The 141754-nt window shown below is 47.8% G+C and overlaps 5 protein-coding genes across 9 annotated transcripts; 2 read left to right on the forward strand and 3 right to left on the reverse strand.

Moving 5' to 3' along the window:
* The first annotated feature begins 7858 nt into the window (after positions 1-7858).
* Positions 7859-11686, forward strand: C1H1orf210 (chromosome 1 C1orf210 homolog). 4 transcript variants are annotated; one of them, XM_045987670.1, is made up of 4 exons: positions 7859-8213; positions 9319-9392; positions 10291-10407; positions 10537-11686. In XM_045987670.1, the coding sequence occupies exons 3-4, from the start codon at positions 10389-10391 to the stop codon at positions 10854-10856; spliced, it is 339 nt and encodes a 112-aa protein (XP_045843626.1). In that variant the 5' UTR covers positions 7859-8213; positions 9319-9392; positions 10291-10388; the 3' UTR covers positions 10857-11686. The 4 variants fall into 4 exon arrangements, with proteins under 4 accessions (XP_045843626.1, XP_045843709.1, XP_045843542.1 ...); XM_045987753.1 differs by having other exon boundaries at positions 9319-9349; XM_045987586.1 differs by lacking the exon at positions 9319-9392.
* A 9287-nt stretch (positions 11687-20973) lies between these two features.
* TMEM125 (transmembrane protein 125) lies at positions 20974-24215 on the reverse strand. Of its 2 annotated transcripts, none has more exons than XM_046018635.1 (3): positions 24090-24215; positions 22632-22769; positions 20974-22410 (listed from the first exon to the last, which is right to left on the reverse strand). In XM_046018635.1, exon 3 carries the CDS (start codon positions 22266-22268, stop codon positions 21606-21608), a length of 663 nt encoding a protein of 220 aa, XP_045874591.1. In that variant the 5' UTR covers positions 22269-22410; positions 22632-22769; positions 24090-24215; the 3' UTR covers positions 20974-21605. The 2 variants fall into 2 exon arrangements, with proteins under 2 accessions (XP_045874591.1, XP_045874602.1); XM_046018646.1 differs by lacking the exon at positions 24090-24215 and adding an exon at positions 23015-23155.
* Positions 24216-32247: 8032 nt separating this feature from the next.
* Positions 32248-109274, reverse strand: CFAP57 (cilia and flagella associated protein 57). Its single transcript, XM_046018609.1, has 22 exons — positions 109118-109274; positions 103868-104184; positions 102247-102533; positions 100264-100471; positions 96987-97139; positions 89156-89295; positions 88010-88175; positions 87116-87229; positions 73823-74035; positions 72426-72599; positions 69323-69484; positions 64271-64426; positions 63006-63099; positions 62192-62382; positions 58884-59057; positions 57855-58013; positions 55346-55489; positions 50223-50339; positions 48813-48947; positions 48573-48716; positions 41078-41210; positions 32248-32462 (listed from the first exon to the last, which is right to left on the reverse strand). Exons 1-22 carry the CDS (start codon positions 109272-109274, stop codon positions 32248-32250), a joined length of 3753 nt encoding a protein of 1250 aa, XP_045874565.1.
* Positions 109275-109664: 390 nt separating this feature from the next.
* On the forward strand, positions 109665-117857 carry EBNA1BP2 (EBNA1 binding protein 2). The gene is made up of 9 exons (XM_046018622.1): positions 109665-109930; positions 110014-110097; positions 110300-110469; positions 111565-111688; positions 113180-113269; positions 114925-115000; positions 115439-115532; positions 117356-117518; positions 117625-117857. Exons 1-9 carry the CDS (start codon positions 109865-109867, stop codon positions 117673-117675), a joined length of 918 nt encoding a protein of 305 aa, XP_045874578.1. The 5' UTR covers positions 109665-109864; the 3' UTR covers positions 117676-117857.
* Positions 117858-123134: 5277 nt separating this feature from the next.
* FAM183A (family with sequence similarity 183 member A) lies at positions 123135-131583 on the reverse strand. The gene is made up of 4 exons (XM_045979217.1): positions 131390-131583; positions 128292-128351; positions 126395-126498; positions 123135-123457 (listed from the first exon to the last, which is right to left on the reverse strand). Exons 1-4 carry the CDS (start codon positions 131520-131522, stop codon positions 123347-123349), a joined length of 408 nt encoding a protein of 135 aa, XP_045835173.1. The 5' UTR covers positions 131523-131583; the 3' UTR covers positions 123135-123346.
* Between the last annotated feature and the right edge of the window lie 10171 nt (positions 131584-141754).

The raw sequence follows: 141754 nt of genomic DNA on the forward strand, positions 1-141754 counted from the left end.
GCTGGGCTTTGTTTTCCTCACTGATGTTAAGGAGATGGGTGGTCCCAATATTCCCCTCCCCATTACATTCCTGTCTTCTCCTAAAGCATGCCCTTGTGCATTGGCTCCTAGAATATTTTGAAAAGTATTTAAGATATTTCTTTGTTTTGGGCAACCCCCAATGCTGGTGTCTTTATATATGCCAGAAGTGTTTTATCTCTCTCTCCTCTTGGTCACAATTGCTTTTTGAAAAACCAAGTAAAATGTTGCCTACGGAATGGAAGAAGTTTTCTTTTCGCTGAAATAAGCGACATGTTCACCCAATTCCTAAGCCCCCCCACCCCGTCTTTGTCTAAAATCGACTTTAATCTTACCAGTAAATCACTCTTCATGTTGATAAGCCAAGAAGGTTAAAAAAAAAAAGGGAATTCTTCTAAGATTTTTTTAGGTCAGCTGTGGTTAACAAGAGTCCCTTCACTGAATACCCACAGCAACTAAAGTCATACTGTCGAGTCAAAACCCGTTTTTGCTCTTCTTCCAGGAAATAACTATATTTGAGAGGAAGTCTGTCAGCAGATGCTTCTGGAACATCAGGCTGAGGCTATGCCCCCAGAGTTAGCGGGTGAGTGTGTGTGTTTTCACCCTGGGCTGAAAAGATGTGCCAGGTGTTAGTGACAAGCTGTGATGAGGACTGCAGATTACTTGGAATCCATTGTATTCTTTCTCCTTGTTGGAGAAAGAAAGCTCTGAAAACAAGCCCTTATTTAAAGGAAGCCCCAGTTCATCCGACAAGGCTTTGAATGAAGTCCCTTTCATGCAAACTGCTTGACAAAGGCCATTTGGCCCCGAGAAACCCTATGAGGCCAGAAGCTGGAATGAACACCCCATGGAGGGTTCAGACAGTTCCAAGCTCAGGACTTTCTTCAAACATAACAGGTGTTTATTGACCCTGGTCGGAATGAAAACGACCCAGTAACACAAGCAGGAGAGCCTGGCGTAGAATGAACATCCATCACCATGACTAACAGTTGCCGAACTGTTACGGGTACTGGGAAAGGGTGCTGGTGCCTTCTCTGGGCTCTCTGCCTTTGAGGTATGTTTTGTTATTATTTTCTGCATTTTACGGGTGAGGATATGCAAGCTTCTTACAGGCAGCTGGGTTATGGTCACATGGGGGCCCAATAAAGATGGGCAGGCGTGACTTTTCAGGGTGTCTGGCCTTGAAGGCCCACGGGGACCTTGCTTCACCCCTGCCACTCTGAAATCCTAGAACCAACAGCATGCAACACAAATGACTCATTGTCTTCTGCCTCAAACAATAGCAGGCCTCCTTGGAATACAAAGCACATTTGATGAGAGAAAGCGGCCACCAGAGGCCACAGCCACACATCGGGGCAGAATCCACAACCCCATGGGGGTGGGGGGGATGGGGGGTGGCAAAGGGGGTGCTTCTTATTTGTTCAATCTCACTTCGAAGATTGTTTGAGGAGAAGTGGTAATGACAGCACAAGTCCATGAGCCCCTGTGACCCATTGCTGGTGACACAGCGATGACACGGAAATGTCTGAAGGCAGGGCCCCAACTCCCACTCTTCTTGAGACACTTTTCTCCCGGAGGCACCCTGGTGCTTTGCCAGCGCCGTCCTTGCCGCCGCCCTGAGGAACGGATGCTAGTACAACGACACCAGGTTCCCTGCCCCCATGGGGGACATGCCTCCTTTCAGCCGTAAGTGGCACCTGCCACCAGAGGATTTCCACACGGGAATGGCCCCAACACACCCAGGAACTCACAGGTGGGCACCAGCTTCCCGCCTTTCCCCTTTCTTACAGAGCCCTGTGAGTAAGCAAGAATGTGGGAGAGACGACTACTCCCCTTGCATGGGACCTGGGGAGGCAGGGCTGGGTGGGGCAGCATGATGGGGTCACTCTGTCTAGATGGTCTGCCCCTTGGCCACTTGCCTGGGCATGTCATCCCTCAGGAGAGGGTGGGGTCATCCCCTGCCAGGTCTGCTGAGCTCTGTCCTCCTGGTCCAGTTACTCCAGAGATAACTGATCATGGGGGGCTACAGACCGCTATCTCATATCCAATGTGGCAAGATGGAGCTGGCAGCTTGGGAAGAAGTTGTCCCAGGAACCCGGATGTTGGACTGATGTGGCAACCAGCTGAGGTAATTACACTGGAGTTTCAGGGTGGTGTGGTTGGGGCTAGAAGAAGCTTGGTAAGCGCTTCCTTCAGGGCTTCGTGGAATTCTGTGGCCCTGGACAGGTTTGTCTTCCTTGAGGAAGGACTGGAAGCTTCCATCTCCAATGTTTCCCTAGTCTCAGGTCTGGGTCTGAGAAGCTCCACTGGGATATATCCTTTGAGATTACCTCAGTGAAGTGTGACTTTAAGGTGATGACGAGGTCAGAAGATTTGTTTCAGTGAGCTTCGAGCCCATGGCCCACTGGGGCCACTTCAGGGACGCTCCAAATGCTGGGGCGTGTCCAGGAGGTCAGTGCTGGCAGACCAGGAGTGGGGACAGGCCGGCCTCCAGGGACAGGCCACCCTCCAGTGGCTTGCAAGAAGGGGTCCTCTACCTATTTCAAGGGCCCTCCTGTTCACAACAGAACAGAGCTTCCTGCATACAGAGTGCGAAGGCTTAACACCAGTTCTTCACCTGGGAAGAGCAGGCGAGCCCCCAAACTTCCAAGGATTCATCCTCATGATGAGTGTTTAGTGAGCACCTACTCCATGCATACCCGTGGCGTGTTTGTGACTGTGCTCACTAGCATCCTCCAGCTCGCATCCGCTTCTCCAAAGGGGACCTCAATTACCCCGAGGCTAAGACCCCCGGGACGAGCCCAGGGAGGAGCTGGGTCTGATGGGGAAGGGAGTGGGTGTAAGATGGGGAGCAGGACACCTTGTTCTTTGCTTCCTCATCATCCATTCCCTGTTCTTCTATTAGCAGCACTCTCCATTTCCTTTGGGAGACACAATCCAATCTTTGAAGGGACTGTTGTCTGTCACTGCAAATGATTGTGAGGAACGGAACCCCCTTGATGGTAAGTTTTACTCACAGAAGAGGGATCTAGCTGGGGTGTAACTGGACAGGTGCTGACTTAGAGTCAGAAGACCTGGGTTCGGATCCTGTCTCTTCCATTTACTCCTAGAGTTATTAGTGGAGGTTTTTCAGTCCTCTGATTAGCAGGTGGAATTAACATACTTCAGGGCATAGTAAGACCATCATCAGTCCGTAGACCCCCATCTCAGGACCACCCCACGGTTCATATCGGAGGGCATGTTTGTATGAAGAACTGCATCCCCTGGGTAACCTCTATTTCCATTTGCCGCCATCTGCTGACCACCTCCTATTTTTTCAACCTACTCTCTCTGGCACAATCAGCAATGGCTCCTAAAATCTGTCCATCCTACCACTTTTTTTTGGGACCCCCACACCTCCTGCACCTGGCCCTCACTTCCTTCTGGCCCAGATTGTATGGGCCGGCATGGCAACGACTCTCTTGCCCACAGCTCAGTTCCCTTGCCCCTCTCTGGCTTTATCAGATTTGCTGGGCAAATCCGCAATCCTGACCCCACGATTCTCTCTCCCAAACCGCAGGATGAGGTATTCACATCTTCTAGAATCCCAGTACCAACACCCCCCCCCCCCCCCACTCTTCACCATGAGCTGATGACATTGCTTCCGGTTTCTCTGGAAAAACAGAAGCCACCAGAAGAAAACTCCCTAAGGCTCCCTATCATTTCACCTGTACACTCCACTTTCGTCAGAGGGAGTCTCCCTGCTCCCGGTCAATGCCAATCCTCCACCTTGACTCCACACCCCTTGATACCTAAGGACTCACACTCCCATTGTCTCTTCTCTCTTTGTGTCATCAGTTTCCTCTCTCTCCTGGATTATTCCTAACAGCAGACACAGACAGTCTAAAAGCTCCTAACCTTAAAAAAAAAAAAAAAAAAAATCCTCCCTGGGTCCCACACCTTTCTCTAGAGTCTGCCCCACTTCTCTGCTGTTTTACAGCAAAATCCCTTGGCAGAATTGCCTTCACTTCCTCTGCTCCCAGTTCGTGCATGGCTCATGCATCATACGCCATGCCCCGTTGGGCATTTGTCCCCACCACACTGTGGAACTGCTTTTGTCAAGGCTGCCAGTGACCTCCATATGGCCAATTTCAAAGTCAATTCTCAGTCCGTAGCTGGGCTGATCTACTATCAGCATCGGCCGTAGCTAACTGAGCCCTCGCTCTTGGAACGCTTGCTTCTCTGGCCTCCGGGACACCTGTGTCGGCCTCCTACCATGCTGGCCGGTCCTAGCCTCCTTTCCTGCTTCTCCTCCTCTCCCCAGCCTCTGCTCCTGGCAAGCTCGAAGTCTTGGCCCTCCTCTCTTTCCACGTTTCCTTTGGGGCATCTCATCTAGATGGCTGGTTTTAAAAATTGTCCACATTGTGCTGGTTCTCAAACTTATCTGTCTAACTCTTCCCTTCCTGCTGCATTCAGGCTAGTTCCTGGTACTGCGTACTTAGGATGCTACCTGGATGTCTCACAGGCATCTCACGGCCAACGTGTCCACAACTGAGGTCCTGACTGCCCTGCCAGCTCTTCCCCTTTCAGAGTCTTCGCATTTCAGTAATTGACGACTCCATGCCACTAGCTGCTCACTCAAAACTCTGGAGTGATTCTTGGTTCCTTTTTTTGTTTCCTCAAACCCCACACCCTGTCAGAAAATCACATTGGCTTTACCTTCAGAATATATCTAGAGTCTGAGCACTTCTTCCCATTTCCACCTGACTACTCTGATGCCACATTCCTTCTCTCATGGATGATAGCCACGGCCTCCCAACTGGTTTCCCGGCTTCTGCCTTGGCCTCCTCTAGTCCATCCTTCACACAGAGGGAAAGAAGATCAGCCCCTCTCACTGACGGAGGGAAGGATAAGGCCCCACATCCTCCCCACTGTGCTCCCTCCAGCTAGCCTCTTTTCTGTTGCTTGGATGAGCCAAAATGTTCCCACCTGTTGGTCTTTGTTCTGGCTGTTCCCTCTTTCTGGAATGTTCTTCCCCCAGATACTGGAGTGATTGCTATCCTACTCTTAGTCAGATGTCAACTCAAACATTCCTTCTTCCGTGAGTCCCGTCTTTTTTTTGACTATCTGATATAGAGTAACAACCACCTCTACAAGTCTCTATCACATGAAGCTATTTTCCTTTTCATAGCACTCAGTATCTGAACTAATCTTATCTATTTCTTGACTTGTGTATTGTCTGCCTTCCTAACCAGAAGGAAAGCTGTATGGTGGTGGGAACTCTGTCCCCAGTGCTAGCACTGGGCTTATCACATGGTTGCCAGGGCATGCCATGGTTGCCATGGAAGGTTGTAAGGGTTGTTCACTGCATCAGAGTTCCTGGCTGAGGAGCAGGTGCTGACATTCAGCCTGTTCTCTGCTTTCCATGCACTGGGGCCAACCAGCAGGTTGCCTTCTGCTGTTCTGCAATTTGTGTTATATGGGATGGTAGTGGCTCTGTGATGGGCATTCAATAAATATTTATTGAAGGTGCCTGGGTGGCTCAGTTTAAGTGAGTCTTAAGCTCAGGTCATGATTCCAGAATCCTGGGATCGAGTCCCATATCAGGCTTCCCCTGCTCTGCAGGGAGCCTGCTTCTCCCTCTCTCCCTCTGCCTGCCACTCCCCCTGCTTGTGTTTTCTCTCTCTGTCAAGTAAATAAATAAAATCTTAAAAAAAAAAAATAAAAAATAAATATTCATTGAATAAATTACTGATGGATGTGCAGACTTTACTTGTTTTCTTCTGTGGAACTTCATGCAAATTACCTTCTCAGGGTCTTATTTTCATCATCTCTTAAAGGGAAAACTAACATCTATTTCATAGTATAGTTATTAAGTTTACATGAAATTGTTCATAAGAAATCTGGCCCAAATATGATTAGATTTGTATAAAATACCCAGAATACGCAAATCCACAGAGACAAAAAGCAGATTAGTGGTTGCTGGAGGCTGGAGGGATGAGGAAATGGGGAGTGACTACTTAATGGGTTGGTGTACTCTTCTGGTGTGATGCAAGTAAGTGTTTTAGACTAGACAGAGGGATGCTTGTACAACGTTCCGAATGTGTTAAATGCCACTGAACTGTGCCCTGAAAAATGGCTAAAATGGTGAATTTCTTACGTGAATCATGAGTTATGCTATATGAATACCTCAATTAAAAAAAGAACCAGCACAGTGCCTGGGAACGGTAGGTTCCACGTGGGGACTGGTAGGTGTTCACTGAATAGCTTTTGAATGCTATGATTCAGGCCCTTTTGAATCCTATGATGATGCCCTTGATTCAAGGGCAAGATCCCAGACCTTCCTTGGTTCCTTACTGCCCCATCTGGGATACTATTCACTTTCCTCTCATTCATTTATTTCAGAAGCATCTATTACTGCCATTTTAGATACTGGGGATGTGGTGAGGAATAAGACAGACACAGACCCTTCTCCCAGAGTTTACTGGCTCATAGAGGACTGTGCCAGATGAAGAGGAAATCACAATGCTGTGCAGTCAGGGCTAGCTGGGAGAAGGCCAGTGTCTGTGGGGCACAGAGGAGGGGGGGAGGGACCCAGACAAGGGCATGTCAGGGAAGGCTCCTTTAGATAAAGAGGCACTGGAACTGGGGCCTGAGCGATGAGTTGGTCTGGCAAGAATAATCAGCCAGGGGGCGCCTGGGTGGCTCAGGTCATGATCTCAGGGTCCTGGCATTGAGTTCTGCATGGAGCCCTCTGCTCAGCACGGAGCCTGCTTCCCCCTTTCTCTCTCTGCCTGCCTTTCTGCCTACTTGTGATCTCTGTCAAATAAATAAATAAAATCTTAAGAAAAAAAAAAAGGAATAATCAGCCAGGTGAGAGATGATGTGTTGGGGGAGGGGCTGGAGGGCAGGGTTGGGATCCCAGAAAGAGCCAAAGCAAAGCCCAGGAGGGAAGACCATGTGGGTCGGAGGAATAGAGAACAGTCTGGTATGGCTGGCGCAGTGTGCCCAGGTAGGTGACGGACCAGGCAGGAGAGTTCTAGAATGGGCCACTGGCAGCAGGAGTTCAACTCCAAGCTAAGATATTCAAGGTCCTGCAGGAACTGATCTCCAGTTGGTTGTCCAGGGGTCCCACTGACACACCCTAGGGGCAGCCCTTGTTCTGGCTGTGCCCTGTGGTTCCCTGTGACTTCTTAGTTCATACTCTTCCTCCTTTCAATATTTATTGAGAATCTGCCCAGTGACAGGAGCCAGGAACCCTGCTGTCAGGAGGGGGGGGGTGTGGGGGATGGGTTGTGTGTGTGTGTGTGAGGGGGGAGCATCAGGAAAGCTCCTGGGAAGGTGGGAGGCGGCATGGAGGGTGCTCTGGGCAAGAAAGTGGGGCTTGCGGGGGCAGAAGGCGGGACTAGTCTGCCAGGACCTAATGCTCAGGGAAGGTGACTCCGAGCTAGGTCTTAAAGGACAAGAAGGCACTAGGTCTGGGATGAGGAGGAAGACAAGAGGGAAAGGTTCAGAGCTGGCTCTGTGGGCTCCCAGGATCCTCGAGATCCAGATCCAGATGATAGGGCTAGAAGCCTCTATCCTGGTCGACACCAAGGCACACAAGTAAACCCCAAGGGCACAGGTACATTTTCCATTGACCTCAACATTCCCCACCCCTTACCCCCAGCCCCCCAGCATAGGCTCACAAACACTTTTGCAGGCCATTCTGAGTGTCCTTGGTGCCTGTGGGTTTGCCGGGGAAGAACTCCCTCCTCCCCCCCTCCAGTTCCGTCCCACCGCCTCCCCGGGCCTGCAAAACTCCCCCTTCAACTCTGGACTTTGTACGGGTCATGGGAAACACACTAGCTTATGGGGCCGTCGACCTGAGTAGTCGCTCTGCTGAGATGCCTGCCCGCTCCTTCTAGAGCCTGTTGGACGCCCTCTCTGGATCCCAGGCACACGCCGCCTCCTCCCCTGACTTCTCACCAGGCGCTGGGGGTGGGGGTAGGGCCTGCGCCAGAAGGTTCCCTGCAAAAGCTGAACCAGAAGATTAATTAAACCTCCAGAGTGGAGGCTTCGCCTGCAGCCTGGCCCTCCGCCCTCACCTGAGGATTAGGCCCCGCCTGCCGGCCGCGTCCCCAGGTGAGTCAGGTGGCAGCTCGGGCCCACCCACCTGTCTGCGTTCTGCCCGCCCCAGCCGGAAGCTTCCTCCTTGGACTCCACAGTTCCTACAGGTGGGGAGCAGAGGGGAAGACTTTGGGGGGCCTCGGAGGGGGATCCCACAGATCTCTGAGGGCTCCTGGGAGTTTTAAAAGAAGCCCCTAATCAGGGTGGAGTGTGTACATCTGTGAGATCAGAGACTGTGTTTGTGGAGAGAAGAGATGTGACCAGTGGGGGTAGGGTGACAGCCTGCGGGGGGGGGGGTGTCCTTGAGAAGGATTCACAGGGGCAGGGCAGGCAGGAAAAGAGTAGGAGTGAAATTTTAGAGACGTCCATTTGAATACAATTCATTTCCATTTAAAATCCAGTTTCCTGAGGATCGGGCACCCAGTGAGTGAATGAGTGATTGAGCCCTCCTTTCTGACGCCCCACTTCACTCTCCAACTCCCCCTTCCTCCTCTCCTACGCGCCCTGAGCAGCAGAGCATCAGCTCTCTGCTAGCTGAGCACCAGCGCTAGCCCACCCATGAACCAGACTGGTCCTCGGCCCCAGGCAGCTGCCCATTTAGTAACCGGCCACTTCTGTTGGGTAGTTGACTGCGTAGGCCAGGGAAGGGGTCCTCCAAGGGGGTCCTGGAACAGCCTCACAGGAGGGTGTGGTCTGATTTGGCCTGGAGGGATGGGATGGCTGGGCAACAAGAGGGAGGTGAGCTGGGGGTGTGTGTGTGTGTGTGTGTGTGTGTGTGTGTGTGTGTAGCGTGGGGGAGGGAACTGTGGACAAGAGGGCTAGTTTGGCCCGAGGGCCCTGTGCTGGATTCTGGGGCCTGGAAGAACAGGCTGAGAATCTACATGCAGCCCTGAGGGCCTGGGGAACGCTAGAAGGATGTTTAAGAGTTGGGGAGTGATGGGGTCAGATTTGGGCTTTAAGGCCCATGCCTCTGGGGAACGGACTGGAGGTGGGGCAAGATGGATTAGGAGGTCCTGTAGATGAAGGTGGCTTGGACTGGGGCAGTGGCAGTGGGGTGCAGGGGAGGGGCGGAGCCATGCCAGAGATACTTAGTTCCAGGAAGAACTGATGCGGCTTGGTGACAGGTTGGAGGAGAGGAGGGAGGGTTTCAGGAAGATACCAATATTAAATAACAAGGGAGGTACTCCCCTAAACTAGACGCTTCTCTCCTAGGTGCTTTCCTAGCCTGGATACTCCTCCCCAGGTACTCCTCTGATAATCTGCAGCCCTAGCTGTTCCTCTGACAGGTACTTCCCCAACCTAGGTGCTCTTCCTCTAGATACTCCTCAGATTCAGGTGTTGCTCCCCCAGACATTCCTCTGACTCAGGTGCTCCTCCTGCTGGTGTTCCCAAGCCTAGGTGGTCTTCCTCCAGATCCTCCCTTAATTCAGGTGCTCCTCCTCTTGCTCCTCCCTAGCCCTAGTGGTTCTTATCCGGATCATTTCCTGATCCAGGTGATCTGCATTTGGCTACTCCCTGAATACTGCCTCCCTTGGGGGCAGATGGAGGTCAATGGACGAGGGATGTGTCTGAAGAGCTGAGGGTCAAGGTTGGGTACCAGGAGCTCCTGACTGAGGAGGAGTGGGGTCCCCTGCCTGGGCAGGGACTGGCACTCTCCTCCACATGTGGTCTCTACTTTGGTTCATCAGCTCTAAGCAATTGTTGTTGTCCGACCCCTGGGAGCCAGAACCGCCTCTGCCCTCCCCTTCCCATCCTCAGCCTACCAAGCAGTATAGCAGACTGGACTCTGGGGGCCCTGGTTTCAGAGACCTGGGTTCAAGTCCTGGGAGTTTGGCTGAGTTAGTTCACCCTTCTGGGCCTCAGACTCCTCATCTACAGAGAGGTGATCCTGTTTATACCCACATTACAGGGGTCTGTGAGCACATTGTCCGGAGCTTGAATCAGATGTAACGTTGAGTAAGTTCCCGCATTGATTTTTTCTGGGGCTTGCAGAGCCGGACCCCGCAGCATTCCCTTACAGATAGCCAATTTCCAGGTGTGCAGCTCATTTCTCTTCTGTGCACAGCTGGTTGTGGCCAACTGTCCAGCGTCCAGAGATGGTGCAGTGCCCTCACGTGGCCGTGCGTCTGCCTGAGAGCGTGCACCTGCGCTCCCCGGACACCCACTTGTGTGTGTATGTTCTAGGACTCTGGCATCCGGGGCTGCCTGGCATCTGGGGGTTTCCTTGGAGCTCAAGCTTTTCTGGCAGAAGCCGAGGCTCACCGGTGTCTTCAGGCCCCTCCATGCATGAGACAAACCAAAGTGAGTGAGTGGGAAGGAGGCCAGGGAAGTGGGGAGAGGTTGGGGGTAGGGCCCCGTCCCCACACCTTTCGGTTTCCCCAGGGAACCCATCTGGGGTCCCCATCCATAATGCTGTCCCTTCCTCTGCAGCCACTGTGGAGCCCTCAGAGCTCCCAACAGCATCGTCCATGTCCCCTGGAGTGGGCACTGGGGCCCGGGCATGGCCCGTGCTGGTAGGGGTTGTGCTGGGGGCTGTGGTCCTCTCTCTCCTCATCGCACTTGCTGCCAAATGCCACGTCTGCCGCAAATACCGTGCCAGCTACCAGCACCGCCCGCTGCCCAGGACAGGGAAGGGGATCTGCCCGGAGGTGGCTGAAGAGGATGATGATGGCTTCATCGAGGACAATTACATTCAGCCCGGGGTTGGCGGGCTGGGGACCGAGGGTAGCAGGGACAACTTTTCCTTCTGAGCCCTGATCTCTGGACACCCCACCCCAACCGCGTGCCCATACCTGACAATGTAAGGATACTGGAGACTACAGGGGGACCGTGAGGCTCAGGGACAGAGGTATCTAGGGCTCCAGGGTGAACCAGGGGTGCAGCAACCCTTCTTTCCCTGACGCTGGCTACTGAAGCGACAAACCTCTTGCGCTGTAACCCTCAGTGGCTCCCTGCCGTTCCCAGGACAGCCGCAAGGGCCTGGCCTGGGCAATAAGGCCTCTTTCCACCTCTTGATTCCCTTTCTTGCCTCTCCCAACTTCACTCCCTGCTAAACGAATTATTTGTTATTTCTGTTCTCCCACATGGTGTTTTTCCATGCGCTTTTTCCTCACATGCTCTCCCGGGCCTACACTGCCCTTCCGTTCTCTCAAATCCTCTATGACAGAGGGCACCCGGAGGGGGACTCACTTGTGGCTGCCTCTTGATTGTGGCTCAGGTCACGATCTCAGGGTCCTGGGATTGAGCCCTGCATTGGGCTCCCTGTTGAGGATTCTCTTTCTCCGTCTGTCCCTCCCCCCTGCTTTCACAGTGCGCCTGTGCTCTCTCTCCCTCTCTCTCTCAAATAAATAAATATTAAAAAGAAATCCTCTATGACAGTGATGAAAGTCCCTGGCCAATAGAGCCCCTCTGGCCCGGCTACCTGCCAGCATTTCTGGTGTGCTGGAATGGTAACAGTTCAGCGGGTGAAAACCAGTGTGCCAAGTTTCCTGCTGAATTTTTTTCAATGAAGTGAGTAATCTACATGGTTACATGACATTTTTCACAGGTAGTAATAAATTGATTTTCATTTTAAATGAAAGTAAAAAAGAGTCACTGATTTTTATTTTCCGAATTGGGACTTGTGGGTAAAGTGTTCCTCGTCGGGGCACCTGGGTGGCTCAGTTGGTTAAGCGTCTGCTTTCGGTTCAGGTCATGATCTCAGGGTCCTGGGATTGAGCCACACATTGGGCTCTCTGCTCAGTCAGCAGCAAGTCTGTTTCTCCCTCTTCCTCTGTCTCTCTTGCTTTCTCTCTCTCAAAAAGGTAAAATCTTAAAAAGAAAAAAAAAGTGTTCCTTGTCACTTGTAGCTGAAGACACTGCCCGCATATCCCCTCCTCCAAGAGGCCTCTCGTGAGCCCTCCCTCTCACTGCATCCTGTGAGTCCCTCTGCCCATCTGTGGCCACAGTAGATTGTAATCTGTGTTAGAGTTTGTATGTCCCCCTTACTGTGCCTGTCCTCATGGCTAGACTGAACTCTCTGAAGCCACAGGCCGTGCCTTATTCTGTGTCCTCATTCTTGTGCACGGCAGAAGCTAAATAAATAATTGTCAAGTTTGTTTCACGACTGCAGGCTGAGGAGTGAGGAGATGAAAGGTGAGGGAGGGAGTCAAATGTGGGAGACATTATCAAGAGTTGATCAAGAGGAGGAAGGCAAGTTCATCCTTGCTGGTGGGAAGATTGGGGCAAGAGAGGCAGTTGTGTGTGTGTGTGTGTGTGTGTGTGTGTGTGTGAGAGAGAGAGAGAGAGAGAGATTCAACAATTCCATATGTTACTTGGTGCTCATCATGACAAGTGTACTCTTAATCCCTATCCCATAGCTCCCCTATCCCCTTGCCCTCCACCGCCCCCCCGCCCCCGTAACTATCAGTTTGCTCTCTGTAGTTAAGAGTTATTTCCTGGTTTCTCTTTTTTTCCTGTTTGTTCATTTGTTTCTTAAATTCCATGTATGAGTGAAATCCTATGCTGTTTGTCTTTCTCTGACTTATTTTGCTTAGCATTATACTCTCTAGATCTATCCTTGTCATTGCAAATGGCAAGATTTTATTCTTTTTTAGAGCTGAATAATATTCCTGTGTGTGTGTATGTGTATGTATGTGTGATGTACCACTTCTTCCTTATCCATTCATCTGTTGATGGACACTGGGGCTGCTTCCATAATTCAGCTGTTGTAAATAACGCTGCAATAAACATAGGGGTGCATATATACCTAGTAGTGTGAATCCTGGGTCGTAGGCTTTTTCTTTTTTAAGATTTTTCCAGAACCTCCATACTGTTTTCCAGAATGGCTGCACCAATTTGCACTCCCACCAACGGTGCATGAGGGTTTCCCTTTCTCCCATCCTCCATATCCTCTTATTTTAGCTGTTCTGACCGGTGTGAGGGGATAGCTTGTTGTGGCTTTGATTTGCATTTCCCTGATGCCGAATGACGTTGAGCATCTTTTCATGTGTCTGTTGGCCATCTGGATGTCTTCTTTGGAGAAACGTCCGTTCGCGTCTTCTGTAAAACTAAAAGACAACTTGCTGAGTGGGAGACTTGCAAATGACATATCGGATAAAGGATCCATATCCAAAATGTATAAAGCACTTACACAACTCAACACCAGAAAACCAAATAATCCCAGCAAGGATCGAAGAAGGGAGCAAGTTAAGCTTCTTTTGGTCACAAGCAATGGGAAGAGAATGAAAGGGACAGCTGACTCAGGAGGGCAGGGAGCAAGTGGGTCCAGGAGCCTGAGGACAGGAACATACTCTTATTCGTGGACATTAATGAGACTCCATGCCTGGGACCCCCCAAGTTCTTGATTCCAAGTTTCAAGTGCTCCGGGGACTGTCTCATCAGCCCAGTGTGGGTCAAGTATCCACCACTGGTCCAACCAGCTCTGAACGGTGGCAGGCTCCGTTAGTGCAGATGTGATTTTGGGAGCCTGCCTATTTGTTCCAGGTCATTCCCAGACAAAGAGAAGTCATCACGAATCAGCTGGTCACCCCGCATATACCCATTGGAGGCAGAGCTGGCCTTTGAGGAAGGAGCCAGCACAGAAGGAAGGTGAGGGCAGGACTGATAGAGGGAGGGGCTTGAGAAAAAGGTTGGTGAAGGAGGGCTGCAGGGCAGAGTCGAGGGGGCCCTGGGCAGTGATGAAGCCGAAGGGTGGGCCAAATCATCTAGGGCTTTGGCGCCAAGAGAGCTTGCATTTCAATGTGAGAGCAGCTGAGGCTCTGCTGTGGACTGTCAGGGAGTGATGTATTCATGATAGAAAAGTTATTCTGGATGCCGGGCCAATGGGTCAGGAGGGAGAGACCCTGAGGGAGGTAAGACCTGCCTAAGGTGTGGTGGGGAACAGAGATTCCAGACACACAGGGAGGCAGGGTTGGCAGGCTTGCTGCTCCTGGATGTGGGGAGTAGGAAGGAGGCAACAAAGTCGCCCTGACTTCTGGTCGGGTGGCTGGGCGCCTTGGGGAGGGGCTGGCTTTGAGGGAACAAGGATTCAATCCTTGATGGGTGATTTCCAGGGAGAGATGCCCGGGGACAGCTGGGTTCACCCGGGAGAAGTCCGGCCTGCTGGTGTGGGTTGGGGACTACTCTGCGATGGGGTCACTGAGACCCAGGAGTGAATGAGATCGGGGCCTGGACCCGGTGGTGGAGGACCAACTAGGGAAACTGACATTCAAGGGCTTGTCAGCAGAGAAGGACGTGGCAGGGGAGCCCAGTGCATGTGTCCCCAGCCCTAGCTATTGTTCCTGAGTCCAGAGACAGTCTGACCCTTGCAGGCCTGGAAAGTCCCCGTGTCTGGGACAGCAGCATAGGCTGCCCCAGCCTGGGACCTTGAGAAGGACCTTGAGTAGCAGAACTAGGAGGCTGAGGGCACGTCCTGAGTGAGGGAAGAGCTGCTGGAAATGCAGCTGGGCCTGTTCCCTACCCTTATGCCCCCTCACTGCCTACCTGGAGGGGTTGTCCAGTCTGAGTTCTGGGCTAGAGAGTAGCTCAGCTGTCCCCATGGTCACATACCCTTCAGGACCTGAATCAGAATGTCCGAGGGATCCAGGGAAGGTAAGGGCTTGTTTCTCCTGAGCCCAGCACCCAGCAAGGGTTGGCAGGGAGATCTTCCTCCCAGAACCTGCTGTGGGTATCACGCCTGGCTGAGCAGGTCCCTAGGGTTGTAGGAACCTTGGACCCTGTCCTGAGAGGCTTTCCTGGATTCCTCTGAGGAGTGGTTTTCACTGTGCTCTGCATGCTGGGCCCTGTGTACACAAAGAGGGAGCTTGATTTGGGTCCACGGGTTCAAAGGCCCAGGGATGCTAGAATCGTGGGAGGCCTGGGACTCAGCCAGACCTCTTTGTCCTCCCTCCTCTGGCTTCAGACCCTCGCCCCAGCCTGCCTTTGTCCCCAGCCCTCCGCACCCTGTCCTGTAGAATACAGCAAGTGTTAGCTGTACCTTTCTGGGTACCCTCAGGGCTGGGTGCCTACAGCAGGGGGCCAGTCTTCATCCTGAAGGGGAAGCTTGCCAAGCCTCCTTCCTCCTCATTCACTCTGGGCTGGAAATTTGAATGTGTCTGTTTCCCAGGACTCAAGTCAGAAGATCTGGGGCACCTGGGTGACTCAGTTGGTTGGGCATCTGACTCTTGATTTTGGCTCAGGTCATGATCTCCGTTTGTGAGACTGAGTCCCACATCAGGCTCTGTGCTTGGTGTGAAGCCTGCTAAGCGTTCTTCCCCCAACCCTATACTCCTCCCCCTTACCTCCCCATGTGCGTGGGTGTGCACACACACTCTCTCTCTCAAATAAATAAATAAATAAAATATATATATAAGATTTTATTTATTCATTTGAGAGGAAGAGAGAGAGTGAGCACAAGCAGGGGGAGCTGCAGGCAGAGGGAGAGGGAGAAACGGACTTATTGCTGAGCAGGGAGCCCGACGAGGGCTCAATCCCAGGACCCTGGGATCATGACCTGAGCCGAAGGCAGATAGATGCTTAACCGGCTGAGCCACCCAGGTGCCCCATAAATAAAATATTAAGAAAAAAAAAGAGAAGAAAACCCAGCGAGGACAGGACAGTAAAGGACTTGAATTAGAATCTTTGACACTGTAGAACATAGTAACAGTAGGAATAACCTCCCTGCTGGGCAGGAACCCCCATTTTACAGACTGAGAAGCTGAAGCACAAACAAGTTAACGACAGCTTGCCTGCTTCACTCAGCAGCAACGCCGTGATCTCACCCCAGAGTACCGATGAACAGATCTAGAGAGGGAGCCTCTTGGTTCTTGGACTTGCTCCCACTGTGCCTGGGCTGGCAACCCCCGCCTGGAGGTAATGGGAGCTGAGAAGTTTCAGGGCACAAGCGCCCGGTTTGGGAGGGCAGGCCGTGAGGGTAGAAGTGCTATAATCCAAGCTAGTCCCTGGGGTTGACTTCCATGCCTATGCCCCGAGGAGCCTCACGGGTCCTGGGGAATAGTCGAGAAGGTAGCCCCTATCTGCGTGCAGATAGCTGAGCGTGAGGGGGCATGTGTTGGTCCCCTGAGGCCTGGAGGAATCTGCTCTAGACACCTGAGTGTCCCCAGAAGCCTGTGGTCGCATGTGGGATGTAACTAGATATGATGTAAGAACCACCCGGATAGGAACAGATCAAAAGTTTCTGGAACATGTTCTTCCAGTATCAGGGTGTCCAGGTGACACAGCGGAGAGCCTGGAATGTGACTCCTGAGCCCAGGAGGAAGCTGTGGCAAGTGCCTCTCTCTCCCTCCCCTGTTGCCCAATGGGGACCTCTGTCTCGGCCCAGACCACTCCGCTGTCTCCGCACCAGCCCCCTCTTAGCTTTGCTCTTTACCCAGTACCAGCTTGGATTTCGGGGTCCACTAGGTCGACCTTCCACTAACAACCTCACCTCACCTGCCCCGTTGTCTCACCATTGTCCATTCCAGGTGGGGCTCTGCCTGAGGCCTGCATGTCAGGCCCTGTGTGCTGTTAAAAAAAAAAAAAAAAAAGCCCCGGGTCGACCCTGCCTGTGCCTCTGTTCGTGCCTGGTATCCGGCCTCCTGCGGGCTCCAGGCTTCTGGCCATCTTGCTGTTTCCTTGGCTAGATTCCCCTCTCCTCCTGAGCAGCTCCTTGACGTGGCCTCAGCATCACAGAGAGAACAGTTGTTGGCCAGGGCCTCTCTCCTCTTCCTGCTCCAAACTTACCTGGTCTGCATTCTTTCTTCTCCCCTACCCAAGTGGCATCGGAAGCCCAAGGCCTCCATCGCGGGCCCTGGAGCCGCCCTCCCTGCCTCTCCACTCAGGGACGTTAAGAACAGCCTCTTCTCTGCCTTCTGTCTTAAACTTCTGGTTCTGTCCGCATTCTATCAACACATCGCATCTCTCCCATCTTAAAAAGCTGCTCAGTCACAAAGACGGGTTGGGTTGGTTGCACCCTCCAAATGTCCGTCAGATGTGTTGTGTTTCACTCCATCCTGACAGCCACCCCTGTGTCTGGGCCCCCACCATCTCCCATCTGGGGATGCCATTCACCCCCCAAAGGAGTCCTCTGTTCCTGTTTTTGCCTGTCCCAGTTAATTCCCTACGATGCGGGCAGAATGACTGTCCTAAACCACAATTCCGACCAGGCCATTCCTTGGCTTAAAATCCTTCACTGGCGTCCTCCTCGCCGTAAGCAATGGTGTCACCCAACATGGAGCTGCTGAAGCCTGGGACTGGCCCAGGGCTCCTCCCTGGGTGCAGCCTTGCCTCTCGGCCCTGAACGCTTGGGTTCGGGCCACACAAACTCTCCGTTTCCTTGAGGAAGCAAGTTCCCTCGTCTCTGGACCCTCCTCTGGCTCTTCCTTCTTTGTGGGATACCCTTTCTTCTCCACCTCTCTAGCGTGGCCTGCTGCTTCTCGTCCCTCAAGGGCCAGCAGAAACGTCCCTTCTGGGATTGACTGGACATTTCTTCTGATTCGTTCTCTCCTAAAGCCAACTCCCGGCTCTACATCGCAGCCTAAAGCTAACTCCCGGCTCTACATCGCAGTCAGCCGGGCCCAGATCCTATTCTGGGCAGAGTACTTCCCTCATTAAAAGCTTTCCAAGCTTCTCATTGTCCTGAGGACAAAGTCCAAATTCCTTAGCTGGGCTGACACAGTCGTTCCACAGACCAGAGGAAAGGTGGTGGAACTATTTGGTAGGAGCAAGGTGAAGGCTTCCCCCCACATGACTCCTTTTCTCGTGACAGGGAGGCCAAGCCTGAGGGTGGGGGGGCGATGTTTGCTGGGGTGTGAAGGTCGTGGAGAGAACTTGGGGGCCGCTGTGGAAGGAGGAGCTGACCAGGGAAGCTTGTGTAACTGATGAGTAGAACTGGAGACCGGTTGAGATGGGCGGTGGTGCAGGTTGCCTGGCCGTGTGGATTTCTCTAATAACATTTCACCATGAGGCAGACCGGTGGATTTATCCAAGGGCGGGGATTTGCTGGAAAGTGGGACCAAAGGATGGGGGACTAAGAAGTCGAGGACTCTGTCAAGGAGCGGGTGAAATGATGGGTCATGGAATCTTAACCAGAAGGGAGACGAAGACAGGAGGGGCCTGTGGATGGCTGCTGGCAGTGTAGACTGAGATGGGAACCAGTGAGATGCTCTGAGCGAACAAGCCGGAGGTGGGAGGTTGTGGGAAGTCAGCCCTAGTGATTGTGGAAATAGTAGCATTTCTGCCCTGCCTGTACCTCGACCCAGCTCCTGCCCAGACCCACGTTATAAGCTACGTTATAGCTGCGTGTGGTGGTGTTATTTCCTCAGCCCTTTGGAACCGCCCTCGGGGGCAAAGGCCAGATTCTTCATCTGGCGTCCTTCCCAGGAGAGCTCAACAAAGGCCTTGCCCATGGTGCCTGCTTACTCGGACATGAATGCTGTATAAACCCTCCCCTCCCCTTCCTCTAGGACTGTGTTTCTGTTTCCTTTAGATTTTTGTTTTTGTTGTAGCATGTTATTTGTTTTTCTCAAAGAAACCGTCTGTCTCTTGTTTGGGTTTTTAAAAGTAATCTCTAGGCTCAACATGGGGCTCAAACTCACGACCCCAAGATCAAGAGTTGCAGGGTCCACCAACTGAGCCAGCCACGTGCCCTTCCTTTAGTTTTTTAAAAGAAACATTGTGAAAGAGTCTAACCTTTACTCAGCTGAAAAAAAAAAAAAAAAAAAAAACAGGACTTCTCCCCATATTACAGAATGGAGAGGTAGTCTGTGGTCCTTCGATGACCCTGGAATTGACGAGAATGGGAGCCCCAGAAGAGGGAAAATTTGGGGGCAGAAAGATTCCAGGCCAATAGTGGACAGTGGCTTAAGTTCCCAGCCCGTCCCTGTTCTGGGGAAGTCTCTTCCTGATCCTCACCTACACATTGCCATCCAACCAAGCTGAGTCCTTCATCCATGCAGCAAAACTACTATGTGACAGGCCCACCTTGGGAGCAAGGGACATACAGATGAGTAACACCGCAATCCCGATTCAGGAGATAGGCACACAGGGAAAGAATTCTAGACTGGTCCCTACAGTTGTGGGTCCAGGTATAGAAAATGGGCAACTCATTAGTTTCGGGGGACAGGGCTGGGGAAGATGCCTAGAGAACTGGATCTGAAGTGTATGAAGGCAAGGAGAAGAGAGACACGAAGTCTGGGAGAAGGGAGAGGACATGGGACCATCACGACAGTTCCGTGCGGCTAGCTCCTGGCTGCTTTGAGGTGTGAGAGCGGCCAGATCATGTCGGGGAGCCCGTGTGCTAGTGTGCGTGCCATGGGGGATCAGGCAAGGACTTGAACATTTTAGGACAGCCCTGGGTTGCCACCTGGAGCTTCCCAGGTATAGTCTGAAACTGGCCCTCGTACGTGGAGGGCAGGAAGAGATGAGACACAGAGACAGGCCACTCTAGATCGGCAGCTGGCAGGTATAATGGGTAAGGGAACTGACTTATGAGGTTTTCTTGGGTGGCTACAAGACAAGGAGATCTCTGGACTTGCCCGTCAGATGTTGAAAGTTTATACAGAGGCCTTCAGTGGGTTCAGTCTCGTGTGCTATTCCGATCGTCTCCACACAACACCACTGTCTCAAGGCTGTATTCCTGGGGCAGCTTCAAGGAGCTGGAAAGTCAAGAGGGACACACATCTGAAGGACAGAAGGGGTGGGGAACCTCCTATTGCCTGGGTCCAGCTCATGGCGGTCACATTCCCCTAATCCCATCACCTCTCCTAAAGTCACTGGCTTAAGGGTTTGTGTTGGGGTTGGGAGGGAGATGAACTGGAGAAAAGAAAAAAAGTAGGGAGCCCTGAGGGGTGAGGGGAGGCTGCAGAAATCAGGCATGAATGGGGAGGGCGCTAGGAGTGAGCCCAGAGAGCTGGGCGCCCCATGTCCCCAGATGGTGATGTGGTCGCTAGACCCTGGATAAGGAAGAAGCGAGGGTGCTGTCGGGGACCATACTGCGCTTTCTAGCCTAGGTGCTGCGTGAAGGCCGCAGCTCCCAGATGAGACGAGGAGCTGGTTCAGGATGAGGACAAAGGGGATTGGATGTTGAATATGTGGGGTCAGAGATGCCATAGTCCTGGGGCAGAGGTTCTGCTGCTCGGGTGGTCCCGGACATGGCTTCTTGTTCCCGCTCACCTGGCTCCCTCCTCGGCAGGCAACACCCTTCCCTTGTCCATCAGCTCAGCGTTTTCTCCAGGAGAGCCCCTAGATCTTGGCCCCTGAAAGCAATTTTCTCCCCGTCAGAGCCCAGGTAGATCTATGTTTAGCGCCCCTTGGAGGCCTGTCCGGTGTCCCTGTCTCTCTTGGCTCCCTGGCAGGAGGGCAGGGCACTTGACCTTGGATGTTAGAGGTGATCGTTGCCACCCAGGAAGTTCTGTGCCGTAGAAGGGCGGTCCCTTCCAGGGCTGACCCCAAGCAGACAGTGACTCTTACAGCCCAGGGGGGTTTCCAACAACCCTTCTGTGCGTGGGGGTGGGGTGCAAAGGGAGGCCAGCCAGTGCAGCAAGTACACAGGCCAAGATATCCCAGTCCCAGAAGTGAGATGGGGAACTGCGGCCTCCAGGGGAACCAGCCGATGAAACCCCAGTGCTTCAGGCTCTACCTCGAAACAGCGCAGGAGCAAATGTGAAGGACTCGGGGCACACTCCCCCCACCCCAGACCCGAAATCCACCACCTCCTCCCCCCAACTCGCCGGCGCAGTACCAGTGAGGAGAAACCACACGCCTGACTGGGGACGTGGCACCTTTGTCAGCTAGAGAGAGACACACAGGATTACCTGTAGAAGGGCAGTGGTTGTTGGGGAGGGGGAAGGAAGGTCTCTAGGTGAGATGGCCAGGGACAGACAATCACCATGACAGTGGCCACCACTTTTATTGCACACCTGCCACGTGCCTGGTCCCTCCATACACGATGGCATGTGGTCCTCACGATCCAGTTCACAGCACGTGACTGTGACTCTCCAGAAACCGAGGCTCAGAGAGGTTCAGTCACGTGCCGCAGGCCCCCAGCTGGTGAGTGGTAAATGTGGGGATTCCAGTCCAGTCCCGGCACTTCCTGGAGCCTGTGTCCTTTCACTTTGTCACCCATTACTCTCCTCAGTGAACAGTTGCCAGGATGGTCTCTGGGCTAGGCAGGTTAACAGTCATTCCCGGAGCTCCCTCGCAGGTGTTACAAGGCAAGGTTGCATCTGAGGGGTGTCGGGAATAAGGGCCAAGAGTCTTCAGGGATCCCAGAGAAAGGCAGGGTCACACACCCCCACTTCTGAGGAGACACCCCCATGCCTTCCTGTGGCAGGGGGACACGTGGGCTCTTCAGCACAGGTCACGCAGCCCCACAGAGGGTCGGACGGTCCTGGGGAGATGGACAGATTCGCACACTCCCCGGCATGTGTCCGTGCAAGCACACACCCACCCATGCACACCGACAGCCTGGTGCAGCCCTGTGGCTGCTGGGGTAGGGGGCGGAAAGGGGAATTGGGACTTGGTCAGATGAGGCTGGCGATGCTGGACGTGGTCTCGTGACGCTGGCCAGCAGACAGCCGGCCCGAGATGCTGAAGGTGCTGCCGTGGCCGCCGTGGTCACCAGGGGTGGCGGGGGCGGCTGCGTGGAGGGGAGGACAGTGTCCACTCAGGCCCACTTGGTACAGCAGCAAGCCCAGCAGCAGAAGGGAGCCTGTGGCAGCCAGGCCGATGCCCACTGACAGCATGGCAGCCAGCGGCCGGGCCGGGGCGGGGGCGGCGGCCAGCCCGGCCAGCGTCAGGCCGGTGACCAGCACCACCAGGCCGCTGAGCAGCACCACGAGCGCATCGGCACCTCCGCCGCTCCGCAGCAGGGCCACGTGGTGGGGCTGGCGCAGACAGTTCATGTCCTGCACGGCCGAGCTCATCAGCTGCTTGACCAGCACCAGGAGGGCCAGCAGGCAGAGCACTGTGCCCGTCGCCAGCCGCCACTCGCCGGAGCGGCTGCTGGTGGAGGACAGCAGCGCCACGCCACCCGCCCCACAGCCCGCCACCAGGACCACGGCCACGGCGAAGCAAAGTGCCGAGCGCCGTGGCTGCTGGGACCACCACAGCTCTACCTGCTCTCCCAGCATGTCTGGGGGCAGCCCCCTCGGGCCCGGCGGGGCTGGAGCCTCTCTTTCAGACATGGCCGGGGGGCAGGGGAGAGGGCAGAGGGCAGTGTCAGGGGTTAGAGGGTGTGGGTCATGGCCTAGAGCCCCCACCACCTGCTTGGCAGCTAGAGGCCCAGAGTCCCGTTCCTCTCCCCGTCCGGGGTGTGGTCACCATCACCTGCAGGGGGGATCACACCTGTTACCTCCCCAAACAACTCACCCTTTATGGTCTCTCCTGGGAGCCTTGGGGATGATCCCTGGGAATCCTCCCCAGTGTCCCCCGACAGCCCCCTCCCCAGCACTGTCACTCGGGAATGCTTCTCCAATGATCCCAGGAGAGTTCCCCCACATAACACATCCCCCACCCCCTCCAGGGAAGCCCCTGGCCCAGCCCCTGACCTCTCTGGCTCTCTCAGTTGCCTGTCCCATCCCGGCTGGCCGAAGGAGCTGGTGTCACAGTGGATGATAGGACCAAGAGCAGAGATAAAGCCTCATTCAGGATCTGCCTCACATGGCCTCAGCTGTCACCACTGGCTCCTGGGGGGAGGGTTGTGGGGAGGGAGGGGGCTTATGACTTAACCCTTCTGGAACCAGCAGCCTGACCCTGAACCTTCTTTCTTGGGACTACAGCTACTTCTCTGTGGGTCAGGATCTAATCCCTAACTCTTCCCTTCCCCCACATCTCATCTGATTTCCTACCCACAGCTGCTGGTGCCCCGATCCCTCTCTCCCCCAAACCGGGATCTCCCTCCTAAGCTCCAGACCCATAAGCCAATCCTCACCTTCATGTTCCCTAGTCGTCTCTGATGCAACACTTCCCGGCCCAAGCTCCGTCATCTTAGCCTAGACCTTCTCCTCCTCCTCCTCCTCCTCCTGTGCCTTACTTCCTTGTGAAGTGCACATCCCAGGGAGGCCACCTGTAAACCTCTCTCCACACGGTCCCTGCTTCCATCCCCACGCCTCCTGCCCCATCATCCCCACCCAAGCCCCTCTTTCTGCCTCCTTTCTCCATTCTCCCTCTCACCACCCCCCCATGCCATCCTCCTCCTCCACCATTATTCTAAAGTGGAGCAAATGGAGGAGGGCTCTGTCCTTGAACCCCAGCTGCTGTCCTTACCAGCCATGGGACTCTGATGAGGGACCTGACAATGGTTACTCATTTAACATTTAACCTTCCTCTAGAGGCCAGCCAACATGGTTCAAACTGGGCAAAATAAAACAGCCATGGTCCCTGCCTTCAAGGAAAGCCGGTTTACAGCAGGTGTGTATATGTGATTAAAGCCCCAAGTTGGGGGGTCAGAGGAGGGGCTCAGGGAAGGGTCAGAGAAGCCTGTCTTAGAGCCTCAGTCTCCCTATTGGAAAAGTGAGGACGATAATATTTATCTTGAAGCATGGGGGCGAGTCATTTGACATCTCCGCTTCGAATGCATAGATGTCCAAAGAACTCTTTTTAAAATAAAAGAATACATGTTCTCCCCACCAATTCAGGAGAGGACTCCTGCTTTATAGATAGGATGCGGGTCGTGGTCGTTCGTTCCAGGAATATGATGAACGTGGCCCCCCACGGGTTAACACCCCTGATGAGTGGTCCTTCCCCACCCCTCTGCAAGGGCAGCCACGCACACAGGGTAGGAGGAGCAGGTGCAGATGCCCCCAAGGGAGGTGGGGGAGGGGCAGTAGGAGGGGACGAGGACTGAATCCCAGCATTCCTCAGGGCTGTGACTTCACTGGTCTGAAGGTGCTAGCATGGGTGTGCTGGGACGGTGGGGCCAGGCTGGGGGTGGGGTGGAGGTTCTCAGGCAGAGCCAGGGGGGAGAAGGTGGGGGCTGTGGGGGTAGGGGATCATGGGGGACTCACAAGAAGCCTGGAAGTGCTGGATCCGATCAGAGCAGGCTGGGCCTGGCAGGTGGAGCATTCCAGCTCCGTTTCCGGGGAGGCGCTTCACCTGCCTAACCTGCGTCCAGGTAAGGCCTGGGGGTGTGTGTGGGGGGGAGGGGGATCAACAGGTGTTTCCTAGGCAGGGCTTGAGCCTATTGGCTGACGTGGCACAGCTCCATCTGCTGGGCTGAGGCATTCCTGGGAAGGGAGGGGCTTCTGTCGCTGCTGTCAGGGCTCAAACACAATTCTCAGATCTGGGCAGTAGGAGGAATGTTGTCTATCTGCCCCAGAGTCCGGACCCTAACCCATCACCCCCGCTCCAAGCCCAGCTCAGCTTTAGTTCTATCCTAAACCTAATCCCAACCCCAGGTACACTTTCAAACCTAATTAGATTTCCTAGCTCGGACCGCAACCCCTAGCCCACAACTCAGCCCCAACCCCCAGCCCCATTTCCAAATCCAATTCCAGACCCAGCTTCAAATCCCAACCCCAAATCTGGCTTGAAACCTCAGCTCCAACTCCTCACCCCTGCCGCAGGCTCCATATTCTGGAATTAGATCCTAGACTACAACCTTGACTCTTGTTGCTGAATTCAGGCCTCAAATCCCAGCCCCAGACTCGAATCCTGCCTCAGCCCCAAATCCCAACACCAGTTGATCCCCAAACCCAGGCCCAATACCCTCATCCCTGGATTGGAACCCATACAAGCCCCTTGCTCTATTTCCTTTAAAGCCCCAAGTGCCTAGGTTGGCCTCCTGGACGTGGCTCCTGCTGGGGAAGGTGGGACTTGAACCCAACTGAAGGGGAAAGGCTTTTCGGGTGTGAAAAAGGACCTCCTTTGCTTAAAACTCTTGCAGAATAAACCCTTCAGGGTATCCACCACACTCCTTTGCTGTGCTTGAGCAGCCCCCGCCATCTACCCCAGGCCAGTCATTTGCCACTGGTCCTTGCCCTCCAGCCAGATGGCATGCCCCGCAGTTCTCTGTGCTCTGTCCACTGCTTTGCCCTTCCAGTGGGTTTTTGAACTCAGAGTTCCCCTGCATAGGGTATTTGCCACCATCCAGCCTCAGTCTGGCCAACTCAAATTCTTCAACTGGGATGTCACCTCCTCCAGGAAGTCCTCTGGGACTTCCAGGTGGGTTTAGGTGCCTCTGGTGCACCCACAGCCCCTCTGCTTGCTCTGCAGCTGCTCTTACCTGAGCCTGTGCTGTAATTGCCTCTATTTACCTACTTGTCACCCCCCATGACACGGGGGTCTTAGTGTCTGTTTCTGCTAACCACCTGACCATAGTAGGCAGCATTTTGCCTGGCATGTGGGAAGTAATGATAAATATTTGTCGAATGAATGAATGTGTGAAGTGATAGGGGCAGGCAGTGTGCGAGATAAGGCTGGAAGGACAAGTTTGACAGGTTGCACCGGGATCAGGATTCGTAGGCCATGGTGAGGCATTTGGACTCCTCTGAGGTGCCCTGGGGGATTCTGAAGTGTCCCAGAGATGAGGCCGGGGCCCTGCTTCTTCTTCTTTTTTTTCAAATCTTTATTTATTTGACAGAGAGACACAATGAGAGAGGGAACACAAGCAGGGGGAGTGGGAGAGGGAGAAGCAGGCTTCTTGCTGAGCAGGGAGCCCGATGTGGGGCTTGATCCCAGGAGTCTGGGATCACGACATGAGCCCAAGGCAGACGCTTAACGGTTGAGCCACCCAGGAGCCTCCCTGCTTCTAATAATAGGGGAATCTGGCAGCACCCACCACACGCACTTTGGGTAGGTGAAGGGGGCCCGCTTGGAGGTGGTTGCAGACTGTCACCCATTTCCTGGGTTGGGCCTCTTGCAATGTCTCTTGCTCTCTCTCCTTCTGATATGTGTGAAATAGACAAGGAAAACAAAGTCCGGGTTTTCTTCCCATTATCAGCTCACAAAATAATCATGCTTGAGCTGTCTGTGCCTCTCTTAGCTTTGTTCTGTGCAGATGATGGGGGAGCCAGCCATAACTTGAGAGCAGTGCTAGCAAATAGAATTATAATGCAAGCCACAGGTGTGATTTAAAATCTTCTAGTAGGGGCTCCTGGGTGGTCAGTTGGTTAAGCGTCTGCCTTCGGCTCCGGTCATGATCCCAGGGTTTAGGGATCCCTGGGATTGAGACTCATATCTGTCTGGAGGAGCCTGCTTCTCTCTCTCCCTCTGCGGCAACCCCTGCTGTGCTCTCTCTCTCTCTCTCTCTCTCTCTCTCTCGGTCAAATAAATAAATAACAACTTTAAAAAATAATTTTCTAGTAGCCACGTTAAAAAGGTTAAAAAAAAGGTGAAAATAACATATGATAATTTTTATTTAACCCCCAAATATTTTCATGTTCGTGAATGATTATGATTTCCATGTAGTGTATGATTACAAATGAGTAATAAGATACTTCAGTCCTTTATTCTGGAAATCTCAGTTCTGACTAGCTATGTTGCGAAGGCTCAGTTGCCACACGTGGCCCATGGCTCCCTGACTGGTGCAGATCTAGATGATTGCTTCCCCTGGAGGAAAAGTACAGGCAAGCTGACTTGCTGTGGGGCGGGCTGGATCTCAGGGAGGCCCACGTGGGTGTGCCACTTTGTGAGACTTTACAAATGTACCCCCTGCCCTGGGGCGAGTGGGGTGAGAGGGTGAGGGAGCGGGGAGGGTCAGGGTTCCAGGATGTGTGTTCCTGGGGCTGAGAGGCTGATTTCTAACAATTATTTACCTTCCTGGTTTTAAGAAGTCAGCCCAGCCAGGCCCATGGTCCAGCTGTCCTGAATGGAGCTGGGGCAGGGGAACTCATGAGATTTTTTTCTCCCTTTCCCCCCTGAGTGGTTTGAAAAGAACTTGTTGGGCAGTGGTAATGCAGCCTAAAACGTTCCTCAGCTTACACCGATTGCACGAGTCCTTGGTCTCTGTCTGGGTATTATCAAATAAGTTTGGAGTCCAAGTGGACAGGCAGGCTCCTTGCAGGGCTTTTGAACTGTGTTCCCAAAATAGAAGCTGTGGGGGTAGCTCAGATGGGCGTCAGTGAAAGCCAGGAGTAGGCAGTGGCAGTGGGCATAGAACACAAAATATGGATTCTTTTTTTTTTTAAAGATTTTATTTATTTAACGGATGGAGAGAGAGATGGCAAGAGAGGGAACACAAGCAGGGGGAGTGGGAGAGGGAGAAGCAGGCTTCCCGCTGAGCAGGGAACCCGATGCGGGGCTCCATTCATGGACCCTAGAATCATGACCTGAGCCAAAGGCAGTTGCTTAATGACTGAGCCACCCAGGCGCCCCCCAAAAGTGGATTCTAACTGGTCGACTAGATGGCGATTGGACGGTGGGAGTTCTGAGAGGTCCACCTCTCAAAAGAGAGGCCCCGTGGCCCAGTCTCCCTGCTTCTGCTGCATTCCCCCCTCAACCTACTGTCACCCGGGAAGCTGGGCTGACCCTGTCCTCATGCGGAGCTGGTCCTGTCCTTACTATGCACGTGCCTCCAGTGGCCCACCTTCCTCAAATAGCCAAAGTCCTCTCAGATTTCCAAGGCCCTCTCTGATTTCATCACCACTATCCCTCCCTTGCTTGCTCTTGCTCAGAGGCTTTGCAAGGGCTGTTCCCTCTGCCTGGAATGCTTTTCTCCCACGTGACGCCCTCCTGCACCTTCTGTCAGGTACGTGTTCAAATATCACCTTCTCAGCAAGAAGCCCTTCCCCGACACCCTATAATCACAACCTTCCCCACTTCCTACCCCCGCCCTATTTTATTTCCTTCATTTTCTTATGTTTCTCTGAAGCAATTATCACCACCCAGCAGGCTATATATTTTTCTTATCTGTCTGGAATATTGTCTCTTTACTCCCCTAAACCGGAAGCTTCATGACGGAAGGGATTTGAGTCTGATTCATGATGTCTCCCCAGTTCCTAAAATAGGCTTGGCATATAAACAGGTGCACGGTGAATGCACTTTGAATGAATGGGGGAAAGCCCGTGGGTTTGGGAGCTAGATTGACCTTGAAGTGTCAAGCCCCAGCTCCAGCTGTGTAACCAGAGAAAAACTGCTTAAACTGTAGGTGTTTCAGGCTCTCCATTTGTAAAATGGGGACAATAAGTACTTAATCTAAATTGTGTGCGCGCGTGCGAGCGTGATTGATTAAATAATATAATTATTTAATAATATAATTATATTCTTGATTAATTCCAGCAAAAATTTACCATTTCCTTTCTCTGTGTTCCCACCAGGGGCTGTGCCAAGTGCTGGAGACACTGTGTTGAGCAAAAGAGGGGCTGTTCCCGCCCTCCTGAAGGGCAGCCTGGAGGGCAAGGGGCATAAATCAATTTGTAGCTGGGGTGACAGTCCCCTCAGAGAGACATCTTTGGGAGCGTCTGCCCTGTGCACGATGACCGCCTTCCCCCCAGGGATGAACCCCAGCAACGAGGATCACATTTTGTAACCCATCCCCCTCGCTACAGCCGGGGGCGGGGGGCGAGCCCCAGACTCAAGCAAGGCCCCAAATAGTTCTCTTTTGGCATTTTGAAGTCAGACTAGAGATTCCGTTTCAGCTTTGGAGCAGGTACTAATGAGACGCCGAGGCACCATTTGCCAGCTGAGCAGGGGGTGGAAACTGGTCTGTAGAGACGGGTGAGGACAAGAGAGGGAGGGGTGGTTTCAGCCAGGCTCTGGTTCAAGTTTGTCTTGGGGCCTGGTTGTATGTCTGCCTGGAGATTCCTGAGACCATCCCCACTCTCACCCCCTTGCCCAGCCCGGTGATAAACTTCCCCTTTGCCTTAAACTGGCTGGAGCTGGGTTTTGTTACTTGGACCTAAAGAAGGGCTTCTATGTTGTAGGTTCTTCTGCTCAGAGCTAGACTCTCATAGTCCCAACTTGAATATACTTAGTCCACCAGTACCCAGAGGTGGTGCTAGGTGAGTCCCAGTCGTGAGTCTACATGTGACACGCCTGCCAAATCCCAGTACGTGACACCCAAGATGAGCAGTAAATGCCAATTCTTGTACAGGATTGGTCATCATAAGTGATGGCGAGTGTTAGTTCTTCCTGCTGCCTGGCGCCCCACGGGGTTATGTCCTTGTAAATTTCCTCTCTCATCCAGTTCAGCCTAAGTAGGCCCTTGAACCTCCAGTGGTCTAGGGGAGCTTACCTTAGCAGAGCTCAGGAAGAATGAACCCCGCAGTGGGACCTGACATCCTTCTCTGTGACCTCTCACTCCACATCCAGAGCGATGATTGCAAGGGAGACACGCGCATATTCCCAGGGCACCAGCTGTCACACCATAAATGAATGAGTCCCCAGAGCTTAATAATGGGCCGTGACCACAGGAAAGAGAGTGGGGTCTGTATGCCAAATGCCTGGCCACTTGGGTGACCAGGGGTCCTGCAGGAGGAGGGGCCTGCCAGGCCTGCCCACTCTGTTAATGGGGGGGTTCAACTGGCTGTAGGCCACTAGGAGGGAGGTTGTGAAGGGGGAGGTTGGCCAGTGGGTTGAGAAGCTCCCCATGGAGTCAGGATAGGCAAAATGGAGGGAGGTCTCCTCTGTGGGAAGCCCAGTCAGTGGCACCCAGCAGCGGGAAGTAGGAACAACAGAGAAAAACGGAGAGGTGAACTGTGTCGCTAAGCCCCGGCAGTGACTTTTTTTTTGTCATGCAAGTGCCTTACCTCTGCTCCAAAGAGGACTATCTCAGAAAACACATTGCCAGCCACCAAGACTTCTCTGTTTCCGAGATCTTGGTGGATTTCAGCAACTGACCAGCTGATACCCTCTCCTTCCTACCCTTTAAATTCCCATTCTTATATTTTAAATAATGATCCCAGAAACCATAGACCCCCACGCTTGACCCCAATAGGGCAGAACCCCAGGCCTGTGGAATGGCTGTCTCTCCTCCCTCCCTCTCCCGCCCCCCGACCCTGACCTTGCTGTGTGACCCAGGTGTTATTTCCACGTCCCCTAAATGATAAGCCTTTCTTTCCTGATGGTGGTTGCTGCAGGGAGTCTGGAATCATAATCAGAACCACAAGAGCCAGTCTGGCCATGACATTGGTTATGGAGAGGTGGAGGTCGGCACAGAACAACAAGACTGTACTTCGGACTCCAGATCTGCCTGCAAGAAGAGCCCCCCCCCCCCCACCCCGGGTAGCGGAGCAAACACCCTGTCCCTTGCTGGCCCAAGTGCCAGGCACGGCTGGGACAGGGCTCTCCCTCTGCCTGAGCATCTGCCTCCACTTCCCTCCCAGCAGCTGGACTGCAGCCAGCCAGCAGCTTAGGTGAGCTGAGCTTGGGAGTCATCAGCAACCTCTACTTCTGGTCTAGACTTTCCTGGCATCACACTCCTGTCACCTCTGCCACCTGGCCCAGGTTGTAGGTGGCGCTCCTCCAGGGCAGGCTTAAAGGGCTGGAACATGGAGGCTGCTGGCAGCCCGGGCCCACAATCCTGGCCTTGCCAGGATGAGCCTGGGCCAACGATTTCACCCCTCTCAGTCTGGACTTCCTCACCTGGAACCTGTGGCCCATCTTGTAGGTGAAATGTGAGGTCTTGATTCTCAGGCATTTTTAGGTCAAAAGCCCTGTTGCTTGAATGTCGCTGCAACCTAGTTCCAGTGACTTTCCTCCTGGCCGGCAGAAGAGCCACAGGTTTGCTCCGCGTGTCCCTTCTTCCCAAATCCTTCTCCCTCTCCCTGTGTTGGGCTAACTCCCTCGGTCCCCGAAGTCAGAGGAATTCACGTCTCCACCTCTCCACTGCCACCATCCGGGGCGCGGAAGCTGTCTTCTTAGTCATGGTTGGCCACAGCATCCTCCCCACCGTCCCTAGCCTCCCCTGTTGGGTCCCTCCATCAGTGCTCCACCTGGACACGCAAGGGAACATTAAAAACAGACCCAGGGGGCGCCTGGGTGGCTCAGTGGATTAAGCCACTGCCTTCGGCTCAGGTCATGATCTCAGGGTCCTGGGATCGAGCCCCATGTCAGGCTCTCTGCTCCGCAGGGAGCCTGCTTCCTCCTCTCTCTCTGCCTGCCTCTCTGCCTAGTTGTGATTTCTCTCTGTTAAATAAATAAAATATTAAAAAAAACAACAAAAAAAAAACATAAAACAAAAAAAAAAAAACAAAAAAAAACAGACCCAGGCCTTGCACCCACGGCACTGAGAGCCTAGTGGGAGAGGCAGCATCACACCACCAGATGGATGTGTTCTACTGAGGGTTATGAAGGAAAACAATATGGCACGTATAATCCAGATGGGGGAGGAAGGGATCAGTGACTGTCTTTCTGAGAAAGCAGCATTTCAACTACCAGCTGAAGGAGGACGTTCACTGAGTGAGGCGTGAGGACAGAGCATTTCAGGCAGAGACAACAGTACATGGGATGACCCGGAGGCAGGAAGAACTTGACCTTTTATAGCAACTGAAAGGAAACCAGTGTGGCAAGAGCCTGGGAATGGAGGGCAGGGATGGCTCAGGGGCTTTGTGCTGGCCTCTGGACAGTGTCATCTCTGGCCTTCAAGACCCTGCGGCATCGGGCTCTGCTGACCTCCCTGACCCCCATTTCAAGCCAGTTTCTTCTGCAAAGGTAAAGCCAAGAGACTAGTTCGGAGTGACGTCGGTTCTAGCCCACCTGCCGGGCACGATGATGTCACGGTTTGTTGTCTCTGTGGTTAAATCAGTCAGAGGGTGCCTGAATTTTCTCTTCCTTCCTGGGCCCAGTCACCAAGAGGGCAGAGGACATACTGGGTACACACTAGTCCGAGGGGGATGAGCTGGCGCCTGTGACAGGGTATAGGCAGCCGCACCCTGGAGCCCCAGAGAGAGTAGACGGGCAGCAGGAAGATGGGCCCAAGTCCACTGTGTTGGTCTCCACAGTGACAGGCAGCCCTGTGCCCGGACAGGGGTAAGCAGCGATGGCTTTGGACAAGCTGGAGCCGCCCCCGCAAGTCCTCAGGGTTCCCTCTTTCCCTTGCCCCACCCTGGCTCCCTGGGTAAAAAGAGAGTTGGACATGGTTGCTGGCAAATATCTTTATTCTGCCCATGTTCCAAGTTCCCCGGGGCAGGACAAAGAGGTTGGTGTGGCCAGTGCCGCAGGGACTGGAGGGACAGCACAGGGTTGGCCTGAGGGCAGGGGCACCTGCAGATGGCTCACCAGAGGGGATCAGTTGGTTTGTACCTCAATGTCCACTTCTGACTGGACAAGGGAAGGAAGCCGAATTCCAGCAAGGGGGTGGAAGCCCGGCACCTGCTCTTGCTCTTGGATCTGGTCTCTGAGGCGCTGGATTTCTAGGCGTTGCATTTCGATGATTCTCCCGGTTTCTTCTTGCTCATTCAGTCTCATGGTGGGTGCGATTCCAGGCATGTCCTCGCTGGACACTGGAAGGCACAGAGCAGGACTGCTGTGGGCCTGTTACTGGACTGCTGTGAAGCTTCTTTGAAACCAACTTATCCCTCTTCTTCCCGACTGTCCCCTGATTTATTGAGCTCCTAGTAATCCCAGATGCTAGGGGTAAAGACAGGCCCTCTCACTGGCAGAGATGGAAGAAGGAAGAGACACTTTCTCCAGAGTGAGAAAGCCTGTGTCCTGAGCCCCCCAGTCTGCCTGCCCCAGGCCTCTCCAGCCGACTCTGCTCATTCCCCTGTGCCCCACTCCCCAAGGGTGGTACCTCTCCTGCTGACCTAGGTCGGCTTCCAAAGCCCCCAGTCCTCCTCCTCACATAAGACCCCTACTCCAGGAGGCAGACCCCTCTCTAACCCTCCTGGACTGGCAACTCCCTCATGCCCCTTGAGGACTTCCCCAAACTCCATCCTCCTGTCTCAGGAGCTGCCATCATCCCTTGCAATGCCAGTTCCATGACGGTCTGAAGCTCATCCCATTCCCTTGACCCCACAGGCTGAACTCTCACCACTCATGTTCTTGGCCTCCATGCCATGTTGGCACCCGTTCTGTGAGTTCCCCTCCTTTAGCAGGCCTAAGACCCCACACCTTTAAATCTCTACTGTAGTAACCCATCCCTCCATTCCCATCTCTCTCACTGCCTTCAAGATTTCTGTTCTTTGACTGAGCATAGATCTCTTCTTTCTGGACAGTTCCATTTTTTACCCATCAAATGGGTTCCTTTTAGATTCACAACATTTTCTGTCCAGTTAGGCCCACTGTGGGTCTCTTCTGCCATTTTCTTGACAGCACCCTCGAGATTCTAGATGCCTTGTCCCCCTGCCCCGTGTGCTCCGCACAGCCTGAACCTGAGATCATCCAACCACCCGTTCACATCTGGCCTGTTGTGTGCTACCTATGAGATTCAAATTCTCAGTTTCCAGCCCCAGACGAACTTCCTGTCCATAGTCAGCAAATTCTCATTGCCCCCCTCCGGCTGTGCTTCTGAACTTTGACCTGTCCTCTAACTCCTCACCCTAACTCTTTAAAGAAAATTATGGTCAAATATAACATAAAATTTACCATCTCACCACTTTTAAGTATAGAGTTTAGTAGCATTGAGTTCATTTACATTGTTGTACAATCATTCTCCAGAACTCTCCCAAGAACTCTCATGCCACTGTTCTGCTTTCTGTCTCTAAGAACACAATGCTCTAGGAACATCAGACAAGCAGAATCACACAGTGTTTGTTTTTTTATGTGTCTGGCTTATTTCACGTAGCCTGATGTCCTCAGGGTTCGTCTGTGTGGCAACGTGTGTCAAAATCATTTCTCTTTCAGGCTGAAGAATATTTTAGTGCATGTATGTATTACGTTTTGTTTATCCCTTCATCCAATGATAGATGTTGGGTTGCTTCTGCCTTTCAGCCACTGTAAATAATGTTGCTATCAACATGGGGTTACAAACAACCTGCTATCAGTTCTTTTGGGTATATACCCAGAAGTGGTTTCTAGGTCATATGGTAATTCTACTTTCAATGTTTTGAGAAACTGCCATGTTGTGTGGCTGCGCCATTTTACGTGCCCACCAACAGTGCGCTAAGGTTCCCGTTTCTCCAGATCCTTGCCAATACTTCTCCATTGGTTTGTTTTGAGAGCAGCTATCCTAGAGCATGTGAGGTGGCATCTCATCATGGTTTTGTTTTTTGTTTTTGTTTTTTTGAAAGTTCAGGTTTTCTCTTCTTTTCTTTTTTTTCAAAGATTTTACCGTTTATTTGACAGAGAGAGGGAGAGAGCACAAACAGGGGGAGCAGTAGAAGGAGAGGGAGAAGCAGGCTCCCACTGAATAAGGAGCCCGACGTGGGACTCCATCCCAGGACTCTGGGTTCATGACCTGAGCCGAAGGCAGCTGCTTAACTGCCTGAGCCACCCAGGCGCTCCTCATCGTGGTTTTGATTTCATTCCCTGATGATGAGTGATGTTGGGCATCTTTTCATGTGCTTGTTGGATATTTGTGCATCTTCTTTGGAGAAATGTCTGTTCAAGTCCTTTGCCCATGTTTCAACCTGGTTGTTTTGTTACTGCTGTTGAGTTGCAGGAGTTCGTTACATATTCTGGCCATAACTCCTTATCACATATGTGATTTACAAATATTTTCTGCCATCCCAAGGGTGCCCTTTGACTTTGCTGATTGTGTCCATTGATACATGTAAGTTCAAATTTTTATGTAGTTATTTTTTCTTTTGTGGCTTGTGTTTTTGGTGTCACATCCAGGAAATTATTGCCAAATCCATCTTCTCCCCAACTCTTCACAGATGACATTCACATCTACTTCGCTGACAATCTGTGTCTCCAACTCCCAGTCAAGCTCCTCTCAGCAGAAGAGTGGTCTCTTTCCTACCCACTGCCAACTCTTCCCTGTACCTCAGAAATTAACTCTAGAAAAGAATCCAGACTGGAAGACAGTATTGCAGGGAGCAAGTTGTCAGCAGTGTCCAGAGGCCAGCCTTGCCTTAGGCTTCTAACTGGTCTGAAGATGGAGTTTGGTTCAGTCTTACAGAGTCCCCCTTTGATGGCCCTTCTTCATGTGCTGTGGTGTGTAAACCCTCCTGTCCTTTTCCTCCATGGCTGGGCCAAGTCAGTGCTCTCCTCCTGGCCCCATTCCCACCTTGCTCCTCATATGCCCCATGTCCTCTTAGTCCATGCTCTGCTCTGATCCTGCCATCTACCAAGAGCTGGGCAGTCTCCTCTCTGCACCCTGCTTGCAAGCTTCTTTTGGGAGATTAAGTTCTGATTTTAAATGATGGAAAATAAGAATGTGACTACTAATACATTTGCATTTATTTCTACTGTTTTATTTGCATTTATGTTGGTGTCACTTTTTTCCTTTTCTTTTTTGGCCTTTTCAAAATTTAGGGGTTTTTCCCCTTTACTGGTTTATAAGGTATACATATACTCTTTCTTTTTTAATAGTTATCCTCAAAAGTTTAAGAAGCATATTTAACTTAGAGTCCAAAGCAAATCAATACCTTTACCTTCTTGCAAAACAATACAAGACTTAGAATGCTTTGGCTTTGATCCCCCTGGTTAAATGCTCAGTATTTTAGTTCTGTCTTGGTATTGTGATCCACAATTTAGACATTGTTAGTATTGTTTTATACAGTTGTCAGACTTCCCTCTGGAATAATTTTTCTTCCTGACATATATTCTGTGACAGTTCCTTTAATGAGGTTTTGTTGGTGACAAATTCTGGTTTTGTTTGTAAAAAAATTTTTTTTTCCTTGTGTTTCACCAGTTACATAACTCCAGGGGACAGTGATTACCTCTTAGCACTTTGAAGACTCTATTTCAGAATTTCTACATGGTTTATACTGTTGCTTTTGGGAAGTCAGGTATCTGTTGAATTGTTACTCCTTTAAACGCAGTCTCTCTGTTCTCTGGCTGCTTTTAACATCTCTGTCTTTGGTTTTCTGCAGGCTAGGTATAGATTTTTTTTTTTTTTTTTTTTTTTTTTTTTTTATCCAGCTTGAGCTCCCCCGGGCTTCCTGGACCTCATGATTGGCAACTTTCATCAATTCTGAAAAACTTTCAGCTATTCTTTATCATAATGTCTCCTCTCCTCATTCTCTGTTTCTCAAACTTCAGTTAGACATAAGCTGTGTTATCCCATCCCGTCTTCTTTGTTTCTTATCACACCTTTGTCCCTTTGGGCTACAGTCTGGGTAATTTCTTCATTCCTTCAGTTCCCAAAGTCTCCTTTCAGATACCTTTAACTCATTGTTCAGTCTGTCCATTGAGTCTAATTTGCAACCTATAGTTTTCATCTCTAGGAGTGTTTTTGGCTCTTTTCCCAAATCTACCTAGTCAATTTTGGGAAACTCTTATTTTGTCTTATTTCCAAGTTTCTATTTCTTTAAATATATTAAATAGTCTTATTTTAATAATCCTACTATCCATGGTCTTTGTTGATTTTATTCTGTAGTTTGATGTTTTTGTCATTTTTCACTCGTGGTGATTTATTTCCTCCTGTATTTAGTGATTTTTGATTGTGAGTTCATGTTCCTTAGAATGTTATCTATAGGAATTCTTTGATAACCGGGTTTAAAATGTATTCTTCCTTAGCAAATTTGCATTTGCTTCTGCTTGGGACCTGGACACACTGCCAGTGAAACTAAAGCTTCAGCCAAGGTTGCTTTGAGCCACAAATTAAATATAAATTCTGGACTTAAACCTGCCCAAGTATGGACTTTTGGTTAGATGTTCTCAGGGAAAGATCTTTTCTCTTGTTTTTTCTTTCCTTCATCCAGAGCCAAGAATGACAGATACTTATCTCACCTATCTCCCTCTGTAAGGTAGGTTTCCTCCTCTAGTTAGCATATAGTTTCCCAATTTATTCTGTATTGATCTGACTCCATTTCTTCCTTCTTCATTCCTTCCCTTCCTTCCTTTTCCTATCTACATATTCTCCAACACTTACAGGGTTTTTGTTGTTGTTATTTGATAATAGTGATCATAATGGGCATGAAGTAGTACTTCACTGTGGTTTCAATCTGCTTATTTCTGTGGTGCCTGGGTGGCTCAGTTGGTTAAGCATCTGACTTGATTTCAGCTCCAGGTCATGATCGCAGGGTCATGAGATGGAGCCCTGTTCTGGACTCCGTGCTGGTCATAGAGCCTGCTTAAGATTCTCTCTCTCCCTCTGCTCCTCCCCTTCTGCTTGTGCACATGTGTGCACACGCATGTGCATTCTCTCTCAAAACAAACAAAACCTGCATATTTCTAATGATTTCTGTTGAGTATCTTTTCATATGCTTATTAGACATTTGTGTATTTTCTTTGGATAAGTGTCTGTGCAAGTCTTCTGTTCATCAAAAAAATTTTTTTGGTTGTTGGCGAGTTGTAGGAGTTTTTTTATTTATTCCAGATCTCAGTCACTTATCAGATATATGACTCACAAATATTTTTCGCCCATTGTATGGATTGTTTTTTCACTCTTGCTGAAAGTGTTCTTTGATATATGAAAGTTTTAAATTTTGATGTAGTCCAGTTTATTTTCCTTTTGTTGCCTGTGCTTTTGATGTCATATCTAAGAAATCATTGCCACATCCAAAGTCATAAAGTCTTTTTCCTATATTTCTTCAATGAGTTTTATAGTTTTAGCTCTGACATTTAGGTCCTTGGTCTATTTTGAGTTATTTTTTGTATATGATGTAAGGTAAGGGTCCAACTTCATTCTTTTATATGTGGTATAGTATTCCCAGCACCATTTGCTGAAAATATTGTCCTTTCCCCATTGAGTGATCTTGGCATCTATGTTGAAAATCATTTGACAATACATGTGACGGTTTATTTCTGGGCTCTCTACCCAATTCCATTGGTCTGTATGTCTGTCTTTATGCCAGTACCACCCTGTTTTGATTACTATAGCTTTGCAGTAAGTTTTGAAATCAGGAAGTGTGTGAAATTAGAATATGACACCTCTAATTTTGTTCTTCTTTTCCAAGATTGTTTTGGCTATTTGGGATATCACGAGATTCCATGTGAATTTTGGAATAGATTTTCTATTTCTGTAAAAAAAAATAATTGAATTGAGATTTTTGACAGGGATTGTACTGTTAGTAGATTGCTTTGGGTAGCATTGTAACAATATTAAGTTTTCCAAACATAAGATGTTTTCCCATTTATTGATGTCTTAATTTTTTTCAACAATGTTTTATAGTTTTCAATGTATACATTTTTTTGCCAGCATAGTTAAGTTTATTCCTGAGTATTTGTTCTTTTTGATTTATTATAAATGCAATTATTTTCTTAATTCCATTTTTGCTCATTGTTAGTGTATAAAAATGCAACTGATTTTTCTGTTGATTTTGTATCCTGCCATTGGGATTTTTGATCTTTTGCATGAAACCTCCCCTATACTCTTTAGAAGTTTGTAGGATTTTTCCTTTGTTCTCTGGTCTTTGGGAATTTCATTCATGATGCATCTATTTTTAGCCATTGTATTGGCTACAATGTAGATTGAACAGCTCCTTAAAGATTTTCCCTTGTTTTTAGCCCCACCTTCACCCCTACCTCCTGATATTTGTGCTTCAGCTAATTCCTGAACCTTGGGGGGGTTCTGTGATGTACATTAGGTTTCTTGTAGGTTCCCCACTTCTGGCCTAGGAGTCTCCGAAGTCAGTTACCACTTATTTTTCCATTTCCAGCTTTCAATATTTTGTGTCTCTTTCTTTGTTTTCTTTGATCTGATGGTTTATTTATGTCATTTTAGTAGGTTTCTAATTAGCCATCTTTATTTGGAAGTTCTAATTGTATGGTTTTAATAATTGAAAAACATGCAGGTGTGTCTATTAGACCTGTTAGTTAATTGTTTTGTGAATGAAAACTTAATATAAATGCTGCTAAAACTAAAATAGTGGTTTGGGGATGGCAACCTGTCCTGTTCAGATAAAGAAAAATTTTTAAAGATTTATTTGTTTATTTTACAGGGCAGTTGGGGGGCAGAGGGAGAAAATCTCAGGCTGAGCCTGGAGACCAACACAGGGCTCGATCTCATGACTCTGCTGCGATCATGATCTGAGCCGAAATCAAGAGTTGGATGCTTAACTGACTGAGCTACCCAGGCAACCCCACATAAAAACTTTTTAAAAAACCAACTGAATTGGTCAATCTTACACAACTTGAGAATATATATTTTGAGCTAACTTGTCTTGGTGGCCCCATGTTCAAAATTAGAAGTCAGACTTAGGTTCTTCATGATCAAAGCAGACAGTTGGAGTCTCTGTCAACTGTGACAAATGAAATCTTCCTTGAGTAAAACTGTAGCGCACAAATGATCCGATGTTGGGTTTGTTTTAAAATAATCCATATTGATGGAGAGGAAATAACTGGGGCCATGGACACTGATGAAGCAAGAGTGACAGGAACTGATACTCGCTGAAGTCAGGGAATAGATTCATGGGAATTCATTAGACTTTTCTTCCATTTTTTAAATATGCCTGACAGTTTCAACAATAGTAATAAGAAGAACTGGGCTATATCATACAGTATCCTGAGGAGGTCCCAGCTGATTATTTGCTAGGACACTTGGGCATATTTTTTAAAGGGAGGCTTTGCGGTTGTTCACAGGCACATCTACACTTCCCCTGCATCTCCAAGAAGTCAGGTATCTCAATCTTTCTAACACTCACTGTGCTCTTTAAAAAATTTTTTACTTTATGTTTTTTTAAAGATTTTATTTGTTTATTTGACAGACAGATCACAAGCAGGCAGGGGTGGGGGGAAGCAGGCTCCCTGCTGAGCAGAGAGCCCAATGTGGGGCTTGATCCCAGGACCCTGAGACCATGATCTGAGCCAAAGGCAGGGGCTTAACCCACTGAGCCACCCAGGCATCCCACATACTGTGCTCTTGTGTCAGTTCTTTAGACCTAATATTGTCACTACTTAGAGTTCCCTCTTGCATCAACTCCTTGACTCTAATGAAAAGGGTACAATTATTGTGACAACACAATTATACGTATAATTTTGTAATAGTTTAAGAGTCCCAACAAATTACAGAGACATCCTGCGTATACTTCAGTCACCTTCTCCCAATGATAACCTCTTACGTGACCATAGCACATGAGACGACTGATACTGGAAAGACTCAGTCCATGGCCAATGGCAGGTTTCCATTCATCGAGGCTTCTAAGCTCTATTCCTGAATGTAAACCACCAGAAAATAATATACTCAAACCACACTGACTTAATTTTCCATGGAAATGCCTTATACTCTCCATCTTTATTGACTGTCCAGATAAGAAATGGATACCTGAAGACTGTTTTTTAATAATCTGAAGACATACAGTTAAAGGCTGTCCACTGTGTTATTCAACCACCCTTTCATAAGGATCCGTGTGTTGTTTCTTACAAAATTTAGAGCCAGGGAAAGGTTTGTTTCCCTAGGAAAAAAACTTCCAAACCTTCCTTTTGCCATAAATGAGGACTATGTAAACTGTCATGTTTCTCTGTTTCTCTTTTTGCCTTGGCTGTCAGAAATTCAGAGGAACTGTAGGATATAATTGCAGTAACTAACTCATTTACTATTTCAATGTCATTCTTTTCCCTTTCCATTTGAATATTTCTAATCTTTCTTTTTGTCTTTATTTTAATTGCACAGGTCTACAATCCCTTATCCTCAATCCCAAAGTGCCAAAGCTCTAAAAATGTAAAATATTTTAAAATTTATGAAGTTCAGTGTGAATATTCATGTCTCACTACAGAAATACAAATGTGTTTGATTTCAGGACCCTGCCTCAGACTCCTCTAGGGATGTTATGTAATATGCAATATATAGTATGCTCTTTCTAAAATCAGAAAGATTCTGAATTCTAAAACTATAGCTAACACCAAGGATTTTGGTCCCGCACATGTTTGCATGTGGCAAGCGCCTCATAGATCCTTTGGATAGCAGGTGTACAGCATGGAGAGGTTCCCAGAAGACCATGGGGTAGGTGTGACCTGATGCAGGAAGAATCGGGAAAGTCAGCCTTGGAAGTCAAAGGGAGACCTCCTTGTGGCTGCCATTGGTTCCTTGATCCCAGTGCTCATCCCCTTTGGCCACTGGTGATATTACCTGTCTCTGGAACATCTTGTGGTCGAAGTTTCTTAGTCAGTTTCAGAGCTGCTTCAAGGTCATAGACTTGGGAGCGGGTGAACTTGAGCTCCCTGCGGAGCTCATTAATTTCCTTGATCAGGGAGACATTTTCCTGTAGAAAAGAAGAGAGAATGAGTATGGATGGATGAGTGATCAGTGGGCACAGGGCCTGCCCTGGCCTAGGGCTGAGAGCGTGTGAAAGAGACAGGATTGCGCCTGGACCCAGATTCCTCTACTGGGTACTGAGTCCTTATCCTAGCTCATGGATCAGCCTCTTGAGGCACCAGCTGATTAGCCTTCAGGTGGACTCTGGCAACATAAGCTACAGATAGAGTGTACCAATCCCAAGCATCCAGACCCTTTCCAGCATCAGCAACAATGCGTTTCTAAGCACTCCATATGAATTGAATGCATTATGTATTATAATAATCCTATGAGGAAATTCTATTTTAATCACAATTTTATAGAAGAGAAAACTGAGGCATAGAGAGGTTATGTCACTTGTCCAGATTACATAGATAGCTAGTGGCAGAGTGACTCTGACAGTCCGGCTCCAGAGCTCTGAGCTCTTAAATACTGTGCTATATTTTATTCACTTTACCCATTTATTTGTTGAACCTAGCTTTATATAGTATCTGGTATAGAAATGAGAAATGGTTTCTGCCCTCAGCAGCATATTGCTTAGTGAGGAGCACAGAAAATAAATGAATAATGAACATTTGCATACCCATTGACAGTTCACTTCTCTTATTTGTGTTTGACAAATATCCATCCGTCCATCCATCCATCCATCCATCCGTCCATCCACCCATCCATCTATCCATCCATCCATCCAGTACTTACTTGAGTACTTACTATGGACAAGGCACTGTGCTAATCCTGAGGTATATAGAAAGTAGGACCCGGCCTCTCCCCTTGCATAGGTGAGTGTTTAGTGGGGGGGATCTGGGTGTAACTGAGCGTGGTGGTCACCTTGCTGTCATGGAGGGTTGGGGCACAGAGGAAAGGCACTTAGCCCTGCCTGAATGACCAGAGAGGATTCCTAGGAACTGATCCCTGGGCTGAGGCTGCAAGGGGTTATGAAGGAAAGGGGAAAAGGTTGGGGGTGGGGGGTCACACACAACTGGAACAGCAAGAGAAAGACACAGAAATAAGACATGGCTGGTGTGGGCAGGACTTGCAGCCGTTCTGTATCGCCGGACACAAAGTGCGGGGGGGGGGGGCCCATGGTGGGGGCTCTGCACCTGGAACCAAGCAGTCACTCTGTCTTCCCTTCCCACACCTCAAATCTCTGCCTTCCTTCTCACACTCAGCCTGAGGGCACTGAGGGTGGCTCCGTGGAGGTGTCCCTGTCACCATGGGTCCAGAGAGGGACTGGTTAGCGTATTCTGTGCTTGGCTTGTCCGCAGCACTGCTTCTCATGTGACAGTGCAAAGGAATCACCTAAGGATCCTGTTCAATGTGACTTCTGACTCAGTCAGCCTGGGACTGGTCCTGAGATTCTGCATTTTGAACTGGCTCCTAAGAGATGCTGCCGCCAGCCTGAGGGCCAGACCTTCCATGGGGAGCAAAGTCCTCGAGGGTCAGAGTACCAAAAAAAGGGCAAATGCAGGCTGAATCTCCATAAAACAGACCTGTGCCAGGAACTGCCACCACTCGGGACACTTCCTATAGTGGGAAGCATGGAGTCGGCCCAGAGAACAGGGTGACCCCAAGCAGTATAATTCCAGAGGCATGACAACCACTTCTCTGTTGAGGGAACATGCCTGCAGAGCCCAAGCACCTGGAGACATCCTGACATATTCTTTTCCCCAGGAGCCTCTTTATCTGAGCCTGTCAGATATACTTTCAGGTTTGTTTGTTTGTTTTTAAGATTTTATTTGTTTATTTGACAGACAGAGATTACAAGTAGGCAGAGAGGCAGGTGGTGGAGGGTGGGGGAGGGAAGCAGACTCCCTGCTGAGCAGAGAGCCGGATGTGGGGCTTGATCCCAGGACCATGGGATCATGACCTGAGCTGAAGGCAGAGGCAAGGCAGAGGCTTTAACCCACTGAGCCACCCAAGCGCCCCTACTTTCAGGTTTTTAGTATATCACTTAATTTCAGCATTCATTAAAAAAAATTCTCTCGGACGCCATGCCCAATTGTTGCTGATCCCTTGGTTTCAGGCTTTTTTCCCTACAAAGTCAGCAGATTTCTCCGGCTGATCTTTTACTCTTTTAAGTAACCCAGGTCTTAGTGATGAATCTCCCACATTTCCTTTCCAGATGCTCTCCAACAAAACTCGCTGCCAGTTTCCTCCCCTGGAACCTCTCCACTGCTGACTTTCTATTGTGATGTGCTCAATTAAATATGTATGTATTTGGTTCTAAGACCTTGGACTCTGCCTTGCGTGTAAGAGGCGCTCAATAAATATTTGTGGGACGGGTAGCAAATGAATAACGAATGCAGCAGATATCAAGCTGAAGTCGAGATTCTTCCTAACAAGGAAATTACAAACTAGGGGGTAAAGGTTGGACCGGGGAGACAGAAGAGAGATTTAGGGGAGATTCAGGGAACTGGAGCAAACTTGCTCTGGCTCAGGGGCTCACTCCACTCCCCTCTTCATGGGCATCACTTAGCGTCCCTTTGCTTGCCTCCTTCAATAAAGTAACAATAACCAGAATGAAGATTAGAGGCCACTGAAGGTACCATTTGGCCTGCCTTCTCTAGCTGTATCTTAAGGTACTCCTTGCATCTCCGTCCATTCTGTCACTAAGTCCTCTATCAATTTTGTGCCTCCCCTGGATCTCGTGTTCACCTTCCTGCTGTGATTCGTAACCAGCTCTCAGCCTCTCTCCGCTCTACTACCGTGATGACCTTCGGCGGAGTACTTGCCCTAGTGTCTCCCCATCCCTCCACCCTTGAAAACCCTGCTACCATGGTTGGGGCTTCTGGCTCCTGGTACTTTTTGATGCGATTTCTAACCCTACTGCCTGCTTCGGACACCTCCATGACGCCTGCCACCTAAATGGGCCTCCAGATGTGACCCAGTCCCTATTAGAGTGTGGTGAGACCTGTGACTTGATGCGACCTAGTTCCTGGTTCTGTTCATTCATTTGTTCATTCATTTATTCACTTGCTCATGCATAAAAATCACCTAAGAACCAGTTCCTAGAAGCCTACTGTGCACTGGTCATTGTGGCAACCACGGGAGGTCCAGCTTGGATCCAGTGCTTAGAGATGCCATGGGAGTCTGAAGAGGGGCACTCACCCAATGTGAGAAAGGCTTCCTGGGGAGGTGGGGGACAGGGAAGAGTGTTTCAGGCCTGGAACCAAGGGGGCACAAGCAGGATTTGAGGCACTAAATGATGATGATGATGACGACAGTAAGAGTAATCATAACTTCAGGTGCTGGTTGGATGCCTGCAGCACATCCAACATTTTGTATACAGTAACTTGTTTAATCCCCACAACCACCTTATGACATAAGAAGTTCTTATTAGACTCATTTCCATTTGAGCACACTGAGCCCATGGCAGCACACAGTGGTAGAGCTGGGATTTGAATCTAGCTACATCGGCCTCTAGGACCGTTGCCTCTCAGGGTCTACTTTCCACCTCTCACTGACGTCACCCCATTCTAACACCTCACATAGTATGTGGTCGGCCACGGAAGTCCCCTAAAAGTACAAGTTTGGCTCCTTAAACAGTGCTTTCTGGCGTGGTCTGTGTTCTCAGGAGTCCAGAGGTCACACTGAGGTCAGCCGTATATGCTTTTGGGTAGCTGTGTGAGCTTAACATGTGGACGCGACAGGTTTGCGGAGTCTTCTGTTCCTGGTCCCTCCTCAGCACCACCTTCAAAAGCCCCCCAGTCCTCCAGTCCCCCTCAACTCCTCTGCTGAGGGGAAAAAATGTGGCCTGGGGTCCATCAAGTGTCAGGTCTTGGGGTATGTATGACTGGCTGGGAGAATGCTAAAGTCCATTTCTATAGAAAACCTTCTAAACAAAGGGCTACACTCAGCGGTCCAGGACTGCCTTGGTGGAGGGGCGGGAACTGACCCAGACAGAGCCTTCAGCCCAGAAGGGAGAAGGAAGGGAATGCCCATAGCACCCCCTACCGGTCTTCCCTATGTTGACACCTTAAAGAATATGGCCGCACCTGGCAGCGTGGGAAGGCATGCCGGGAGCCCTCCGTCCGTGGCGTCTCTTCAGAACCCACCACCACTGGTGGGATCGCCATCTGCCTAACTGCACGGATGAGGCATCTCTCTGCTCCTCTCTTAACCCTTCTCTCACATCCGACCTGACGTTTCATCATTTCTATGCTGAATTGTATTTTAATGTCACAACTTAGCCCCTTCCAGGGCCTTTTCCTCTCTCCTTAACAGGCAGCGGTCTTCTCATGGGGTTTCCCACCACCCGCCTTTCCCCCCTTGCCAACTGAGGTGATCGTTTCAACAGAAAACACCCCTCCCTGCTTCAGCCTTGGGTGGCACCTGCTCCTAAGAGGAACATTAACCTTCTTGGTGTGGCCAGGAAAGCTCTGGCAAGGGACCCTAAGCTACTTGCTTTCCAGGCGGCTTTGTTCTCCTTGTCCCCGGAGTTCTGTGATGAAGGTCTGTGGACTCCTAGGCCCCCAAATACCCCAGACACCTCGCTCTTCTCTGCGGGCCCGTCCTCAGGTGTTCTCTCTGCCCCGAAGTCTCTTCCTCCACTTGCTCCCTGACCACCTCTACTCCCCTTCAGGGCCCAGCTCGAGGGCCTCTTCCGGGCCCTGAAGCTCACCCCTCCGACAGGCCCACGGCATTGGATACACTGTCAGGAGCAGGGATTGTCTGTATCTGGTTTAAGTTTCCTACCAGGAACTGCATAGGGTAGGCATGCTATCACATTCATCTCGGAATCTTCCATGGCCTGGCAAGGAGCTTGGCTTGCAAGAAGCCCTTAAAATTGTGTCCTGAATGAATAAAATGTGTGTCCTAGTTGTTTGTATTCAACACGGCTCTTACCTTCCTCTCTGCAAGCATGCCAGAGAGCAAGTGCAGAGGCCCTGAGCTCCTGTCTCAACATATAAATGAGACAGTGACCTCATTTTCTGGGGTTCTGCCCTGACCTTCCTTGTTTTTTTTGGACTGAAGTGGCAGGGCCTTGGCACCCAAGGATGCAGAGCAAGGCGGGGCGGCGGGGTTGGGAGAGTGGTGGGAGGGGGGAGAAGGGCTGGCTACCTGCTGGGGAGTCTGGGACCTGTCTGGCCACCCCCCCCACCCCCATCACATCCCCAGTCCACAGGCAGCCCTGGTCCTTGCTGGGATGGCCTTCCAAGCTCCCCCACTGACTTCTGCCTTGGTTGCTGAGTAGGTCTTCCGGTGGGAGGGCCAGAAGGGAGAGGGCATTTAGGAGTACCCGTCCTGTCCCAGTCAGGGCCTCGTGCTTTATGGTGGTTAATCTCATTCAGTTCCCATGGTAACTCGCTGAGGTGGATACTTTCTTCCCCATCTTACAGATTGAGAAGAAGGCCCCTGGAGAAGAGAAGGAATTTCCCCCAGTTCTCCCAGGAAGTATGGCTGGGGCAGGATAACCCAGGTTTAGACAGACTCCCGTTTCTGCTGCCCTGACACCTTGCCAGGTCTTAGCCTGTTCCCTCTCCTTCAGCTGAATAGCAAAGAAGGAAACCACTTTTATAACTGAAAACATTGGCTTTAAAAGGTTTTCTTCCTTTTTCTCTCGCTTCCTTTCTTTTCTCCCTTTTCTTTCTCTCTCCCTCTCTCCTTTCCTTTCTTCCAAACCAAATCTGATACCTGAGCCTACTGTAAGCAAGGTGTCTCCCAGGTGAAGGGGTAGGGCCCCAGAACCCTGCTTCTCGGCCCGGCCTGCTCTGGCTCCCTGCTATTGTCTGAGGAAACATCTACGGATCCACTGGGTGCCATAGCACACAAGTTTACAAAGCTGCTCGAGAAAGCACTGTTCCACGGATTTCCCCTGGTTGACAGCTCCCTCTGCCAGCCGTCAGGCAGGGGCAGGGCAGGGCTGGGCAGGAGCCCCGCTTGTGTCTCCTTGCTCCCTCCACCCTCTCACCCTGCCCAGCAGACATGGGGAGGAGCCCTCTGGGGTCCCAGGGAGCAAAAGAAGACCTGTGCCTGTCCTGAGTGGCCTCATGCTGTTGCTTATACCATCAGGCTAGCCTGTGGTCTTTCTGTTCCCTTTCCTTCTTCTCCTAGGACTGATATTTGCTTTTGCCAAATCCATTTGGCATGGAGAGAGGCACCCCAACCCTGGAGGGCCCTTCAGGCCTGTGCACTGGTGGCAGGACACAGGTGAAGGCTCAGCAATGTCCCCAGCTGCCAACTGCTCCTATAGTGGTCCTGGTCCCCCTGCCCAGCCCACTGCATTCCAGAACCCAGTGGGGGCTCTGTGCCTGGGGGCCTTGAGATCTTAGCCAGGGCTCTGTGTCTCTGCTGCTGGGGGTGCCTAAACAGTCCCACCAATGGAATGCACTCCTCTCTCTGGGCTTCTGACTGCTTTGGTGGCCCAGGAGAAAGGCGGTGGTTTGACAGGGTGGGGTGCTTTGAGGCAGGGGCCCCGCTGTAGGATGGAGCGAGAGACCCGCCACGCCTGGGTCTGGCCTGAATCCGGATGCACTCTGCTCACCCAGGCAGGGACTGGCAGAGCTGGGAACCGGCTTGTTTCAACCCAGCTGCAGCCCCTCCCCATCCTAGTATTTCAGTTATGGTATTAAAGAAATATAAATATAAAAAGGTATGTGCCTTATAAATGTGATGTTCTCTTTTGATATTAAATCATGTTAATTGCCTCAGACGATACTGATACTCAGGCAGAAATCTGGCAGCAGAATCCTGCCTAGCAGTCCTGATAATGTGTGTAAGTGGAGGCGGCGGGAATGGGGTCAGTGCTCTCTGCACAGCCGGGTGAGGGATCCTGGGAGGTGGGTGTGGACGGCTCATTAAATCAGAGTAGGGCTGGCACTATCGTGGGTGTGGTTGGCTCTGGACCCAAGAGATAAGGGAAGGGACCTGAGGCACCAGAAAAGGCAGATGAATCGGGTGGAGAAGGGGTGTGCTCAGAGGGAACCGGCTACCGGGGATCACGTGATTCAGGTAGCAGAACGGAAAGCAGCAAAACAAATTAAGGTGAAATAAGAGTGGGAAACCGGAGAAAAGAGGAGAGCGTGACTTGGGAGAGCTAAAATCCTGTGGCTGCAGGGCCAGAGTGGGGCAAGGAGGGGAAGCGGAACCCTGGAGGGCCTTGGAGAAAGAAGGGCAGAAACAGGGAAGGATGACTGTGGAGTAGGGCTGGGGGTAGAAAGGAATGGGTGCTGACGGGGCCAGGGTGGGCAAGGGAGCACCTAGAAAAACCTGGAGGGGCTCTGGGCCTCGGCCTCAGCCAGGTGGAGCTTGGGGAAGGCAGAGGAGAGGAGTCGGAGAGAAAGCCATAGAGAGAGCTAGTGGCCCCCGGCCATTTGAGGAGCGGCTGTACCTGCATGATGCGGACGTAATCTGTGCGGTGCAGTTCACTCTCCTTGACCACCTTCTTCTTGAGAGTGGCCAGGTTTCTCTCCAGGTGCTCCCGCTGACGGGCATACTCCTGCTGCAGGTCCGTGTTCAGCCCCGCGATCTCCACCTGGTGGGGGGTACAGAAGGGCTTTTCAGGCTTTTCAGGGAGGCAGGGGGGAGCCGGGGGGAGCAGGTGAGCTCGGGTAAGGGGAGTAGGGCTCACCATGTCTGCCCGCTGCACGTACTTCTCAAAGAGAGCTCGGACCTTCTCCTTCAGGAGCCGGGGTTCCTGGATGTACGCCACGCAGTTGTGAAGGTCTGTCTTAAACCTTCTGACCAGCGCCTCCAAGTCCCGCTCCTACAACCATAGGCATGTACTTCTGGCACCCCCAGGGGCTCTCCAGGGGAAAGGCAGATGGCAGCAGGAGGACAAGACACACTGCCTCTGGGGCTCATGGTTGGCTGCCGGGACATAGAGACCTAGCGGGGCCCAAAGCCCAGAGGCGGAGAGAGGTACTAACACCCATGGGCACCTGCCTAAAGAGCTTCATCTTTAAAAGTCCACCCAGAAGATTCCTTCATTGGCTCTAGAATCCCTTCAGGACCACACACCTTGAAAGATGAAAGGAAGCCCGAGTGGTCCCGCTTCTCCTTTCTGAGCCAAGATGGATAGTATCGCTTCTCCCTTGCAGGTCTCTGGACCAGCGCTTCCCTGTCCCCCCTCTGAGCTCACCCAGGGAGCATCCTTCTGATGGGAGCACTGTTGTGAGAGGGTAGCAAAAACATGACCAAACTGGGCAGATTGGTTGTGTCTGCATACTTGGGCCAGAGGCTTGCTCTTCCATCCTGCCTTCTCTCATACCCAGCCTCCCGTTCTCCTGACCTGGAGGGTCTCTCCTGTCTCCTGCTCCTGTAGCCCTTTGTTCATCTATCATAACCTTTCACCTTGCATCAGGATTGCTCTGCACACATCACAGATCACCTAGCCACCTGGTGGGATCTGCGTCCTTTCACGGTGGTGGCTCTGCAGCTTCTATTCTGACCCAGTACAGAGTCAGTGCTTAATGTGGGGAATGGAAAAAGTCAGTCCGATGAACCAAACATTGGGGGCCCTGTGGGGTGCAGCCAAGTCCTGGCCCAGGAGCAGAAGACCTGGTTCCCAGTGCTGGCTCTGGGTACACTGCTTGGTTATGGGTGCCTTAACCTTCTAATCCCTCTGGCCTTACATAATTACCTAAAGAGACCGGAATAAACAATTTCTGAGGCTCTCTTTGCTTCAGTATGTTTCTGTTTTGTTTTTGATAGTCAAAACCTTTTCCCACTGCCTATAGATGACCTCTCTGAACATATTCCTTCCCAGGCCAAACAAGCCAATGCTGCAAGTGCCCTTATGATGCTTGGCTTCCCATCCCCTTGAGCACTTTACCCAAAGTCCTCCTAGTCTCAGATGGATGCAGTCACGTGCATTTGCATGGGCATGAAACCAGGCAGGGCTGTGAGCAAGGGGAGAGTGAGTTAAAATGGGAATGTATCTTAGCAATGGGCTGGCACTGTCTCTTGGAAGCCAGCTGCCCGCTGCAGGCAGGTGCCAGATTCTAAAGCCCAGATCTGCCAGACTCCGAAATCCTCACACCTTCTGTCTCTCCCTGTGCATCTCCTGATCGGTGGCTCTTAGTTTCTGCCACAGTTCCGCGATGTTCAGCCCCAGCTGCGTGTTCTGCTTATGGAAATGCTCCAGTTCTGCTTCCATCTATGGAGAACAAGGGGGAAAAGTCAAGAATAAGGAAGGCTACCAGAGCATCTCTTTTCTAGCTCCCACCCAGGTCCTCTGCAATGAAAGCTTTCTTCTCCACTGCCCACACCCCGACATTTTTTTTTTTTTTAGATAGAGAGAGAGACAGAGCAGGCACACACAGGACAGTGTTGGGGGGAGGGGAAGAGGGAGAGAGAGAGAGAGAGAGAGAGAGAGAATCTCAAGCGGGCTCCATGCCTGGTGCAGAGCCTGATGAGGGACTGGATCCCAAGACCTTGAGATCAAGACCTGAGCTGAAATCTAGAGTTGGATGCTTAACTAACTGAACCACCCAGGTGCCCCCAAAACATTTCTTCTTAACTCCTCACCATCCCCAAAGCCCCCGCCCCTTGGCGGATATATTGAGGCAGACTATGTGTTTTTATAACTAGGCTTTGAATTTTTCTGCCTTCGTTTCCCCATTCCTTCAGCCATGCTGATTACCTTCTTTTCTTGAATTCTCTATTACTTAGTGGCTTTCAAGTGTTGGAACCTGGAACCTGAGGCAGGGTTCTGCAGAGAAGCACTCTCCTTGCCTACTTTGTGAAATCGTGTGAGTGGATCCTGACCCTTTGGGGCCCCAAGCCATCAGAGTCGATCCCAAAGCAGAAAGTTGTAAGGGACCAGTGGGTAGGTATTCCCCAGTTGAAGGAACCTCCACCTGGCATTCTGTTAAAAAGTACAACTGAGGAGAATGTCTCGTCTTCGAAAGAAAAGGAAGAAACCACTAATGAGCTTCTAGCAAGATATTTTTTACTTGTTATTGCATTTGTATTAACCAGGGACATGAGAATGACAATTGGAACTTGTTTAGGATGAGACCAGGTGTATGAGAGCTCTCAGTTGACCTAATTTCTGCCAGAAGCAAAGGGATGATGTTTGATTGATGCCCCAAATCTGGTGGACACCAGTATTCCTGTTAATAGAGAGGTTCACTGTTTTGGGGAAATGGGCTATTTCACTGGGTCTTCTTTTTATGGCTGGATGGAGTAGCTTGTCTAGTCCATCCCAGGCCCTTTGGTCAGATTTGAAAGCTCCTGACCATATTCTGGGGTACCAGGAAGCCCAAGTGAGCCACGTCCGTGTTCTGGACATGAAGGGGGAGCTTGTAGAACGTTCTCGTTGTGACTGGAAGCAGTCTGTACAGACAGAAGAGCCCTCTGACCCAGTGTCTGGCAGGAAGGCAGCACTCAGTAGACACGCATCTAAATGAATGAGTGCATGGCAATGTCCAAGGCAAAGGGGAGCCCCCGTGAGGGAGGAGAGGGGCGCCTGAAGCAACCTGCTTTCCGGGAGAGGAGTGGAAAGATAAACGTGCAGGGTTGGCGGGGCTCTGTCGGCCCACCTGTGGAGGACACAGCAGGGGTGAGGCTGTGCGCAGCTCAAGAAAGGACGTGTCCACCGGAGAGCGCTGGCCAGTCATGCCAGGCCTGGGGGGACAGAACTGATGAAGAGGGAGTTTTCAAGAGGCTGCAGGTCTAGAGGGCTAGAAGGGCAGGTCCAGGGAGAAAGCGCCCTCTGCATGAACAGGGAGGCTCAAACAGGTTTTGTGAGACAAATAGGTATGTGAGGTCAGAGTGGAGAAGGAGAACTCCAGGCAGAGAGGGAGGACTGGGGGCGTGCATCTCTGCAGGCTACAGGTATTGGGGTGTGGGGTGGGGATGAGGGGGTCGCAGGAGGGGTGCAGGTGAGGAGGGAGTATGGGGGCCGGAGAGGTCAGCTGAGCTGGGTCACATGGGCCCGATGCAGAAGTCCTACTGGAGAGAGCAAGACTGGAGCCAGGTGGACCAGTCAGGAGGCAACACGAGGGTGCCCAGACCAAGGGAACAGTGGCTGGAAGAGAGAACGGGGCTTCCCCAAGGTCATGTCGGTGTGCCTACAGCTGGCTGTGCCTCCTTCTCTGTAGTCTTGAAGCCAGCAATGACAGATTAGGTGAGAAAGGAAGTAATACAGGCAAAGCATCAAAACCTGCTGAGAACAGAAATAACCTATTTCATAGAGAAATTGTGAAATATGCTGAATTTGAATCACTGGCTGGACAGCTAGGATACTAGCCAGTATGTGGGAACAAGCATCCTCTTCCTGGGGAGGAAATCCCATCTACTTTTCCATGTGTTACTCCTCACACTTAGTGATTCTCAGTTGTGGGGAGGGGAGAAGAAAGAGGCATTTTACCCCTTGGGGGACATCTGGCAACATCTGGAGACATTTTTGGTTGTCACATTGTGGGGTAGGGGAGGGTAGCCACTGGCATCTAGTACATAGGCCCCAGGGATGTTGCTAAGTGCCTTACAAAGCGTGGGGCAGCTCCCCATGACAAAAGACTATCCACCCTATAACATGAAAATGCTGAGGTTTAGAAACCCCTACAGTCGCACTCGATGAGTGAACAAGAGTGTGAAGTACAACCACAAGGGTCTGGACACTCTCTCCCCAGGATCATCAAAGAGAAGCTGGAGAAGTCTCTGTGCCAGGAGAGACCTCCATCAAGGAAGTATGAGATTTTCATTCACAGAGGTCTCAGCTCCACAAAACAAGCCTGAGTTGCTTATAGCTTCCTTCTTGTAGGAAAAGGAACTTCACAGGAGACACGCAGTGGATGGGCCCAAGAGGTCTGTGACCACACACCCCCCCCACCGCCTCCAGGTGGAGGAATCGGGCCCAGACATCAGTCCTGGTGGCAGCTGGCACTGGGGGTCAGGGTAGGAGGGGCCCTGCTGGGATCACCCTCAGGGTGCAGAGATACCCTGCTGGGAGTCAAGGCTGTGGGTAGCCCAGTTACCAAAGGCAAAGTGAATAATCCTTCCAGTGTGCTGGGGTGGAAAGTAAGTGACCCCGCTGTAAGTCTCCCCAAGAATGAGAAGGGGAAATGGGACAGTGATTTCAGGGGGCTGCAGGACAGTCACTTTCCAGGCAAGTGGGGCCTCCACTCTTTTTCGGACTGCCATTTCTGGACCCGGAAGTCACTCACGAATGGCAGGAGGCCCAGATGAGGCAGTTCTGTGGTCAGCTGGGGACATCCTCCCTTTTCCCAGAGGCCAGGGAGAAAGTCACTGCCACGAGGACATACCCTCTCCGAACACTCTAGCCCTGGACTGATCCCACCATCCGACTTCTCTCCTGGGTCTTCTGCAGACCCACCATAGCTCTTGGATCCAGTTCCACTGAGGCTATGGACACTCTGACACACTTGCAATCTTGCTCAGCACAGTCCTCGAAAATGGGTGGGGAGCAGAACTGTCAGAGAGACTTTGGGCTGATGCTGGAGAGGGGTAGCATCTGGATCACGCAGGGCTGATCTGCGTGTGGGGAGTGGGGGTTCTATTCTAGGTGGGAGGGGACACCACTGGGGGTTTGCTGTGGCCTCTGTGTGGAGACCAGACTGGAGGTTGGAGTCAAGTCCGGTCAAGACAGAGGCTTGGACCCACATGAGGCAGCAGAGAGGAAGGAGGCCTGGGTTGGAGCTGTCTCTGGCGACTGTTTGGATACAGCAGTTAGGGGAAGGGAAGAATCGAGAAGACTCTGTACTTATACCTTAAGCACCTGGGGGGATTGTGGTACCATTTACTGAGAAAGAGGAAACAGGAGTAAGTCGAAGTCAGGAATTCAGGCTTTTTCTTTTTAAGATTTTATTTATTTAGTTGAGAGAGACACACAGGGAGAGAGGGAACATAAGCAGGGGGAGTGGGAAAGGGAGAAGCAGGCCTCCCCCTGAGCAGGGAGCCTGATGTGGGGGTCGATCCCAGGACCCCGAGATCATGACCTGAGCCAAAGCCAGGCACCTAACGACTGAACCACCCAGGCACCCCTTAGGGTCTTTTTTTTTTTTTTTTTAAGATTTATTTATTTAGGGGCGCCTGGGTGGCTCAGTGGGTTAAGTCTCTGCTTTCAGCTCAGGTCGTGATTTGGGGTCCTGGGATCAAGCCCTGCAGGCTCCCTGTTCAGCAGGGAGCCTGTTTCCCCCCTCTCTCTCTGCCTGCCTACTTGTGATCTGTCTCTGTCAAATAAATAAAATCTTTAAGATTTTATTTATTTGAGAGAGAAAGGGGGGGAGAGAACACGCACGGGTGCGCGCGCACACACACACACACACACACACACACACACACACACACACGAGTGGGGGAGGGGCAAAGGGGAGGGGGAGAGAGAGAAAAAGAGAGAGAGAAAAGAGAGAATCCCGAGTAGATTCCCTGCTGAGCACGGAGCCTGACCCTGAGATCATGACCCTGAGATCATGACCTCAGCCAAAATCAGAAATCAAGAGGTGGATGCTTAACCGACTGGGCCACCTAGGCGCCGCAGGACTTCGATTTGAGATCACCTGTGGACCCTACTGTCAGCTGCAATCTGTTTAGGGAGATGCTACGTCCGGGGCGGAGGGGCGGAAAGGGGACACTTGTCCCTCACTGGACTCTTGGGAGCCCTTGTCCTGTTGATCTTGCTTTTAATCTCTCCTCTCTACCTTCATCCTGTCTGTTTCCCAGAACACACACTTGAAGCTGCCACTCTCCTCTCAAGGGCCTTCATGACTTCCCGTTCCTCCTCAGATGAAGTCCAAACACAGCAGCGCACCCGCCCCCACCAACATTTCCCAGATAGAAGAGACGTCGAAGGGAGGGGGTGCGCTTTCCCTGGCGACAGGCTGGTGGCTGAGTATGCACCGCCCCCTGGTGGCTAAAGGCCCCACCGAGCGAGTGCACGGCGGCTCCCGCAGGGCCCAGGCCCAAATCAGCCTCTCGCCACAAGCCAAATCCGAAAGCCTTTCACTTCTTCACCACTGACCTCCTAGCGGGGCCTTTTCTGGGGCTTCCCCTGCAGTGTGGGGGCCCACACCCTTGGGAAGCGGGCAGGGCTTGTGACGAGAGCTCTGTCTCCTTGCTCCCCCGCCAGTGTCAGGAAGAGTCGGGGAGGAGACAGTGGCCCACCGCCCAAGCGGCCAGAGTGTCCCAGATGGCTCTCACCTCCTGAATCTGTTCCTTCATCACCTTGATCTCATTCTCTCGCGGTTCTATTTGCTTCTTTAGCTCCTTGATTTTGTAGTCAAGTACAAACTTGAATTTCTCTAGTTCTTGGTTTTTCTTTTTCAGATCATAGATGCGCTTCTCCTGTGGGTGGGATGAGAGAGAAGCGAGAGAGAGAGAGAAGGAGAGAGAGAGAATATGGTACTTTCTTTAGGCAAAGGCCATCAGTCCTGTGCCCTGACTGAGGAGGCCACAGACCTCGCTCTCCCAGCCGGGGATATGAAGGCTGGCTTCTCTGCTAGGCTGCAGTCCTCAGTCTGTGGCTTCTGTGCTAGGACTGCATTCATTTGTTCATTCATTCACTCATTCAAATACAGCTTGGAGAGGACTGTATTTTCCAGAATCTCTTGTCCCACATGCTCTTCTGTCTCCAATGGGACTGTACGCTTTTGTCAGGAGCTAAGATCTAATTCCATTGTTTTGCATCTGGCTCGACCTATGGTTTGCTTGCAACCCAAAGAACACAGCTCGAGTGATGCTGTGTGGCTTCCCATGCTGGCTCAGAAAAGGCCAAGCCGCTCCCACCTGGTTCTCTGGGGACTCGTGCTCTGAGGGAGGTCATCTGCTCTGGAAAAAGTCCCACTACACCAAGCCCATCAGACTGAGGACAACGATGGTACTCTGATGGCCAGTCCCAGCTGAGCCCAGCCTCCCAGCACCCCCCGGCCAAGGGGCGGGACAGGTGCATGAAGAAGCCATGTTGGATACTGGTCTTCCAGCCCCCAGCTATTTGAGTCACCCCTTGGTTGAGGCTCAGGAAGGTCCCTGCCACTAGGGACAGAGACAAGCCATTGTGTTGTAGCCTGTCCAAATGCCAGACCCACAGAACCGGAAAGCGTAATCAAGCAGTGGCTGTTTGGCACCACCAGGTGTCGGGATCATTTGTTCCACAGCAATAGTAAGTGCAATGCAGATCTGTCCATCCATGGAACAGTAACTGAATGAGGACCTTGTGCTGAGATGCTGGAAATAGGACACCGTCCCTGTCCTTACGGGAGAAGGCACTGGCTGGGAAAGCAGATGTGTCAACAAGAGCAGCCCGGCCCTGTCGTGGGTGTAAAAGAGGACGGCTCAGAAGGGGCAGTATATACAGAGGCCACTGAGAATAACCAGGGGGCGTGTAAAGCAGGGCTTCATGGGACTGGAGGGGGGGAGGGGAGGGAGCTGGGGGCCGGCCTGCTGGGTTAGAGGGGGGGTCAGAAGGTGTCCAGGAGGCTAGAGTTGGCAAACTGTGGTCCTTGGGTCAAATCTGACCTGTTTCCAATAAAGTTTTATTGGAATGCGGCCAAGCCCACTCATTTATGTGTGGTCTGTGGCTGGTTTTACGATACAGTGGCAGAACTGAGCAGTGTGACAGAGGCGACGCTGTGTGCAAAGACGAAGTATTTACTACTTAGCCCTTTACAGAAAAGTCCTGCTGCCCCGGCTGCAGGCAGTGGGAAGCTACGGCAGAATTTTAGGTGGCAGAGTGACACGGTTACAGAGGACGGTGGCGGGAGCTGGGGCAGGAGGTGGGAAGGAAGGCTGTTGAGCTGGATAGGAAACTGTTGCAATTCCAGGTCGGGAGGTCTTACCCTCTTTATTCCCCTTTGAGAATCTGAAGAGAGCTTTGGACCTTTCCTACCCCAAGGCCCAGACACATACACAAACACTCACGTGTAGAAATTTCATGCAGGCACCATCCCATTCCCCTTAACAGACCCCCTGAGGAACTCCACTCCACAGGTGAGAAAACGAGGCTCAGAGACATTGCACAAGGTCCTGTGGCCAGTAAATGACAAAACCTGTGCCGGAATCCAATTAACAAGGGCCGAAGCCCAGGGTCTCAACCACCAGAGAATTCTGCCTGCCTGAGGCAGGAATGGTGAGGGGGCGGGCAAGAGGGCCCACAGCCTGGATTTGCTGGGGAGGAGGAGCCAAAACTTTGGTAAGCCTCACAAAATGTGATGTGTCTGTCTTCTAAGTGTTTTGTAAGGAAGGCATCCTAAAAAGATACCAGCTTTGGGGGCACCCAGTGGTTGTAGGCCAACCACAGGGAGTGGGCAGCGGGGTGGGTGAGCCACCCCCCATCCACGGACACGGTCACCCAAGGATGCCTGGAGCAGTGGAGAGCAGGGACCCTGCTGTCGGCTGACTTAGGTTCTTAGCCCAAGTCTGTTGCCTATAGACTATATGACCTTGGGCAAGATACAACCGCCCTGAACTCAGTTTCCTGAGCTCTACAGTTGGGTCCCTCATGGCCCCTGGGGTTGCTGGGAGAACAGAGTATGGTGTGTTTACAGCAATCAGCCCAGTGCCAAGTGCACAATAGGTACTTTGCAGACCACTCATCCCCCATCAGTTCCAGGAATGTGTTTAAAGCATCCAGGGGCCCTCTCTCCTGAGCTCTGTCCTTATCCCCTGGGTCCGTCCAGGTGGTGGTTAAGGGAGGACAGAGATGAGCCTTCACCTTGTCTTGAATCGTCTCGTCTCTTTCCTGGATTTCCCGCTTGAGGCCCAGGATGTCCTTCTCCAGGGACTTGATGACCCCCTGTAGCTTCACTTGCTCCCCCTTCAGGGCTTCAATGTCATTGGTTCGCTCCTCGATCTCCTTCTGCAGGCTGCTGAACTGCGGGTACAAGTGGCAACAACAGAGACCACCAAAGTCTTTGCACTCCCCTCTCTGCTTCCCAAATGCCTGTCTGCACACAGAGCTCCCCCTCACCAACCTGTGACCCGAACTCCCCACCCTTGTGAGCTGAAAATCACATCTAACGCTCAACATTCCTGGGCTTCTAGGAGTGAATTTTTGGAGATTTTGGACAGGTCAGGGATGCCTCGGGCTGCATAAGTGATGTAGCATTCTGTCTGGGAAGATCCAGTCCCAGTCCCCTCTGCGAGGGTGGACTGTTGAGGCAAGAAGCTCGGAGACCAGCAACCCAGGTGGACCCAGAATTTTCCATGACCACACCAACCTTGAAAGGTGGGGATCTGTGCCCCTTCAAGGTCATAGATATTGTAATGGATGAGCCACCTTGGCCATGTCTAAGAAGGGAAGGCGACATTGTCCCTAGATTGATATGCCGTGGGATTTCTAATGGGAAGGAACGTGAGTTTGCTTTGAAGTTGGTTTTTCTAAGGCTAAACATTCTACAAGGATCTCTGAACTCTTTGCCCTGCCTTGTAGACTAAGCATTAGTCCTTCTCCCACCCAGAGCTCCCCACACTGAGAACCTAAGGATACCTCTAGGACTTGACCTCCCCTCCAGAAGGTCTCATCTCCATTTCTACCAGAGGTTGAACTCTGAAAACTGACTAAATCCTACTTGACCATAAATGAAAGCTGGGCATGTTTATCAGTATGAGGGCAAATGTCACTAACCCTGTGAAAAGGACAGAGAAGGGAGAGCCCCGAGGAGGGGTGGGAAGGGTGTGCCTGCCTGGTGGGTTGGAGGTATTCTGGGCAATGCAGCCCAGGCCTGCCCAGAACGTGTCATACCTTTTTCCTCATGATGCCCGTTTCTCCTTTGAGCCGCAGGTTTGATTCCTTCTCATCCCGAAGCTTTTTCTCATACTTCGTTTTGATATCTTGGATTTCTCGGTCTTCATCTTCTTCAATCTGTTTCTTGGTCTCTTCGAACTCCCGCAGCTGTTGCCTGACATCCTCCTGTGCCTGGGTCAGAGAAGGGAGAGTGTACGCTCGGGGAGAAGGGACACATGACCCTTTTGCGCTGACAGGGCCCGGGACGAGAGGAGCATATGGGGCCTCTCATGGGGAAGGGGAGGGCGGGTGTTATTACAGACACAGGAACAAAGGCCTTGGGTCCCCGGACCTTCCACTGTCTTCCTGTCTGTCCCGTCTTCTCTTCTCTACCTACCAGATGAGGCCGCCACTTCCATCACTTCAACAACCACCTTCCCGACATCCTCACACCCGCCCCACCTCTGGTCTTCACCCTGACACCCACGCTTCCTCCATTATTTCCTCAATGAATTTGTGACAGAATTTTATATTTGCGAAACAACTTGACTGCCTTTTCCATTAGACGGGAGCTCCTCCAGGGAGGAGGTCTATCATGCCCACCACTGCATTCCAGAGTACAGCCCCCACGGGCAAACAGTTGGTCCTTAATCACCACCTGAAGGAGTGCATCTTGAACTCTACCTTCCAGTTCCTTAATCCAGTCCCCTGCCTGTCCCCCAGCACTGTATGTTACATTGTCATTGCCTGTTTGTCAGGATCCTCCCTGGCAAGGAAGCTCCTCATTGCCTGGTGGGGTCACATCCCTCTGCTCCCCACAGGGGAGCCCTGCTGCTGGTACACGGAGAGTGAAAGCCTGGAGCTCGGATGCTGGAAAAGCTAACTCTGCCCACCTGGTAGAGTCTGTGGTGTGACTGGGGTGAGGTGACTGGAGGTGACTGGGGTGTGCCTCCTCTGTTTACTGCCCCCAGGAGCTGCGAGTTCTAGAAGTCAGAGGCCACCAGTTTCTCCTCCCACGGCCCCTGGCATGCTCCAAGCTGTACCATCCCTGTCGTGAGTGCTTCTGGGACTCAGAGAGACAAGATGGTTTTAAGACTGGGCTCCAGAGGAAGGCTGCTCTCTTTCCCCATCACACGTCATCAGACTCTTGCTAGACAGAAGCCTGGCCCCGGGCACTCCATCCGCAGCCCACAGTCACCCGCCAGCCACTGCTCTGGCTCTGGTAGGCGTTGTTAAAAAGGAAACAAGCCAGCCAGGTTGGCGAGGCCTGCCAGGTGGGAGCTCCCTAGGGAAGTTCTGAGTTGAAATCTTGGACTCAAAAGAAGAAACGGGTTGTCATCCCTGTGGGGGGTCCTGGCAGGAAGGCCTGTGTCTCTCCCCTCAGGGTAGACTCATCCCCAGCCCAACCCCCCGAACCCCCAAAGGCAAAGCTCAGATCAGTTTACTGGAGGTGGACTAACGTTTCTGGGGCTTCTAGGATGCCCCCCTCCCCCGATTCCTTGCAGGTTTTGAAAATCACTGATGGGTGAGACACAGTCCCTGCCCTTGAGAAGCTCCCCAGGGAGGAAGAGAAGTAAAGGCCGGATGCTACTGGATAGGCCAGTAAGAGCAAGGGGTCTGGGGGCCCTGAGGATGCAGAGGAAGACAGCTTGGCCCTGTGGGAGGGGAGATGGGGATAGTGAAGAACCCTGCAGGAGCTGGTTCTCCTCCCAAGTCTGTGCGGGGATGGACCCGTGGCCGGGGCAAGAGGGATCATCCAGAGCAGAGCCTCAGAGGCTGTGTGGGGAGCTTGGCTACTCCACGTGGTTGGGTGGGAGGGAGCTGGACGGCGGCAGTGAGGACCCTGCAGGGAACATCCCAGTGTGGCTGGTCAGAGCTCAGGCTGCTCATGAGGAGACCTCCACCCTCCACTTCTCACCTCCTTTATCCCCCACTGCCTGCTCCCTTCCCCTCTCACTGAAGACTTCTGGGTGCCCACTCAGTCCTCGTGCTGGAACTGGGGGTGGTGACAGAAGGCCCTGTCATGTCCCAGGGTACTTTGATCTTCGTCTCACCTCGGCCTCAGCCACCCACACTCAGGTCCACCGCCGGAATGGGGTCATGTCTGCAGCCTGAAAACACAGGCCCTGCTCTCGGCACTGGTGATCTCCCTGGGGGACCCCGGGTACCCGACACAGCTCTCCAGCTCACATCCCCCCGCCCTGTCCGGATTCCTCTACTGTCTTCCAGGATCTCTGGCCCGGACCTGCTGGCTGCGCACCAGAGGACCTGTGTTGTCTTAAACCCCCAGCCGGGCAGCAGGGCAGCTCCCTGTCTTCCTCACTCCCATTCCTGCTCTCTGAGCCCTGCTGTGGATGAATGCCACTGGAATTCAGTCAGACTTCAGGTAAAAATCTCAGCTGCGCGCTCAGCTACGCACCTGCCAGTCCTCTTCTCCGTCACTCCCTCCCTCCTTCCCTTCAAAACTCCTTTTACACCTTCCTGACTCCCCTGCCCCCTCACTTACAGGGCGCCATCTGCTGCAATTTCACGCGGAAAAGGCAGCCATCTGGCGCTTCTCCGTTTTCTCTCCATCTTGGGAAACTAGATATTTTGGCAAACCAAACTGCTTGAACATTCTCTGACTTGGCTCTGCCTGTGTGCCTGTCCCTCCTGCATTTCCCTGTCTCCCGTTCATTCTAGCTTCCATTCCCCCTCGGGCCACCTTAGCTCCTGCAAGTCTCCTCTGACCCCTCCGGGAGGTCTGCGTCCCCCTGCTCTCTCCTGGGCACACCTCTCCGAGGATCCTTCTGTGGGACTGACTCCCTCACATGCCTAAAAACCAGGCCCGGGTCTTTATTTCTCTTGGTCACCCAGCACGCAAGCTGGTAAACCAGTAAGATACCATCTGGGTTTGTTAAATCAGTGAAGGAATGATTTCATCTCGAAAGACACAAGAAGCGGCTAAAGGGATTTAGGCAACCGCCTGTCCCACTGTTCAGAGCCCTTGTTCCTCTCTTTCTCCTACCGGGGCGTCTCTTAAAAAGGTCTTGCTGGTCCTTAAGGCTTGAAGGTACAATTAGGATAGAACAGCAGATATGAACTTAGTCTGTCCGCAGAATTTCAGTCCCTAAAGCTGAGCACCTCCCAGCTCCTTAGGTCCCCTGGTCTAGAGGGCACGAAATGGTAAAAAAGCAGAACCCAAGGTCAAATGCACGTGCGCTGAAAGGGGGGGATGAAAGGGAAAGGAGGCAAGGCCAGCCCTCCCACAGCTATCTGGGCTGGTCACAGGCCAGGCCTGCAGGATGCACCGTGAAAGGAGGTACAGGTCAGCTTCCGGCAAGTACCTCTTCTAGAAGGGTGGTCTTTTCCTGCAGTTTGGCCTCATAAAACTCAGTCAGCTCCTCCAGGGCCTGGCTCTTGGTCTCATCATTATCCCGAAGCTGTTTTTCATACTCTTCCTGCATCCTCTGGGACTTGAGCTGCAATTCCTGGTACTTCTCATATTCTAGAAGCAACTTTTGATTGTTGCAACATTCTGGAGGGAAGCAAGGATGGTTATTTCACGTGGGACAGGCGCACGACCTCAGGGTCCCCTGGGAGCCTCGGAGCTCTCCCACCTGCTGCCATCAGCAGCTAAGGACAGGTACCACCAAAGCCGTGATGTCAATGCCCGCCCAGCTGCCTCACCTGCCCACACCCCATCAGCTAGTCGGGCAGCCAAACTCTGCTGCGGTGTCGGCTCGGCAGAAGGTTTCCAGGAAGGGGCAGAGGGCTGTTTGGGGACTCAGGGCCAAGAAGAATGTCTTGAATATGCAAAAGAGTTATCAGCACCCCTGTTATACAGAAGAGTAAACGGAGGCTCAGTGAGGTTAGGTGACTCCCCAGAGCACCCAGTGTGTTTGGTGAGTCTGGGACTCATGGCAGCCTATCAGGCTCCAGACCTGCACTCTTCTGTACCTCCTGCAAGCATGCAGTAAGTGCTTAATACATGTTTAACGAACAAGCAAATACATGGGAGTAAAAACCACAGTGAGGTCCAGGGCATAAATGCAGCCTGTGGACAGATAAAGCCAGATTACCTGGGACTTCTCTGGGGTTCCGGGGGACTCTCAGACTTTTGTCCCCACCCGAGCCCATGGCCTCTACCTGGGCACTCACCCAGGTCCTGCAGCTCTCGGCTCTGTTTGTCTAGCAGGTCCTCAATGCGTTCCCGATGGGACACATCCTGCTTTTCTTTTTCTGTTCTTAAAACCTAAAACACAGAGTCCACTGTTCTCATTCCCACACATCTGCTGAAAGCAGCCCTAAGGCAAGAAACACATTTTATAAGCAAGCGTTCGCTCCCAAACATTCCTCAAGCCCTTATTTTGCACCAAGCATTGTTCCATGAGCAACAAGCAAGCTCTCACTTTTTATTTATATTATATTCTGCTCTGAAAGTTCTAGACTTTCTCTATTTATATCCTATCTACTAAATGGGTCTTGTCAATGATGAGTTCAGTTTTGGACATGTAGCAGATGGATTCTGGGGTGGAAGAAAGTAAAGATTCATTTGAATTCTCTGTTGTCTGCACGTCCGCTGTCAACTAAATTCTTGAATGTGCTAATGTGTCAGCTTCTAAGGAGTGTTTTCTTTAATAGGGCAGGAAAGCTCCTTGCAGGCAGAGGGGCCACCCCCAGGAACACCTTTGTGCTTAGCTTATGGAGGGCCCCACAGCAATGTCTGTTGACTAAAAGAACAAAATAATAAAACTAACAGCCAGGGGCTTTTTTTTTTTTTTTTGGTCAAACTCTCTGACCCATGGAGATAACATAAAAGAACAAATACCGTCTGAGCCAAAATTTGGGGGTTTTGGATGAAGGTCAAGACCAGTTTGTGGAGAATAAGGGAATTATTCTGGAGAGTCCTGGATCAAATCTTAGTACAGGAGGACCATTTAGACTAATTTTGTTCAATCTACCAACGATCCTGAAATCAGTATTCTGGTAGCTCTTCTCTTCTTATCCTCTGTTTTTCTTGTGACCTTATCATTCTGTTTTTAAGTAAGTTTCTCTTGATCATAAAGATAATATAGTCTCATTGTAGGGAATATGCAAAAATACAGAAAAGCATAGAGAACAAAATTTAAATGATCCATAATCCCAGAGGAAATCCCGTTGCTAGCTGTTTTCTTACTAACTGATCTATGTGTATTTATTTTACTTGATTAATACCATTCGCTATAGAGAGTTTTAAATTCTGCTTTATTCCACCTGGCTCTTTGCTGGAAGCATTTCTGATGTTAGCAGCTCTGCTGAAAAACCACACATTATCATATGGTTCACCTTCCGAGCGTAGCTTGGATAGCCTACGCCAGTTCCATCTTGAGTAAATTGAAAACGTCTTGTTATTTGTGGTTCTTGGCTGAGTCTCTCAAACACACCTGGTTTTTCGTTTTCAAGGACTCCATTTCCTGGAGGAACTTATCTGTTAGCTCCTTAATCTTCTCAGAGTAGTTCATGTCTTTCAGCCGAAGCTGATACTCGTTCTCCATTTTTAATTCTTCCACACGAGTCTTCAGCTCCAACATAATCTGAGCCTTTGGGGGAAGGACACCAGAATCAAGAATACTCACAGTGGGGGGGGGGGGGGAGGGTGAATCAGAAGAGTTAACCTGGTGGCCTTGAGCTCTCTTGAGATCTGCAGCTCTGCCCAACCTCAAACTCATGAGTCTCCACTGCACTTTGTCACCTTTTCCCTGCAAGACACCTGGGCTAAAAACTAGGAGACATAGGAGTTTCTTCCTCTGCCCTCACAACACCCATACGGTGAGCTCCACTGGGCGCCAGGCATGACACTAACAACTCTCTTATCTTCAGATACGTGTAAATGCCACCTGCTCGGTGAGGTCTACTGGGACCACACTAGTTAATCTTGTGGCCCTTCCTTTCCCATTCCTGACACTCATGACCCTGCTCCCTTGGCTCTACGTTTTACTACTTTCTTAGATCTAGGTACTTTCCAATGCAATTTAGGTATGATTTTGTTTATTGTCTTTTGTCTTCTTCCTCTATTAGAATTTAAGCTCGAGGAAGGCTCAGCTCTTTGCCGGCTTGGTATACTGATATACACAAGTATGCCTAACACACAGTAGGTACCTAAAAAACATGTGTGGAACTAGGATGTCTGCCCCATGGAACTTACTACTGAGGAAGCCAAATAACATCATTACAAATTCTGATAGGTGCCCAGAGCCGGGTGGTCCCCCAGGACTGTCAGTGTGCCCCTCTCAATGTCCATCATGCCTCTTCTGGCCTCACTATCCTTACTTTAACTGAGGTCCTAACTCTTTTTTTTTTTAAATAAAGATTTTATTTATTTATTTGAGAGAGAGAGAGAGAGAGAGATCATAAGTAGGCAGAGAGGCAGGCAGACAGAGGTGGGGGTCGGGAAAGCAGGCTCCCTGCTGAGCTTGATGCGGGGCTCGATCCCAGGACCCTGAGATCATGACCTGAGCCGAAGGCAGAGGCTTAACCCACTGAGCCACCCAGGTGCCCCGAGGTCCTAACTCTTCCTGCCTTGCTGGTTCCTATGTCTAGTGACTTCTACTTTCAATTTGTTGTATTCACTGATGCCAAAGTTTTCTAAAAATACTGTGAGACACACACCCTTCATTTCCTGAAAAAGGTAATGCTAATGACAGAGAGGGTGAGATCACAGGTGTTTTCCTCTCACTCATCCATGATCACCCCCACTCCCAGCCGTGCATCTCTATCTCATCTATTTTGGTTCATCCCCCCCCCCCCCCCAACCTCGGACCACTAGAGAAGAAGGAATGTGTTATGCACATTTCCGCAATCCCTGCCAGTGGACAAGTGTGGACCTGGCACACAGGAGAGACTGATTGAGATGACGGATGGAAACAAATTGTTTGGATAAAGTTGGGGATGAGGGTGTGGATGTCTGGTCAGGGCATTGCATGTGATGTGGGATGGGTGGGAGGCAGAGGGACAGGAGGCCTAGACCGGGTCAGACCATCAAGGTCCTTGCCAGCCATGATAAGCATTTAGGATTCTCTCCTATAGGGCCTCTGAAGGTCCTGTCTAACCTGATTAAGTTGATTTAGTCTCAGAAAGGCCTCTCTGGTGGCCGTGTGTAGCTCGGGCTAGATTCAAACACGAAGGCAGAGGGATTTAGGTGTGTGTGTATTGGGGGACATCTGGGTGTCTCAGTCGGCTAAGTGGCTGCCTTCGGCTCAGGTCATGATCCCAGGGTCCTGGGATTGAGTCCCACATTGGGCTCCCTGCTCTTTGGGGAGCCTGCTTCTCCCTCTCCAACAGCCCCCCCCCCACCACTTATTCTCTCTCTCTCTCATTATCTCTCTCTCTCAGATAAATAAATAAAATCTTTTTTTTTTTAAAGCAAGATTTTAGGGAATGACTGGGTGTGGGGTGGAGGGGACAGGGCCGTGGATGAAGACAATGTCCTTGGAAGAGCGCCCCCTGCAGGTTGTACTTGGACTCTCTCGCTTCACTGCTTTATCCTGGGTGCCTAGCCCAGGACCAGCAACATGCTAAATGAATGTTTATCAGATGAGGCGGTCTCCCTAGGGTCTGCTTTGGACTGGCGGGATACATTTATTGATGGGAGTGCTGGCTTTGGGCCCACGCTCATCGCCGTTCCTCAGTCTGTTCTCCCCCGGCTGCAGAGGCGGCTTTCTATGATGCAAATCTCATCAAGTCATTCCCTAACTTAGCTCTCTCAGTGGGTCCTTAGGAACAATGTCCAAAGTCTAAACCGTGGTGTAAAAGGCCCCCACAATCCCCTTCCTGCTCCAGCTCCACACACCCTCTCTTCTCTGGCCCCACCTAGCCAGGAGCGTCTTCCCCAGAGCACCTCTCTCATCCTTCTGCACACTCATTCCTTGGTGTGGAGGACACTTTTCTATCTGTTCCTGAAGGCTCCATCCAAGGCTCACTTCCCCTGGCACCACCTGGCCTGGGTCAGGGTCCCTTCCCCTGTAACCCCAGAGCATTGTTCCTTCATAACACCTGTAACACACTTAATTTTCCTTTTTCATTTTACCCATACCTCTCCCCAGGCTACAAGCTAAAGGCTCCTGCGTATCTTTCACTTCTGGCACCCCAAACCTTAGTACAGTGTCTGCTATGTAACAGATTCCTCTGTGAGTACTAGTTGTACGGTTGGATGAATGAATGAATGACAGAATGAGTAGGTAAATCATGTTCTGAGAGACAGTTACATAGAAAATCATAGAATATAAAGAGAAAAAGAGAGCTGGGAATTCTGGAAAATGTGACTTTTAATTTTAATTTTAATTTAATTTTATTTTTTAAAAAGATTTTATTTATTTATTTAACAGAGAGAGACACAGCGAGAGAGGGAACACAAGCAGGGAGAGTGGGAGAGGGAGAAGCAGGCTCCCCGTGGAGCAGGGAGCCCGATGCGGGGCTTGATCCCAGGACCTTGGGGTCATGACCTGAGCTGAAGGCAGACGCTTAACAGCTGAGCCCCCCAGGTGCCCCTTAATTTTTATTTCTGAAAAAAGAGTTATTTATTTGAGAGAGAAAGAGTAAGCATACGTGAGTGTGGGGGAGGGGCAGGGGGAGAGACCATCTAAGCAGACTCCCACTGAGTGTGCCCGACATGGGGCTCCATCTCACAACACTGAGATCGTGACCCTGAGATCATGACCTGAGCCCAAATCAAGAGTTGGATGCTTAACTGACCAAGCCATGCAGGCACCCCCAGAAATGTGAGAGAGAGTTGTGGGGGAGCTGGGAAGGACAGAGAGGCTCACAGGGAATAGGAGTGCAGTCTCACAGATACAGAGAGAAAAGGGGCTCCAGGAAGTGAGCTGAACATACACTAGTCACTTCCGGCTTGGCAGCAGTTCGGCCAGGCCAAGCTGGGGGTTGGGTCGGGAGTTAGCCCAGACACCTCAGGCCTTTGGCACAGCCTGGAGTCTCCCAGTTGCTCTCTTCCTCTACTCTCTGGGAGGAATGGGGGAGAAAACAGAGAGAAGGAAGAGCAGGAGACATACTTGCCTGCCTGCCATAGGTCAGACCCTGACTCTCATAGGCTCTCCCTCATCCTTTCCTCCCACTTTGCCTTTCCTGCAGAAAGTTCCATGGAGCTCTAGCAGAGATCTCTGGAAATATCTGGGTCTTATCATCCTGTTTTGGGGCCATTTCTGCATGGTTATTCTGATGGTTTTACTCATCTCTACTTGACTGAGTTTCCTGATCACAGGGTCCAGGCCTGTCTTTTTTTTTTTTTTTTTTTTAAATATTTTATTTATTTATTTGACAGACAGAGATCACAAGTAGGCAGAGAGGCAGGCAGAGAGAGAGAGGAGGAAGCAGGCTCCCCGCCGAGCAGAGAGTCGGATGCAGGGCTCGATCCCAGGACCCTGGGATCACGACCCGAGCCGAAGGCAGAGGCTTTAACCCACTGAGCCACCCAGGCACCCACCAGGCCTGTCTTTTTACACACGTATCCCCAGTACCTAGCAAACAGCAGGTATTCAATAAATGCCCTTGAGATTCTGGATGAACAGCAATGAATGTACAGCTCTGCCATTCTCTGTAAGCCTTGTGAGTTTCCCATCCCTTTGGTGTCTCCCTTAGGGAGCATGGTGCAGAGCTAGCTGCCCACTCAAAACTCCCAAAACATGTCTTCCCAGGGTGTTTAATGCATTCCCAGGAGGGAAGGGCCTTTGCGGTAGTGATTGAGAGAGTAGGGTCGAGATTAAATATGGAGCCAAACTCTGATCCTACTACATGTCACTTAATTTCTCCAAAGTCACCTCTTTACACATGGGGAGAATAGGATCTTTCTCACAGAGAAGATGCAACATTTAAACAAGAAAACATTTGTAATTAGTACAGTGCCTGGTTTGTGGAAAATCTAAAAAACAAAATGCTGGTCATCATTACTTTTATTGTTTTATTATTAAGAAGCCTGGATTTCAGGGATGTTTTAGAAATATTTCATTTTTTTTTTTTAAATAAAGAAGACTGAAGACTCCCCTATGCAGTTATTAAGTTTCACGGATACGACTGGCACATTCAGCTTGTCAGTTCAATTCTGCAAATATTTACGACCCTCTTCCACCTGTCGAGCAAGGTCTAGAAACTGATGGTCACACAAGAGAATGGCTTGTCATGGTTGCCGCTCTGCAAGAGTGGGAGGAGGAAAGCTAGTTCACAGGCTAGAAGTAGAGCAGAGTAGGAGTCAGGATGACCAGGGGGCAGGATGGCACGCAGGGGTAAGGGTGGAAAGAGATCCAGCCACAGGGAGGAGAGAGGCATGGTGGTGCAGGCTGGAAATGCGCAGGGAGCAGGGAGCGTGGGACTCAGCACTGGGTACTGGGTGCAGCCAAGTGTGCGGGGCCTTGAATGCCGATTCCAAGGGCTTGGACACAGACTGCTAAGGAACTTCCACATCCCTCTTCATTCGATCTGGTTCTTACCTTCTCTTCCATGTCTGTTTTAGTAACAAGCACCTCTTCAGCAAAGCCCACTTCCCTCTCACGCTTGATTCCCCGACCATCCTTATCAAAGACCTTCCAGGTAAACAGGCAGCCATCCTCGGCAACGGTCAGCAGGAATTGGTCATCAAACGTGAGCGACATCTGAGGAGAAAAAGAGCTTAGAGAGGAAGTTTTCAGAGGCCACGGATAACCAGAACTGACCTTGTTATTTGCACGGTAACTGTTCAGGCAACTCTGAGTGGGCACAGCCTCGCGGGCAGGAAGACTGGATCCTGGGTAAGAAGAAGACATGGAGCTCTCACAAGCTTCTGCTAACAAAGAGAGGAAGCAAGACTGTGTTTATGTCCCCTGTGGATTTGGAATCTTAAGAGTTAACTATTACCTGGACTATAAAAAGAACTCTCAAAACTCAACAGTAAAAAACCCAAACAATCCAACTAGAAGGTGGGCCAAAAATATGGGGACATTTTACCAAAGAGGGTATACAGATGGCAAAGAAGCACATGAAAAGATGTTCAACATTATTAGCCACTAGAGAAATGCATATTAAAACTAGGGGGAGAGATGACTACACGCCTGTTAGAACAATGGAAATAAAAAATAGTGACAACGCCAAATGCTGGCAATGATGTGGAGAAACTGGATCTGCATGCATTGCTGGTGGGAGTGGAAGAAACTTGGCAGTTTCTTTAAAAATGAAACATAAACATATCCTATGATCCAGCAATCGTTCCCCCAGGTGCTTATCTCCGAGAAATGGCGGTCCACCCAAAAACTTGTATATGATGGGTCATAGCAGCTTTATTTGTAATAGCCCAAAACTAGGAAAAAATGAACTATCCTACAACAGGTAGATGGTTAAACAAATTATGGTGCATCCAGGCCATGGAATGCTACTCAGGAGTAAGGAGAAATGAAGTACTGATACATGAAATAACTCAATGGAGCTCGGGGGTATTGCACTGGGTGAGAAAAGCCACTGTCAAAAGGTCACATACTGTATGATCCCATTTATATAAAATTCTCAAAATGACAAATGATGGAAGTAGAGAACCAATGAGTGTTTGCACAGGACTGGGGAGGGGGGCAGCTGAGGAGGGCAGGGGTCACTTGCAAGGGCAGCACAAGGGGGCTCTTTGTGGCCACGGAGTACTTGTGTATCCTGACTGCAGTGCTGGAGACAGGAGTCTAGGCACGTGATAAAATGACATGGAAACACACACGCATATTGTACCAATGTCAGTTGTACGACACCATTCTTCTGTTGTGTGATACACTTCCACAATATCGCACCAATAGGTATGACAGATATACTTTAACTTGGGGGAAACTGGGAGGGGGCACCCAGGACCTCTCTACGCTCTTTAAATTTCCTGTGACTCCATAATTATCCCCAAATAAAAAGTGAAGGCCAAAGAATCAATGATGAAAAAGACCTTCTCAACAATCAGCGAATGTGTTGAGAACCTTACAAATGGCAATGCTCTTCTACTCATCACCTCTGTCTAGCAGCTCAGCCTTTGGGATGATCAGAGACACCCACAGGACCCTGTGGAGCAGCATAGTGGGTAGAGTCATAAGATCATCAAATGCCCAGTTGTAAGAAAAGAATTAAGTAAGTTATGTCCGTCATTTGACAGGATATTTGTGTAGTTACTAACATCATGTCTTTCAGGAACATTTAATTATATGAAAAAATGCTTATAATAGCATTAAGTAAAAAAAAAAAAGCAGGCTACAAAAGAGTATATACAGTATAGTCTCAATGTATTTAGAATGCACACAAAATGTAACAAAAGAGTAAGAGAAAATGCAACAAAATATTAATGATAATATTAAGAGGATTTTTCTTTTTTTAGAGAGAAAAAGAACATGAACATGTGAGAGAGGGTGAGGGATGGGCAGAGGGAGAGAAAGAATCTTGAGCAGGCTCCACACCCAGCATGGAGCCCCTCGGGGGCCTGACATCATGACCTGAGCTGACATTCAGAGCCAGATGTCCAACCACCTGAGCCATGCAGGTGCCTTAGGAGGAATTTTATTTCTAAAATAAACATGCATTATTTTTATAACAGAAAAATAAATACCTTATCCACAAAACTTCATACTTATGAAGAGAAGAGGGGGATTTTTAAATTTACTTTGAGGGCAAGACTCAAGCTCAGTACAAGAATGTTCCAGCTGATAATGAAAAATCCTTTCTTTAAGTCAATCAGAGAAAGATGATTATCATATGATCTTGTTGATACGAGGAATTTGAGAAACAGGACAGAGGATCATGGGAGAATGGAGGGAAAAATGAAACAAGACGGAACTGGAGAGGGAGACAAACCGAGAGACTCTTAATCTCAGGAAACAAACTGAGGGCTGCTGGGGAAGGATGGGTGGCTGGGTGATGGACACTGGGGAGGGTATGTGCTATGGTGAGCACTATAAATTGTGTAAGACTGATGAATCACAGACCTGTATCCCTGAAGCAAATAATACATTATATGTTAATTTAAAAAATCCTTTCTTAATAAGGACATTATCTGCCAGCAAGCCAGTATAGAGTTTGGGACAAACTTCAAAGGCTTAGGTATTGGAGTTGTTGGAGGGACAATTTACAAATATGTGCTCACAGTATTGCCCCAGGAAAGGTCTTTTGTACCTTCAGGGAGTGGCAGGGGCTCATCTCCCAGGCTTTGGCTCTTTTTAAGTCCAAGGTACTTCCTTGGAAGAGGAAACCCGTGCGCCACGACCAGCACTCAGCAGATGGGAGATCTGGGTGGCATGCCTACAGAATCTCTTAAATGTCCCATTATCAGGCATAACATTCAAGGGAGCAACCTTGTACATGAATCTTTAGGTGTCTTTCTGATTATCTCCTAGAATATATTCCTGGGAGTAGTTTAAATAAAGAATATTAGTAGCCAATCAATGGTCCCGGTGGTTGGATGAATAAACAGGGAGAGAGGAATAAGGGGAGAAAAGCCACCCGGGAGGTAGAAGGGATGAAGAAGGTATGTGGAGGGAAGGATCAGATGGATCCAGCAAGGGTTAGTTCTGGGCATGGGCCCCTGAGCAGAGGAACCCTTCTTACCTTGGTGATGGGACCTGCATGGGCCTGGTACTCGTTGAATTCTTTCTGCAGAGGCAGTGGGTACTTCATCGCGCGAATAGTCCCCACCGAGGTGCCCACAAACATCATCCGCCCGGAGTGCGAGATGACAATGGCCGTGTAGGTGACGTCAATTGCTGAAATCTCTCGAAGGACCTGTGGGGACACAGACAGCTCTGCTCAGGGTGAGGGGCTGAGCCATACCCTCAGGGTGTCCCTCCCTCCTCACCTCCTCACTAGCACCATTTGATGGCTTTCACATGTTGTAACTCATTGAATCCTCCCCAGGATTCAATAGCTAGCCCCAGGGCCAGCAAGTAATTTGCCTCGACTCACCCACCAACCGAGCCCATGGCTGTCAGGCCCTGGGACAGTCCGGCCCCAGTGTCTCTGCTCTTGACTGCTGGGCCACCTTGCATCTCAAGTTCAGAACAGGGTGTGGGTCCTACAGTTATTCAGCAATTACCAGTGTCCCTTACATAAAGGAAACCCTACCAGCAGGGAACTCATTCAATTCTTCACTTGCTCATTCACTCACCTCCCCATCTAGCCACCCAACTCCCCAGCCCCCTTCCCACCAAACACTTGTTGAATGTTTGCATGGATCACGCAGCTACTGGGGATCCCAAGAGGTGGGAACAGTGGGCCTGCCTTGCAGGGGCTTTGCTCTGGTTCAGCACTGGAAAAGCCACCACAGAATTAGGACTAAGCTACTCAGGGGCACAATGGAGAGAACCCCTGCTCTCAGCTGTGTTCTAGTCACAGGGAAACCCATCTCAGGTCAGTTTGCTGCCTGGTATCTGTGCACTTGCCCAGACACCAGCACCGGGGTGATGACAAGCACCCGAGAGAAGCTGGAGAAGCCAACGAAGGTCGGCTGTCGCTGGAAGCCCAGAGAAGTACACAGCCACATTTGTACGAAGAAGAGTCCTTGCTGAGCTCCTCTCTCCTCCCTCAACTCTTTGGAGCCAAATGAGATAGTTCCCAAAATTCAGAGTTTGAGGGTTTCAAACAAATAGGGTAGCAAGCTGAGGCGACAGCGGGAACTGTAGTTCTGTTTCTACCCCAGGGTAAGTATGTAGTTTAGAGATGCTGCTGACCTGTGGGCCTGGATGGTGGAAGAGACCTTAATGGCCAGCCAGCAAAATGGAAGTGGAAAGGGGCCCCACAGTTTCACCCAGTCAGGTAGAGCGCTGGGCAGGAAATGCCAGGAGTAACAGTGACTAAGCTGACCCAAAAGGCATGAGGGACTGGACATTATAAGGAGAAGGGGCCCTGTTCTCATGAGCCCTCTTCCCATCACTCTTCCTGCAGCCCACACAAAGGCTGCCTTCTGCAGACTGGGACAGCAGCTGGGAGGGAGGGCCAGGCCTACTCACCGAAGAGTCTGCAATCTCCTTGAGGGTCTGGTCTGATCCAACCGCAAAGATAATTTTGGAATCAGGGGAGACAGTAACACAGTTGTAGCTGCAGGACTTTAGCACACATTCTGTCTCTCTCTTTCCAGAGGACAGATACCATTCATAAACGGCACCATCTGTGCCACAGGAAATCAGTTTGCTGTCATCTGCATTCCACACAATTGAACGAACCTACAGGGATGAAGACAAACCCAGTTAAAAATCTGCACGCACGCGCACACGCACGCGAGCACACACATAGACACACACACCCCTCCTTCGGGAAAGGAGGATGCATGCCTCACGTGTTCCACTAGATTGAGGCAGCGTGTCCTTTCCTGATGCATGCCCTTCAGCAAGCACAAATCTGACTTTATTTGGAACACAACAGAAAGAAGTCCACCCTCTGGGCACTGTCTAAAATCATGGAGATATTGGTAGAGAGCAATTAAGAGAAGGCTGGTCAGTCCATGATATAAGGAAAATAGCAGAGCATAAAAATTATTTTATAGAACAACGGAAAGAGACAGACAGAAAGAGCCCTTCTGCAATCACAGAGACAACTCTGGGGGTCGGGAGGGCTGTGTGCATGGGCTAAGCCACACCAGCTCAAGAGCTGTCAGAGCAGGATGTGGGGAAAACTGGAAAGCATCTTCTAAGCTGCACGGGGACCCGTTAACACAGGGCAGAAGCCTCACTGGCACAAGGGGTTTAAACATAACATCTGACCTAACGCTAACTGAATAATAATCTCCTCTGGTCCACGGGCATCTCCCAGGAAGCCAGGCTTAGCGATAAAAATCACACTTATTCCTGGCAGCCTAGAAGATGGTATGCATGACTAAGGCTGCACTCTCTTGGGTGCAATCACAGAGAGAACCTTCAAACTACTAGTCAGTCTCTGGCTGAACAAGGAACAAAAAATGTGAACTCTGTGCACTGTGACAGCAGCCTCCTGCTCACACAAATCCAACAGTAAAGGGTAAAAGGCTAACTGGCTCAGGGGGCTAAACCCAGTCTGCAACTCCTAAGTGGCTCAGGTCAACCAAGGGGCAGTCCCTAGGTAGCCAGAAGGAATGATAAAAGAAGAAAAAAATCTGAGCAGAGACATCAAGGCTGCACACTGCAGGGGAAAGAAAGACTTCTCAGAATTAGTTCTGCCAGGTCACTAAACAAAGACACATCTTTCTAGGTTTTCCCTGTTGTCATATTTGTAACTCCCTTCTCCAGTAGTGAGAGACCAGCCTCCCATTATCTTTAGTATGTTTGCTTATTTTCTCAATCTCCTCCTAAGTAACCTACATCCTGACCCGCTGGCCACTTCTTTTGGTATTTCCAGAACTCCTACCCTGTCAGGCACATCCTTGACCACTTCTTCAGCTCCCTCTCCACCTTTGAAATTGCATTCTGTTTGTTACATTATGTAAAAATACACTTGAAAAAATATAGTGACATGATTTCCAACAGTATTCCTAGATTCACTAATTTTAGTAGTTTATCTGAAAATTCTTTGAGCTTCCTACATAATCATGTCATCTGTGATGATTTATTTATTTCTTTCCAATCTTTATGCCTTTTATTTTGCTATGGTCTGAATATTTGTGTCTCTTACCTCCCATCCCACCCATGGTTCATATGTTGAAATCCTAACCCCTGAAGACAATGGTATTAGGAGGTGTGGGGCCTTTGTGAGGTGATTAGATCATTGAGGGTAGAGCCCTCATGAATGGGATTAGTGTACTTATGAAAGAGGCCCCAAAGGGCTGGGTCACCCCTTCCACCCTCTGAGGACATGAGAAATCTACAGCCAGGAAGAGAGCCCTCACCTATCCATGCTGGCACCTGGATTTTGGACTTCCCACCCTCCAAACTGTGAGAGAAAATTTCTGTTGTTTATGAGCTACCCAGTCTGTGCTATTTTGTTATACAGCCTCATGGACTAACACATATTTCCTTTTCTTGCCTTATTGCATTGGTTAGGACTCAGTACAAGGCTAACAGAGGGCATAGTGTTTTGTTCTCTATCTCAGAAGGAATGCTTTCATAATTTCATGATCAATTGGGCTGTTTGTTATAGGTTTTCTTAAATATCTTGCATAAGATTTTTAAGGATTTTAAAAAAGATTTTATTTATTTATTTGACAGAGAGAGAGAGAGAGAGAGAGAAAGAGAGTGAGTGTGTGCACACAAGCAGGGGGAGAAGCAGAGGGAGAAGGAAAAGCAGGGTTCCTGCTGAGCAGGGAGCCCAATGCAGGGCTTGATCCCAGGACCCTGGAATCATGACCTGAACCAAAGGCAGACGTTTAACTGACTGAGCCACCCAGGCGCCCCTTGTGTAAGATTTTTAATAAGTAAAATGAGACGCTCCATTATTTTTTAGTTTTTAAGTGTTGTTTTTTAAAATCATAAACGGATATTAAATGTTATCAATTTTATTGTCTCTGGATTTATGGAGATAATAAGGATGAAAAATCATGTTTATGTTTATGTGGTATAGTATATTAATTGATTTCAAATTGTAAAACAACCTTGTATTCCTGGAATAAATACAACTTGGTCATTCTGTATTATCCTTTTTATGTGCTGATGGATTGTTTTGATAATATTTTGTTTAGGATGTTTTTATGTTCATGAAAAAGACTGGCTGATCATTTCCCTTTCTTGTGATGTCTTTGGCAGGTTTTGGTATCATGATTATGTGGGCCTCATAAAACAATATTGGGAAGTATTTGCTCTTTTTTCTGTTCTTGCTAAGAGTTTCTTCAAGATTAGTGTCATTCTTCATGAACAGACACTTCTCTAAAGAAGACACACAAATGGCTAACAGACACATGAAAAAATGTTCACATATCATAGCCATCAGGGAGATTCAAATCAAAACCAAACTGAGATACCATCTTACACCAATTAGAATGGCCAAAATTAACAAGACAGTAAACAACAAGTGTTGTTCCCACTGTTGGTGGGAATGCAAGTTGGTGCAGCCACTTTGGAAAACAGTGTGGAGATTCCTTGAGAAATTAAGAACAGGGGCACCTGGGTGGCTCAGCGGGTTAAGCCTCTGCCTTCAGCTCAGGTCATGATCTCAGGGTCCTGGGATCGAGCCCTGCATTGAGCTCTGCTCAGCAGGGAGCCTGCTTCCCTTTCTCTCTGACTGCCTCTCTGCCTACTTCTGATCTCTCTATGTCAAATAAATAAATAAAATCTTAAAAAGAAAAGAAATTAAGGTGGAGGAGTCAAGATGGCGGAGAAGTAGCAGGCTGAGACTACATCAGGTAGTAGGAGATCAGCTAGATAGCTTATCTAAACACTGCAAACACCTACAAATCCAACGGGAGATCGAAGAGAAGAACAACAATCCTAGAAACAGAAAATCAACCACTCTCTGAAAGGTAGGACTGGCGGAGAAGTGAATCCAAAACGACGGGAAGATAGACTGCGGTGGGAGGGGCCGGCTCCCAGCAAGCAGCGGAGCAACGGAGCACAAAATCAGGACTTTTAAAAGTCTGTTCCACTGAGGGACATTGCTCCAGAGGCTAAACCAGGGTGAAGCCCACATGGGGTCAGTGTGGCCCCAGGTCCCGGAGGGTCACAGAAGGATCGGGGGTGTCGGAGTGTCACAGACCTTGCAGGTATTAGAACGGGGAAGCCGGCTACAGAGACAGAGCTGAGGACTGAGCTCTCAGCTCAGGGTTACCTTGAACCAGTCGCAGGTTGGGTGAGCTCGGAGTGCAGCTGGAGGCCGGGGATATGGGAGTGATTGGGTGCTGTTCTCTGGGGGCGCACTGAGGAGTGGGGCACCAGGCTCTCGGCTCCTCCCGGCCGGAGACTGGGAGGCTGCCATTTTCATTCACGTCCTCCAGAACTCTACGGAAAGCGTTCAGGGAACAAAAGCTCCCAAAAGCGAACCCAAGCGGATTACTTAGTCCTGTCCGCAGTAAGGGTGGTGCAATTCCGCCTCGGGCAAAGACACCTGAGAGTCACTACAACAGGCCCCTCCCCCAGAAGATCAACAAAAAATCCAACCAGGATGAAGTTCATCTACCAAGGAAAGCAAGTTCAATACCTAGGACAGCGCGGAATTCCAGAGGAGGAGAAAGCAAAGCACAGAACTCATGACTTTCTCCCCATGATTCTTTAGTTTTGCGGTTAATTTAATTTTTTTTTCAATTTTTTTTCTTTCTTTTTTCTTCTTCTGCTAAAATTTTAAAAACTTTTACCCTTTTCTTTTTTAACGTTTTTAAACTAGTTTATCTAACATATATATTTTTTCTTTCTTTTTTATATTTTTTCTTTATATGTTTTCTTTTTAAAATTTTTTTCTTTTTTTTTTTTCTGAACCACTTTTTATCCCTTTTCTCCCCCCCACCCACGATTTCGGGTCTCTTCTGATTTGGTTAAAGCGCATTTTTGGGGGGTCTTTGCCACCCTTTTAGTATCTTATTTGCTCCTTCATATACTCTTATCTGGACAAAATGACAAGGGGGAAAAGTTCACCACAAAAAAAAGAACAAGAGGCAGTACCGAAGGCTAGGGACCTAATCAATACAGACACTGGTAATATGTCAGATCTAGAGTTCAGAATGACAATTCTGAAGGTTCTAGCCGGGCTTGAGAAAGGCATGGAAGATATTAGAGAAACCCTCTCTGGAGATATAAAAGCCCTTTCTGGAGAAATAAAAGAACTAAAATCTAACCAAGTTGAAATAAAAAAAGCTATTAATGAGGTGTAATAAAAAATGGAGGCTCTCACTGCTAGGATAAATGAGGCAGAAGAAAGAATTAGTGATATAGAAGACCAAATGACAGAGAATAAAGAAGCTGAGCAAAAGAGGGACAAACAGCTACTGGACCATGAGAGGAGAATTCGAGAGATAAGTGACACTATCAGACATAACAACATTAGAATAATTGGGATTCCAGAAGAAGAAGAAAGAGAGAGGAGAGCAGAAGGTATATAGGAGAGAATTATTGGAGAGAATTTCCCTAATATGGCAAAGGGAACAAGCATCAAAATCCAGGAGGTGCAGAGAAATCCCCTCAAAATCAACAAGAATAGGTCCACACCCCGTCACCTAATAGTAAAATTTACAAGTCTTAGTGACAAAGAGAAAATCCTGAAAGCAGCCCGGGAAAAGAAGTCTGTAACATACAATGGTTAAAAATATTAGATCGGCAGCAGACTTATCCACAGAGACCTGGCAGGCCAGAAGGAGCTGGCATGATATATTCAGAGCACTAAACGAGAAAAACATGCAGCCAAGAATACTATATCCAGCTAGGCTACCATTGAAAATAGAAGGAGAGATAAAAAGCTTCCAGGACAAACAAAAACTGAAAGAATTTGCAAACACCAAACCAGCTCTACAGGAAATATTGAAAGGGATCCTCTAAGCAAAGAGAGAGCCTAAAAGTAGTAGATCAGAAAGGAACAGAGACAATATACAGTATCAGTCACCTTACAGGCAATACAATGGCACTAAATTCATATCTCTCAATAGTTACCCTGAATGTTAATGGGCTAAATGCCACAATCAAAAGACACAGGGTATCAGAATGGATAAAAAAACAAAACCCATCTATATGTTGCCTACAGGAAACTCATTTCAGACGTGAAGACATCTCCAGATTCAAAGTGAGGGGGTGGAAAACAATGTACCATGCTAATGGGCATCAGAAGAAAGCTGGGGTGCCAATCCTCATATCAGATCAATTAGATTTTAAGCCAAAGACTATAATAAGAGATGAGGAAGGACACTATAACATACTCAAAGGGTCTGTCCGACAAGAAGATCTAACAATTTTAAATATCTATGCCCCTAACGTGGGAGCAGCCAACTATATAAACCAATTAATAACAAAATTAAAGAAACACATCAACAATAATAAAATAATAGTAGGGGACTTTAACACTCCCCTCACTGAAATGGACAGATCATCCAAGCAAAAGATCAACAAGGAAATAAAGGCCTTAAATGACACACTGGACCAGATGGACATCACAAATATATTCAGAACATTTCGTCCCAAAGCAACAGAATACACATTCTTCTCAAGTGCGCATGGAACATTTTCCAGAACAGATCACATCCTGGGTCACAAATCAGGTCTCAACCGGTATCAAAAGATTGGGATCATTCCCTGCATATTTTCAGACCACAATGCTCTGAAGCTAGAACTCAATCACAACAGGAAATTTGGACAGAACCCAAATACATGGAGACTAAACAGCATCCTTCTAAAGAATGAATGGGTCAACCAGGAAATTAAAGAAGAATTGAAAAAATTCATGGAAACAAATGCTAATGAGAACACAATGGTTCAAAATCTGTGGGACACAGCAAAGGCAGTCCTGAGAGGAAAAGATATAGCGGTACAAGCCTTTCTCAAGAAACAAGAAAGGTCTCAAATACACAACCTAACCCTACACCTAAAGGAGCTGGAGGAAGAACAAGAAAGAAAGCCTAAACCCAGCAGGAGAAGAGAAATTATAAAGATCAGAGCAGAAATCAATGAAATAAAAACAAACAAACAAAAAAACCCAATAGAACAAATCAATGAAACTAGGAGCTGGTTCTTGGAAAGAATTAATAAGATTGATAAACCCCTGGCCAGACTTATCAAAAAGAAAAGAGAAAGGACCCAAATAAATAAGATCATGAATGAAAGAGGAAAGATCACAACCAACACCAAAGAAATACAAACAATTATAAGAACATATTATGAGCAACTCTACGCCAACAAATTTGACAATCTGGAAGAAATGGATGCATTCCTAGAGACATATAAACTACCACAACTGAACCAGGAAGAAATAGAAAACGTGAACAGACCCATAACCAGTAAGGAGATTGAAACAGTCATCAAAAATCTCCAAACAAACATGGGGTGCCTGGGTGGCTCAGTGGATTAAGCCGCTGCCTTCGGCTCAGGTCATGATCCCAGGGTCCTGGGATCAAGCCCCACATCGGGCTCTCTGCTCCACGGGGAGCCTGCTTCCTCCTCTCTCTGCCTGCCTCTCTGCCTACTTGTGATCTCTCTCTCTGTCAAATAAATAAAATCTTAAAAAAAAAAAATCTCCAAACAAACAAAAGCCCAGGGCGAGACGGCTTCCAGGGGAATTCTACCAAACATTTAAAAAAGAACTAATTCCTATTCTCCTGAAACTGTTCCAAAAAATAGAAATGGAAGGAAAACTTCCAAACTCATTTTATGAGGCCAGCATTACCTTGATCCCAAAACCAGACAAGGATCCCACCAAAAAAGAGAACTACAGACCAAGATCCTTGATGAACACAGATGCAAAAATTCTCACCAAAATACTAGCCAATAGGATTCAACAGTACATTAAAAGGATTATTCACCACGACCAAGTGAGATTTATTCCAGGGCTGCAAGGTTGGTTCAACATCTGCAAATCAATCAATGTGATACAACACATTAATAAAAGAAAGAACAAGAACCATATGATACTCTCAATAGATGCTGAAAAAGCATTTGACAAAGTACAGCATCCCTTCCTGATCAAAACTCTTCAAAGTGTAGGGATAGAGGGCACATACCTCAATATTATCAAAGCCATCTATGAAAAACCCACCGCAAATATCATTCTCAATGGAGAAAAACTGAAAGCTTTTCTGCTAAGGTCTGGAACACGGCAGGGATGTCCATTATCACCACTGCTATTCAATATAGTACTAGAAGTCCTAGTCTCAGCAATCAGACAACAAAAAGAAATTAAAGGCATCCAAATCAGCAAAGAAGAAGTCAAACTATCACTCTTTGCAGATGATATGATACTATATGTGGAAAACCCAAAAGACTCCACTCCAAAACTGCTAGAACTTGTACAGGAATTCAGTAAAGTGTCAGGATATAAAATCAATGCACAGAAATCAGTTGCATTTCTCTACACCAACAACAAGACAGAAGAAAGAGAAATTAAGGAGTCAATCCCATTTACAATTGCACCCAAAACTATAAGATACCTAGGAATAAACCTAACCAAAGAGGCTAAGAATCTATATGCAGAAAACTATAAAGTACTCATGAAAGAAATTGAGGAAGACACAAAGAAATTGAAAAATGTTCCATGCTCCTGGATTGGAAGAATAAATATTGTGAAACTGTCTATGCTACCTAAAGCAATCTAACATTTAAAGCAATCTATATCAAAATACCATCCATTTTTTTCAAAGAAATGAAACAAATAATTCTAAAATTTATATGGAACCAGAAAAGACCTCAGATAGCCACAGGAATATTGAAAAAGAAAGCCAAAGTTGGTGGCATCACAATTCCAGACTTCATGCTCTATTACAAAGCTGTCATCATCAAGACAGCGTGGTACTGGCACAAAAACAGACACATAGATCAATGGAACAGAATAGAGAGCCCAGAAATAGACCCTCAACTTTATGGTCAACTAATCTTCGACAAAGCAGGAAAGAATGTCCATGGAAAAAAGACAGCCTCTTCAATAAATGGTGCTGGGAAAATTGGACAGCCACATGCAGAAAAATGAAATTGGACCACTTCCTTACACCACACATGAAAATAGACTCAAAATGGATGAAGGACCTCAATGTGAGAAAGGAATCCATCAAAATCCTTGAGGAGAACACAGGCAGCAACCTCTTCGACCTCAGCAACATCTTCCTAGGAACCTCGGCAAAGGCAAGGGAAGCAAGGGCAAAAATGAACTATTGGGATTTCATCAAGATCAAAAGCTTTTGCACAGCAAAGGAAACAGTTAACAAAACCAAAAGACAACTGACAGAATGGGAGAAGATATTTGCAAACAACATATCAGATAAAGGGCTAGTATCCAAAATCTATAAGGAACTTAGCAAACTCAACACCCAACGAACAAACAACCCAATCAATAAATGGGCAGAGGACATGAACAGACATTTCTGCAAAGAAGACATCCAGATGGCCAACAGACACATGAAAAAGTGCTCTACGTCACTCGGCATCAGGGAAATACAAATCAAAACCACAATGAGATATCACCTCACACCAGTCAGAATGGCTAAAATTAACAAGTCAGGAAATGACAGATGCTGGCGAGGATGTGGAGAAAGGGGAACCTTCTTACACTGTTGGTGGGAATGCAAGCTGGTGCAACCACTCTGGAAAACAGCATAGAGGTTCCTCAAAATGTTGAAAATAGAACTACCCTATGACCCAGCAATTGCACTACTGGGTATTTACCCTAAAGATACAAACGTAGTGATCTGAAGGGGAACGTGCACCCAAATGTTTATAGCAGCAATGTCTACAATAGCCAAACTATGGAAAGAACCTAGATGTCCCTCAACAGATGAATGGATAAAGAAGATGTGGTATATATACACAATGGAATACTATGCAGCCATCAAAAGAAATGAAATCTTGCCATTTGCGACGACGTGGATGGAACTAGAGGGTATCATGCTTAGTGAAATAAGTCAATCAGAGAAAGACAACTATCATACGATCTCCCTGATATGAGGACATGGAGATGCAATATGGAGGGTTAGGGAGATAGGAGAAGAATAAATGAAACAAGATGGGATTGGGAGGGAGACAAACCATAAGTGACTCTTAATCTCACAAAACAAACTGGGGGTTGCTGGGGGGAGGGGGTGTTGGGAGAGGGGGAGGGGGTTTATGGACATTGGGAGGGTATGTGCTATGGTGAGTGCTGTGAAGTGTGTAAACCTGGCGATTCACGGACCTGTACCCCTGGGGATAAAAATACATTATATGTTTATATATAAAAAAAGAAAGAAATAAAAAATTAAAAAAAAAAAGAAATTAAGAACAGAGTCACCCTATGACCCTGCAATTGCACTACTGGGTATTTACCCCAAAGATACAAATGTAGTAAAAAGAAGGGCCCAATGTTCATAGCAGCAGTGGCCACAGTCACCAACTGTGGAAAGAGCCAAGCTGCCCTTTAACAGACAAATGGTTAAAAAAAAAATATGGTCCATATATACAATGGAATATTACTCAGCCATCAGAAAGGATGAATACCCAACTTTTGTACCAACATGGATGGGACCGGAGGAGATTATGCTGAGTGAAATAAGTCAAACAGAGAGAGTCAATTATCATATGGTTTCACTTATTTGTGGAGCATAAGGAATAACACAGAGGACATTGGTAGAAGGAGAGGAAAGGGAGTTGGGGGAAATTGGAGCGGGAGACAAATAATGAGAGACTGTGGACTCTGAGGGTTTTGGAGGAGAGGGAGGTGAGGGGTTAGGTGAACCTGGTGGGTATTAAGTAGGGCACTTATTGCATGGAGCACTGGGTGTGATGCATAAACAATGAATCTTAGAACACTGAAAAAATAAAATAAAGAAAAAAAGATTAGTGTCATTCTTTTCCTTACAAGTTGATATAATTCTCTAGCGATACGCTCTGGGCCTGGTTTTCCTTTTAAATTCTCTACAGACTCAACTTTTTTGGGAACTTGTTGGTTTCGTCTATATATTCAATTTACATAAAGTTGTTCGTAATATCCTCTTTTGATCTTTTTTATTATATATAGGATTTGTAGTTATATCCCCTTTTCATTTCTTATACTGGTTATTTACCTTTCCTCTTTTTTCCTCCCTTGATCAGTCATGTCAAGGGCTTGTCCATTTTGCATTTTCCAAAAACTAAGTTTTGGTTGCACCTGGCTGGCTCAGCACATGGCTGGTAGAGCATGCAACTCTTGATCTCAGGGTTGTGAGTTCAAGCCCCATGTTGAGGGTAGATATTACTTAAAAAAAAAAATCCAAAGTAGGTTTTGGGTTTGATGATCTTCTTTTGTGTTTGTTTTTTATTTCATTAACTTTTGCTCTTAGTCTTATTATTTCTTTCCTTTTATCGTCTTTGAATTTACTTGCTGTTCTTTTCCTAATTTCTTGAGGTGGATGATTATTTCACTGATTTTTTATCTTTTTTTTATATTTCTAATATATACATTCCTTTAAGTATGGCTTTATTGCATCTTCCACCTGTATTTTTTTTATATTGCAGATGTAAGTCCAACATATATCCCTGGTTAGACACCAGTGTTATAAATATTTGCAAAGTTATGAAACAAATGGCTGCTTTCCTGGACTGGTGAGGGGCAGCCTCCCATGGAGGAGCACATAGTTCTAGAAAGAGCATCAGAATTACCTGGTGTGAGTTCATCTGCATCTCCATAGCCGCTTGAAGACCAACCACACTGTTGGAACTAAGGAAGCTCAGTAACTCAATAACACTTGTGTTTTCATAGCACCTGTGCCAATGCACCTGTGACTTGCTAAACTCAATGGTCAGTTTACAGGATTTCTCTCTGACCTTTATTTTTAAAATTTTTTAAAGACTTTTTTCTTTTGAGAGAGAGAGAGAGAAAGAGCTCATGTGTGCATGTGTGTAAATGGAGAAAGTGGCAGAGGGAGAGAAACTCACACAAACCCCCTTCTGAGCATGGAGCCCAACATGGGGCTTGATCTCACGACCCATGAGATCATGACCTAAGCCAAAACCAAGTGTCAGATGTTTAACCAACTGAGCTCCCCAGGGCCCCTCTCTGACCTTAAATGCCACCAACTTCTATATCCTTTAGGGAATGAGTTCCTTGGCTTCTGTGATACAATTCCTTGATTCCCAGTTCTTCTAGGCCTTCCTTCACAGGCTTTCTCTTCTTAACCAGTTCCTTAAATGTTGGTCAACTGTCTCCTACCCAAGATTCTTCTCAGATTCCACACAGGCCCTGGTGATGTAATTCATGCCTCTGACTTCCACTCCCACCTAATCCCCTGAATCTTCATTTCTAGCCTTCTTTCCCGATCTCCACTCTCATGTGTCATACTTCTTGGACACATCAACATAACATGTACAAAATAGAACTAATATCATGTTTCTCTCTGTCTCTATTACAAAAGCCATGGTTTACTTCCTGACTCATCTTTTACCCTCACTTCTTAGCTGGTCTCCATCCCTCCAACTTCCCTCCCCTCTAATCCATCCTCAATACTGTTTGGAAAAGTTCATTTCTTTCTTTGTTCCTTCGTTCCTTTCTTTCTAAGATTTTACTTACTTATTTGAGATAATGAGAGAGAGAGTGGCAGAAGGAGAAGGAGAAGCAGGCTCCCCGCTGAGCAGGGAGCCTGATGCGAAGCTGTATTCCAGGACCCAGGCATCATGACCTGAGCCGAAGGCAACTGAGCCGCCCAGGTGCCCCTGGAGAAGTACCTTTCTAATCCCACTACTTCCTTTCTTAAATCCTTTCAGTAGCTTCTCATCACCTACAGTCCAATTTCTTGGCATAGTACACACACTATGATGCAGCCAACCTTTCCAGCTCCTTCTACCACTTCTGGAATGTGCTCAGTGTTCCAGCCATGTATATCCCAAACCACTATCCTATTTTATACTCCCATTCCATCATCTTTAACAGGTCCTTCTGCATATAATGCATTTCTTAATTGCTTTTCCTTTCCAAATTCTTTCACCAACTTCTTCTTAGCCTTTCAACTTTTGGCACCTCCCTTCTCTTCATAGCCCACCTCCACTCTGCCTAAAATTGTTGGTTTTGCTTCATAAATATCTTTTGAATCCAGCAACTTCTCCCTATCTGTCCCACCTCCATCATGGTCCAAAATAGTGTAGATATCTACAATATTCTCTTTACCATTTCCACCCTGTCCTTTTTAATATATTCTTCTCTCTGCAGCCAAAGTAATCTAAAATGCAGATCTGGTGATATTATTCCCTGCCCTGAATGTCTACAATGGTTTCAAGGAACAAGGAGGATAAACCCTTTTTATCATTTTTATCCTTAAAAGGCCTGGAAGGTTCCATGTTCTTGGCGCACTGCTAACCTCACCAATCTCGGCTCGTTCCTGAGTTTCATCCTGATGTGTATGTTCCAGCCCCACAGACTTTTCAGTTCCTCTGACAGCCATGCAATCTCTCATCCCAGGGTCTTTGGATTCCTATCTGCAATGATGATCACCAGCTGTGCCTGGTTAATTCCTTCCTACTCGCTTAGGATCCAGCCTTTGTAAACACCCCCATTATGCCAACTCTTTCATTATTTACTCTCATAACACCCCATGTTTTTCTTTCACTGCATTTATTGTAATTAGTAATTAGCCTGTGCTTTTGTTTTATTGTCTCCTTCCCCCATGTAAACAGTGAAATCCAAGAAGAAAGGGCTCATTTTTCTTTTGTTCACTCAGTGAGTGTAATGCTTGACTCTGTGCTCCTCATTTCCCTGGACACTACTCACTCACTTACCTTCCCTGTGTGTCCTTTCAGGTTCGAGACATTCTCCAGGCTTGTGGTGGTAAAAATGTGAATCACATTTCCATTGACTGCAGCGAACAGGTGACCCCCATTGCTAAAGGAACACTACGAAGAGATAAAGCAAGACATCAAGAATGAAAGAAAGAAATGAGCAGTCTGGAGGTTACAGCTAAGAGCTCCTTTTCCTGAAGAGTTCTGGCTAAAACATTTGTGGAAATGGGAATTGGTGGAAGGCACAGCTGGGACTGAGGATGGGCTGACATCTTCACTATTGCCACCATAGCTCATATTGGCCAAGACTGGGGCCACTGCCACGTGCACTGACCATGAAGCTGCTTGGATCATAGAGCACAGCACCCAATCTGTCTCTAGAAGTTTCAGAGTGGGGAAGCAATTCCCTCAGTCAGTATCTGGTTTCTACAGTCATCTCAGGAGGAAGTGTGATGGGCTGCTTCCTGCCTCTCCCTGTTAACGTGCATATTCCCTGGCCCCGCTCAGTCTCCAACCTCACCTTTCCAGTTGGAACTCTGAGTGTGAGATAACTTTGCTTTTTGATGGTTTTTGTTCCTCCGCAATCACAGAGAGGATTAATCACACCTGGGATCTCACGAGGTTTGGGGTTCCATGAAATATCTTGATGAGCATGAGAAAAATGAGATGGAGCCCATCTGCTCAAGAAGGGTGGTGAGAGAAGAACTAGATTTCTTCCTTCTTCTTTTAAAGCCACTGAAGGTCTCTAAGATAGGCTTTGGTCTCACCTCCCAAGAGTGTGTTTCTCCAGGGGGAGCCCGCTCACTTCGAGTGTCTGATGATACTCGATATCAAGATATTGATATTTCAACCCTGGTTTTCTACAAAACCGGACCTTTATCTCCAGCATCTTACCTCTCTGCATCCTCTGACAGAATATTCTTTGAAGGAACGTATATCATCAATGAGTAGATTCATAAGGCGTAGTTTGTCAGCAAACCCTACTATAATGAAGTGTCCAGACGGGTGAAGGCTGATTGTATATGCCTCTTCTTGGTATTCCTTAAATAGCTCCAGTGTGCTGTGAGAAAGACCAACTACTGATTTAGAAGTCCAGCCTGCTAATGCCCTTGAGCCCTCCATTGTATCTGGCAAATATTTCATCATAGCATTTGAGATACTTTGTTGCTTAAAATGACTGGTTCTTTTTTCTAGATTTTGGTTCTTTGGGGACTGTGTCCCCAGCAATGAGTATGGAAATTAGGGGACGTGATCAATGAGCTGTCTAGTGATGCTGAGGGCACAGATACATTTAGAGTCCCCAGATCAGAGGGATCACACAGTTTCTTCCCAGCAGTCCAGTGGCTATACACAAAGACCCAAGGTATTCCAGTGTGGGGCCAAACTAGGTTGGAGATTCTCAGGGAAGCTATGCCAGGAGGGTAAAGTCACCAGGAAGTTAGGGGCGATTGGGGGTAGGGATATGGAGAAAGAGATGGAATGAGTGGTCCTGCGAGCTCTATGTGGTGAAAAGTATATCAAGCGGGAGTGAGGGGATAGGAAAACTGGAAGAACATAGGAGGTTATACAAGAAGGTGAGATACTGGTGTGTTATCTTTATGTCCCTAGTGTCCAGCATGGTGTCTGGCGTGTGGTAAGTACTTAATGAATGCAAAGCAATCTTCTAAGTCAAGCACAAACAAAAAGAGAAGAGAAGCAGGTAAGTTGCCTGACTTGTAAAAAAAACATCTTTTCCAGGGTGCCCAGGTGGTTCAGTCAGTTAAGCAGCTGCTTTCGGCTCAGATCATGATTCCAGGGCCCTGGGATCAGGCCCTGCATCGGCCTCCCTGCTCAGTGTGGAGCCTGCTTCTCCCTCCTCCTCTGCCCCTCCTCCCTGCATGTGCTCTCTCACTCAAATGAATAAAATCTTTAAAAAAATTCTTTTCCAACTGAAAGCTTCTAAGTAATTACATTTTAAAATTTCTAATTAAAATAATTCACATGAACAAATTTAACAACTGAAATCTTGCACACTACAATAGCAAAGTCTTTCATCCTTACTTTGATTCGTAATTCCAGATGCGAACGGATCGATCCAGAGAACAGGTGGCAATGAGGGGTTTGCGGATGCACGTGGCTAGACCAGTGATGGATGCCGAGTGCAAGGGGTACATCAGATACTCGAAGTGAGCGGGCTCCCCCTGGAGAAATCACAGAGTGAGATCTGGCAGAGTGAGCGAGAGGCTGGCTGTGCACGTCAGCTCTCAGTACTACCAGGAACATCAGTTAGCCTGGCTGCCCAGGAATCGGGCTGTAGGAAGACCGCTTTGGTATCATGCATCTTATTTTAAAACATTATCTTAATGGCGATACAATATTTTATTCTATAGCTATACCAGAATTTAATATAGATATACCATTCCTCTACTGTGGGAACACTTCAGTGGATTCCTTTTTTTGTTGTTGTTATTTAGGACTAAACATGCTTGCGTGTATGTACATGTACCTCTCTGATTACTTCCTTAGATCCTGCAGTGTGAATGTCCAACACTAAGCTTTTGAATGCATAGGCATCCATTTCTAAACACTTCCACCTTGAACAGACTTACTGTCAGTTGCTGGCAAAACTACCAGGTAAGGAAGCAGAGCGCCCCTACCCATGGAGGTCCCTTTTTCAGAATGCCCTGGATAACTTAGACACTGACTGCTTGATTGATCCCACTTCTCCCTTCCTGTGTTCTCAATCCTGCCCTTAAGCCTTAAATTAGCCTAGAAAGAGTGAACTCCTATAATCCTAGACATATCACCCTTACTGCCTCATAAAGGCAAAGTCCGATGCCCTCTTTTTCTCTCTCCATGACCTCACTGTGTGGCCCTCATGTGTGCTCTGTACCCTCCAGAGCCTGTGAGTAATAAATCATGTTCCCCAAAGTTCCCTGAGTTTTTTTGCTAAAGTGCCTCCTGCAATCTTAGTGAGAAACAAAAGGTCTGGTCCAGCCACATCACTGGCCCTGGTGGAAGAAACGACTGGGGGTTTGCTAGGAGTACTATGGGCCTGGGCAAGTGCCTCAGGCATTCCTAGCCAATAGCATTACTATCAGCAGGCTGGGACTGACACACGGATACTCTTCTAGAAATAGAATATCAGGGGGAAAACGTCATTTGAAATTCTAAAGACCTTGATAGGTACCGCCAAATTCTTCTCCAGAGAAACGGTGCTGTTCTGCCACCGGCAGCAGTGGGAGCTGGGTGAATATTTGACATGAAAATGTATTCTGTTACACCGGCTGTGTAGGCCCCACATGTTCTGTAACCGGGGGCTTTATCGCTGGGACACATGAAGGAGGAGTGATGGCTGGGGAGTTCAATCAGGTGCACCTATTTTAGGCCATTCACAAGCAAGACAAAGGCTGGGATGGGGATTCCATCAAATCCTGGCTCTTTCCCACTTATCAGCTTACCTCTCTCCACTCAGCCTTCCCTACCCCCTCGGAGGAAAAGGTACTGTGCTGGGGTCGACGAGCAGCCACAATTATTCCCATTCTTGTCCATGTCTTACCCCTGTTTTCTCCAATATCTTCAACCTCCCTGTCTCTACTGGTACATTCCTACCAACTTTTAAACACACTCAAGTCTCTCGTATCTTAAGAACAGCAGTAGTTCTTTCTTTCTTTCTTTCTTTTTTTTTTTCTGCACCTTTGCATGAGAAGCTGTACAATGATGGAGAATCAGGCAAGTAGGCTTACTGGTTTCACTTAGAATTCAAGACCGCAACCGTCCAACGGAACGAGTAACTCTACCGGGTTTCTCAGTAAGTTCACTTCCTGAATCTACAAGAGATACCAATTTCATGCTATTTATTCTCTTTCTAGGCCCTTCAAACGCTCTTCCTCTTCCCCCATTCCCAAAGCCCATCTGATGACCTTGCTTCCTATTTCCTAGATTTGGTATCTTGATTCTCTTTATTTTATATCCCAGGGGCAGAGCTGTAGACCGTCATAATCAATTCACGTATGGTCATTTTTTATTTTATGTTTATTTCATTTCTCTGTTCTTTAATTTTTGCTCTTATTCCTCCCTCTCAAAGGCACCAATCAATGTGTTTCATTTCTGTCCTTGGATATTTCTGTAAACGGCATGTGCTTCAGATTGCATTCTGTAGTTTTACCTTTTTCTCTCAACCATCTGTGTTGTCATATGGATAATCATCGCTTCTAACTTAGGTTTGGTATTCTGTAGAATGCATCCAGCTACTTCATTTTTCTATCACTCCTAGGAATGGACATCTGGGTTGTCTTCATCTCTCCATTCCTATGAACATCAAGGTGAAGGCCTTTGGGCGTGTTCTTTAGTAGACCAGTATGATGTAGCTCCTGGTATGCATCTAGGGCCAGACAACTGGGTAACAAGATGTATGCTTTCTCTGTTTGACCAAGAACTACCAGACTGCTCTCTGGAATACCTGTGCCAGTTTACATCTCCATCACCATCACATTAGGATCCCCCTTCTCCCTTGTGCTCAGAAGTCTCTGGTGAGATCTGACTTTCTAATTTTTGGTAATGTATTAAAAATAATTCTTACAAAGCCTCTCAGTTGTGACGTGCAGGAAACCATTACCCCACCACTCAGGCCATGCTCTCTGGCTGCTGAGGCCACCCCTGCCCTTGCCTCTGGCTCACATTAAATATCCTAAACCATGCTACGCCAAATAAGTCAATCAGAGAAAGACAATTACCATACAATCTCACTCATATGCAGAATTTAAGAAACAAAACAGAAGATCATAGGGGAAGGGGAGGAAAAATAAAACAAGATGAAATCAGAGAGGGAGACAAACCACAAGAGACTTACTCATAGGAAACAAACTGAGGGTTGCTGGAGGGGAGGGGGTTGAGGTGATGGGCATTAAGGAGGGCATGTGATGTAATGAGCACTGGGTATTATCTAAGACTGAAGAATCACTGACCTCTACCTCTGAAACTAATAATACACTCTATGTTAACTGAACTTAAATTTAAAAATTTAAATTACAAAAATCCCAAAACATAACTCTAAACATAGAGTCAAAACATGACTCTAAGCATTTCACAATCAATGAAAAAGGAGAAATCTTTGAATTGCAGGCTGAACTCAATAAGGAAAAAAAAAGAAAAGAGAGGGACGCTGTGAAGAAAGTGATTGTTGCCATGACTGTGGGGGAGGATGTCAGCTCTCTCTTTCCATATGTAGTGAACTGTATGCAAACCAGTCTGGAATTAAAGAAGCTCATGTATCTCTATTTGATGAACTACTCCAAGAGTCAGCCAGACATGGCCATCATGGTTGTCAACAGCTTTGTGTAGGACTGTGAAGATCCCTATCCTCTAATTCTGGTCTTGGCAGTCAGGACCATGGGGTGCATCTGGGTGGACAAGATTACATAAGATCTTTGTGAGCCCCTTTGCACGTGCTTGAAGGATGATCCCTATGTTGGAAAACAGCAGCAGCAATTTTGTGTGGCAAAAGTCCATGATATCAATGCCAGATGGTGGAAGATCAGGGATTTCTGGATTCTCTGTGGGATCTCATAGCAGATTCAAATCCAGTCGTGGTAGCATTATCTGATCAGTGAATCTCACCTAAACAGCAACCTGCTTGATCTGAATCCACAGAACATCAATAAGCTGCTGACATCCCCAAATGAGTGCACTGAATAGGGCCAGATTTTCATCTTGGACTATCTAATAACAACCCTAACGATGACAGGAGTTTAGAGCATCTGTGAGCACATAACTCCCTGGCTATCTCCTGCCAACTCAGTATTGGTGCTTTCAGCTAATGATGTTTCTAGAGTTATTACCCAAGGACTCTGATGACTAGAATATGCTACTGAAAAAGTTAGCCCTTCCACTTGTCACTTTGCTGTCTGGGGAATCAGAGGGGTAGTATATCACCATGACATTACTTCAGCTGCCTCATCCCACTCAATGTGCTTTCTGTAGAAGATGGCAAATGAAGTTCCAGGTCTTTCTTGCAACATGGAAAGATGTTCCCAATGAAAACAAAGCTCAGTTTTAGATTAAGAAATGTTATTTAAATGTTGACACTTTCCAGCATATTCAAAACAACAACGTTTATACTACTGCCAAGAAGAATGTGGAAGGGCAGAACATGCTGTACTAATCGCTGAAGCTCACTGATGGCATTTGGATTTTGCTTGAGCTATGAATCTATCCAGGAACCCAAGTTACGTGCTGTCACTGAAGCGTAGAGCTCCTGAAGTCTCTTGGTACATCTATGACAACATTCTGAAAAATTAATAGACTAGATTGGTCTAGTGCCATCTGGCCACCCTGTGACTGGTGCAAGCCAAGGACTCTTAACTGGAAGAAACTGTATTGCCATGTAGAATCTGAACCCAAACACACTGAGGCCACCCACTAATGTAGTGGAGACTCTAACTTGTGCTAACTTTAGGGTATAGGATAGTTTTAGCTTCCTGTGAACATTTGTAACCAGTGCTTCAATCCCTTCCCACCTCCTGCCACCTGCCACTGCTATCTGTCCTTAGCTGTGAGCCTCTCCATATTACACCAATAGTTGGCATTTTTGAGTGTAGTTTGATATTTTGTAATTGAAAGTTCATTTCAAAAGCAGAAAAAGATAAAAAAATATTAAAGCAAGGAAAAGTATCACTGAAAAAAAAAAAGAAAAAAAGAAAGAGCTCAGACTTGTTTTAATTTACATTTTGTACACATAGGCACAGAAATTGCTTGTGAGAGTGACCAGGTATTGGATTAAAAGTACGAAGATTTCACAGTGGCCATTATAGATCTATTCAGAGAACTAAAGAAAACCATAATTAAAGAAGTAAAGAAACTTCTGATAACAATGTCACATCAAATAGGGAATATCAAAAAGGGATAAAAATTATTTAAAAAATAGAAATTCATTGTTTATAGCAGCAATGTCCACAATAGCCCAACTATGGAAAGAACCTAGATGTCCATCAGCAGATGAATGGATAAAGAAGATGTGAGATACACACACACACACACACACACACACACACACACACACAATGGAATACTATGTAGCCATCAAAAGAAATGTAATCGCCATTTGCAACAACGTGGTTGGAACTAGAGGGTATTATGCTGAGAGAAATAAATCAATTAGAGAAAGACAATTGTCATATGATCTCCCTGATATGAGGAATTTAAGAAGCAAAGTGGGGGGCTTGGGGGGTAGAGAAGGAAAAAATGAAACAAGATGGGATCAGGAGGAAGACAAACCATAAGAGACTCTTAATCTCACAGAACAAACTGAGGTTTGCTGGGGGGAGGAGGGGTATAGAGAGGGTGGTTGGGTTATGGACATTGGGGAGGGTATATGCTATGGTGAGTGCTGTGAGGTGTGTAAGCCTGACAATTCACAGACCTGTACCCCTGGGGCAAATGATACATTACATGTTAATTAAAAAAATAAAATAAAATAAAACTAATAAAAAAATAGAAATTCATGGGGGCACCTTGGTGGCTCAAGTCAGTTAAGCTTTTGACTCTTGATTTCAGTTTAGGTTATGATCTCAGGGTTGTGAGATTAAGCCCTACATCAGGCTCCACATTGGGCATGGAGCCTCCTTAAGATTCTCTCCCTCTCCCTTTGCCCACCCCCCCCACTTGTGTATATGCTCTCTCTCTCTCTCAAAAACAAAAAAAAAAAGAAAAGAAAGAAAAAAATTCTGGAGGTGAAAAATACAATTAACAGGAGTGAAAAATCCACTAGAGGGACTCAAAAGAGATCTGAACTAGCAGAAGAAAGAACTAGTGAAGTTAAAGACAGATCAATAAAGATTACACAACCTGAAAAACAGAAAAAAAAATGAAGAAAAATGAACTGAACTGCAGGTCAATGTGGAACACCATTAAACACACCAATATATGTGCAATGGGAATACCAGAGAGGAGGAGAAAGGAGCAGAAAAATATTTGAGTAAATAACGACTGAAAACTTCCCAAACTTATTGAAAAATATTAATGTAGGGGCACCTGGGTGGCTCAGTGGGTTAAACCTCTGCCTTCGGCTCAGGTCATGATCTCAGGGTCCTGGGATCAAGCCCCGCATTGGGCTCTCTGCTCAGCAGGGAACCTGCTTCCCTCTCTCTCTGCCTGCCTCTCTGCCTACTGGTGATCTCTCTGTCAAATAAATAAATGAAATCTTAAAAAAAAAATTAATGTACACATCCAGGAAGCTGAATGAACTCCAAGAAAGATAAACACAAAGAGATCCACTGACATACGATAGTAAAAATATCAAAACCTGAAGACAAGGGGCGCCTGGGTGGCTCAGTGGGTTAAAGCCTCTGCCTTCAGCTCAGGTCATGATCTCAGGGTCCTGGATGGAGCTCTGCATTGGGCTCTCTGCTCAGTGGGGAGCCTGCTTCCTCCTCTCTCTCTCTGCCTGCATCTCAGCCTACTTGTGATCTGTCTGTCAAATAAATAAATAAAATCTTAAAAAAAAAAAAACTGAAGACAAAAAACCACACACACACACACACACAAAACAAAAAACCTTGAAAGCACCAAGATCAAAATGATTTTTCAGTCAGAAGGGAATTCCAACAAGATAACCGCAGATTTCCCAGCAAAAATAATAGAAGCCAAAAGGGAGTATAATAACACATTCAAAGTACTCAAAAGAAAAACTGTCTATCAAGAATTCTATATCGGGCAAAGCTATGTCTTAAAAATGAAAGGGAAATAAAAACAGCCCCAACAAGCACTAAAAGAGTTTACTGCTTGCAGACTTGCCGTATATGAAATACTAAAGAAGATTCTTCACGTTGAAAACAAGTGACTCCAGAGAGTAGTTTGAATCCATCGAAAAATACAACACCAGTAAAGGTAGCATGTCATTATAAAAGATATATAAACACATATTTCATCGCTACTCTTCTTTAACTCTGGTGGAAAAGCCACTATATAAAAAAATACATATATTATGCTTTGTTGGGTGCATGGAAATATATTTGCCAATAACAACAAAAAGAAGGTAGGCGGGAGCAAATCTGCACTGGGCTGAGGAAGTGACTTCAGATGGTACTTCAAATCCACAGGGACAAGCAAAAAAGAACCAGAGGCAACGACAATGCGCTAAAATTGACTCTGGTAGTGGCTGCATGACTGTAAATACACTCAAGACCACTGAATTGTACACTTTAAATATGTGAATTGTATAGCATGTGAATAAATACCAATAAATACTCAATAAAACTGTTGTTTAAGAAAAAACACCACTGCTGAGAGAGATAGGTTAAACTCTCCTATTCTGATTGTAGATGGTCTATTTTCCTGGTTGTTCTGTCAAATTTTGCTTTATGTATTTTGAGTGCATGCTAGCAGGTGCATACAGTTTAAAAATTATCTTCTCAGTGAAGTGAACCTTTTGGTAGTTCAGAGTGATTCTCTTTATCTTTAATAGCACTTTTTTGTTGCAGTATCTGCAGTGTCTTTATGCTAGCTTTCTTTGTTATTTAAAGCCAAAAAAGGAAAAATAAACTTCTTTATATCTGTACATCTTTGTGTCCATGAGCAGCTATAGGAGTACATTGAATTCTCTAAAGTGCATCTGCAGGGTTAAAGGAGATGTACAATTTAAACCTGACAGACAACTGCAATGTGTCCTCCAAGAAGGCTGCAAGCAATCACAATCCCACCGAGAGTGGAGTGTGTCTACAGCGACATCTTAAGATTAGAGTTTCTTTTGCTCTTATGAAGAAGCTGAATGAGCCAGGCTCAGCAAATCTGGATTTAAAGCTGCTCACATGGTAACCAGTCCTTGGGCTGGAGGGAAGCGTTGCTGGGGAAGACTCACCTTGCTAAAAAAATAAAAAAAATAAAAAAGACTCACCTTGCTGATCTCTGTCAGGGACATGGTGATGCTGTAGAGTTGGTTCTTGCTGGTGCTGGCAACCAGGGTTTCCTCTGAGGGACTGAAGCACAGGCAGAGGATGTCCTGCTTGTCAGACTGACTTGGCTCATTGCTCTGTGGGTCCAGAGGAATCTGCCCAAGATGCAAGACAACTCTTAGGAATGTTCCCACATCGTCAGTCAGTGCGCCTTTGGACTTCCAGTGTTCTCCCAGGTACTTTTAGCTCCCAGACTCCCAGCCCAGCATGCTTCCCAGGGCCCTCCTCAGATGTGGAGAAGGGAGGGCTTCAGTCACTTCGGTTTCTGTGGGGTTTGTATTCACCCTTATGTGATGACTGGCTGACTAAGGGACAGCAGCACGTATGAAGATGATCTCTCTGCATCTCAGTTTGAGATCGCCTCTGAAAACAAGTGTTTGTTCAATTTGTTCAAATCCCACCCTTGCCCATCTGTCGGAAGCCCAGTGCGGGTGTCACATCATCAAGCACACTTTGTGCATCTCAGGGCAGCAGACGGTAAGGTGATGGCCCCTCTTCCATGTGGGGCAGGTGACAGGGCAGAGAAAGGACAAGGGGTCACACAGCAGCCCAGCCAGCAGTCCCTGAGAGGGCCGGGAGTTGCCAAGTAGACATTGTAATGTTAGATTTCCTTTTCCCCACCATTGCTTTTTGTCTGCTAACAAACTTCTTGAAAGGTTGGCTTGCACATACTGTCTCCACGTCCTTACCTCCCACTCAGTTCTCACTTCCTTCTACTATATCATTTATCGAGTGTCCTCATCAACCGTAGAAACTTCCTTCTCACCAGAGCCAGAGGCTCCTGCTCAGTTCTCATCTTCTTGACTTTTCTAGATCCTGCTGCAGTGATGGCAGCACCTGCCTCCCCAGGGGCCAGGACACCAGGCTCTCCTGTTTCCCTCCCTCTGTCTGGAGTTCTTGTATCCCCCCTATTCCTTTTTCCCATAGTCAATGCCCCCTGTTCTGCCAGAACAGTGAGGGCTCTGGGAAGGAGAAACAGCCTGTCCTGTCCCGTCCTGGGCTGGGTGGGCCCTAACATCCCCTCAGCGTGCTCACCAGGGAGCTGTCCTCTGCTGTCACATTTATGACACTGTGTAAAGCAGAATGGGAACCCACAGATCGAGGACCTTGTGCTCAGGGAAAGAGTGTGTGCTGCCTTACTGTTCTCCTCCGGAGACAGTGAGGTCCTTGGGGGAAGCAGCCGTGATGGACACATCCAGCTCGGGCATCAAGCCTGGAGCCTGGGCCATGGCAGGTACACAGCAGCCATCTGTTAGATGAGTGGGTGAATGGCCACTACTTCTCAGGGTCCTCTGCCGGGTTCTCCTTCTGTCTCAGACTCCAAATTAGGAAATGCTAAGTTTTGTCCTCAGTCCTCTTTTTCTCCATCTCTGTATTTTGTCAGTGATTTTATCCAATATGAGGGTTTTAATGAAAGCAACAGTAGTGAAATTAATCACAATGATAAATTCTTAAAATAGTGCGGGCTCTCTGCTCAGCGGGAAGCCTGCTTCCTCCTCTCTCTCTGCCTGCTTCTCTGCCTACTTGTGATCTCTCTGTCAAATAAATAAATAAAATCTTTTAAAAAATTCTTAAAATAGTGCACATAAAGCATCAGCTCTGTGCCAGACACAACCTAAGCACTCTGTGTGTTGTGTGTGTGTGTGTGCGCGTGTGCTTCTGTGTGTACATATTGATCTCATTCCCAAAGTCCCACCCACTTTGCCAACCGATGAGTTACTTTATTCTGGGGTCCAGTAAAATGTTAACTTCCTCGGCAAGGCCTCCCCAAGCTACTCTGTCTAGAACAGAACCCTTTCCTGACTTTGTTTCACAATGCTGATCCCCACATGACAATCAGTTCATATCTGTTTGCCTGTTGATTGTGCTCTCTGGACAGGCTCTTAGATTGCTTGCTTCCTTCCTGCCCCCAGCCCTGAGCACAGAGCCTGGCTCATGGTAAACCCTCAATATACATTTGTGAATAGAACAAACAAACAAAAGCATGAATTGCTTTGAAAGTAGGTAACACAGACTCCTAGGAATTCCCCTTGGTTCTCACTCACCTAGCTCATAGCCCCCATTTTCCTATCACTGGCAACTTTTCCCAGGCATCTAGTCTCCAAGCCGAGGCTTCATCTGTGGGAGCTCCTTATCTCTGGCTGTCCATGTCCACTCAGGGAAAGTTCTACAGGCTTAACCTGCACAAAGGCTCTTCTTCCCACTAACCCTGCTATTCACTGCTGTGACTAGACCTCACTACTGCTTGGCTGGACTAACACAGCCTCTTCACCAATTCTGAGGCATGGCAGTGGTAATGGGTATCATCTGAGGAGCACCAAGCACTGGTCGCATCATTTACACAGGTGTTGCTTCCTCCTTTTGGTAACCACCAGGGATGGGCTACTTTCTCAGGGAAGAAACAGAGGTTTTGCTGGAATCCGCAGCTCGTCTCAAGTCACTCCGCCAATAAGGTCCGACTCAAGGCTGGCTCCTTCAGTGTGTCTGTAGCCACAGCACATCCAGTGTCTCCAAGTGCCCCCCCGCCCCCCACTACACACCACGGGGGGATTGGTTTTCTTAAGTGTAATGCTTCTGCTGAATCACACACACTCCTTTGGCTGGCATTCGAGATCTTTCACCAGCCTCAGCTCCCATCTTTTCCTTTCGAGTGATTTCAGTTCCTCTCCACTGGGAAGCAGAGCATCTCCCAGACTCACCACCTGCTCGCTATCCATGGTGCCTCTGACTCACCTGTTCCTTCCACCTGCAATTCCCAACCTGTTCCCTCCTGTCACTTGTTATCCTTCCTCGAGGACCCCTCCCCAGAGATTCCCACCAGATACTCAGAGCCTTCCTGGATCTTCCCCAAGCACAGACGATCTCACTCGATAGCGGTTTGTATCATTTATTCCACAAACATTTACTGAACGCTTCCTGTGTGCCAGACGTTAAATATCAGTATCTATCATAATACGATTTTTATTGGAACACTAAGCTTCGAAGAGAAAATATAACTTGCCAAAGTTCTCTTCCAGAATTCAAATCCAGATCCTCCCAATTTTAAACCCCACTCTGTGCACCCCATCCTAAAACTACCAACAGGGACTAATGACTCAAGTCCCCATTTCCACTCAGCACTATAGCCCTTTCCTCCCAACAAACTCCCTGTCAAGTGCTCTGCTCAAGGAGAACAGGTGCCAGGAGAACCCCAGTTCTGCTTCTTCCTCCCCTCCTTACCCGGATTTCCCTGCTCTCCCGGTAAAAATCCTTCTCCTCCATCTTCTCAAACAGTAAAACTCTTCCTGGACCAGCAGAACAGGCAAATCCCTTTGAATAGACTGCAATGGCGAACACCTGGGGCATGGTCAGCTGGCTGAGGCTCCTGGCCAACGTGACCTGTTCGTAGGAAGGGACTGGGGAGCTGATGGTTGGAAATTCAATCAGGCTAGAAAAAGAAAATAGCATATAAGGTTTACAGAGACAATTCCAACGAGGCGAGTTCAGCTAGGGATGAGAAGGAAGGGCTGTCTTTGGGTGTGGGAGAAATCATGCATTGTGAGTCCCATACTACCCTTTGGCCTCGGACTGCTACACAAACTCCAAAGATTGGAAGTTTACCCATTTATTTGGTAGTCTCACCCAGCCCGTGTGGTCACTATTATTACTACAGTCGCTGCATCCATTAGTATCCTCCTTTTTAGGAAAAAGTGGCTCAGAGAGTTTTCTAGGATACACAACTAATAAGTGGGAGGGCTGAGATTTCAATCCAGGGTTCCATTTTCTCCCTCCCTCCCTCCCTATTTCCTTCCTCCTTCCCTCCCTCCCGTTCTTCTCTCTCTTCCGTCCACATAACAAATATTTATTGGAATTATACTGTGTTAACAACTCTATGAAACAATGGTAAGTAAGATGGCATAGTTCCTGCCCTCAGAAGCGTAGAGTCTAGGGGACAATTCCTAAGGACCATTAGGGAACAGCTGGGTGGGATGGGAGCAGCCGGTCGGCAAGTAGCAAGGATTTTCTGAGGTCATTTACAGAAGAGATACATGCAACCTGAGATGAGCAGAGACTGAGAACTCCCAGCTGATCTGAGGAACAGACAGGAGTATGTCAGTGTGTGAATGTGTCTGGAGGACGGGGGTAGGGGTAACCACACATGACCGAGCCCAGAAGCAAGAGTGCTTGAGACATGCATGGTAGATAGAGGCAGGAGTGCATGCTCCAGGTGTAAAGATGGGTCAGAGCAGCGGGGAGACAGGTGGGCCAGGTTCAGGAGTCTGGGCTTTATTCTTAGAGCACCAGACCACAGCAGGATTAGGAACATGGCAAACTGGAGGGCAGGGGGACTTATTAGGAAGCTCTTAATAAAACCACGACAGAAAAAGGAGAAGTCATGTGTGAGGGGGATGGTGGACTGAAAGTTACTTGGGGAGAAGACTTTATCATATGTCGAGAAGACATTATCATATGTCATGTGCTGGAGGGCTCAGTCTCCAGAGCCGGGCAGACAGTATTATGATCTTGGGGTTGATGTATTATGATCTCTGAGGCTCTGTTTGAGCCTCATTGTCCTTTATAAAATGGGCATGAAAATAGTATGCACTATGTAGGGTAAGACTCAAATGAGAATACACAAAGTCACAAAGTGCTTAACACAGTATCTAGTACATGCAATGGTGCATCCTAATATGTTTGAGATATGACTATTATTGGCTGTAGTAAAGGTAAACTTGACCTGAGCCCCCGCTTTACCCCATATGCTTTTGTCAGATTTACCAACAACTTCCCTGTACTTCTTTGTGGGTCTGTTGGCTCCTTTCCAATTGTGAGGTCCTTGAGCACCCATGTCCCTAGCACAGAGCAAGGCGCCTTGCATACTGCAAGGGCTTAGTGGCCAGTTACTGAATTGAATCAGAAAATTAGGTAGCCACTAGAAAATGCCTGTTTGAAAATCTGTGGTTTTGAAGACTAATCATGCTGAAATGGTTATAAAATGAGTAGGTATAAAAATAAAAAGAATTGTATCTAGGCTGTGGTCATAACTTAAATTTGTGCGTGAATACAGACAAACATGAGAAAGGCCGAGGGAAGATGCAAAGAGTTGATTTTAAGGTGGGAGGGGGTTCTGAGTAACTTTAAAAGAAAGCTGTTTTTGGTGTAAGGCTATTAGGATGACAAGCATATTTTCACAAGAGCACCAGCCCAGAGGGACACCATTACCTCTCGGATTCCTGGACCTTCCCCAGGTTCTTGGTCTCACTGGAGGGCTCCTTGACTATTATACTTGTCTCCCAGCGTTGATCTCCAGATTCAAAGAGGAAGAGCCTGCCTGTATCGGTGCCAACGATGATCTTGTCCTCAGACACCCAGGCGTGGGCTAGATAGTTTTGGGACTCTCCCCTCTGAAAATTGGTTTGCTTCAGGGTTCCCTCAGCAAAACGGAGGAGCTTAAACATCCCATTTCCAGTGACACAAACCTGAGTGTTATCCTGGGGATTGAAGCTCACCTGTAAAATGGGAAAGGATCAAACTTACCTTGATGGAATTACTTCTCATTTCATGAATATTCATTTCTGGTAGCCCAGAGTAGCCTTTAAACATCACGAAATCATGATAAGATTTGATACCATATTTGACAAGAGCACAGTTTCATCATATTTGTAGAGCCCAGCATCTTCAACTAGGAAACCTACAGAGATCATTTACCAAGGCCAAAAAGGAGATAAGCAGGTCTTGACAAAATGGAACAAAGCCTCATCTGGAAAAGGGGGGCTCTGGTGGGTTTACGTGCCCTGCCCAGGGGGAAAGGGACCATGTCAGAGACAGCTACGCAGTCTCCCACCAAATGGGATGTATTGTAATAGCAGTCAACCTGAACCCCTCCTACAACTGATGGGCTGTAATTTCTTCAACCCTGTATTCCCAATGCTGGGTTCATAGTGGGCGTCCCATAAATGTTCACTGAATCTAGCGGAGAGGATGTAGTCTTCTCTGTTTAGAGAGGCTGGACCCGACCTCACCAAGGCCTAGACGAAATATTCTTCCAGCTCTCTCGCCTTTGGTCTGATTCTGTGGTCACCAAGTAACGTCTGATTACTCATTTCACCTCCCGAGTTCTCTGTCGCTAGGGAGGAACTGCACCAGGTAAATGATGGGAGCATTCTAGTCATCACATTCTGGGGTTGCCATCAGCCTCTCGTGAGAATAACGCAGTCCATTCCTGAGACACTGACTGGCTCGTATCTCTGAACATGAGCAGATTTGAGTTCTTGAATTGTAAAGCTGAGTACCAGATCCTAGCCTGGGGTGACAGCACCAAGATAAAACCTCCTTGGGACCCCTTGCCTAAGCAATCAATCAGCCTTTGCAAAGGTTCTCTTTGTTTTACCCTCAAACCATAATGGCAAGTTCCACTCCCCACATAATTGCAATTTCATGGACAAGTTCCTCAAGGTCTACCACTTTGCATTACATTTTTAAAATCTTCCCACAGCTAAGAGGCCAGGACCAGCAACACAAAGTGAGTTCTCAATCCATCTCGGGGCCCAAGCTGGGAAAGCAGTTCTGGGCCACAAGAAAGAAGACAGGCACTGTGGACAGGGACTCCAGTCCCCGCCACCCCACTACCGGTGTGATCTTAGGTAAGAGGCTTAACCTCTAGGATTCTCAGTCCTCTCATGTATAAGAGAACGATAATAATCACACAGACCACATGTGGTTTTTGAGAGACTAAATTTAGAAATGCAAATGAAATCGCACTGTTGCCGGCACAAAGAAAGCATTCCATCAAGCTTATACTATTTTTCATAACTTGCATGATATTTGTTACGCGGGAAGGTACCTGGTAGGCAGCATTGTTCTGAGAGTCAGTTCTAATCATAGCCATTACTTTCTGTTTTTCCCACAGCCAATAGACAAGGTTTGACTCTGGAGGTGATGTCTGAGTCAACAGGTATTTGGAGTCTGGAGAAAAAGCCATGCTAATAAACCTCTGAACGGGGAAGTCAAAATTGCTAAGGATTTTGCGCTTCCGACAAGGGATGGATGACAGTTCATAAATGGTGATGATGGGTTTTTCTTGCACAGTCTCGGAGATAGCGAGATATCGCCGATTGGGACTGATGGACAAGGCCAGCATGCCCTGACTCTTGTCTGAGCCTGTGAACAGAGGTAAAGGCGGATAATGAGGGCATCTGGTGCTTTCGCCTTGAGCCGACATGAACCAAGCACAGGGGTGGCAGGTTTGCAACATGGGAGAAAGGCACAGAAAGAGTACCTGTCAATTCCTGCAGCCCCTTGGTACCACTATGGAATATTGGGAAATATGACGATGGGTACCTCGCTGAGGCTGAGGTAGGAGGAGACGTCATGGAGGGATGCCAGGAGGACCAGGTGGGGCAGGTGGCAGGAAAAGCAAAGGTGTGGGTGTGATAAAGGGTACAGATGGTGGAGAACTACAAACAGTGGGGTGTGCCTGGAGAGTCACATGTGAGCCAGGGGAAGCCAAAGATAGGTCTAGAGGGGTGGAATAGGGTGGGCCTTGACACTCAGAGCCACCAGCACTCAATATTGCTCTACTTTTGAGGCAGAGAGGCCAAATACTGGGGTCCCCAGGCTCTCTCGCAGTTAGGTCATCTGCGTGATGTTCCGGCCATGAGACAGCCACAGAAATCTGCTGGACTGGCTTTATGGCAAAGCTTGTGCATTTTCAAAAACCAGAGATGGGTGCATTCTACCCCTAATTTTCCTGGACCATGTCGGTGGCATCTGGAGATAGAGCAGTCATCTTGCAACCATGAGGTACCAGGCACAAGAATAGAAGTTGTGGTCTAGAAAGCAGAGGCTGAGGCAAAGGTGAAGGGCCAAATACTTTATTTGGGAGATGAAATGGCCCGTGTTATGATGTTCATGGATCCCTTCTTCCATTAAGGGTAACAATTAATAAAATGGTTTAAAAAATAAAATAGTAAAAATTGCATTTTATGATCACATTGATATGAAGAAGAATGTAATGCAGACTGGATTTACTATTATTATGTTCATTTTCTTGAGTGTCTAAAAGTATTAGCAGCCCAAGCCTCTGTGCCTCCCGAGCTGTGTGGAGAAGCTGACCGGGATTCAAGCCCAGGGCGGGGAGGGTGAGCGAGGTGGGGGACATGCGCTAACCCTGATGCCCTGGGCCCCCTCTGCTGTGCTTTACAACGAGCTGCAGCAAGTCCTGCCAGCAGCAGGGCCTCTCTGGAAGGGCTGCAGAGAGTCACTATGCCTCAGCAAAGAAGCCAGGTTTTAGGTCACTGGCAGCCTTGTGTGAGAATTTGAACTTCACCACGGAGGCAAATGAAATGCCACAGAGAAATTTTTGGAAGGGTCAGATGTGTGTCATAGAAAGACCCCTCTGGCAACCTCTGTGAGAGACAGTCTTGGAGGAAGGGAAGCCGGGGAAGGGGGCAGATTATTTAAAAAAGGGAATGGTAGTGACAAGCAATATGAAGGTTGGGACAGGTGATGAGATAAATGCTAAGTCAGACCCAGTGGTTGCCTGGGTGAGGCCTGGGAAGGGGAGAAATGAGCAATGACTGACATCTGGTGACGGGAAGTAGGGGGACAGCTGGGAAGGAACACAGGTCGGGGGGAGTTAGGGGTCATGGTGAAGATGACATCTACTGTTTTTTGCTGAAAACAGCCTGTCCAAGGGTTGTGTGTGTGTGTGTGTGTGTTTTAAAGATTTTATTTATTGATTTGACAGAGAGAGAGAGAGAGCGAGAGAGTGAGAGAGCACAAGTAGGCCGAGAGGCAGGCAGAGGGAGAGGGAGAAGCACACGTCCCGCCGAGCAGGAAGCCCAATGTGGGACTCGATCCCAGGACTCTGGGATCCTGACCTGAGCCAAAGGCAGACACTTAGCCGACTGAGCCACCCAGGGGCCCCAAGGATTTTTTTATTCATGTTTATTTGGTTCTAGTTTTTTTCTCATTTCTTTTTTTTAACCCTAAAGTCTTTGCTTCATCTTGAGTTCAGGATGGTTAAAGGCATGAAGTGAGGGATTTAAGTTGATTCCCATTTTCCAAATACCTCTCTAGTTGTCCCAGCAGAGATTTTTTTTAAAATAGCTTTTAAAAAGATGTTATAAATTTGACAGAGAGGGGGAGAGAGAGAGAGAGAAAGAGAAAGAGAGCATAAGTGGGCAGAGCAGCTGGCAGAGGGAGAGGGAGAAGCAGGTTCCCCACTGAGCAGGGAGCCCAACGCGGGGCTCCATCCCAGGACCCTGGGATCATGACCTGAGTCGAAGGCAGATGCTTAACTGACCGAGCCACCCAGACGCCGGCAGCATAGATTCCTAATGCCACCTTAATGATAAATCAAATTCATTTACATATATAAATATATACACTGGGTCTCTGGGATATTTATACCAGCACTACATTATTTTTGTAATCATAGCTTTATCATGTATTTGACAATCTGGCAAAGGAGGATCTTAAGGGAAGAAAAGGAGCAAAAAAGAAAAGATAAATTCAGTTCTGGATATACTGCGTGGGAGCTACACACGGCAGGACATTTAGGTAAGGAGGTCTAGCCAAGGCTGTGTATGAATCTAAAGCTCAGGGACAGGGTGGGGCTGAAAATGCAGATTTGGGGTAAGAGTGAGAAGCTGAAACTGTAAAAGCATAGATGAGACTGTCTGGAGGAGGCAAAGGGAAATTTCTCCCTCCTTTCTTTCTTTCTTTCTTTTTTTTTTTTTTTAAAGATTTTTTATTTATTTATTTGACAGACAGAGCTCACAAGTAGGCAGAGAGGCAGGCAGAGAGAGAGAGAGGAGGAAGCAGGCTCCCCGCTGAGCAGACAGCCAGATTCAGGGCTCGATCCCAAGACCCTGAGATCATGACCTGAGCTGAAGGCAGAGGCTTTAACACACTGAGCCACTCAGGTGCCCCTCTCCCTCCTTTCTTTTGTGCTCTCGCACCAGGTCCATACCTGGCATAGCATTTGTCCTGCTCATTTCCAAGTCCTGCTCCTTGGAACACATACCTGTCTGCGCAACAACAGTGAGAGCCCCTAGAGGGCAGGGGCGGTGGCTTTCTTGCTCATCCATCCATCCACCCATGCACCCACCCATCCAATCACCAGCGCCTGACACCAAACGGGTGCTTGCTATATGCTGGCTGATCAAAGAGCTTGTAAAATGCTTTTGCACTGTTTTAATCCAGTCGATGACAGACTCCTCCTTGAAATATTTTCACCTCTTGCATGGATCTCCACCAATCTTTTTGGTTACTCCTTCAAAGACTCTTCAGCTGGCTCTTCCTCAGTTCCCCAGCACTAAATGTAGGAGTGGCCCAGAGGGTACTCCACTGTTTTATAAATACCTTCACCCTTAAGAGGATCTCTGACATTTAAATGATTTTATATTTCATCTCTGTGTGGATGACCTTCAAATTTTTATCACCAGTCTGGACCTCTCTTCCTTGTATCCAGACCCAAAATCAAACTGCTCACTTAATATCTGCATTGCCTCACTAGTGGGCATCCCAATCTTACCCTGTCAAGAACTAACCTCCCCATACTCTCCACAAAACCTGCTCTTTCTTCAGTCTTTTCTATCACTGTCCCAACTTCCTGCCACCACCCCACTCCAAGCCAGTGTGTTCTCTCACCTCGTCTCCTGCTTCCTCCCTTGCCCCTCCTTAAATCTGTTCTCTATACAGTAGCCACAGAGCCTATTGAGACATGAGTTAGATCCTGTTACTCTGCTCAGAAGCACCCCATGGCTTCCTACTTTATCAGATAAGAGCCTTTGACCTACAAAGCCCTAGTACTTCTCCAACTGGCCTCCCCCCCTCCCTACTCCTCCATTGACACCATTCCAGCCACACAGGCTTCCTTGCTATTCCCCTAACCAAGCACCCTCCTGACTCAGAGCCTAAAAGGTGAAAGGAAAAAGTATAAAGTATAAGAGAGACAATATAGGAGGATATATTAATAATCTTGGGGTAGGGAAGAATTTTTGAACAAGACACAAAAGGAAAAAGACTGACAAATTTTACTTCATTAAAACTAAGGATTTCTTAAGTCTATCAGAGAAAGACAATTATATGGTCTCCCTGATATGAGGAAGTTGAAAGGCAATGTGGGGGGCTTGGGGGATAGGAAAGGAATAAATGAAACAAGATGGGATCGGGAGGGAGACAAACCATAAGAGACTCTTAATCTCACAAAACAAACTGAGGGTTGCCAGGGGGAGGGGGGTAGGTTAGGTGATGGACATTGGGGAAGGTATGTGCTATGGTGAGTGCTGTGAAGTGTAAACCTGATGTTTCACAGACCTGTAACCCTGGGGCAAATAATACATTATATGTTAATAAAAAAATAAAACAAATAAAAAAATTTAAAGAATTAAAAAAACAACAACTAAGGATTTCTGTTCATCAAGATACCATACAGAAGGAGAAAACACAAGCCCCAAAGTGGGAGAAATTCTATAGAGTATATAAAATGTGCCATAAATTAATAAGAAAATTACCAAAAAGAGAGAGAGAGAGAAGAGAGAGAGATGGGTAGAAGAGTTGAACAGGACATTCACACAAGACTAAATAGGAATAGCCCATAAACATGTGACAAGCGATTCATCCTCATTAGTAGCAGAGAAATGCTCGCTAAAACTACAACAAGATACTCTTTCTCAACCACTAGCTTAGCAAAGAATTAGGAAGTTGGACAATGCCGAAGGCTGGAAAGGCCCGGGAAGGAATGGCAACTCTCATGCCCCCTGGTGGGAGTGTAAAGCGGTACTACCGCATTACCCAGTAATTTTAGTCCTGGCTGCGTGCCCTGCAGAATCTGCACAAGAGGAGGAGCATACACAAAAGAAGAAACTTTAGAGTGGCACGCTTTGTAATAGCAAAAAACTATTGTTTCCCAAATGTCCATCCACACTAGGCTGGATAAACATATTTGGGACATTCGAGTCATATGATGGAACACGTATATTTAAGTTGGCCAAAAAACCTTTCCCTTCAGGGTTCTCGTTGGGTTTATGGGGTCATATCTGGCAGCTACGGTTAATGTATGTGTCAGGATGTAAAGGGTTTTTACCTGGAATGAATTTTTGCCACTTCTGGTCCACATTGTATTTCACACAGTGATTTCCTGAAGGAAATATAATGATCTGCTCATCGAAGAAGAAGATATTGTTGGCCACGTGGGATCGAAGACCAAAAACATGCAGCGACTGAGCCACCACGGTCGACATGGTACCCCACAAAGTTCTGCTGAACATCCCGCGCGCTGGTAAGGGTGGAGACCCGCCCCGCCCCTCCGTCCGGCCCCTGGCCCCGCCCAGTCAAGGCCCCGCCCGAACCCCGCCCCGGAGACCTCCTCCGCTCCCCCCCGCCCCTCCAGCGCCCTCCTCACGCCTTTTTGCCCGGGGCTCCTGCTTCTCCCCTTTCCTTCGCTCCTCCTGGCCGCCTGCTTCTCCAGACGACCCCCAGCTACGCGCTCCCACCTTTCGCTCTTTCGCTCCGGATCAACAGACTACTCGTGTATCCAGCGGTAGAACTCCTACGGGTCCCAAGCAATCCTGTCTCTCTCAGACGCCGGGGTGGTTCCTATAGCAACGGCAAACCGGAAGTGTGCTTCTGCAGCCGGAAGCGGAAGTCCCGGTGGAAAAGATCGGCAGCTTCGGAGAGCCGTGGTTTACGGTGCGGCCCTGGTCAACGTGGGCCGCGGTGTGAGATCAAGGGGTGTGGGCAGGCAGTCGCGGCTAGAGGCGCCCCTTTCCGGCCGCGCGGCCTCGGGCCACCCGGCGAGTAGAGTAGCGTGGACGCGCGCGCTCGCTGGGACATGGACACTCCCCCGCTGTCAGGTTCAGACTCGGATTCTGATGATTCTCTGGTCACAGACCGAGAGGTAGGTGTCAGCCGGGCTCGCGGGGCTGGGCGCAGGAGAGGGTCCTCGCTCCCCCGGTGCTGACTGCCCACTGTGCTCTGCAGTTGCAGGATGCGTTTTCCCGGGGACTCCTGAAGCCAGGCCTCAATGTCGTGCTAGAGGGGCCGAAGAAGGCTGTGAACGACGTGGTGAGCTCGGGCGCCTGGCGGGGGTCCTGGGACACGGGATGCTCACGAGACACTGCTGTGCTTCTCAGACTGAGTTCTTGTCCCAGAGAAGACTCGGCCTGCGCAGTGCCAGGAGGGTCAATCCCCGACCCGGTTGTTGGGAGTTAGGGCTTTGTCCGTTGGCCTGTATCCTTGATGCTGCCTCTGTGTCTGAATTTCCTAGAGTGGCCTGAAGCAGTGTTTGGCTGAATTCAAGCGGGATCTGGAGTGGGTTGAAAGGCTTGATGTGACGCTGGGTCCCGTGCCAGAAGTCAGTGGACCTCAGTCAACACCTCAGAATAAGGATCAGAAAGCTGTTGATCCAGAAGACGACTTCCAGCGGGAGATGAACTTGTATGTTTGTTTTCAGGTGTGGGAGTTATGGGTCCCTGTGCTAGAGGGTGGGGAGAGGGGGAAAGTAGTGAACCTGTATTCCTCAGAAGTTGTCATAAGCCCAAGAATAAGAAAGAGGGCTTCTTTGTATTCAAAAGAGCTAAGGAGATTGTGCATGGTTGAGACAAGAGCCCGCTTGGTCCACCGGTTATAATCCAAAGTCCAGTTTATTTTTAAATTTTATTTCAATGTATTTAGTTTTAGAGTTACTTTGTACTTTCAGTTGTTTTAACAAAAACTTGCTTCTGGAAGGTTCTTATGTGAACTTTTTCCAGTGCCTACATAAGGATTCATAATTGATATTAGTTTGTAAGTTAATGGGTACTTTCATTTTTTTTTTAATTTTTTTTAAAACCACAGTTTCTTTTTTTAAAAATTATTTATTTATTTATTTATTTGACAGAGAGAGATCACAAGTAGGCAGAGAAGCAGGCAGAGAGAGGCTCCCTGCTGAGCAGAGAGCCCGATGCGGGACTCCATCCCAGGATCCTGAGACCATGACCTGAGCTGAAGGCAGAGGCTTTAACCCACTGAGCCACCCAGGCGCCCCTTAATGGGTACTTTTAGTGGGGTCACTCTCTTAAACGAATTTGTTTTTAGCAGAATTCCCCTTTCTCTTTAAAGAGTGCATGGCTAAATTTCTCCTAGATACTAACTTAAAGAGGTTTTTTTTTTTTTTTTTTTTTAAAGATTTTTATTTATTTATTTGACAGACAGAAATCACAGGCAGGCAGAGAGAGAGAGAGAGGAGGAAGCAGGCTCCCCGCGGAGCAGAGAGCCCGATGCGGGGCTCGATCCCAGGACCCTGGGATCATGACCTGAGCTGAAGGCAGAGGCTTTAACCCACTGAGCCACCCAGGCGCCCCTAACTTAAAGAGGTTTTATTGCATTTTGTGTGTGTGTTCTTGCTGGTGGAGGTCAGATGTTGAGAGTTTTTCTGATCATGGATAACTATGAGGTTATCCTTGCCAGGTAGGCAAGTGAGAAGGAATAGAAGGTCTCTTTCTCTTAGCTTATTCCCAGTTTGTCCCATATCACACTGTCCTCCATCCTCAGCTACCGGCAGGCCCAGGCTGCGGTGTTGGCGGTATTACCCCGCCTCCATCAGCTCAAAGTCCCTACGAAGAGGCCCACTGACTATTTTGCAGAGATGGCCAAGTCTGATCAGCAGATGCAGAAGGTAAGAAACAAAGGTTTCCTCTGGAAAGCGGAGACTTTATACTTAAGTGTGGTTAGCTGGCTTATCTCCTGTAACATTTTTATTTTTTTTTAAGATTTTATTTATTTGACAGGGAGGGAGAGCGAGCGAGCACAAGCAGAGGGAGCAGCAAGCGAGCGAGCACAAGCAGAGGGAGCAGCAGGCAGAAGGAGAGGGAGAAGCAGGCTCCCCACTGAGCAGGGGGCCTGATGTGGGGCTCAATCCCAGGACCCTGGGATCATGACTTGAGCCGAAGGCTTACAGTTAATTGACTGAGCCACCCAGGCACCTCATCTCCTACAACATTTATTTATTTATTTTTTAATTTTTTAAAGATTTTATTTATTTATTTGGAAGACAGAGAGAGTGAGCAAGGGAGAGAGAGCACAAGCCAGGGGGAAAGGCAGAGGGAGAAGCAGACTCCCGTGGATCAGGGAGCCCAGTGCAGGGCTCGATTCCAGGACCCTGGGGTTATGACCTGAGCTGAAGGCAGACGTTTAACCAACTGAGCCTACAACATTTAAAAAGACTAAGCCCAATAATAGGGAAGTGGTTGTCAGAGGACAATTACTGTCTTAACTATCTACGTCAGACTCATGCCAGTCACCACCTATTAGAAAAATATAAGGATGATTTTTCCCCTAATTTAAACATTTAAGGGGAGGAGAGTACTGTAAGAACTGTGGTTTCAGAGATAAAGATGCTCTTTTGCTTTTCCTAGCTGGTGTGGTCATGGCATAGTGTGTAGAAGAAACACACTTCTTGTTCTGCCATTGTCAGGGGCTGGGACTATAACTTGTAAACAGTTCCTTTTTTTTCTGGGCCTCAGTGTTCTCTAAGATGAGGGACTAATTAATACCAGATGTAATATAATTTCGAGTTAGGTAGAACTTGGTCCTCATTTAACTTTGGGAGGAAGAGAATTGCCAAAATTTAATCCAAGATCTATTCCAATAGTTGGGTCTCTGGATTTTAGGGAACTCTTGTCTCAGTGGTACTTGGGGAAGCTAATCTAGAGATGAGCCCAGACACATCTCTGTACATTCATCCTGACAAGTGCTTACCCTTTGACTGATATGGCTGATCTGATGGAAGAGGCTGGGTACTGGATACTGGTTTGAGTTTTTAATGTGTATCTCATATATTGGAGAAGGGAACTGAGGCTGCATGCTTGTTTCACGAGTCTGCAGACAGTAGGGTTGGGGAAAAGTTCGTTTCTCCTGGCAAAACGGCAAGCTGGCAGCTTTGCGTAACGGAACAAACAGCACACTGAGAGTGGAAAGGTCCCTTTCAGGTTCTACCACTGATGCTTTCGGTATCTTGGACAAAGTGCTCAGCCTTTGGGCCTCTTGTCCAAGTTTCCTTTGAGCCCCAGTTTGCAGAACTGGGAAGATCTGGTCCCACTCCAGTGCACCCTAAATAGTGGTCAGGCCAGACTCAAATAACATAAGCTGACAACATTTTGTGTTTTAGATTCGACAGAAGCTGCAGGCTAAACAGGTGGCCATGGAGAAGTCTGAAAAGGCAAAGCAACTGCGAGCACTTAGGAAATACGGGAAGAAGGTGAGAAGGAAAGTGTGCGGGCTTAGGATGAGGCCAAGTGTCCATCAGGCTGGGGTGCCGGGGTCAGAACTGGTTCCGTGCTGTGTGTGTGTTCGTCTTATGTTGATTATCTCTCCTCAGAGAGGCCATCTGTGCTTGGATCCATAAACACCATCTTTCCTTGACACCAAGGTCTCAAAGGGAGGGTGTTTGGGGGGGGTATGTGGTCACTGCTGGGAAGTCATTCATTTTGCTGGGCTTCATTTGCAGGTCTGTACATTGAAGGGGTGGGTCCAGACCGGTGGGGTCCAAAGGTGACCCCACAGCACAATCACCTGGGGAAATCTTTCAAAACAGATTTCTAGGCTTCAGAATGTCTGGGAATCTGTGTGTATTGTCTTTTGTTCCCCTTCAAAACTTCTCACTTGATTCTGAAATGCATCCAGCTTTGGAGAATCACTGGTCTGGATGACTGAAAAGCCTTTCAAAAAACCATATTATTGATTGTCATCCAACTGAGGGGAAAAATGGCACCTGTGTGCTTGACTTGTGGATGTCTGAGGTCTACTGTAAAATCTAGGGAAACCCTTCTTGGTTTTTCTCCATTTCATGGCCATTTCGGAAAGATGATGACAGGAGTTAAAGTCAGGGTTGTGTGAAGAAGTGAATGTGGGGAGGATCAGCGCAAGTGTTCAGACTCTGTCAGCATTTGGGGCATACACGTTCATGATCTGGGGTGCTGAGCTGCTGTCCATATTGGAGTCACTTCACCGACGGGTCCTCTGCGGAGTAAGAGTAGATCAGCATCCTGTTCTCTGCAGAAGGGCAGCTGTGCACTTATTGGATCAATCTGGTGGTTGGCGGCTGAGGTCAACTCAAAGACCTGGGTCGTTGGCAGTAACAGAACCCAGCTGATCAAAGGCAAAGACAACTTCACTTGGGCCTCTTAGCTCATTGTTTGTAATTCTAAGAAATGTCATGGCAGTGGTTCTCAACTGGGGATAATTTTGCCTTACCAGGGAACATTCAGCAATGCCTGGAGACATCTTTGGTGTCACGTCTCTATGGGGAGGGTGCTACTCACATCTAGTGGGTAGACGGCAGGGAAGCTGCTAGGTGTCCTATAATGCCCAGGACAGGCCATCCACCCCCCAGTAGAGAGTGATCCTGTTCAAGTGATCAGTAGAATTGATATTGAGAAACCCTGCCTTCGAATGGAATCATCTGCTTTTGTCCTTACGGCTACTTTTCTTTTTGTTTTTTTGCGAGATTGTTTTTGTTGATACTTTCTTGCTTACTAATGGTAGGGGCTAGATACTTAATCTGAGAATTGGATGTAGGCCTAGATCTAGATGTAAAACTAGACCTAGTTTTGTAGGCAGGATTGTGGAATGGGGTGGGTGCAGACTCCGGGGTGTGAACTCAGCTGTGCACTTTCTCACTGTGTGACTCACGCAGGTTACTCTCTCTGCTTCATTTTCGGGGGGTGATAGGAATTTCTACGTCACAGGTAGTTGAGAAGATAAACTAAGAATATACTTAGAGCCTTAACATAGTTCTGGCACACAGGAAAAGTTCAGTGGTGATGGTAGCACAGCATTGTTAACAAGACGATGGAGACACTTATGGGGATGATGGTCTGGAGTGGGTGTGACAGCCCTACGTTCATGTCCCAGGTGCAAACAGAGGTTCTTCAGAAGAGGCAGCGAGAGAAAACACATATGATGAATGCCATTAAGAAATATCAGAAAGGTCAGTATACCTCCTGTCTAAGGATATAGGAGAGTGGGGATAGCTGCTGATTTTAACAACCTGTTGCTGTAAAGCCTTGATTGATTTCAAACCGTTGGACCTAAAGTTTGGGATAGCATGGGGAACAGAACGTGCCTCTTAAAATTGATTTAGCAAGTAACTACCTTCTTTGGAAGCTTCAGCTTTTCTTAAAATGTTTTGGTGCTGGGGTGCCTGGGTGGCTCAGTCGGCTGGGTGTCTGCTGCTTAGGTCATGTTCCCAGGGTCCTTGGATCGAGCCCTGCATTGGGCTCCCTGCCCAGTGGGGAGTCTGCTTCTCTCTCTCCCTTTGCCACTTCCCCTGCTATGCTTGTTCTCTCTCTCTGTGTCAAATAAATAAATAAAATCTTCAAAAAAATAAAATGTGTTGGTGCTGACCAAAATACCTGTTCACCCCTAGGCTTTTCTGATAAACTGGATTTCCTTGAGGGGGATCAGAAGCCTGTTGCACGGAGAACGAAGGAAGGAGCAAAAGGCCAGCAGATGAAGAAGGGGTATGAGGAGTTTTGCTTTGGCTTTGTGGTGGGTACTGGGCAAGCAGTCTGTGAGCACAGTGGGGAACTCCCCAGGAGTGGCCTCAGAGCTGAGAGAGCACAGTGCTGCCTGCAGCCAAGGCTTATAGGCCTTTGGGATGGGTCCTTTTAGCCCTATCAGTCTTGGAAGGTTAAAGTAGGGTGACTTAGGGGGCGCTTTGCTGGCTCAGTCAGTAGAGCATTTGACTCTTGATCTTGGGGTCATGAGTTTTAAGTCCCATGTTGGACGTAGAGCTTACTTTAAAAAAATAATTAACTACACAACAACAACAAAACCCTGAAGTAGGGTGATCTAAGGACTTGGCACATTTTAAGTGAATACTCAGTAAAAGTTTCCACATCTCACAGTACAATGGTTTGGAGTGTAGACCTAGCTATGGTTTGGGTCTAGAGTTTGCCATTTTGGGTAGCTTTGAGCAAGTTACTTGACCTTCCTAAATATTAGTTGCCTCATCTGTGAAAATGAGAAAATAGTATGCCCTCATAGCATTATGCAGATTTAAAAGGGCTAATGGCGGATATTATTATTTTCTTCCTAGTTTACCTTTATGTATCCCTGGATACCAGGCCTGAGGGAAATGATAATTTCTGTAGGATATATTAATGCCATGATAAAGGCATTTAAGACATAGTGCAGAAGCACATTTTAGAAATAGCTGACGTGGTCTGGAGATCAGGGTGTGAGGATGGCTCTCTGGAGGAGGGTCCCACCTGAGCCTCGTGTGAAGGATAAGCAAGAAGAATTAACCAGAAGAATAGGAGAGACATGGGTTTCAGCTTCAAGAATGTAGAACGCAAATGAGCAGAAGCATAGAGATGAGAGCAGCAGGTTTGTGTATGAGGAATAGCAAGCATTTGGTACTGCGGGGAGTGCAGTGTGGGGCAGTCTCAGAGAGGTGAGATGTAGCTGGAGGGGCTCCTGGGCTGAGTCACAGACGCAGTGTTTGCCTTGTTCAGAAGCTTGGGTTTTATCCAGTAGGCAGTGAGGGAGACTTTGATGGCTTTACTCAAAATAATGAGCAGGTCATAGTCATGTGTTTGAAAAACTGTAGTTGTAAATTGTGTAAAGGATGGACTTGAGGGAGGCAGGGAAACTGACTAGGGAGCTACTACAGAGTCCAGAGAGCAATAATAATGAGCTGAAGGTGGTAACAGGCAGAGAAGAGAAAACGGGTTGAAATATTCAAGAAGTTAAATTAGCAGCACTCCGTAATTGTGTTGGGTGTAGAGAGTGAAAGAGGGAAGAATCAAGGCTGGCACCCAGGTTTCTAGCCTGGGAGGCTGGAATAGGTGGGAGGACCACCAGCCTTGAGTCAGTGTTCATATACACGAGGTGAAACCAGTCTAGGAAGGGAGATGGCATGTGATCTTGGGTATGCTGAATTTGAGCTTCCTACGGGATGACCAGTTTTAAAATATATTACATTTGAATGTTAACTGTATGTACTATCCTTGAAAGGAGTAGAAACATCTGAGAATGATCTAGCAAGAGTTAGTTAAAATAGAAGACGCTTTCCAGAGATAAATGTTGAGCCACAAGATACATATGGATCCTTTCTTGGTTCTTGCTTTGTTTTCATGCTCTAGTAGTTAAAACCATAAGTAGACGGGCTTGCTTGGGGAGTTTTTAGAGTTATGAATGTAGGGCCAAGGGTGAGATTCTGGGTAACAGTAACATCTAAGAGCTTTTGCTTATAGACAGTAAACTAAGGGTATTGGTGGGCCATGGGGTTCATCAGGATTTGCAGTGTCGTGGGTGACCGGTAAGCCTGCTTTTTTCCCAGGCCCAACGCTAAGCGGCGTTATAAAAACCAGAAGTTTGGTTTTGGTGGAAAGAAGAAAGGCTCCAAGTGGAACACGCGTGAGAGCTATGATGATGTATCCAGTTTCCGGGCCAAGACAGCTCATGGCAAGGGCCTCAAGAGACCTGGGAAGAAAGGATCAAATGTAAGTGAGCCATGGGTCCCATCCCACACCTACCTGCGCCCTTCCCTTTCTTAGGGCAGAAGGCCAAGTTTCTGTGTAATCACCTGTGGTATTTCTTTTTCTGTAGAAGAGGCCTGGAAAACGGACAAGAGAGAAAATGAAGAGCAGAGCACACTAAAGAGCATCTTTGTACGCAAAGAACCAAGAAAAAGGGTTGCAGACTTGGGATTTCAGCAGACAGTTGGATTTCTTCTGTTGGGATCTTTTTGTAAAAGTTCTTTCGATAAACTAAAAAATTTTCAAAGAAACATAGAATCTTGGTTAAAAACTCAGGAATAAAAGGTGAAAAAGTTACTTTTACATATTAAGATTGCTATTTATTGATGATAATTTAGGCTTTGAGTCCAAATTGCCTTTCCTTTATGATAGACGAAGATTTAACTTACACCTTCCTCATACTTCTAATTAATTGTATCGCGATTTTAGATAAATCAGGAGTCAGTGCTTATATCATCGTGACTGTTTAAATACCCTTCATTGCCAGCCAGATGTACTATGATAAAATTTCCTTTGTGGTACAGCTTTGGGGTTTTCCTTGAGTTAATTATTACTTTCTATTTTTCTGTGTGCCTAATTTTCCTTGTAGATCCTTATTTTTCCCTAGACACATGTCATTTTATCCACTTTATAATTCCCTGCTCCAGCCTAGGTCTGTCATATAGCTCTCACCCTGTCTCTTCTAGACCATTTAGATTGGTCTATTTCCTGGATCCCATTCCCGTCTTAGCTTATGCCTTCTTTTTCTATGTACCGTCTTTTAGTATCTTCCTAGGAAAGAGAAGTTGGGGGCTCCTACCTTTCCGCAGTTGCCTTAAGTTTGGTTGGTGGGAGTTGCCCTGAGATTGTTGCCTCCTCTCCCCACTGAGAAGTTGCTGCCATTCCTTCTCTTCTCTCTGGAAGCTTTTCTTCTCCTGTGATCTGAAATTCCATGATGACATGTCTTGGCATGGACTTGTTTTTATTTTTTGGTGAGGATATTTGGAAGGATGCCAGATCTTCAGTTCCGGCAAGTTTTATTTGATAGCCTCTCCCTATTTTCTTTGTTCTAATTCTGGAGTTTCTGTTGGTCAAATTTTGAAGCCCTTTTTTTTTTTTTTTTTAAAAGATTTTATTTATTTATTTGACAGACAGAGATCACAAGTAGGCAGAGAGGCAGGCAGAGAGAGAGGGGGAAGCAGGTTCCCTGCTGAGCAGAGAGCCCGATGCGGGGCTCGATCCTAGGACCCTGGGATCATGACCTGAGCTGAAGGCATAGGCTTTAACCCACTGAGCCACCCAGGCACCCCCCCCCCCTTTTTTTTTAAATAGATTCTTTTTTTTGTTTTTAATTTTTTTTATTTTATTTATTTGACAGAGAGAGAGATCACAAGTAGGCAGAGAGGTAGGCAGAGAGAGGAGGAAGCAGGCTCCCTGTGGAGCAGAGAGCCCGACGTGGGGCTCAATCCCAGGACCCTGAGATCATGACCTGAGCCGAAGGCTGCGGCTTAATCCACTGAGCCACCCAGGCGCCCCTGAAGCCCTTCTGATGATCTTCTAAGTTTGCATTTTAGTTTCACTTTAGAGAAAAGATTTCTTTGATTTTTTTTTTTAATCATTTAGTGAATATTTATTTTAGCTTTCATTTTCCATTTTATCCCCCAGGAGCTCTTTATTCTCTTATCTCAGAATGCGAATTTTGATTTTGTTTTTTTAAGAGTTTTCCTCTGTTCCTTTCATTCGGTTTCCTTGGATTTCCCCCAGCCCCTCCCTGTTCATTATGATCCCCCCTTTTCATGTTGATCTGTACAGAGTCAAGAGCACAGACTGCTGGCTTTAACACCTGTTTCTACTGCTTACCTGCTGTTTGATCCTGGTCATGTTCATTTCTCTGTGCTGTGTCATCTCTGTATAGACATGAGGATAATATCTACCAAATACAGTTTCTGTCAGCTTTAAGTGAGTTAATATATGTAAAATGCTTAGAACATTGCCTGCCATATGGTAAGAATTTATACCTGCTTGGAATTATTTTGCTGGGGGGCTTTCCATAATGTCTGAGCCTTGGTGGTATGTATTTGAGAGGTACTCAAATGCTGGCTGGAGGTGAGACATAGGTCGGACATGGGTAGGCAAGCCACCTTGCATGTTGGGTTTTACTCTGTGTTGAGAGGGTAGGACGTTTGTTTACCTGTCTTCCCTTTCTCCATTCCCGTTTAGAAAGCATACATTAAGGCAGCTGGAAATACCTGAGAACTGTATATTTTTAAGCAGAAAAAATAATATATTTTCACATTGTTTCCTTTTTTATAGCATCATGGTATATAAAAAAGGACATTTCTGGTTCCATATGATTCTTTCTGGTACAAAAAGTATGAACTTAGTGTTCATAAATGCATTTCAGTTAACAAAATTCTGAGCAAACAGGTCATGTGTTCAGAAGACCAAAATGTTTTACCCTGACCTGTTTTTGATAATCTATTAGTGGCCAGGGTAATGCATAGTAATTCAAATAAGGAGCCTCAGAATTGGTTCAAGATTTTGGATTATGTGTGGAACATACTGAGAGTTTTAAGAAAGGAGAACACATGTTAACAGTTCATACTGGTAAGGCCAAAAGTAAGTCATTACTGCTAGTACATTTAAAGAATTTGAAAACTGTGTACCTACCTTTCTTCCCTTTCTTTTTCCCCCTTGTATACCAAAATAGAATCACTGTCCTTAACCTCAGAGATATACTTCATAGAAGTCATCATGTCACCTCTACCATGTCAGCCTGCGAAGTATCACCGGGGTGCAGGCCGTATCAGCCTCCCCTTGTGTTCCATTACAGTCCCAGACATTGAGGCTGATGACATGGTGGAACCAACTCCAAACTTAGGAGGAAGACAGTTTACCAAGGCGTGGAGAGGAAGCTTGCTCTGTGTCCTGTACACATTAAAACAAGCAAACACTTGTTTTATTTTGTTTTTTATAAACAAAACACTTGATTCTCAATGTGTTTAATGTTTTAAATTCTAGTCCACCAAATAACTAGTTTTACTGTTTTCTTTGCATGTAATAATAGTTTGTTTTTTTTTAATTTTTCAGTGTTCCAGAATTCATTGTTAGGCACCACACCCAGTGCTCCATGTAATCTGTGCCCTCCATAATACCCACCACCAGGCTCACCCAACCTCCCATGCCCCGCCCCTCCAAAACCCTGGGATTGTTTTTCAGAGTCCACAGTCTCATGGTTCGTCTTCCCCTCTGATTTCCCTCAACTCCCTTCTCCTCTCCATCTCCCCATGACCTCTGTGTTATTCCTTACGCTCCACAAATAAGGAAAACCATACGATAGTTGACTGTCTCTGCCTGACTTGTTTCACTCAACATAATCTTTTCCAGTCCCGTCCATGTTGATACAAAAGTTGAGTATTTATCCTTTCTGATGGAGGCATAATATTCCATAGTATATATGGACCACATCTTCCTCATCCATTCATCCGTTGAAGGGCATCTTGGTTCTTTCCACAGTTTGGCGACTGTGGCCATTGCTGCTATGAACATTGATACAGGTGGCCCTTCTTTTTACTACATCTGTATCTTTGGGGTAAATACCCAGTAGTGCAATTGCAGGGTCATAGGGAAGCTCTATTTTTAATTTCTTAAGGAATCTCCACACTGGTCTCCGAAGTGGCTGCACCAACTTGCATTCCCACCAACAGTGTAAGAGGGTTCCCCTTTCTCCACATTCTCTCCAGCACATGTTGTTTACTGTCTTGATAGTTTTGGCCATTGTAACTGGTGGTATCTCAATGTGGTTTTAATTTGAATCTCCCTGATGGCTAGTGATGAACATTTTTTCATGTGTCTGTTAGCCATTTGTATGTCTTCATTGGAGAAGTGTCTCTTCCTGTCTTCTACCCATTTTTTGATGTGATTATCTGTTTTGTGGAGTTTTTAGTACTTTGATGAACTTTAAAAAATATCATCATCATCTTGGAGATTGTATTTCAAGGAGAGCGTAACAGACAGACAATCGATAGGCAGAGACGTGAGTCTAACTCTGATCCTAGTGTAAATTATAAAATAGACCAGATCCCTGGTTCTTTCTCATCACCGAGTTGTTGGCTCTGAAAGCTGTCCCTGCTCCTGCAGGTTTGCTCCTTGAAATATAGCACATTCACTTACTCAACATAAGAGAGAGAGAGAGGAAGCTATTACTGTATACACAGGCTGTCCTCGCTTTGCACAGTAGTGCAGGACCAGAAAAATGAGCTCCTTGCCAAAATCAGACAAGGAGATCTTAATAAATTTTGACAAAATGCTTTAAAGGTATGGAGGTAGGGAGGGTGCTCGGCATTTCCTTGCCCTTTTTGGGCACGACACCTTCCCACCCAGCCCTTGATGTGTTAATCAGCCTTGAAGCTCTCCAACCCCGAGTTTAGGGGTTTTCATGGAACTTTCACTATGTAGGCATGATTGATTAAGTCACTGGCCATTGGTGATGGTCCATCTTCTGTCCCTCTTCCCTCCCTAGAGATGGGGTGTGGGACTAAAATCCCAAGTTTTTAACCAAGGTTTGGTCTTTCTCGTGAGTGGGCTCCCATTCTGAAGCTACCTAGAGGCTCCTAAGGGTTGCCTCATTAGCATAAAAGGTGTCCCTATCACCTCTCAGGAAATGACATGGGATTTAGAGCTTTGTGTCAGGAACCAGGGACAGGTCTATCATAGATCTATGATAGCACAGGTCCCCTCCTGGTCTTTGACCACAGATCCCTTATAGCAAAAGGGCACATTTTCTAGATGCCTGAGTAGTCATTAATGATTAGTCCTCACCATATTTTATGAAAAGGTCTCCCAGGGCAAGGCCACTCAGATTTGCAGACTTCCATTCGATCTTGTCAGGATCCAAAAGCAGGAGTGATCTCAGTGATTGATGGCTTCACCCTTTCAGGCATAACTCAGAACAGCCAAAGGCGAGAGCTACATGAAGCAAAGTGGGGGCGGGCATGGGGCTTCCATGTGCTCTGGGGTGCCCCCCACCACACCTCCGTGTGCTCACCAGCCTGGAGTTCTCTGCCTTTTTCTCCACAGGACCTTTGAATGGTACTACACGGCTTCCTTCCTTGTTTAGAGCCATTTCATTTCTCCAGAGAACCTTTCAGCTTCAATCCCAAGGTAAAAATGCAATATACATGTGGCCTACGGGGTCAAGCTTCCTTTCACAGATTTGCATTGTTCGTAGCCTCACACCTCACTCCTACCCTGTGTTCCATACGCTGTCCCTGAGCCCTGGGCTTTCCCCATTTCTCCAAGAGTAGGCCTCCAGTGTGGGAGATGTTCCATGCCTGGCTGGTGTGTGGGGAGATGCTCTTCATGCCAATGTTCCATTTTTGCTTCCGTGCTTCACACCTTCACACTTCTCTCCAAGTCCTGCACCTCTCTCCAGGGCTCTGTGCTCTGAGGTGTCCCACTCAGCGTGTCCTATGTGTGGTTTCCTCACCTTCTTCCATCAGCTTTCCATCTCCGAAATATGTCTTCAGTCTTCTTGGGTGCTGATGTTCCTCTCCCATTCTCGCATTCATACATTTTTGTCTCTTCATTGTCCTTCACTGGGGTCTGAGGAGGCAGAGGGAATATTGTGTGCATCTTAACCTGGAATTCTGCCACTGGTTTACAAGAGCAAGGATTTGAAGCAGTGGACGTGGGCAGAAAGGAGAAATGTGAGATTCAGGAAAAGCCAGACCGAGGCTTGAAAGTAATCTTTATTCATCCGATCTGCACACACGTTGGATATGGCAGACGGGGCTGCCGCCACCGCTGGAAGACTACTTGTGGCGATCATCTTCTCCCAAGCTCCACATTTTAGCTTTGTACAGCGTGATATCGTTGTAGACCCTGAAGTGGTTCAGCCTGCGGTCATCACGTTCTGGGTTGACCTAGACAAGAGAACGCAGGCATCAGAAGGAAGCCTCTGTGGGGAGGGAACCACTGGGGTTTGTCGTCGTAAGGACCTGGGCTCCCGTGTACAGCCTCCAGGTCTCCTGGTGCGCAACCTTGTTTGGGAATGGAAATGACAGCATTTACATCAAAATCGAGTTGCCAAGTTGCTGCACTACCCTTCCCACACCTGCGTTGGAGGCCACACTTCTGGACTCTTGGTCCCCTGGAACATGAGCCCCAGGAGGGCGGCTACTGTACCTGTTTCAGTGGCTGCTTATCCCCAACGCCTAGAACAGTGTCCAGCACACACTAGAGGTTCAGGACGCATTTGTCACTGAAAGAATGGATGTTGTTGATGTGGTTACACAGGACTAAGAGTGAGCACTCAGACACATGAATCGTATAGCAGCTCTAAGACGAACTCAGGCAATTAAAGGATACATTTTCATCAAATGTTACTAGGAGAGCAGAAGCTGAGAGGTATTTGTGTGTGGCTTCCCCAGTGTCCCAGTATTGGGACTGGGGTTGTCTGTTTGTCCAGGGTGAGGTTCTGCTAGGGGGCAGGGAGCCCTAAGTTAAATTCAGGCTGATCAAGCCTCTTCGCCCCCAAGTCATATCACTCTGAACCTCTGGCTTAATTCCTTTTTATGATTGCATGACACCTGGATCTAACTTTTGGGGCCTGTACTTTCTTACTTGCCACCAGCGCCATCCGACAGCACAGTCTCTATGTTTGTGATGAACGGGCGTGGTGTGTTTGTAGACCCAACACAACTCACCGCGATGGCTGATGGCTGGCGTACACAGTCACTTATCGGCCAGGCCTGGGAGGGCTGGAGCGGGGCAGGGCTGGCCGGGGCACCCCCACTGGCCCTGCCCTGAGACATGCGGGTCAAAGATGCATTTCCACATGCCCACTCTGTACCCATGGGGGCCAGCCTTTCCTCTTTAAGAAAATGAAGAATAGCGAATTAAATTATTTGTGTTTTGTAGTAATTTTTAAAGTTGGTTGAATATCTAACTCAGATAACTTGTCTTCCCGGCACAATCCTCCAGCCGCCCCCCCATTCACTCTAAGTCAGTCCCCCACCCATCCTCCTCCTCTGTCTGAGCACTGCTCTTTTGGGACTCAGTCCCCCTGGGAAGGTGGGGTGCTCCTGCTGGACCCACTTCCTGTCTCCCAGTGTCCTCTCTTCGGGGTGAGCCCCACATCTGAAGAGGAGCTGTTGTAAAGGAGAAGCTTTTAACTGAATCCGTCCTTCCCTCCCTCCCTCCCTCTCTTCCTTCCTTCCTTCCTCTTCTCCCCTTCCTTCCCTCCTTCCTCTCTCACCTTCCTTCCTTCCTTCCTTCCTTCCTTCCTTCCTTCTTTCCTTCCCTCCTTCCTCCCTCCCTTCCCTCCTTCTTCCTGAGCTATTTATTCCAATTCCCCTGCAGCAGCCCTGCAGCAGACCCACACGCCCCAGACTGGAGCTGTGTAAATGGGAGAGAAGGCCAGGCCCCAGAGTAGAAAGGTAAGAACCACAGGATGTGGCGGTCTTGGGAAGGGTGCACGCTCAGTAGAGGATGACAACTGGGATCAGGCCCAAGGGGCCAGGAGAAGCACGTGCTCCATCCCTGGTTGGGCTACAAGTTGTCTTTTCTCCTCCCCCTCACCAGCATCACAGCAGCCCAAATTACTGAGAGCTTACTACTGCTGGGCATTGCCCTAAGCAGTTTAGACACAGTGTCTCTGTTCATCCCCACAGTACACGTTCAAGGGCCACTATTATTATTCCCATTTTAGGGTGGGTAACTGGGAGTTGAGAGGTTTAGCTCCCACAGCTAGAAAGTGGTGGAGCTGCTTTTGAACTCTGGCTGTCTGGCTCTAGAGCCGCCATGTTACACTGATACACAGAATTGAGCTGACTGGTGTGGAAGCAGGAGGCACGCGGTGCCCCAGGAGCAGGATGGGAAGGTGCCCAAATCTGCCTGGTGGGGAGCACGGGGTACATATCCCTTACTGGGGTTTTATAAAGAGGTGACTCCTTAGCAGTCCCGAAGAACGAGGAGGACCTCCCAGAGGAGTATAGGTTTGGGGTCAGGATGCAGGCTGAGGGAGGCATTTGCTCAGGAGATGGGGTGTACGAGATCCTGCTGCCGTTGAGGGACCGCAGGACGTTCTGCTGAAGCTGAGGGAGAGCGTCTCCAGCTTCACATCAGGCACCAAATATACAGATGGACTAGAAGCCAAGTGTTAAAAAGAACACAACAACTTGGGGAAAAATCTAAAAGGAAAGCTAGTCACCTGGCTACTCTGAATATTGAAGGCTTTCCTCAACAAGGCACAAATCCCAGAAGCCATGACGGAAAAGGCTGGCGCATTTAACTTAAAAACTAAGACGGTCTATGTGATCAAAGATGTGGGCAAGCTAAAAGACAAATGTGGCAGGAAGTTCAAACTGTCCTCGTACCGGAAGCCCTATCTCATTGCAGGTTGACAACACGCTGATGACGGCATTTCCCAGGCTCCTGGTAGCTCCCGGGCCTTTCCGATCCAACAAGGGGCGTGTCACCAGCGTTCCCATTTAACAGACAAAGAAATGGAACTCTGTGCAGTCACGTGATGTGCCCGACCACCCTGCAAGTAACTGGCAGAGCAGACCCAGGCAGTCACCAGCAAGCTGTGTCTGGTCCACACCTAGATGATGTCTGCTATGTGTTGGGCACTGCTCTAAGCACCTTACAAATTAACTACTGCATTCTGTAATATCTCCGCTTTCTCCATGTTACACTGAGGACATGGAGTCACGGAAGAGCTTTGTGACTTACCCAAGGTCACACAGCTAGTAAGTGGTAGCCAGAGTTCAGACCCAGGCAGTCTGGCCTCATCTCCTGTTCTCTTAAGCAATGGCCTCTGTTGCCTCTTGCTTCCTAGGTAAAGGAGCCACACTTACCAAGGGCTCTGAGTCCCATCCAATTTCTTGGCTTTCGGTCTGTGTCTCTGTGTATTTCTTCCTTGGCCCGAGGGCAGCGTGGTGGATAAGATTTAGAAACCTGGCTGGGAAAATAGGCATGAGTTATGGAGGAGGCAGGCTTTGGGGCCAAGGGAAAATAGGCATGAGTTATGGAGGAGGCAGGCTTTGGGGCCAAGAGTTCCCTGCTCTCCTGAAGTGTGTGGTCTTGGTGGGGTGACAGGATACACAATGCCCAAGGGGATAAACAAATCTGAGGGTGATGCCAGCTGTGAAGCAGGAGGCGGCAAAGGGGCATGCAGAGGTGGAGACCAGGGTCTGGATGCCAAGCAGGAGCCTGCCCTGAGACAGAGGCAGAGGAAAAGCACAGTACAGGAGCAAGAACAAAGGTCCTGAGGCACGAGCAAGCTGGGCCAATGTGGCTATGGCAGAGTGAGGAGGAGGGCTGTAAGCAGACCAAATCCTCCGTACGGCTATAGGAATGGCTGCCAACCCCACGCGGATCTCCACAGCTTGCGGGCTTACAAAGATTTCATTTTTAGTTTCCACCCTATCAAGTCTCAATCTGAGAGGCAGTTTGACAATGGGAAGATCCTGGGCTTCATAGTCGGACAGTCCTGGCCCTTCCGCCACCAGCCTGATGGGTGGTTTAACTTCTTTGAGCCTCACTCTGCTCATCTGGAAAATGGGGAGGCCAATATCTACCTCAGCAAGACGACTGAGCATGAAGACCTGGCCCCGGGCTGAGCTTATCTGTGATATGAACAGTTCGCAGTATATTCCTGGCTCACTTTCAGGTCCCTCGTTGTCCTGTTACTCTATCACTGCCTGGCTCCAGCTCCTCTCCTTTCCTCTAGCTGGGCTGGTCTCTTCACCACAGATAACGTCCTCACTTCCTCTGATGAGCTCTATGAGTCTATCTGCTTGGCTGTCTCTGCTATGCTCTGAGATCCTCCCTCCTCCTGCCCACTCCACCTTCTTACCCTGTCCTCCTAGAGAAACTTTATATCTTCGCTCCATCAAATTCTACTCTAAAGGGGGAGGGAGGCGAGCTTGCCAGGAAAGATCGGGCTTTCCATCATATACCTTTCTTCCATCATTCTTGAGCATGGTCCCACCCTCTTGGAGACCACAGCCATGCCTAGCTACCCACCTGCTTAGGCCGTGCTGCTGTCTCTCATTTCTGCGCCTTTCCATATAACTCACAACGTCCTTCTGGTCTTCTCTACCTGACCTACTCCACCTCAGCCTGTTATCACCTCCTCCAAGAAGACTTCCCAGAACTCCACGGCCTGTCTAGGGCATCTGTTTTCTCTGTTGTTATCATCCCAATTTTATTTTCTATTTACTCGTCTGTCTCCTTCACTGTGGTGTGAGGTCTCCACCTCCCCACCCCCTGCCCCATGAGAGTGACTGTCACATGGTAATAATGAGAGTAATAGCATTTTCCGATCACCATGTACTATACTGTTCTATGCTCTCAGTACTTGGGTTATTTTGTTGAATCCTCACAACAATGTGAGAGATAGGTTCAGGGAGGGCAAAAAAAACTTGCCCAAAGCCGCATGGTTAATGAGTGGCTGAACCAGGATTTGAACTCCATTAAAATGACTTCAGAACCTCTGCTTGTCACGGCGAAATGTTTGATGAATGAATATATAAATGCATTGCTAAGACCATTAGGAACATTTTTCTTGGCCTGACAGTCAATGAGCTGGCCATATGGTTGAATATATCGGTCTCCTGTGAGCTTCACGAGTGTGAGTCCAGTTTTCAGATGATCAAAACGTTGCCCCAAGTTAACACTATCCTGAAAGTTCTCTCCAGCCAGCTGTCTATCTGGGCTCTATCAGTGGTGTTCACAAAGCCCAGAACTTACCATCTGCAGGTTCCTCCAGATTATCATGCCAAGACATGGGCTTTCTGGTGATTGTGTGAACTAGAGAAAAAACAGCATCACAGGTTCACGTTACAACATGAACATCCCACCCTCTTGATGCCTCACCCGAGCCCAGATACCTGCTGAGCATTTTTCTGAGTGTCTGCCACATGGTAGGTGTTGTGCTGGGCGCTAGGGAATGAGGCTCTCAGGGACCTCACAGTCCAGAGTAGCACTTTCCAGGACAGTGGCCACCAGCCACATGTGGCTACTTGCATTTGAATGGTTAAAATTAAATACACTTAGAAATCCATTCACTAGTGGCACACTAGCCACATTTCAAGGGCTCCGTTGCTGCATGGGGCTAATGGCTCCCATTCGGGGCAGCACAGCTATGAAACGTTTCATCGTTGCCGAATGTTCTCTGTCTGGTCTACAGGGATGCAGACACACCAGGCAGCCAAACAAGGTTAGCCCCACGGTGATATATCTCCTGGAGGCTGTGTGATAGCAGAGGTGCAGAATCCACGGACATCCATTCAGCTCATAATTACCGATGCCCAGGAGACAGGGCTGTGAACAGAGGCAGTTCCTGTACTCCCTGAACTTCTTATTTGCGGTGACAGACAATAAACAAATAAATACCTGGGCAAAAGAAGTGAGCTGTAGAACAGTAAAGCCCGTTACATGGGGTAGAGAGCGGATGGGCAGGTGGGGGTGACAGGTCTCTAAGGAAATGTGCCATGTGAGGAGAGCTCCGAACAAAGTGAGGGAATCCAAGAGTGAGCTTGGTGAGTTTGAGAAACATCGAGAAGGCCAGAGTAATTCTGTGGAGTGAGCTAAATGGAGGGTTGTAGGAAATGAGCAGAAGCCAGAAGGAACCAGTGTTCTCCAAAGTGATTTTTTTACCTCAGACACCTACCAGGAAAAAAACCTCTGAGCACACACCTAATACATGTGTATTTGTATGTCTCTGTGCACTATGAGCAGTATAATTTCTTTCTTTATATCTAAAAGTAAACATAAATACAAATTCTAGCAGACATATGAGTATTAATTCTAATATTTCCTCACTTTATCCCAATGGATCGTACTAATCATGTACCCAAGGGACATGAGCTCAGAGACCTAGAAAGACTGAACATTACCTGAAGAGATCATTTAAATTGTGGGAATGCACCAAGTTTAAACAGAATTGGACCGCTGATTTGTTTTCCTGAAATTGGCTGGGAGATCCAGGGGAAAATCAGGTGAGTTCTGAGCAAAATGAAGACATTACATTTTCTGTGCTCTCCCCCTCCCCCAACACACAGGGTAACTCTGTGAGACGGGTATGCTACTTAGCTTGACTGTTGTAATCATTTCACTGTGTATGTATATCAAAACATCATGTTCTAGAACTTAAATATATACAAGTTTTATCTAGAAAATGACCTTACATTTTCTCTGCATAGCTGAACTGCAGTGGACTACAGTTAATTAGGCCCAGAAGTTGGGAGAGAAGTTCTGGAAGAAGAAACAATGATTACGAAGGTAACAAGGTGGGGAAAGGTGTGACGTGTTTAGGAAATCCATTTATTGGGACGTGGTGGGAGAGAAGGGAGCATGTGCCTGGTGCAGAATGGGCACTAAAATATTTATTAAAGGAGCAGCGTGTGGCTGGGGAGGGGAGTCCCGATGAGGCAGGGTGGGCAGCAGGGCCGGATTCCACGGGGGTCTTACGCATTGCACTGATCGGTTTAAACCTTGGTTCAGAAGCTGGGGGCCCCTGAGGGTCTTACAGAGGGACCGATGGGATCGAACTCATTTTTAGCATGGCTCCAGCCAGAAGTGGTGTAGGGGACAGTGAGTTTGGAGGAAGAGGGTAGTTAGGAGCCCATCTGATCACCGCGGACAGAAGCGAGAAGGGCCCCGCTGAGGCTTGGCGGGGAGGCTGGAAAGAGGGTGGACTCAGGCCCTAATTAGAGGGGGGAACAAGTGAGGGGAGGTGGAGAGGTCTCCACTGGAAGGGTCGGTGAGAGAAATGATAAGAAGTAGCCAGGACTGCCACCACTTCAGTGTGTGCAGTGAGGGAGAGACTGAGGATAACTTCCGGGCTTCAGTCTGGGACGGAAAATGATTGCAGTACCTTCCCCTCAAACAAGATACTCTGGAGTAGCAGAGTAGGCAGGATGCCCCCAGTTTTCCAACTGGTGAGTTTAAGGGACCCATGGCTTGTCCAGGGGAAGAGAGCTGGGCGGTGGTGGGGGGCGTGTGTCTGGGGCTCCATCTGAGACCCAGGGGCATTCGGGGGCACTGCTCAAGGAATGTGCCAGGTGAGGAGTGGAGGCAGGGCCGGTTTATCAGAGGGGCACTGTGGGCCCTGAGCCCAGCACCCACCCCCCCAACTTTCCCAACATTTAAGACACTATGAAAAGCCTGGAAAAACAAACTAGCTTATTTACAACACAAACACAACTAGCTTATTAACGACAAACCAAAACACAACAAAACAGAACGTAAAACCCTACAAGATGTAATTATTTAGAAAGCCAAATTTCAAAAAGTCTTTCAACCTTTTGGTCACGAAAATACGATTTAATCGTGATGTGTGTGCATTTTTTTTTTTTAAAAGATTTCATTTATTCATTTGACAGAGAGAGAGATCACAAGCAGGCAGAGAGAGAGGAGGAAGCAGGCTCCCTGCCGAGCAGAGAGCCTGATGTGGGACTCCATCCCAGGACCCTGAGATCATGACCCGAGCCGAAGGCAGCGGCTTAACCCACTGAGCCACCCAGGCGCCCTGTGTGTGCATTTTAATACATTAAAGTATTTGGTGGGATGTGGAGAGAAACCTCCCCCCTATTCTCCCCCCAGCATCAGAGTCCTGAAATCTAGGGAGGGGGGCGAGGTCAGAGAAGGCGTTTCCTACTGTGCTCAGCCCCGCACCCCCGCCCCGCACCCCCGCCCCGCACCCCCGCCCCGCACCCCCGCCCCGCACCCCCGCCCCGCACCCCCGCCCCGCACCCCCGCCCCGCACCCCCGCCCCGCACCCCTGCGGCCCCTCCTTCCTGGGGAAGCCCACCCCAGTCCTCTACCTCCCCCGGGGCGCCCCTCACCTTTGCGGAGGGGATTCACGTGGTACTGTGTGTAGAGTTTCTGGGTTCGAAGCTCTTTGAGGTATAATTCCCGCAGGATCTGGTTCTGATGGACCTCATCTGGGATCACTTTCTCTTTTTGGCGTCCGGCCATGGCTTTGGCCGTGCAGGGTGTGCTCGTACCCCTTCTCCCTGCCCTCCGGACGCTGGCCGGGGAGCAGGGCAGAGCGCCGTCTCCAGGCAACCGCGTCCCACACTGTCTCCGGGAAACAGCGTCCCAGATCACAGCCTCCTTTCGACAACCAGCCGCCAACACACCCTCCCGGGGGCCGCCCATCCTCCTTACCCCGCCCGCACCTTCCAGAACCTTATTTCTGAGCCCGCTTGCTTCCTAAGCCCAAAGCCTGACTGACGACTCACCTTGCCCAGCCTCTCAAGATCTAGCCTGGTTCCTAGGACCAACCCCACATACCGCCAGGAGAGGACACAAGTCCAGCAGCAGACCCAGGAGGTAATGGACTTGATTGGACCTCACCTTGGACAGTCATTTCCTAAAAAAGATTTGGGAAGGAGTCAGAAACCTCTGATTTATCATCTGATAAAGCAGATGACTAGAAAGGAAACTCTCAATGTCTGTCTCACAAAACAGAGGAGGTTTCAAATTTGACAAGTTATTCTGGCCTTTATCATCTGTGGGATAATATAGACAGAAGAACACTTTACTTTTGGGGGGGTTGTTTTAAAGATTTTATTTATTTATTAGTCAGGGAGAGAGAGAGCGTGTGTGAGTACATGCAGGGGAACAACAGGCAGAGGGAGAAGCAGGCTCCTCGGGAGCTAGGACCCCCAGGCGGAACTCGATTCCAGGACCCTGGGATCATGACCTGAGCGGAAGGCTGCTGCTTAACCTACAGAGCCACTCAGGTGTCCCAAGAAGAGCACTTTCCTGATGTAAGGGACTTGGGGACTTCATCGTTTATTTATTTAAAAAATTCAATTGTGGTAAAATACAAGACATAAAATTTACCATTAGAATCATTTTTAAGGATATAATTCAGTGGTGTTAAGTATATTCACATTGTGTGAAACCAATTTCCAGAATTTTTTGATACTCATTAAACAACTTCCCATGTCCCACTCGCCCATAGCCTCTGAAAACTGCCATTGCACTTTCTGTATGAATTTGACTACTCTAGATACCTCATATAATACAGTTTGACTCCAAAGCCCATGCTCTTTTCCATTAAGTACTTCAGTGATTCATCTATCCATGCATTCATTCAGGGACACAGCATATTCAAGGATGTATATAGGTCTGGGACAGGCCTGAACCCAGCTAGCTCCTTAATGGCTCCTTGTTTTAGCTCTTGCTACTCCTTCCCCTTGGCCTGGAAGGCTCTTTCCCCTGTGTCTGTCTGGGGAGCACCTGCTTATAACGAGCTCATGTACAGTGAGCTTCTTTCAAAAAGCTACTGAACTCCATAGCCTCTACGTCCAGCTTTTCTCTGTGACATGCTCTACTCCAAATCTGTAGTTACTGCACTACTTTATTAAAATTCTTTGTTTACATGTAAGTTACTTGAGAATGAGAAGTATATCGGGTCCATCTCTGCATGACCAGTACCTGGCCTACTATGGGCAGATATGGGTGTTTGGTAAAGGTTTGCTGGCTCTTTGGATGTCTGCTCAGTTAGTACTGGGATTTTCTTCTGCTTACATCATTACATAAACCCTCGCATGATTCAGAAATGCAAACGGATTCTATTACACCAGGACTGAACTAGAGAAGCCCCTTTGTTACTTCTTGTGAGCCATACCTGGGTCCCTTTTTCTAGCAAGGCTCAAACAGCCTCTGAAGTCTTCACTGTCTTCCTAAACCTAAGTAGGGATCAATCATCATTCTGCTCAGGAGCTGCCTTGCTAGCTCTGGGACAACTAGCAAAGGCTGTATCGGTCCCCCGCTAAACTGACCTTTCTTCAGCCCCGGCCCTGTGGACCAGCAACCCTCCTTCCATACAGGAAGGACTATGACTAGGAGGAGGCTCAGAAGGAAGGGAGTCACTGCAGCTTCCTCTTCTCTCTACTCCAGCCCCATGTTTTGTTTCCCAGGTGCCCTCACATGGGTTTTGAACACCTCACTGCCCAGCCCAGTGGAGGCCAGTCCAGTGACTCTGGGGCTTGCTTCTGCTTACCTGGGGACATTCCAGGCCATCAGTGTGCTTCTAAACTCTGAGACTATTTATTGAAAAACACAGCGGAGTTGAAAAACATGATGGTCTTGTCCTCTAGCTTCTCAGCTGTTGTCTGAGGTTGCAGATTTTTCCTGAAATCTGTTACCTCTCGATTAGGAGCAGATGCAGAGACTCAGCTAACAGGGAAATCACCTAGAAAAATATAATAGAAAATGTCATTCACATGAACAAAAAACAACTATCTAGGAATTAACCTAATAAAGAATGCATGCATATTTTATAAAGAAAAAAAATCAAAACTATTCATATCATACAAAAGGTTTTAACTAATAAGGAGATCAGCATCGTATGCTGGTGAGCCGCTGTGCAACACTTAGAGCCACAAATGAGACGCGCTACAGCCATGAGGGCGGATCTTAAAACAGCAGCGATTGAAAAAAGTTATAAAAGGCTAAGGTTTATAATATAATACTATGCTCTAAAACTACAAACAGACCAACTCTTTATGGTACAAGATTGATTCTACGTGGTACAGAGTGAGTGTGTTTTGGGGTAAGGAGATCAGAGAGCCACCCAGGCTTGTAAATAAAACAAGATTTTTTTCCTTCTGGGCTTCCCCAACTGCTACAAACATTTAAATGCAGGGCCTGGGTATGGAGCAGTGCTGGACTGTGATTCTTTGAAGGAGATGAGCCCTATAGTTGTTCCAAATTTCTGCCTGGAGACACTTTCTCAAATATGCAGGGAAGGTGAACCCAAGCTGAGCAGGTGATAATGGCCTTAGTTGAGGAGACACAGACTAATGTTCAGGAGTGTGAGGCAGCTGAAAATTTGTGGAGCCGGTAACTGGGAGGGAGGGGTGAGGGAGAGAGGGAGAGAGAGCCAGAAATGTGCATGGAAACCCTTTGAGTCTTGCCTGATACTAAAAAGGGAGAAACTCGGTGAAGGAATGACTGGGAAGCTGTGAGCCAAGCAACACCCAGAATTCATACAGGACTGAGAAAAAAGTGAGCTCTGACCAGACAAGGTAGAGAGTCCTCGGTGAGGGTGTTGGGTGGAGACCCTCAAAAGTTAACACCTTAGTAAAAAGACGAAGCTAGCCTTAGAGAAAAGGTTGCTCTAGGCTTTCCCTAACAAAGCTTCAAAACAAGGCTCTGAAAGTATCAGATGGATCCACAGAAGGGACCAGTCTGTCTCCAGGAAAAATTTCCAACACATTTTAAAGAAAGACAACAAAACCCAGCACTCAGCAATATAACATTCACAAAGGACAGCATCAATTGAAAATTATTAGCAAAGCAGACAGTTGAAGTAGGGAAATATGACCCATAGCCAGGAAAAAAAGCAACATAGAAATTTGAAAACTTAAACAAAATGGATAACTCCTGTGAAGGCATAGATTTCCAGAACTGAAAAAAAAGAAAAAAAAAAGAAATGTAAAATCTACATAGCTTTATATCTATTTTTTAAAATTCAATTTTTGATTGAAAACTTCCCTTAATATACCCTCCAGGCCCAGATGGATTCTCTGGGCAATCTGTCAAGCATATAATGATGAAAATTCTACTCCTATTCAAATGTTTTCAGAAAACAGGAGTGGAAGAAGTATTTCCCAACTCTTTTTTTTTGTCATTTTTATTTTTTAATTAAAAAAATTTTCTTTTAAAGTAAGCTGTACACCCATCAATGTGGGGGCTTGAACTCACGACCCTGAGACCAAGAGTCACATGCTTTACTGACTGAGCTAGCCAGATGCCCCATTTCCTAACTCATTTTGAGGTCACCATTACATCAACACTAAAACCAGACAAATTATTACAAAAAAAAGAAAACCGAAATCCGCCTTGCAAACATAGGTAAAATATTGTAAAAGATGTAAAAATCCTTAACTAAGTATTAGAAAATTATATCCAGCAATATATAAAAAGATTAGTATACCATAGTCAGATGGGTTTGTTCAAGGGATGTAAGGCTGGTTTAGTATTTGGAAATATCAGTTCACCATATTAACAAATAAAAGAGAAAGACCGTACGGTAGTCTCTATGTTTGGTAGATGGGGAGGAAAAGTACAAAGGGAGAGCTGCTGGGTCCTTTGTGGGAGCCCTGGCACCCTCTGCCTAACACCACAACCTGTGACAACTCACAGTTACAAGTTAGGGATTCCTGATAAGCACTCATGTTTAAAAATCATAAGAGAAACTTTTTAATTGTGAAACATCACACGTGCACAGAAAGTGTTTTCCTGCAGAACGGGTAGCTCATACTTATTTACCACAAGTACATACGTGTAACCATCACAGAAGCAGACAATAGAACATTAAGAGCACCCCAAGAAGTCTCTCTCACACCCCCACCCAAACCCTGTTTTCCCCTTTCTCCTCAAAGGTACCCCCTATCCTGACTCTTAACACCATAGATCACTTTGCCCATGTTTTCACGTTGTGTAAATAGAATCATACAACGTGTATGCTTTTGTGTTTGACTTCTTTTGCTCAAATTATGTTTGTGAAATTCATCTGTGCTGTTGTGTGGGGTTGTGGTTTCATTCCTGTGTACTGTTCACTTTTGTGACTATAACACAGTTTATTTATTCATTTTGCTACTAATGGACACCAGGCTGTTTCAATATGGACCACTACAAGTCACGCACAATTTTGGTAGATGTCTCTTGATGCCCATGTGTAAACATTTGGTTGGCTGTATACTTGGGAGTGCATCTCATGATGGTTTTAATTTGTGTTCTCCTATTGACTAATGAGGTTGGCCAACTTTTTTGTGTGCTTATTGGTCATTTGGATATCCTCTTTTGTGAAGTTCCTATTAAAAATCTTTTTCTATTTCTCTTTTGTATTGTTTGTCTTTTCCTTATTAATTTATTGGCGTTCTTTATATAGTATTGATATACTAAGCCCTTTGGGAGCTGTATGTTCTGTAAATTTATTTTCTTACTGTATGGTTTTCCTTTTTAGACTCTTAATGATATTGTTTAGATAACTTAAAAGACACTTTATAGTATCTTCTTACAATTTAAATGTGGTCAAATATATCAGTTTTTCCCTTTATGCTTTCTAAATGACACTGAAGACATTTTTTTCTAATTGATGGTGTGGCAATATTTTCTTATATTACCTTCAAATCAGTACCATTGAATACAAATATGAAGCAAGCCACACAAGCAATTAAAAATTTTCTAGTATCTAATCAAAAGAGCAAAAAGAAGCAGATTCAACTAATTTAAAAGATGTTTTATTTAATACAATATATCCAAATTATCATTTCAACATTTCAATATAAATACTGTTGAGATATTTTATTGTTTTTTTCATACTGTGTTTAAAATCCAGCGCAAATTTTATACTGGATAGTGCGTGTCAGGTGCTCAATAGCCAGGGGTGACCAAAGCAATCCTACATGATTTGTTTTTACTCTTTCACATTTATGTGTGTTTTACCTGAAGTTGATTTTTTAGTGTAGTTACATGGTAAGAATTGAGCTTAATTTTTTTCCATAGGAGTACTCAATGGATCAAGAACCAATTTATTGAAAAGACCGCCCACCCCCATGGTTCTGTTTTAAATCAAGTGTCCACATGTGTAGGAACCTGTGCCTGGACACTTCTATGCCACTTATCTATTTGTCTATGCTGGCACGACTACTATACTATCTTAATTAATAAAATTTTTGTGACAAGTCCTGGTATCTGGTAGGAAAATTGTCCCTACCCGTTTTTAAGAGAGTCTTGGCTAATCTTGGCCCTTTTGCCTGTCCACCCAAATTATAATCAGCTTGTCCAGTTTCCTAAAAATACATTGGGGTTTTGATTGAGATTCCACTGAATCTATGTACTGATTTGAGGAAAGCACTTTAAAAAAAAAACAAGTGTATCATCTGTTCATCTGATGCTATCATCTGGGTAGGATCTGGATGTATTTGCCTTCTAGGCTCTACTACCTGCCATTTTCTGGGGTACAGAGGTTCAACTTTCAGAGCTTTGATGATAACATAATGGAGGGTTCCCCATCTTTTTGCAGGAGACATTTCTCCAAGTCAGAAAGTCCCTGATAAGTTTCTACAATCCTAGGATGCAGAAAAAGCGAGTCTTGGAGGAGCCAGACCATAAAACCTTGAATCCCCATATGTCATTAATAGAGGCCTTATGTTCTGTGTGTAAGTTTTTAGGGGTCACCCATTCTTGCACTCAATTTAATCTAGGGCATATCAATAGGACTTACCTGTATAGAGATCAGATTAGAAGTTTTCCACTCACTCTTCTCTACTTTGTGTCACTGGTCTTGCTGTTTGTTCTGTGGTCACAGACCAAGTTCCACGGAGAAGCCAGTTAAAAATGTAGAAGCTCATTCAGCCTGGCTAATGGGGAAAGAGAAGAAAGAAACAGATTCTCTACAAAAAGGATCTTGTTAAAGGTGTCTCTGACATCAGAAGGGTGCCAGAGACACATTTAACAAGATGGATGTTGTTAAGGATGTTAAGGATGGAGACAAAATTCAGATAATAGTAAGATAACCAGGTTACGGCTGAAAACACCATCATGGAAAAGGGGTTCTGTAAGTAACAGAGCTTACCTTCCAACCTGAATGCTGGTCGGCATTCTCTTGAATCCCCAGTGCTCACCAGGTCAGGCTCCTGGAGATCCACAGTCTTGGTAATTCTGGATGGCATCAGAACTGTCCCACTCCCAGGGAAATCATCTCTCCAAGATAAGATTTATGGGTCACAGAAGTCTGGATGGGTTTGGCTGGAATGTTGGTAAGGAGCAGACTTCAAAGATCTAGAAAGAAGGGCTGGAAGGGGGAGTAGGGGCAAAGACAAAGGAAAGAGGAGCAAGATTACTAGAGCGGCGAGTGGATAGTCTGGAAGGAACAGTGGAAAATTTGGACAGGGAAACCTGTGAGGTAGGGTGGCAAGAAGGGATGGTTCTAATAAGAGGAGGTAAAGTGGTAGGGCAGGAAGCTGAGAGAGGTAGATGGAGCTGGGGAGCAGTCTGAAAGTCACAAGAGTTAGATAGGAGAGGAAGGTGGGTTGGAAAACGAGAGCATGAGGGGGCAGAGTGGGTAGGAGTCTGGGGCTGAGATGAAGAAATCTGGGGTAGCTTTCTCATCATTTTTCCAAATGTCATTTCTCTAGTTACTCATCTTGGCAAAAAGGAGTTACTGGACATCAGCTCAGACACACTCCAGGATTTATCTCCCACACAAGCGCTCGCATCATCCCCTGGCTGAATGCCCATTATGAGATGTATGTGTCCCGCCCTTCTGGGCACGTTAGCTGGCCCAGCAGCCAGGGAAATGGCACCAGGTGCTAGGTTGAAGAGTGATCATAGGAAATAGCAGAGAGAAGAAATGGGGCTGTAATATTAGTCCTTATTCCTTGGGATAACATGTAGTTTTGCCCCTCATTAGGCAAAGATCGATCAGAGGGCTGCGGTACAGTTAGAGGCTTGAGACCACGAGAATGGATCTGAAGCAGGGGTGGGCAATTGGGGAGAAGTCTGTGCCTCCAGCTATTTAACTTACTACATTTTTCAAAGCCCTTGTACATCACTTACGTCACTCCATGAATATGAGGTGATCAGAGATCACCTTGCATCACCCTTTTTACCAAAAAGGAACTAGATAAGCAGGCAGCAGGTGACAAAGCAGGTGTGACTGAAACTTGAGCCAAAACTTGGGGCATGGGGGCATGCAGGAGAGTACACCAAATGGTACAGAGCACTGTCAGCATGACCTTCTCCCGTGTTTCTGGACACAATCTGGCAGGGGTGCTTCAGAACAGGGCTTTACAGTGTAGCTGTATTTATGTATTCAGACATTCCATATTCTGACCACTACTTCCTGAACTTACTGTGTAATTACTCAGTTGTTCCCATGTCACTGGGGCTTACAACCATGGACTCTTACTTTCTTCTTTTCAATTCCGATTCCCCTATTATCTTTATTTTTCTCTTTACCCACTTCAGAATCTATGATTCAGAATTTCATTGATTTTCTTATCATGGTTCTAAACTCTCTTGCCATATCCTTTTATTGTGCTTTCCTTGGGGAAAAACCCCAATATGGGTGATTCCAAAAATTTGGCTTGCTTGTATTGTTGAATGCTGCTGGAAAAAATTTTTTCATACAACATGGAAGATTAATACTAAATAATACACATAATATTCAATACCTATGAGAATATTCATGGTGATATTGTTTATTAGAGTAAAAGAAAAATGGAAAACAACCTCAATGCTTATAAATAAGGACTTGGGTAAATTATGGTGCAGCCACGCCATAGAATATGAAAAGGAAATGTCCAGATGTAAAAAATAAAGAGAGGTAAGTAATTGAGATGACATTGATGGGAGTTTAGGATGAGGTGGGGTATGGATTATTGAAATTGTTAACTGCTAGGGGCTTGGGGTTTGCTGCTTATCTAGATGGAACTAAAACAATTATCCATCATCACAAAGAAATGGCAAGGTCTCTGACTAGGATCCGAGTAAAAAAAAACAAAAACAAAAGAAGTTTCTCTCGAGATATTGAAATCCTGTGCCTACCACTTGCCCTGGTTTTGAGTCTAAAGTGTGAACTATGTGATGTAGAAACAATTAAACTGGTTTCAGGGCAATGTTACCTCCGAGGTGTTAGATACAAAATTTATCACTCTGTAGGAATACTGCCATAGCCCAGGCCACAAGGAAAGACCGACTGAAGATGAGTTCACAATCCAAAATTACAAAACTCATGAGCAAACTGTTCACATGAGGAATAATCAGCGGGTATAACAAGGGCATATTTACACAAATGCTTAACCAATAATTTCATGTAATTAAAGGCATAAAATAAGGACTTGAAATTCTAAAAAAAAAAGTACAAGATATGGAAGAACTGATGGCAAAACAAGCAAACAACAAAACCAACCCCAGAATGAAAAAATATAGTCATTGAGTAAAACTGTAAATATTAAAGATAAAGAGATCTTAAAAGCAGTAAGAGAAGGGTGCCTGGGTGGCTCAGTTGGTTAAGCAACTGCCTTTGACTCAGGTCATGATCCTGGAGTCCCGGGATTGAGTCCCTCATTGGGCTTCCAGCTCTGCGGGGAGTCTGCTTCTCCCTCTGACCTTCTCCCCTCTCATGCTCTCTCTCTCTCTCACTCTCTCTCTCTCAAATAAATAAAATCTTAAAAAAAAAAAAAAAGCAGGGTGCCTGGGTGGCTCAGTGGGTTAAGCCACTGCCTTCGGCTCAGGTCATGATCTCAGGGTCCTGGGATCGAGTCCCACATCGGGCTCTCTGCTCAGCAGGGGGCCTGCTTCCCTTCCTCTCTCTCTGCCTGCCTCTCTTGTGATTTCTCTCTGTCAAATAAATAAATAAAATCTTTTAAAAAAAAAGCAGTAAGAGAGCATAGATAAGTTATCCATAAAGGAATTAAACTCAAAGAGAAATCTAATGAAAATGGAAGACAGTGCAATATTATTTTCTAAGTGCCAAGAGGAAGTAACTATTAATCTAGAATTTCATACACAGTCAAATTATCATTCAAGACTGAGTGATAAATAAAGACATGTCCATCATTTAAGGCCAAGTGCCAAACAAAGAGAATTTACCACTAATAAACTCTTATTTAAGAAAAAAAAACAAAAGATAAGAAATTTTGATTCCAAGAAGTAGGAAATGCAAGAAGTAAGGTCAAAGCAGGGGATCATGAATTAGGATTGGTTAAGTAGAAAGCCTTCCACTAGTGACTACAAAACTTGTTGCAAAGTGCTTGCACGTTGCTGGCAGTCCCCCTGGCTGTAGGTGTTAGAAGAACAGGAGCACACTGAAAACAAAGAAAAGCCCCTTCCTCCTGAGGGACCCTCTGGTGCTGTCTACTGACACTGTTTAACATTACAGTGTGTCAGCAGATAAAGGAGAAATGTTCCTGGGTCCAGCTCCAGGAGCACACAATGCCCCGTGAGTTTGAGTCTGGTCCAGCAGGCAATACATTGGTAACTGGCATGGCAATGAATGAACAAAGAAACTGGTAACCATAGACAAATCTAAACAAGCACAATGTGACTAAAATAATAACAGCAATAATGAATTTGGGAGATGCAGAGGAAGTCTGTCAGGCTGGTCTAGGAGTGCTCCTAACTACACATAAGAAGGTCTGCAGCACCCTGGCTCTCCCTCAAACTATTGATTTTGGGGTAGG

The sequence above is a fragment of the Meles meles genome, chromosome 1, assembly GCF_922984935.1.
Source record: "Meles meles chromosome 1, mMelMel3.1 paternal haplotype, whole genome shotgun sequence".
In the NCBI taxonomy this organism is placed as follows: Eukaryota; Metazoa; Chordata; class Mammalia; order Carnivora; family Mustelidae; genus Meles; species Meles meles.

Coding starts and splice junctions, on each gene's coding strand:
- TMEM125 (XM_046018635.1), bottom strand. CDS start 22,268: ATGTCTGAAAGAGAGGCTCCAGCCCCGCCGGGCCCGAGGGGGCTGCCC.
- CFAP57 (XM_046018609.1), bottom strand. CDS start 109,274: ATGTCGACCGTGGTGGCTCAGTCGCTGCATGTTTTTGGTCTTCGATCC. Junction 88,176..89,155: donor ATCTGGAATTACGAATCAAA/GTAAGGATGAAA, acceptor TCTTTCTCACAG/CACACTGGAGCTATTTAAGG. Junction 64,427..69,322: donor AAACAGACATGGAAGAGAAG/GTAAGAACCAGA, acceptor CTTCCCCCAAAG/GCTCAGATTATGTTGGAGCT.
- EBNA1BP2 (XM_046018622.1), top strand. CDS start 109,865: ATGGACACTCCCCCGCTGTCAGGTTCAGACTCGGATTCTGATGATTCT. Junction 115,533..117,355: donor GGCCAGCAGATGAAGAAGGG/GTATGAGGAGTT, acceptor CTTTTTTCCCAG/GCCCAACGCTAAGCGGCGTT. Junction 117,519..117,624: donor CTGGGAAGAAAGGATCAAAT/GTAAGTGAGCCA, acceptor CTTTTTCTGTAG/AAGAGGCCTGGAAAACGGAC.
- FAM183A (XM_045979217.1), bottom strand. CDS start 131,522: ATGGCCGGACGCCAAAAAGAGAAAGTGATCCCAGATGAGGTCCATCAG. Junction 128,352..131,389: donor CGTGAATCCCCTCCGCAAAG/GTGAGGGGCGCC, acceptor TTTTTTCTCTAG/TTCACACAATCACCAGAAAG. Junction 123,458..126,394: donor GATGGGACTCAGAGCCCTTG/GTAAGTGTGGCT, acceptor TCTCTTGTCTAG/GTCAACCCAGAACGTGATGA.